The 121,896-nt window shown below is 53.1% G+C and overlaps 3 protein-coding genes and 1 long non-coding RNA gene across 5 annotated transcripts; 3 read left to right on the forward strand and 1 right to left on the reverse strand.

The window, feature by feature from the left end:
• Positions 1–39,252: 39,252 nt before the first annotated feature.
• Positions 39,253–48,808, forward strand: LOC105496813 (motilin). 2 transcript variants are annotated; one of them, XM_071097186.1, is made up of 5 exons: positions 39,255–39,456; positions 42,610–42,733; positions 44,533–44,649; positions 47,873–47,975; positions 48,646–48,808. In XM_071097186.1, exons 2-5 carry the CDS (start codon positions 42,617–42,619, stop codon positions 48,654–48,656), a joined length of 348 nt encoding a protein of 115 aa, XP_070953287.1. In that variant the 5' UTR covers positions 39,255–39,456; positions 42,610–42,616; the 3' UTR covers positions 48,657–48,808. The 2 variants fall into 2 exon arrangements, with proteins under 2 accessions (XP_070953286.1, XP_070953287.1); XM_071097185.1 differs by lacking the exon at positions 48,646–48,808 and having other exon boundaries at positions 39,253–39,456; positions 47,873–48,225.
• Positions 48,809–54,303: 5,495 nt separating this feature from the next.
• LOC105474473 (LEM domain nuclear envelope protein 2) lies at positions 54,304–72,197 on the forward strand. The gene is made up of 9 exons (XM_011729138.3): positions 54,304–55,089; positions 56,700–56,740; positions 59,058–59,133; positions 62,326–62,402; positions 63,300–63,379; positions 65,080–65,225; positions 66,215–66,316; positions 66,398–66,500; positions 70,655–72,197. Exons 1-9 carry the CDS (start codon positions 54,336–54,338, stop codon positions 70,803–70,805), a joined length of 1,530 nt encoding a protein of 509 aa, XP_011727440.2. The 5' UTR covers positions 54,304–54,335; the 3' UTR covers positions 70,806–72,197.
• A 6,048-nt stretch (positions 72,198–78,245) lies between these two features.
• Positions 78,246–95,941, reverse strand: LOC139363427 (uncharacterized). Its single transcript, XR_011623808.1, has 6 exons — positions 95,863–95,941; positions 90,601–90,786; positions 89,982–90,075; positions 88,281–88,407; positions 80,060–84,376; positions 78,246–79,051 (listed from the first exon to the last, which is right to left on the reverse strand). It is a non-coding gene; the product is annotated as an uncharacterized lncRNA (long non-coding RNA).
• A 287-nt stretch (positions 95,942–96,228) lies between these two features.
• LOC105474472 (inositol hexakisphosphate kinase 3) lies at positions 96,229–121,073 on the forward strand. Its single transcript, XM_071097187.1, has 6 exons — positions 96,229–96,317; positions 107,079–107,455; positions 113,286–113,499; positions 114,676–114,851; positions 115,963–116,138; positions 118,400–121,073. Exons 2-6 carry the CDS (start codon positions 107,257–107,259, stop codon positions 118,865–118,867), a joined length of 1,233 nt encoding a protein of 410 aa, XP_070953288.1. The 5' UTR covers positions 96,229–96,317; positions 107,079–107,256; the 3' UTR covers positions 118,868–121,073.
• Positions 121,074–121,896: the final 823 nt, after the last annotated feature.

Below are 121,896 nucleotides of genomic sequence, written 5' to 3' on the forward strand. Positions count from 1 at the left end.
GTGTATTGCAAATATTTTCTTCAACTTGGTGTCTTGCCTTTTTACTCTTAATGATGTATTTTGATAAACAAATTTTTTATTTTAATAAAATAATTTTATTAAATATTTTTTATTTTCAATCAAATAATTTTTTTCCTTTTTGAGGTAACACTTTTTGTGTCTTATGTCCAGGTGGTTCTATGCACCTGAAAGTTTGAGGGAGTGGCTGGAGTTCTTCCAGACGGGCGACAGGCCTTGTTAATGCTCATTGCCACTTTCTTCTCAGACAGACACAGAATTCCCTTAATCATATGTGCCACACTTGCTGAGCACTTGTCCTGCTGTGGGGCACTTTACATGTTGTAGCAGACATCCTTGTGGGCATCTATTCAGCCTGAGTCCCAGCTGGAGCCTGTTTACTGAGAACTACTCCTGGACAGATGGGCCGTGGTGTGGCGGTGGCACTGGTACGTGACCCTGGCACACTGGCCACAGCTGATTGGACAGGAACAGACCCTTACCAAGCTGAACTCGTCAGGCTGTCTCTCCTGGGGATCTGGATTTGTCCTGAAGGGTGCTAGACTCAGTTCTGATTGTAGCAAGGAAGAAATGATGAGAACTCAGGAGCCGAGGCTGCCATGAGGGCAGGAGAGGGCACATTTGGCCCCACAGCCCTGGAAGCCTGCAGAGGAAGACAGAGGAAGCGGAAGTGAGACGGGGTGGAGTGTGACACTAAGATACGCTGCACCTCCTGGTTCTTGGCCCTCACAATGCACTCCTGCCTTGGGGGCCCCCAAAGATGACCAATAGCTTTTCAATAAATTCCCCTTTATGTTTAATGTGAATCCTGTCCTTACAACCAAGAGAGTCTTATCTAAGAACGGTTAGCATCTTGAATCTTCAGAGCAATGAATTCTTTCCCTCTTAGAGATAAAGAAGCTGACTTGGGCTCAGGGAATGATTGCATTTAAAAAAAATGAATTTGATTCCCTCGTCTAGCTTTGGACACATTGAGCAAAACATATATGAAACAGGACACTGTTTACTGCAGACCTTTTCAGAGCCTTTGATAGAACGGCACATATGGATCTGCCAAATGCAGAGTCTCTCTAACTTATTTGACTTGTGGGACCTCCTTTTGTAAGAGGCATTGTGTGAGACTCATGTTTTATGGAAATTGCTGTGAGGAACCAAATTTCTACTACTTGCCCCAAGGTGTTCTCTCTGGAAGGAGGTGTCTTGGTCCAATAACTGGAAATGTTCATCTCCCCGGGTACATGACCCCTCAGTGGATATGATGAGGGAAGGGATCTGTTTTCTAAATCTCTTTCCTGAGGGTTTTTCTAACCTGAAGCAACCGCCCTGGGCCTGGGCGCCGCTAGACGAATCAACTATAACTGAATTTCAGAACTTTCCAAGTGGTTGGCAGGCCTCATCATGCCAGGGACTTCAGGCTCCACCAAGCCACTGTCATCCCTGGAGCCTGGTCCTTAACCAGCCTGCCTCTTCCCAGCAGGAATGAGGCCAGGAAGGGACAAAAAAAGAGGAGGGAATCTGGGAAGAAAAGGTGAGGGAGAAAAGGGAAAAACTGAAGAAGGAGAAAGAACCAGAGAGGAAGGAAACAGTGAGGAACAGACAGACCCTCAACAGGGGCGCCAGGAGGGTTTCATGAAGGGACTATTTACCAAAGGTGTACACAGGATTTTGGAAAACCAACAAAGATGGAGCAGGTTGGGTGTGGTGACTCACACCTGTAATCCCAGCACTTTGAGAGGCCAAGGCGGGCAGATCACCTGAGGTCAGGAGTTTGAGGCCAGCCTGGTCAACATGACAAAACCCCATCTCTACTAAAAACACAAAATTAGCTGAATATAGTGGTGCACACCCATAGTCCCAGCTAATGGGGAGACTGAGGCAAGAGAATCCCTCAGGAGGCGGAGGTTGCAATGAGCTGAGATTGTGCCACTGTACTCCAGCCTGGGCTACAAGAGCAAAACTCAAAAGGTTAAAAAAAAAAAAAAGGTAGAGTATGCCTAGGAGCCAGCAGCATGGAGTCATGACCACCCCTAGTCCTGAAGGGCCAGGGAGGGAGTGGACCCGGAGAGAGTGAGTGTATTAGTCTGTTTTCACGCTGCTGATAAAGACATACTCAAGACTGGGTAATTTATAAAGAAAAAGAGGTTGAATGGACTCACAGTTCCACGTGGCCAGGGAGGCCTCAGAATCATGGCAGAAGGTCTTGTCTCACACAGCGGCAGACAAGAGATAATGGGGGCCAAACGCAAGAGGTTTCCCCTTATCAAATCATCAGATCTCATGAGCCCTATTCCCTACCGTGAGAACAGTGTGGGGGAGACCACCCCCACGATTCAAATTATGTCCCACTGGGCCCCTCCCACCGCATGTGGGAGTTATGGAAGCTGTAATTCCAGGCGAGATTTGGGTGGGGACACAGCCAACCCGTATCAGTGGATGTGGAGGAGCCAGCTGAGCAGCAGCTGTCAGGGCCTTCGGTGCTGTCAGCCTAGCAGGCCTGGATCCACCCCATCCATTGTCCCCCTACCCTCTGATCTCCTGCTGGTGCCTCCCACTGGCCAAACCCTGTCAGAGGCCCCTGGTCAGGGAGCAGCTGGTACAGCCACACACTCACACTCGCAGGGTGGAGATGGGCAGGAACAGCTGAGGGGAATGGAGACTGCCCGGCATGGGAGGCTTGGGAGGAGGCTGGGGGAAGCAGAAAGGCAGGGAGGAGAGATGAAAATACAAGTCCTCCAAAGGGAGGGCCTTGAAAGAGGTAAAAGCAGAGAGGAGCCTCCAGGCTGGAGGCAGCTTTTCTCTGCGCCCTCCTAGATGCATGGGCTTGTCACCTCTCCCCAAACCACCAGATCTGTGAGTATCAGAACGGCCCGCACTGGGCAGCAGACATGTGGGTGTGGCCCCAGCACAGACAGGCAGCCGGCATCCTCCCTGCTCCTGCCAGCTCCCACAATCGGGTGGGTGGATGGAGCTCTGCTGAGCTCAGCTCGACAGGCCCACCTCTGATGTGCACAGCCCTCCCTTTATGCAAGCCATGAGTGCCTGAAAGGTTGGGAGCATAAACCAATGCCAGGCAAAGGAGTCCTCGTTGAAATTCACCAGGAAAAAATGCATTGCTGAGGATCCTAGAGTGAGTTCCTCTCCACAGACCATAGTTGTCCCCGACGTGGCTCTTGGCTACGCACACATTGGAGCAGTTGAAAGTGGGCCCACTCTGACTATGAAGCTTCATCAGGAGGATGTTCTGGCCACGCCAGGGTGGGTGATGAGCTGCATCTGCCTCCCAGCCCCGCAGGTTCAGAGAAAGTTACCAGCACTCACACTTCCCTCTCTGCTTCTCTCCTCCACGTTCTGGTAACTCCAAGGGGGGAAAGTGCGGGTGCCTCTCTCTACCCATTCCGCAGAGAGGTGAGCTGATGGGCAGGTACTCAGAGCCGCCTCAGGCCTGCCCCTGCCACCACCCAGCCCACCTTTCTCCACCAGCCTTATGAGCTCCGGGCCCGGCCCCTGCCTTCAAGGGGGCCTGACTCCCTCACTGGCATGACCTCCGAGGGCCTGGCTGGGTGGAGATGATGGGAGAGCCACCTCCCAGTTCACTCGGAGCAACAGCAACACCGGGCCTTTGGTGAGATAAACCCAGGAACACCAAGACCAACCCGGGGAAAGGGATGTCTGAGGCAGAGAAATCCTTCATGAAGGGAGGCAGCTGCTGTAGATCAAAGCTGTTTTCTGTGCCTCTACGTCATCATTAGCAGAGGGCAGAGGTGAGGGAAGACGGTGGCAGGCACAGGACTACAGGAGAGCTCTTTGCGTCCCCTAGAGTAGAGCTGATGCCCCTGAAGCATCTGGTGGAGGTGAGGGGGGCAGTGCCAATGTCCTGTGGGTCCAGGGGCTTGTGGAGGCCAGAAGAGGGTCTCCAGGACCAGGTCACATGCCAGGGAAGGCTTCCTGTTGGAGAAAGCCTCTGAGCTGAGTCCTGAGGAGGCACTGGTGGTAGGCACACTAGGTGGTAGGTACACTAGGCCACACTTGGGTAGGCCAACCCCGTGTATTTGGAGTGTCTTCACTAATGGGGGACTTAACAGAAAGGCAAGACACCAGGAGAGTCTTGAATCCAGAGACCCATCATGAAGTACCCATTAATGATAGACGGATGAGGCATTCAGAGAAGGCTTCCTGGAGGAGGTGAGCCTAAACAAAGCTTGAAAGGAAAGGAGTCAAGAGAGACTGTAGACCTTGGTAGACCCCTCACTTCCATGCCCTCGTTGCTCCCAGGATCTTTTTCTCCTCAGCCACTGTCTTGGTTTGAAGTTGTACAATTCTCTAATTGTTTCATTAATGTCACTGGACTACGGGCTCCAAGGTTTTGCTCACCGTTGTGACATAGTGAATGTTCAATCAATGTTTGTGGCAGGAATAAGTGAAAGGATGAGTGAATGACTGTTTGACTTGTCCTAACTACTGTGGTCTGGAAGTGGCATGGGTCTGTCCCATGGAGGAGTGGGAGGCAGTGGGAGGCCTTGGAGATCTTGCAACACAGCTGGAGCTGCACTGGGTGGGCTGGACAGAAGATGGTCTGGGGCAGTGGGACAATAAGCGCAGGGTTCCTTGTTCTTGTTTCCAGGGGGAAGTGGGAGCTGGGAAGAGGGCACAAGGCTAGGACCCAATGGAGCATGCCATCTGGAACCCTGCAGTGGCTAGAGCTTGCAGGAGATGGGCTTGGAGGGAAAGGGGGCCCGGGATGGAGCCAGACCTCACATAGTGTGCACCCCAACCCCACAGCCCCTCTCCCCAGCCTGGGGTCCTCCAGGAGCTGCTGGACCTCCTTCTCCTGTCTCCCCCACTGCCTCCTTGGTCTGACTGTGCAGAGTGATTTGTGGGCCTGACAAGTTGAATTGTGGGTAAAGCGCTGTCTAAATGTGGAGCAAATTGGAACTGCAGCTCCAGCTGGCGGGCCATCCATCACGGGAAAGGCTCGTCAGCACCTCACTGCCCTGCCCAGCCTGGGCCCCTCACTGTGCTTGCCCCAGGGGTGAAGGGGTCTCCTCCTCTCTCCACCTAGGGTCTGAGGGGGCCAAGGATAGCATGGGAATGGGGGCCTGGGACTAGGGACCTAGCTGGAAGAGAGACAGGGAAGAGGAGGACTGACCATTCCTTGCATTTGTAGGGTCTCCTTTAGGCTTTTCCATAGCATTTTATGCTGATGAATTTCACATAAGCCTCCCAAGAGGTGTATTGTTTATAAATTGGGAAACTGAGGCACAGTGCAATCAGGTGAAAGGCCCAGCCTTGCACTGCACTAACAGAGACTGGAGCATGAAATTTACTGCTGGAGTACCTGGCATTCTTAATAAAGCGGTCGTTTCTTGCAACACGGAAGAATTCAAAAGCAAATAAATATTCCATCTGGCTCAACTCCTAGTTCCTGGAACTGACACCTTAGTGGCTCCATTATGGACGGATGAGGTGAAGGAGCCGCAAAAACACCTATAACCTGCAGGCCCTGCCTTGAGGGACTCGCTGTCTGTGCCAGCAGCTGTTCCCGTTCTAGGAGAGCCCTCTCCCTGCCTTTGCCCTGCCCAGCCTCTGACACCCCATTCCTCAGTCCACGTGACGCAGCTCCTGGCCATGGCTGATTAGGCCAGAGGCGGTCACCTGAGCCAGGCTATCTCCTCATAGCCTGGCCCTGACCTCTGACTTGGGACCTGCCTGGAAAAGATGAGCTATGCCAATTAGATGCAAGGAATTTGGAATTGGGATCTTGAGCAACCCAATCAGGTAGCAGAGTGAGCCAAGCTGAAAGTTCCCAGGTAACCTCAGGACTCATCTTTCTCAGAGGCCAAACTGTCCAGACCCTGCTTACTTTCCCCTGCCTCTCCCTCAACTCCGGATCCAGAAACCTGTGTGTGTGTGTGGAAGAGGGGAGGAAGATGCTACACTTGCTCTCTGTCATCCCACATGCCCCCAAGCTACCAAACTGTTTATCCACATGAGTCATTTCCGTTTCCCCTTGAGGCCTGGGTTTGGAAACTCAGAACCCAAGCACAGACTGCTGGCTCTCTCTTTATGCTGAGTCATCCCTTCCTTGAGACAACAGCTGAGCTGTCCTGCTGACTACTGAACGGAAGCGGCCAAGGTTGGGGATGGAGAGGAGCCGTGGAATATGAATTAACATTCCCATATGTTATCCTGTCACACAAGGTTACCCGTGGCCCAGGACCTCAAATGTGGAAGCATCAGGAAGGAAGAAAGCGCCTCTCTGCAGGGGAGGGGTGTGTGTTTGTGGAGGGGGGGGCCTCTCTGCAGACCTCTGTGCTCCTGATTTCATTTTTGTGGAGCCCTTCCTGGCTGCCCTGGCCTGGGCCTCTCATGACCTGTAAGATTAGTGCTAAAAGTCCGACTGTTTGTACAAAGTACGTTTGTATCTGTTTCAGTCAGGGTTTAAGTGCAGGAAACAAAAGGCATGTGGGGATTTTAAGCAGAGAGGCAATTAACATGGGAAATTAGGTGCTTACAAAGTCACTGGAGGTGCTGTAGCAGTCGGCATTAGGCTTGCATCCAGGAATGAGTATGAAACGGCTGAACTGGCCCCATCAGATAGGGGAGGAATCAGAGCCACCACCGGACACACCATTCTAGCTGCCATCCATCATCTGAAGCTGCTGTCACCACCATACGACGTCTGGGCCCCATAAAGCCGGTGCCTGGACATTGGAATGCCATGAAGGAAAACTCGTGTGTCCATGAGCCTACCTGCCACCAGCAAATAGTTAACGGATGAAGAAGCTGGCTCTGCCTCTCTTCCGCCCTGCAGGCCTCATGTGGGTGTCTGCATTCAGCAGAACCTCACGAACGGAAACCCTAGGTGCACGGGAGCCACACTGCTGTTAGCTTTGTAGCCTCTGCAGCAGCAGAAGGCATGGAATGGATGCTGAGTCCAAGCACATACCTCAGAGCCCAATTCCAGATTCCCAAGAGACCCCAGAGGCGAACGTGGCCCATCTTTTGCAGCCGGTGTGGACTGACTGCCCTTGGTTAAGGCCTGGCCTGGGGAAAGCTGTGTAAATACAGGAGGGGCAGTGGAAGGGGAGTGGGGACTGAAGAGCAAAGTGCGTGACTCTGAGTGTGTGCACACATATGCACCTGCATGTGCCTGTCCGGGGAAGAGGAGTGGGGGTGGATCTTAAGGGCTGTGAGATGAAGCCCAGCTCTCCCGACATTCTCACAGGACCTCTTACAACAGGAGCAGCCAACAGCTGTGGAGGCTCCCGTCCGGTGGGGAAGTCAGCGGTGGGGTAGACCTCACCCACTCCCAGTCTCCGCCTACCCTGGGTCAGCACAGCCATCTCTGATCAGCTCTCAGGGGAGCCTGAAGTCTTTGTCTCTCCTTGAGCTAATTTCTGGGGATCCCAGCATCTTGTATTAACAAAACCAGGGTACCTAGAATGTCCCTCTCTTCAAAATACAGTTGTGACACACACTGTGGCTGCAGGTTCCCTGGGGGAACCTTGGCTGGGGTGAGGTTCATTGAGGCTCAGTTCTGCCTGACGGGGCCCTCCCTGCAGGCCGCTAGCCCAGGGCAGGACTGAGGGGTTGAGAGATGCCAGCCCCAGGAGCTGCTCAGCTTTGTGGCTGCAGCTCCCTCAGCAGAAACCCTTGCCTGTGGAACTGCTCTCTCCCTTTTGCTTGTTAAATAGTTCGCCTGCTGCCACTCCCCGCTCCTGGAAGATGGAGGAGCTGCCACTCTGGAGGCATGGGGAGGTGGGAGGGAGCACACACTCCAGGCCAAACACCCGCCTGCCCTGGCATGCAATCCGCAGGGAGACCCGGGAAAGGGAGGCTGCGTTCCGCAATGTGTCAGGAAGACAAGACAGGCTCTCTCTGCTCCTCTGCCTTGGAGAAGATCTTAGCCGAGCCTGACATCAGGGTCGACTTGGCCAGAGCCTCACAGAGCCTCAGAAGCTAATGAAGGATTCATCCCCATCACCTCAACTCAGGATGTCCCCAAGGGAATATCCCTTCCTCCCTCTGCCCCCGAACTACTGCCTCCTCCGGCCTTCCCTGTTTGTGTCACAGCCCCCTCCCCAGTCTCTGAGACCTGCTGCTCCATCCCCTGAGACTTCTCTCAGATGTGGCCCTTGCTTGTCATTCCTACCTTCGGACCCACTCCTCTACCTTCATCACCACACCAGCCACCTCCCTCAGCCCTCCTGCAGCTCCCCTGCCTTCTGTCCCTGGAGGGTTCCCCTGCTGAACACCCCTGGACACCTCCCATCCCCCCATGACCGGCTAAATGGAGCCCCAGTGCCTCAGCCTTGTCTCAGAGGCTTTCTGAGGCTCACCCCTGGCAAACCGTTCCAGGCTATCTCCCACACACACCCACATTCTTGCCAAACTATATTATGCATCAATTCTCGAATAGTGGCCACATGATGGAAGCTGGCTAATTAGAGCCCTGTCCTGAGACTTTTTCCTGAACTGGTCTTCTGGGATTTGAGCTGTAAGGACGGTGTGGTAGACTGAAGAAAATACCTCTCTCCCAAAGATGTATGTACTTCTTAATACTTGGAACCTGCAAATATTACCTTACCTGCCAAAAAAAGCGAATACTGCCTTATATATAGCAAAAGATGTAATTAAGTTAAGGATCTTGGGAGGAGAAGCATATCCTGGATAATTTGGGTTGGCCCCGAATGCCATGACAAGTGTCCTTTACACACAGAGAGAGGAGAAGTTAGACACAAAGGAGAAGGCAATGTGAAAACTGAGCAGAGAGAGATGTGGCCACAAGTCAAGACATGCTGACAGCACCAGACGCTGAGAGAGGCAAGGCACGGCGTCTTCCCTGGAGTCCTCAGAAGGCACGTGGCCCTGCAGACAACTTGATTTCAGACTTGTGGCCTCCAAAACTGTGAGAGAATAAATTTCTATTGTTTGAAGCCACCAAGTTTCTTATAATTTGTTATAGCATCCCCAGAAATGGATACAGATGGTGAGTGCTGGAGCTGCAGGAGTCATTTTGTGCCATGTGGAGAGGATGTGGGAAGCCTGAAGCAGATCCAGAAGAAAGTAGAGCTAAGGGGTGGAGAGGGGTGCAGGGGGCTGGAGAGAGCCTGGAGGACACTGGATCACCCTGCAGGCAGCCTTCCCTCCCTAGCCTTTTCTGCAACATAAGCCAACATGTTTCCCCTTTTACTTAAGCCAGTTTGAACTGGTTTTCTGTCACTTGCAGCCCAAAGTGTTCTGACTAACATTCTCACCCAGTAATTATTATGAGCTTTAAAAATAGCTCAAATCTTTGACCCAGTGATCCCAGCTTTCTGCCCTAAGAAAATAATCTTTACAAGGACAGTCACAGCAGTGTGAAAAAATAGAAACAACCTATATATGCAACCACAGGACATGCATTCATGAATTATGGGGGGATATTATGTAACTATTAAAACTACATTTTCATGCGTATTATAAAATAATAAGTGAAAGGCAGGACAGCAATAAGAAATACATGCACACACATAACCATGCATTTGTATATTTATATATAACAAGAAACTCCATTTTAAAAAATTGTGTTTCAGATAATTTTTTTTTTTTGAGACAGAGTCTTGCTCTGTCACCCAGGCTGGAGTGCAGTGGCGTGATTGCTTGAGATAATTTTTGAGGCAACAAAGCATTACACATGCAGTTGAAATCCTTTGTGTACCTCCCCTCAATTTCTTACACAGCCTCCTTCCCTCTCCAAAGGTAGCTATCTTATCTAAGTTGGTATCATCCTCATGTATGATTTTAAATACTTACTGCTTATGTATGTATCCATAAGTAATGCATCATATTTGCACGTCTCTACATTTTAATCTGTAGGATGAGGCTTTCTGCAACTTGTCTCTTCTCCACCAACCATATATTTTGCTTTCAGTCCATCTTGATAGCATGTTCATTAATTTTAGCTGCTGTCAAAAATTCCTTTTCTTAGTGTCCCACACTTTACATATACTTTCTCTGGTTAATAAACGCTGAGCTCATTGGCAATACTTCTTACTCTAAAATCCTGCAGCTCTTATGATTCCTTGTGTACACGCATGAGATTGTCCCCAGGGGTTTACACCCCAAGCGCAGTAGCGGGCGCAGGACGTGTGTCTTCTTCCCTACAAGGTGCAGCTGAATTGTGCTCCTAAGGAGTGGTATTTAGAGTGAGTAGTTGGCGGGACACAGTGGCTCACGCCTGTAATCCCAGCACTTTGGGAGGCCAATGAGGGCGGATCACGAGGTCAGGAGATCAAGATCATCCTGGCCAACATGGGGAAATCCTGTCTTTACTAAAAATGCATTACAAAAATTAGCTGGGCGTGGTGGCACGTACCTGTAGTCCTGGCTACTCGGGAGGCTGAGGCTGGAGAATTGCTTGAACCCAGGAGGTAGACTACTAACCCGAGATCGCGTCACTGCACTCCAGCCTGGGCGACAGAGTGAGACTCCATCCCCCGCCCCCGCCCCTCCCCCAAAAAAGGGTGAGTCGTTTCCATTTTCCACATCCTCAATAGGGAGACGTTTTTGACAATCCAACGGGTAGGAAATTGTATCTCGCCATGTGGTTTGATGTACATTTCCCTTTTTACAGGGCTCTCCATACACTTTCCATACATTCATGTCCCCTTCAGTTTCCTCTTCTGTTCAATGCTTTTGACCACTCTACTGAGGTATTTGTCTTTTGAATGGAAAACATATTCACACGAATTACACTCAAATGTCAACAGTGTCTTAACACTTTTTATTTATCTTTTATAGTAATAAGACACTTCATTTGTGGTGGCCCTATCAGCGTCCCCTGTCTGGAAAACATCCGCTCAGCTTCCCACCTGCTCCCGCCATGTGGTCCAAATTGGAGCCCAACTCTCACCTGATCCCGCCCCACAGGTCACAGGGATTGGGCCAGGGTTAGGCACGTGACCCAGTCAGACCAATCAGAGCCCCTCTCTGGGCTTTTTAACTGGAGGACGAGAGCGATTCTTTCCTGGTCGATCGTGAAAATGTGAAGACATGAGGCCTGCTTCATAGAGACAAACAGCCTGCGACCAAGAAACAAATACCAAGGGAGAGAGGAAGGGAGTGAAAACGGAGAGGGCGTGTAGGCAACCAGACCTACCACACGTGTCCAGACACGACGCGGCTCTGAGCTCCACTGACTCGCACAGACTGGGGGGATGAGGCCCGGCCAGAAACCTGCCCCTACCATCAAGGGTTGCCAGCCTTCTGCAGGGCACCCACCAGGTCTGATGTGCCCAGGGCTGGGGAAGACCCTCGCTCTGACCCTTTAAATCCAGGGCTGCAGGGAAGCCTGTTCCTGACGCCGAAGCAGCAACACTGACCAATTCCCAGCAGGACTTCCGCACAGGGCCTGGGCCTGCTCACCTGTGGGGAGGCGCTGGCCAAGGGCATCCCTCGCCGCTCGCTCCTACCCCCGTGGGCCTCGAACGGCCCCTTCCCGCTGAGTCAGAGGCCTGAAATAAGAAGCGTGTTCCAAAAGATGTGACTTTTGGGAAAACTTCAGCCAAATCAATTAATGATAAAACCCTTGAGCAAACACAGCTACTTTTATCATTTTAGAATGTTGTGATTGGAGCAGCAAACGAAATTAAATTAAAAACACAGAGACTTCAGGTCAGAACCCCAACCGCTCTTGTTGGTTTTTAATCTCCTATTAAACGATATATCTTCTGATGGCTTTTGTCAGCTTATTTAATGTAATAACCCAGGACGTGTGGCCCGCTGACCTCCTCATTCCCCCCACACGGCTAAGGGGGAGGGTACCGCTGGCAGCCAGGTCCACCCACAAGCTTAAAATGGGGATGGGAGGGGGGCAACCGTCATGGGGAACGGCAAGGGGCCACAGAGGACTCTGGAGACTGAGCTTCACTAGAGCTCTGTAGGCAAACACAGGGCACGGAGGTGCCCCGAGGCCAAAAAGCTTTCCCAAGTCACATTCAGAGCCAGGATTGGAACCCAGGCCCCCCGGCAGCCAGCCCACAGCTCAGTGTCCAGGAAAAGGGCCGAGTGCAGGGCTGGGAGTGTGGTCCTCAGTTCTCCACCCCCTCTCAGGGCATTAGTAGTGGGGCTTATGCAGCTCAGTCTGGAAGACAGAATCAGAGTCCCAGTCCCCAGGAGATCCTGGCCTGATGGCAGAGGCCTTTCCCATGCTCGGGGACTTCCCAGTGTGAGGATGGAGACACAACCCTGCCCTCAGGAAACTCCCAGTGAGGTGCAGACACAGGCAAATACAGATGGCCAAGCCTCCAAGTAAATTGTTTTGGTGAGAACAAGAAAGGGTGGCTTGGAATGTGTGTTGGCTTCACCAAGAAAGGCTTCCTGGAGGAGGCGGAGAAGGGGGCAATCTCAAGACAGCTTAGGCAGAGGATTTGTGGCAAGAGAGAGAAGCTGCAGCGGGTGAGGGAGAAAAGACACAGGGTACATTTCCTCTATGAGTTGCCTGTACCCACACACAGGCACACACAAACATACAGGCCTGTGTGCACACGCTTACACCTATGCGTACATGCAAAACCATGCACTCAGAAACACAAGCTGACATACCAGGCATAAGGACACATGGGTCTTCTCTTACCATCATGCATGCACACACATGCACATACACACATGCATTTATGCACATACACCTGTACATGCAGTCATAGACAGACCTACACGCTGGCCAGGACCAGGCTTTGAATGAAGTCCAAATATGCTCTGTCTGCTCTGCTCTGCTCATAGGTATGGGGTCCTGCACTGCCCCCAGCCATGCTTGGGGCCCCCAGCAGCTATATTGCCTGTTAAAAGTTCCTGAGCCCCCTGCCTGGGCTCTGTCGGCATCCCTGCCCCTGCCATGGTCCTACCCCCTGGTGTACCTGCTGCCTTCTCCCTGGCTCTGTGGGCGGGCAGAGAGCTGGGGCTGGCCAGGAGGACACTCCTCGGGGAACTTCGTAGAGCTACCCACAGGCTAGGGAGAGGTCTCCGGGGCTTGTCTGGGCCACTGCCCAGCCTCGGAGCAGGATGTTCCTTCCCTTTCAGCCACTTGCTGCCTCCCTCCTTTCCTCTCAAGGTCTCTGACAGGTCAGGTTCTTTCGAAGACAATTCAGAGGAAGATTACATGCAGGAAGTTTTCTGAGAAGAACACCTGTGGGGAGTGACGCAAGCAGGACTGGGCAGACAGAGGGACTGGGCTGCTTTGTGGTCACAGCAGAGGCCTCAGCCACCCCAGGGAGGACAGAGGAGAGGAGGAGGCCCTACAGCCTGTCCCACATGGGGCAAGGGGATCTGCCTTCACACTGGTGCATTTACCAGCAGCTGGATGCTGGCTGTCCCCAGAAAACGCTGCAACCTCAAAGGAAGAGGCCAAGGGTAACCACAAGGAAGAGGAGCTCAGCTTGGTGCAGTCAGTTGTCCACATCCCCCATGGCTGGAGAATGGGCACTGGGGTCCTGAAGGGAAGTATGTGGGCAGCACCTAGGTGGCCACTATAGTCTCCAAAGGATGAGGCACCTGACCCCCTCCTGCTGTAGGCCTCACTCACGTCCCTTCTGCTGCAGTTGAAGTCCCCTCTCTTGAGTCTTTCTGAGCCCTGCTCCCCTGTCTGTCCTTCCCGCTTCAAACCATCGCCTTAAGCTGGTGTGGACAGCTCCATATTGCAGGTTTCAGATTCCCTCGCAGGAAGCCAGAGGGTGAGGCTCCCTCCAGCACCCTCTCTCTCGCCTCTGAGGCCCAAAGTCACCTCTGAACACAGGGGTGCTGAGTCATGGGCGAAGCGATAAGGACACCCCCTCTGACTGCAGTCCTTTGTGACTCAGAGCAGTGGGACAGCGGCTGAGTCTGATTTGCTCTGGGCTGACAAGACAGCGGTGTGGGCTTGTGACTATCATTCAGCAGGCTCTGTGGGTGGCAGAATGACAGGATCCCCTCTTACCTCAGTCCTCGGTTGATGTCCCCACCACCCCTGTTTACTCTAACACACACAGCGCTGGCAGGAGTGGGAGCTGAAATCCTTTGGATTTGAAGCACACTTCATTTCTTCTTCTCCAGGGAAAGTGTGAGCTAGAGAGTGCCGACTTTGAGACCAAGGGGCTGTTCCCCCTAGACTATATTTCATCTGTCCTAAGGAACACATTTGTTTCACACTTTAATATCCCTGAAATTGAAATCTGTCTAACAGTTTGTGGCATATCCTAGTTTAATCAGCAGCATTTTCCCCCTTCATGGTAAAATAATGGTTCCTTTAAAAATCACTGGTATCCTAGATTTGATGAGACTGGTACTTTGCATCCACCTGGGAGGCAATGTCAACCTCTCCACCCAGGGAGATGAGGGAGGCGAGGGAAGGAGACCGGAGGCTGGGCTGCTTTCAGCACCCAGGGAGGTCAGGGAGGGGAGGGGAGGGACCAGAGGCTGGGCTGCTTTCAGCACCCAGGGAGGTCAGGGAGGGGAGGGGAGGTACCAGAGGCTGGGCTGCTTTCAGCACCCAGGGAGGTGAGGGAGGGGAGGGGAGGGACTAGAGGCTGGGCTGCTTTCAGCACCCAGGGAGGTGAGGGAGGGGAGAGATGGGACTAGAGGCTGGGCTGCTTTCAGCACCCGGGGAGATGAAGGAGGGGAGGGGAGGGGAGGGGAAGGGACAAGAAGCTGGGCTACTTTCAGCACCCAGGGAGTGAGGGAGGGGAAGGGAGGGGACCAGAGGCTGGGCTGCTTTCAGCATTCCCTGCATCAGGCTTTCACTGGGCAGCTTCCGGATCTGGGCCCTCCCAAGGCCTCCTGCAGGCAGATAAAGAGCAGAACCATGTTTTGGAGCCAAACAGAAAATTATTTTTGGAGACTCAGGGCAGAAGTTTACCTCTAGTGCCCTGCAGACCTCAGCTGCTGGCGGCCAAGGTCCTCCTTCTGAAGCCTAAATAAAAGTAGCTGAAGCTAGTCCAGCCTCAGCAGCTGGGGCGATGACAGCGATGTGAACGTGGGTGTAGATGTTCCAGGGAAGAGGGCTTGGGGCTGCGGCTCCAGGTGAGGCCTGTTGAAGTGTTAATGGGCACCATCTTGAGCTGAGAGAATTAGCCCCATGGGGCAGCCAAATGTAAAAAGCCTGGGAATTTAGAAAGAAAATGCTGCCCTGGAGGAGAGGCAAGATGGGAGAGTTCCGGAGGCTGAGCTGAGTGGAGGAGAAGCACGTTATGGACCTCGTCTGGCACAAGCAGCAGGGAGCCCCCGACACTGCACTCAGATGCTGGCTCTCATCGCTGCCCTAGAGGCTTGGTGAGCTCCCAGATGGCCATCTCAGCAGACTCCTGTGGGGCAGGTGGCAGGAGGATGATACTGAGATCCATGCCTCTTTCAACAAGCAGCAGAGACAGGAGAAAGCTACTTTGGCCACAGGGTCAGTGGTGGGAGCAGGTGGGAGCCAGCATCTCCAGAGGGAGACTCCAGGCAGAGAGGAGGCTGAAGGACCTGCTTGGCAGTGTAGGTTGAGAGCCCCACTGTGCAAGACACGATGCTCCCTCTTCACCCCCTCCAACCTGAGCGGAAGCAAGGCGCTCTGGGAAGCCTGGTTTGCAGGAGAAGGCCAGGAGAGCAGGGCCCTGGAGCCCAAGCCCTGCAGGACGCCTGGCCAACCCAAGCCAGCTTCATCCATTCCTCCGCCCCATAAACACCTGCTGAGTAGTGAAGCAAACAGGCAAAACAGACTCCTCTGAAGGAGTCTACGTTCTAGTGAGGGGAGAAATACATTAAACAAAATAAACACAGAATGACATTGGTGCTAAGCGCCACAAAGAAAAATATAACAGAATGAGGAGGTTGGAATGAACAGGAATACCGCTTTCTATCACGTGGGCAGGGAAATCCCTCTGCACAGATGTGACGACAGACCTAAGTGAAACGAGGGCGGGAGCCTTGGGGGCATCTACGGGAAGCTTCCTTCCGCTCAGCACGCCAAGCAGTGGTGCAAAGGCCCCGCCAGGGTGGGACTCGGATGGTCCCAGACTAACAAGAAGATCAGGGCTGGAGTGGAAGGAGACAGTGAGCGAGAGGGAGATAGATGCGGGGAAGGAAGTGGCATCCAAGCCCACAGGGCTTTCTGGGCCATGGAAAGGACTTTGGCTTCCACTCTGAATGTAAGGGAAGTCTACAGAGGGTTTGAGCAGAAAGGGGTGACCTGACTTTGGTTTTAACAGGATAACAGACAGCAGGGGCAAAGGGCAGGCAGCAGGGACGCTGTTAGAAAGCCATTGTAATCTCCAAGCAGAAGATGACAGTGGCTGGATTGTGGATATATTTAGACGGCATAGCTGACGAGATTTGCTGACAGATTGGATTTGGGATGTGTTCCAGTTATCTATTACTATACAACAAACCACCCCCGATCCTTGGTGGCTTAAAACGACCACAGGCATTTATTTTGCTTATGAATCTGCAAAATGTGGGCAGGACTCAGTGAGGAAGGCTCCTCTCTGCACCACATGACGTCAACAGGACGGCCTGGGAAGCTGCGGAGCCACTTGCAGGGTGAGTCTCACATGGCTGGTGGGTGCAGGCTGATGGCTGCAACTAGGGCTTGGCCTGGCCCATCTACCCGAGGTCTCAGCCCCTCCTCATGTGGGCCTCTCCCAGGGCTCGCGGGTTCCAAGGGCAAACATCTCAGGAATCCAAGGCAAAACCTGCAGGGCTTCTTACCATCTAGCCTCGGAAATCCCAGAATATCACTTCCTACTGCCTTCTATTGGTCAAGTGAGTCACCAGGGCTAGCCCCGATCAACGGGAGAGGAATTAGACCCCACCATCTCTCAGCGGGGAGAACAAAGAACTTATGGCCATCATTACTCTGCCACACAGTGTGAAAGAGGTGAGGCGAGGGTGACTCCAGGATTCTTGGCCTGAGCCACTTACGTCCTGGTGTATGCCACTAGTGAGGCAACTGCTTCTCGCTCACCTTACCCTCCAGAGGCCGAGCTGTGGGCCTTGTCCAAGCCCCCTCCCTCACAGGTCTTATTTCTTCCTGTCAAATAAAGGGTCTGAATGGGAAGACAGTTGTCCCTTCCAGCCCTGGGACACTAGCCACAGGGCGGGGAGCAGCTTCCTTATGGGGTCCAAGAGACGAATGTCCCCTCCTCCCAGGAGCTACTCTTAGAACCTCGGGCAGGAGGCCTGAGACAGGGCTGGGGTGGCTGGCTGGGAGGCACTACAGAGCAGGGGCCTGGCCTGCAGCCCTTCCCCTCGGCATCCTGCCTCTGCCTCTGGGCCAGAGCCACCCATGTGTCCCACCCACACTCAGGAAAAAGGTGGACAGGCCCTGCCCGTGAATGCCAGGTTCTGGTTTCCAAGCCTTTATCTCTCAGGGCATGGCCAGGGATCAGGAGACCCAGAGGCAATCAGCTGATCACCTGTCCACTGTGGCCCCACTCTGAGCCAGGCAGCCTGGGTGGGGGCCTCTGACATGCTTTTCCTGATGCAGAAGAGGGCCCGGAGAGGGGCTGCTGCCCATGGCTATGAGCACACGGCTCCACCCAGCCTGGCCCATCACCCTGCACACACACCTGAGATGGCTGAAAGGTGTATGTCTCCCTCCTGCAGGCAAGAATAGCGGAATATGGACTCCCCACCCTGAAGAAAAGACTCTAGCACAAACTCTCATGTGCCCATGAATGTCCTGGGGTGTGTCCTTAAAATACTGAAGCTGAATCAAAGGTTCTGCGTTTCCACCCAGTCCCCAGGTGATGCCAACGCTTCTGGGCCACAGGGCAAGGGGCTGGTCTAGCCAGACCTGCGGCTTCCCAGGTGGACACCCCAGGAGACTGCAACACAGCCAGCCTGGCTAGAGGGACCATTGTCCAGCCCCTCATCTCACAGATGAGATGGACAGCAGCTGTGGCACGCCAAGCACCTACAATGCCACCATACCAGCTGGGCTCTGGAGCGAGAACACACAGGTGGATGGGCTCTGTGACCTTGGGCAAGTTCCTTTGTCTCTCTGGGTCTCTTTGCTCATCTGCAAAATGGAAAGAAGCCTGGAAAGCGGGAGAGAAGGATGGGTCGGGAGAAAGGGGAGTAGAGGGATGGGGAAGAATATTGTGCAGGTGACCTGGGGGGGAGCACTGAAAAGGAGAGGTGAAGGGAGGAGGGGCAGAAAGAGAAGGCAGGGGAAGAGGGGGCAGGGCGAAAAGAGGCAGTCAGGGAACCTTGAAGAGAAGGGCACTCAGCCAGAGTCATAACTGTGGGATGGTGGGAGAAGGAGAAAGTGATGAAGAGTCTGGGGCTGGGGACCGGGACAGCCTGGGTGTCATGGAGGAGGTGGGCAGGGAGGGTGGGCCCGAGGGGGATGCAGTGCTCTCCCTTCGTCCCAGGCTCTCAGGTGCCAGGGAGAAATGAGATTCTAGCTGCAACCCTTCTGGGAAACATCCTGCCTTTTCATTTATGGGGAATAAGTAGAAAAATAACTGGAGGAGGTGCCACCACATTATTATTATTATTTTATTTATTTATTTATTTTGGGCAATTGCGGCAAAAATGTCTCCACTGGGAGTGTAAAGCCCATCAGGATGGTACACAATGGCCGGCCGCCTTCAGCAGGCTCAGCACCTGCAAGCCTTCCTTCACGGGGCCATATTTAACCAGGGGTCCCTGCGGCCCAGACATGCCTGCAGTCCTGCAATGAGTTGCAGAGTGGAGGTAAAACACTCACCACCGGGCATCTCTCTGGCAAGCCTGGCCCTGGTTCCACCCAGCTCCACAACACAGCCCCGAGAAGGGACACTGAGGCACAGGAGCTTCTCCACCCCTTTCTGGACCACCAGACCCACTCATTTGTACTGGCTTTTCCCACCCATTCAGGGGCTTCCTGAGACCAGAGTTGACCTTGGGCCTCCTTGAAGAAAAGAGAAATGGCTCTCTGTGCCTTCCTATAACCCACACCCCCAGTGAAATCGTTCTCTTTTGATTTTTGTCCGAAACAGTTCTTTGTTGTCTAAGACTAGGAGGTGACAGAGAGGAGAGGCTGGTGGCAGTGGGAGGGGGACAGGGGTCCTTGTAGGAAACAGAGGAATTATGTCAATATGCTGCCAAGGGTAGAGGCTGTCATCACGGGCCTTTACAAGGCGCTGTGGCAGTGAGCGTGCAGTGTTACACAAGGTGTAATTCATAAGGGCCCAAAGCCGGCAGTGCCTGCGGAGCTCAGCCCAGGGGCTGGGGTGGCCCATGCCCTCCTCCAAGGAGCAGCAGCCCCTGCCACCCTTGGCGCACACTGTACCTTGACATGGAGTGCCCGCCCCTCCCGAGCAGTTGTGACTTTACTCATTTCTCAAGGCCTGGCACAGATGCCACCTCCTCTCCAGAGCCTACTCTGAGCCTTCCAGCCTAGGTCTCCCACCTTCCCTGCGCTGCCCAAAGCCAGCTCAGAAACGACATCCTGTCCTTCAAGAAACCCACCGCGCCCTGTGGTTGGCCAGGCTTCTTTCTCCAAACACACTGGGAGTTCCTTAAGGGCAGAGCGGCCCTTGTCCTGGCTCCTGTGAAGAGCCTTTGGCAACTCCCTCTTCCTGTTTCACAGGAGGAGCCTCACGACTCAGCGCTTCCGCACCCAGCCTCCTGGCCCTAAGCACGGAGAGCCGCTGTCTCATTCCCCTTCACGGCCCTTAGCCCCCCTGGCTCTACACATTTGAGCTCTTTTTTGGTTTATTGTCTATTTCTCCTGACTAGAATGTAAACTCCGTCAGGGTGACTGTTTTTGTGTGTTTTCTTCTCTGCTGTATCCCCAGCATCCGGAACGGTGCCCAGCACAGAGTAGGTGCTTAGTAAATGTTTGTTACACCCAGCTCTTTACAGAGTGAATTATGCAGTAGAATTTTTTCTTGCCTTGATCTATACACACGCAGCAACCGAGGAGAGGTGATTTGTTCTGCACTGGAAAGCGCGGGGGAGAAGGGAGGTCTTTCATACCACTCTGAGGTCTCGCCCCTTTTCCTAGAAAATCTGGAAACTGGTAGCCTCTCTCCATAGAATTCTCTTTATCCAGAGCATAAGCCCTCAGAGAGCTCCAAGAACAAATATTTTTTGCTCACATCTCTTTTGGAAAACATTCAGAGAACACCCTGCCTTTTTGAGAGGAGAGAAGTACAGTGACTCCCACAGTGTCACCACTCAGCAAGTCAGTGGCCCGGCCAGAGCCACCCCCGGTGCCAGGCCAGGGCACTGGCCATTCCCACACTGGCTCTCTCTGCCACCCACTGAGGCTGAGAGAGGCAAAAGACCAGGAAAGGGGCTGACTTTGGAGTTTTGATCCAAAACTGGGGCTGGGGCTCTGGGGAAGGCCCCAGGCCCAGGAGGCTCTGCACAAATAGAGCTGGTTCTCAGGCTGGAAATCAGACCAGCTGGGCCAGCGCTCTCACCTGGAGCCTTGTGAGAGCACTGCCTCCTGGGCCCCGAGCATGGGGTTGAGTAGGAATCTGCATTCCTGACACACGCTCATGCTGCCGGGAGGAGGACCAGCTTTGAGAACCACTGGCTTAGAGAAAACACCCCCAGCTCTTCCTAGGCTCACATTGGGGAACTGGACTGGGAATTAGGCTGTGTGAGGGGCCTTTGCTTTTTATTTATCCGCTTAGGCATTGTTATGAACATTTAAAGACCTGTAGAGATTATTTCTTATTAAAATTTAGTTTCAAAGTTTTAAAAGAAAACGAACAATTCATGCATGGTGTGAATGGCAATTATCTATTCAACCTAACAAGCATTTATTATGTGCCTACTGTGTGCAGGCCAAAATTTTAAATGAATAAGAGGCAGTCCTCATTGTGTAGACACAGAGACGTGAGGGGGAGTGAGACAGATAAAACAGCATTAATAGAAAGGAGGAGGAACCATGCTAGAGGTGTTTACAGATACAATGGGGACACAGGTGGCAATTCATTCCACCTGAAGAGTCAGGAAAAGCAGCCAGAGGAAAGGTAACATTTTCACTCAGACTTGAAGGACCCCAGCCAAGGAGAACAGCATGAACATAACCTAGAGAAGGCAGGATCTGCATTTTTAAGGAACTGGACCAAAAGCCTGGGGTGCTGGGTGGCCTCAGATATGGGGGTTGGAAGACACTGGAGGTGGGCCAGAAAAAGCAGGTGGCAGGCAGGTGCTGAAAGTCCGTAAGTGGCTGTGACTTCACAGAAAGCTCTCAAAGTCCTGAAGCAGAAAGAGGAGCCGTCAGGCATTCAGAAACAAGGCTGAGGGTGAATGGGCTGGCAGGAGGAGGAGAAGAGAGGCTGGAGACCGGGGAGAAAGCAGGTGCGGACATCCCGGAGAGGGATGATGGGGTCCCGGGTTGGGGACAGTAGAGCAGCAGCACTGGGGACAGATATTGTTGACTCCTGGCCTGAGGGAAGAGGAGGGAGAGGGAGGGGTTGATATGTCCTGAAGTTCCCAGCTCAGCCACAGGGATGTGCCAGCTCCAGGACCTGTATCATGTGGACCTGCCCTATTTCCCCAGCCACAGTTGGTTTGTCCATGTCCAGGCACCTGATCCAATTAGGTGGCGAATCTGGGGATGAGGGGGGCAGCACTGAGATTCTGCCAGAGACCCGCTCTAGAGGATTCTTTGCAAAATATGTATAACTAAGGCCTCAGCCTTGATACCTGCACCCTCTTGTTCCCAGCACGGGACTGGGGACTCAGCCTGGTAGTCAGAGGAAAGGAGGGCAGAAAGGGCTGGTGCAATCCAGGAAGACCTCCTAGAGAAGACAGCTGGATTTGGATAGGCAGAAGGAAAAGCAGAAGCCATGCAGGAGCACAGGAACAGGCAGGCCCTCAAAGTCCATCTCTTCCTCTCCAGCCCTCTTGGGGGAGGAGCCCCAGTGCAGCCCACCACCTCTGGAAAGGGGCTCCAACTCCCTCTTCCTCACCTCTCTAGCCTGGGGTCCCAAGAGTAGCTCTGGTAGGGAGTGTGTGGCCTCTCAGCAGATGGGGAAATGAGCCCAGGGAGAGCAGTATCTTAGTTCGTTGTGTGTTGCTATAACAGAATACCACAGACAGGGTAATTGATAAGCAATAAAAGTTTATATGGTTCACTGTTCTAGAGGGCAAGAAGTCCAATATCAAGGTGCTGGCATCTGGTGAGGGCCTCCATGCTGTGTCATCCATGGCCAAAGATGGAAGGGCAAGAGGGCACAAGAGAGCAAGGGTAAGAGGGGGCTGAACCGGCCTTTCTAACAAGCCCACTCCCGAAATAACTAACCCACTCCTTCGATAATTACATTAATCCATTCGCGAGGGTGGAGCCTTCATGGCCTCAGCTCCTCTTAAAGGTCCCGTCTTTCAACACTGCTGCATCAGGGATTAAGTTTCCAACACATGACCTGTGGGGGACATATTCAAACCACAGCAGGCAGCAACTCACCTCAGGTCACACAGCCAGTTAGTGGTCCTGCAGGACCCCAAATTCAGGCCTCTTTCTCCTGGGGAGGTAGCCAGGCTGGGCAGACCTCCATGTGGCAAAATCTCCCAACCTGTATGGGACACAGAGGACTGGCCCAGAAATGCTGACTTGGAGCCCCATGTAGACTTCCGTGGGCACTGAGTCTGAGAAGCCCTGCACGCCTGGTGCACCCACTCCTAGAAACTCCTTCAGCTCCAGCCTGGGGTGGGGGTCAGGAGGTTAGCAGCACCATAGTCTCACAGCCTCAGACAAATGCCTTCCTGCTCCCACTTCCAGCTGCCTCCCATCTGGCCTGGGGGTGGGTGGTGGGGTTCGCTAAACCCTCCTTCCAGAGTGCCAGCCATAAGCTGCCCGCCACATGGGGAAGGGAGGGAAAGCGGAGAGAAAAGAGGCTCTGGTTGGCCAGCCCAGGTGCCTGTAGACTGCTCCTTGGTGGTAGGCAGCCACTGCTGTGTCACAGTGGAAGTCATAGCAGTGACAGGGACCTAGTCTGATCCACTGAGATGCAAATGGATGGCAGCATGCTGCAGCAGAAGAGGACACAGATGCCCCGGCAACTGGAGTCTCCCCGGGTCAGGACCAAGCCCACTCAGGGCCTGGGTGACAGCAGGAAACTCCAGTTCCTCTGTTTCTTGCCTTGCTCTGTACCAATTCTCCCTCCCTCCACACACTCCATCCTTTCTTTTCTTTTCCTCCCGTCTCTCTCACACCTCCCTCCGTTCCCCTGCTTCCCTGCCCCTCCCTCCTCCTCCATGGTTGTTATTCCTCTGGGTTGAGCATTGCCCTCCCCTGTGTCCTCTTTGTAAATCTCCCAGGGAAGTCCTCAGGTTGTTTCAGTGACTTCCCTGGAAGGACACAAATGAGAACACAAAATGTGGGATGAGGAACATCTCCCTCCATTCTCCCATTTGGCCTCTTGAGCCCTGCCTTGGGACTGCAATGACAGGAGAAGAAGCCAGAAAAAACAAAGGGGAGTCTGGGAAGCGGAGAAAGCGCCAGCACCTGCCCATAGGGAGGAGTGGGGATGGGCAGGGAAAAACTGGGCCGACCCCAAATTTCAACCCCGGAAGTGCCCAGAGCTCCACTCTGGCAGGGGCAGGGACCTGGGAGAGCCATCTTCCTCCACATCCCTGGATCTCCCTCGAGCCTGAAGAATATGTGTCACCTGCCTAATGAGGCACAGCAGGTGGAATGGGGTTACAAAGTGTCAATGAAGCCATTCCCCACCATGCACAGCAACCAGATGTGGCAGGTCTGCGGCAGGAACTGGCCCACGATCCCTGTCACCCCACCGTCCCCCTCCTGGGGAGCCTGAGGCCACTGCTGTTCATTCCCCAAGGGGTGTTCTCAGCCAGCACACCCAGCCCCAGCTGGCTCGAGAACCGTCAAATGTCTCCTACATCGCACACCAGCTGAACGCGGCCTGCAGCCTGAACGTACTGTCCCACACACTTGCACTGCCATTTTTCAGATGTCTAAAGATGCTCTTGTGATTAATAAAACACAGATGCATCCAAAACGTTGCTGAACCCGTAATGGATTTTTGTCATTGTGAATTTCCTACACAGTGACTGGTACTGAAAGCTCAGTTGAAAGTTTTTATTTTCAAAGTGATGCTGGGTTTTATTCTTTTTTGGTTTTCTTTTTAACTTTTTTATTCTGGAGAATTTAAACACACACATGCACACATACAAGCAGAGAGACTTGGGGAGCCCAAGATACCCCTTCCCTAGCATCAGCAGCCCTCAGCTCCTGGCCGGCCTCATTGCATCTACATCCCAGCCACGTCCCCTGCCTAGTTATTTTGAAGCAAACCCCGGACACCGTATCATTTCCTATTTCAATCTTTTACTATAGATCACTAAAAGATAAAGACTTTCTTTTTAAACAGAATCAAAACACCATTATCGCACTTAAAGAAAAAAGCTTAATGATAATTCTTCCACATCCAGTCAGTGTTCAAAGCAGTTGAGACTTTTTTGTCAACCATGGATCTTCACGCTTGAAAAGGTGGGATCCACTGGCCTGTGTGTCCCTCTCGTTTGGTCATAACTGTGCCTGCCTTTTATTCCTCACCCAACCTCCTCCCCATCGTGGCGGGTAAGAACAATCTTGGGCCAGAAACCGAGTCAGAATCCTCTTCCCTTCCAAACCCCCAGCGGAGAAGCGAGTCAGGGCTGCTGCTGTGGTCTCCACAGTGGCTGTACCATAAACACGTGTTCAGTCAAATTGAGTTGCACTCTGATGCTGCAACACAGGTGTAGATCGAAGGCCTCAGCTCAGAGCGTAGTGAAAAGCAGTGGGCATCCCACCCCCAGCAGGAGCGGACACACAGGGACAGGGTCCAGGTCCAGCACGGGGGTGGGGGCATCAGCTTCCCCCTCTAGGTATCCAGAATAGAGCCCACAGCCCCAACTATTCTGCTGAAGGGTCTTGCCTGCCTGACCTCTGTGCCACTCCATCAGGTCCTGTGAAAAGCTGTGCCTAAGCACCCTCCTTTCTGCTCTGCATCTAAATGCCACCTCCTCCAGGGAGCCCTCCTGGAGCCCATCTACCACAAAAGGCCCACGTACCTTTATCCTCTGTGTCCTCTGGACTTTGCCTGGCCCACCCTTTACTGAGGTTGAATCATTTGCTTCCCCTTCGATGTAGCTGTGAGCCCCTGAAGGGTAAGGACAGTACCTAGTCCATCTCCATATCCCCCCATGGAAAGCTCTCAGCAACTGCTTACAGCTGAACAAACAGCAGACCATATTTCTACCTGGAGATGTGCCTTCCTTGCTGAGATATTTCCTTCCTTATTGATTTTCTCTACCCCTTTGATCATTTTCTTCCTTTTTAAGCCAGAGCTTCTCACACACAAATCCATTTATTGTGCAAGCTCTTAGTAAGCACCACTGTGTCCCAGGTGCAGGGGTAGGCAGTCACTCCACTAACAGTGAGGCCGGCAGGGGTGTAATGACGCGAACAGCATCACGCATGTGTAGGTATGTATGGGTGCAGGCGTCTTCTCCAAACCCTCCACACGTGGGTTAGGTCCTGCAACCCCTGGGTTCACATAATCCCAGGCCTGGCTCTCCTTCACCTCCAGGTGTTGGCAACTCAAACCTGAATCAGACAGGTGGTCCCATCCTTGGTGGAGATGACATTTAAGTTGAAGAAAGATTTTCACATCCATGTCTCATTCAATTCTCAGCTCACCCAGGAAGTGAGAGATTGGATGAGACGAACATGCCCAGTCATCAGTAGATGAAAGTGAAACACAGAGAGGTTGTGCTTTGCCCAAGAGGCACACAGCACAGCAGGGATTCAGAGTGCCTGGACCTGAATCCAGCTTCAACACATTTCAGGGTCCATGAAGCCAGCCTCCAGGAGACCCCACGTGCACAATGCTTGGTCTGGTCCCACCCCCAAGCCCTTTGTCATCACCCAGAAAACTCCTTCCTCCCTGTGTCTGGTGCTAAGAGAGTTGGGAGGGGCCCCCAAAGCCCCCAGCATGGCCTACCCCCTTCGTTACATTAATATTACAGTTGAGGTAACCGAGTCAAGATGGGAAAATGCCTCAGCATGGATTGAGCACCTACCAGACACACCAGGCTCTTGGCATCCATTGTCTATTTAATGCTTACCCAGCCCCCGCAAGGCAGACCTTGACCCCATGATCTACATGAAAAGGGGCTCCAGCCAAGCCAAGCCCCAATATTTTTGCAACCTCACTGGCCAGAAATGGGAACAAACTTCTGTATCAAAGCTGTCAGCACTTCTCTGATTCTTGTGGAAAGATAGCTCTTCTGTTCTGAGAAAAATAATTTAGCAGATTTTTTTGTGTAAAAGTGCAGCTAAACTCTTCCGGACTGGAAAGAGTGGATTTGATGAGAAGCACACGATTTTGGAGGCAATGTGGCCTCTCTCTCTCAGCTCAGCAGAGGCTGGGGATCTGGACCCTGGGTCACAGGGTTAGGGCCAAAGGAACTTTCACTAAAGGTCTAAGTGGCCCCTTGGTATCAGTCCAACCTAAGGTGAGAGCCACCCAGCGGGAGAAGTGTTGGAGAGGTGCCTGTGGAGGCAGGATCAGGGCACCTGCCAGCCAACTTTTCTTTACACTGGCTAAGCCCTAAGTAAAGCTTGTTTAAACCCCAGAGCCTGGTCTTTGCCAGACTTTGCAAATTAAGGGAATTAGGCTATGTCCCAGCTTGGAAGGAAGGGGTTGAGGAGGAAGAAATTGACCTGAAAATGCCCACAGTGAAGAGGTGGCAGGCAGAGACCAGGAACAGCTGTCAGTGGGAGCGAGATGCTGGCAGAGCTGCCACCACGGATTTTGGGAGATGTGCAAGAATTCCTTGGGGATCCCCAGAACTGCTTGGGAGGGAAACCTGGAAAAGACTGGACTTGCCACATGGTGGGAATGGGAGGGGCTCAGAGTATCATCTTGCTGAAAATCGCAGACCCCATAGACTGGAGAAGTCGGACACATCTGAGTCACTACCGATGAGAAAACTGAGGCCCCTGAGGCCAGATGCATTGCCCAGCATCTCCCAAAGCCCCTGCTCTTCTGGCTGGAATAAGAATGCAGCTCTCCTGCCTCAGCCCTGACAGTTCCTCAGGAGAACCAGTTTCCCCCAGGCTGAGCGGCTGGTGGGCCCCGTTCCCTTGGTCACCATCTCTTTGCCTCTCAGAGGCTCCTCTACCTCAAGAAGACATGGAGTTCTTAGGGTGGCAGCCCGCCCTGACATGTGTGTCTGCCCTCCACCTTGGCTCTGATTGACTTTTTACTTCCTGCCTGTCCAAGCAATAATTAAGATTCCTTTTTCCATAGTAAGCAGCTGCTGTCATCACCACTTCACAGCTCTGCTAATCACATTCCCCTTCTTCTCTTTATCCTGGAGGCAGGTTTCTGACAAGTCCTGTTTCCATTCCCTGCAGAAAAAAAAAAGGAAAAGAAAAAGAAAAAAGGAGAAGGATGTTGAAGATAGAGCCTGGGAAGGTGAGGATGGAAGTGGTAGATCTGGGGGTGGCTGTCTTAGAATATGAACAAGTCCAGCTCTGACTTCCAAGGCAAGCTCAACCCGGATGGAACAAAGATCACATTCTGCAGAGAAAGTAGGAGGGACCCTCACGACCCCATGGTACCCAAACTTACCTGTCCCTGGTACCTGAATCTCCTCATTATAGATTTATCCTTTTGAATAGGGCTTGTTAGAAATGCAGATACTCCTGGGCCAGGCACGGTGATTCATGCCTGTAATCCCAGCACTTTGGGAGGCTGAGGCAGGCAGATCACCTGAGGTCAGGAGTTCAAAACCAGCCTGGCCAACATGGTGAAACCCCATCTTCACTAAAAATACAAAAACTAGCCGGGTGTGGTGGCACACACCTGTAGTCCCAGCTGCTCGGGAGACTGAGGCAGAAGAATCACTTGAACCCGGGAGCCGGAGGTTGCAGTGAGCTGAGATTGTGCCAGTGCACTCCTGCCTGGTTGACAGAGCTGGACTCTGTCTCAAAAATGAAAATAAAAAATAAAAATAAAAAATGATACAGATACTCCTGGAGGGAGACTTGTCAAACTCAGAGTGATTTTTGGTGGCGTCTGTGAGGATCCTGTGTGCTTGCCCCCTTCCCCTGCTCTGCAATGGATCACAGTGGGCTGCCCCCGCAAACTACATTTCCCAGGCTCCCTGCCTGCTGGCTTCCTGTCAGGTTAGATCAATAGCAGCCACTGGCTGGAGGCTGGTAGGAGGGAGAAAAGGAGAAGCCCGGGTATTTCTTCCCACTCCTCTGATCTGGGGTGTCTCTGCTAGTGGCTGTTTATTGGCTTCCAGAGTTTGTCCCTCCACAATTCCGGTTCCAGTTCCAGCCTGGAAGGGCCCTGGGTAGCCCCTTCTCTGCGTCCCAGCTCCCGCTGGGCAGCCTGGCTCCTGGGCTGTCCCTATTCCTCCGACCTAGGGTGGAGCAGATTCCTGCCATTAGCAATCTTCGGATCTTTCTTTCCCCATCTCCTGCTCAGCTCCTCCAGCACTTCTGTAATTTTTTTGCATATTATATTCCCTGATTGAACTGCCTGGCAAAGCTCTGTTTTCCTGCTTGGACCGTCACTGATAGAGCTTCTCACCATTAAAATATTCAACACAGAACTGTTGATGCCACCTGGCCTAACACATATCTCTTCCTTCCTCAGTTTTCCCCAGCTCAGTAAATACCACCGCCGTCCACACCACACTCAAGTCAGAAATCTAAACATCACCCTTGATTCTTTCATCACCAAATCTGCTTCCAAGTATATATTCTGAATCTTGGGTTTCCGTCATCACCATCCTCCCTCCCCTGGTCTGCGGCTTCCCGACTGGGGTCCCTGCTTCTCATTTCCTCCCACAATCTTCTTTCCACATGGTACCCCGACCCACACCATGTCTTCTCCCCCCAGTCTAACGTCCCTCAGTGGCACCCCCTTCAGACTATCCAGGGTCAATCAGGATGTGTGGCCCCTGTGGAACACCCCCTGCTTCTGGCTATCTTATGAAAAGAAATGAGGGCTCAGAAGTGATGACAGGAGACTGTAGATTTGGAAAAGCCAGGTTATGTAGCAAATCCTAGCTGAAAGGGAGAGAGAGAAAGGATGAGTCCAGCCCCTCTGGCTCTCTCCCTCTGCCCCCAGATGGGAGGAAGGGTGGCTGCTGATGATCGGGGAATGGTAAGTGTCCTCACGTGGCCCTTGGGGCCTTGTGGGATGGCTTCTCCTCCTCCTCCCCACAGCTCATCCACCCACCCCACCACCCCGCTAGGCCTACTCCACACCATGTGGAATGTCAGTTTCTAGAACACAGCCAAACTCTTTCCTGCCTGTACAGTTTCCCGGCAGGGCTGCTCCTGGCAGAGGAGTGGCGCCCATGGCCCTAGCTGCCCATAGTCCTCTTGCTCGTTCCACTGTCCCTGCTGGAGGGAGCAGTAGGGAGGGTGGGAGGGCCAGGTCTTGCTGCAGTTGGCTGTGTGGGGTGACCCTAATCCAGCCTTTGGCCAGTGCGTGTGTGAACCCTCAGTGTTGTCAGGGCAGCTTAGGGCTCTGGCTGCTCCCCTCAAGGGAGCGTCCTCTGGTGCCGGCCACCTTTCCCCAAGGCCTGGGATCTGTGGTTGGGGGGCTTCTCCCAGAGGCAGGGCTTGCCTCACTGGCTGTGGAAACCCTGCCTCTCTGTGTCCCATCTCCCAAACACATCCTCTCCTGCCTCCCCCAACCTCCTTTACCACCAACAGCTGCAGAATTTCAGCTGAGAGCATAAAAGACAGGTGCTTGTCTTTGCCTTTGTTCTTTTAAGAAGAAAAACAATGAGGAGACAAACCCTAGGAAATCAAGTGGGGGAAAAATCCAATCCTGCCTTCTGAGGAAATGTTAAATCAGCGAATTGAGATGCCGACATGAAAGCAGGATGGCCCGTGGAGCCTGTCACACCCGGGCCAGCAGGTGGGTGGTGGTGGGATGGGGCATAGCTGGGGAAGGGGCCTCCAGTGGCACCAGGCTGAGGCCCCAGAGTTCATACCCCGTGGCTCCCCTTTGGCTCTCTCTGGCCCCTGGGCTCTCATAGTCCCTCCCCACCCAGCAGTACAGTGTGATTTAGGGAGAACTCTCTTGCTTCAGCCCCTCCCATCACCAAATTATACTTAAGTCCCCTGCCCTACCTATCGTGGAGGAGAGCGCTCCCTCCTGGTGGCCTCAGTGAGTTTGGCCTCCTTGGCCCCCCAGGACTGGCCCCTCGGGCTGCACCTCCTGAGAGAAAGTGGCCCTGCTGCCCTCCATACCCCCGAGTGAGTTAGCCCTTGAGGACAGAACTGCATTCCTGTTTCCTGGGCACCCACCGATGCTCAGTGCCCTGGTCAGCACCTTATGACCTTGGACCTGCTGGACACAGGAGGGATCCGAGTGAAGCACACAGGGGCAGTGAGGAAGGGAAAGGTGGCTGGGGTCTGTGAAGAGGGCCCATCGGGGGTAGCCACTCAGTGCTAGGCTGTGGGATGGGGTGTGAAGGAGACCAAACGATACTTGGAGAGGAGAACAGCAACCAGGGAGGCAGCACCAAGATGGAGCGGGGGCAATGGGAGGAAGAGGAGGCCAGGGCCCCCTCCCTGGTACTTGAGCTGGGCCCAGGCCTGAAGAAGGCATGCGGGACCTCAGGGATGACAGCTTGGGGGTGGGCGGGGGAAGGGAAACCCCTCCGTGTGGTTATCGCCATGCCCAGGCTGTTTTGTCCTCTAACGAGCCATGTCCTCCCCATGCAGCATTGGTCCGTGTGGTTCTGTGTGGAGCTGGCCTCTGTGGGAGCCTCCACACACTAAGCCGGCTGGGAGTCTTTTAGGAGTCCTTGGCCCTGTCATCATGAGCTTTTTGGAAAAACACTGGGGGGACAAACTGGACCCCTGTAACAACCTGACAAGGCCAGTGGCTGAGGGGAGGGCTGTACTCGCCATTTCATCGGCCCCTTCCCTTGGGAGCTAATAGCAAGCCCCCTCCCAGCGGGAGGCTGAGCCCGCCCACACTCCTCTCTCCAGCTCCCTGAATCCCTTGTTTTCCTGAGTACCCTTGAATGAGGGGTAATCATTCCAGAGACTCAGCAGGCGATGTTTGGCTGCCCTTAGGGAAAAGGGAAATATGTCCAAGTCTATTTGTTTAAATCATTCAGCCCTCCAGGTTTCAAAGCCGCGTGAAGGGTGGCCAGGGCCATCAGCACCACGGACAGCGCACTCGGGCCCAAGAGGCCACCAGGTGCCTGCGGGCTGGAAGCTAGGGAGGAGATGGATTCTAGGCCTAAGAAAACCTCACTCTCGAGGCCCTGAGAGCATGTCCCTTTGACTGCAGCTTGAAGGGACATTGGATAAGGAATGTCACCGCCGGGCCCAGTTGCCTGGTAATCAACCATTCTCAGTGCCCTGCATGGAAAGGCAATTAAGGCAAGAATTAAAAAGCCATCGCATCATTTAAAATCCAATAACATGGCTGGCCTGAAATGTGTCCCCAGTCTCTGGGGAGGGTGGAGGTGGGGTGTGGGAGATGCTGAGGGTAGAGGGATGCGACAGCGAGGGAAGAGAAAGGTAGAAGGGGAGAAGAGGATGGCATGGGCATGGAGGTTCCTGAGGCTGCACACCTTCCCACCACCCAGCTGAAGTCCGCTCACCCACCCCCTCTTAAGAGTCCTTTCTGATGACTCCAGCCTTAAGGATATTCTCTTCTCTGGAGTCCTTCAGAGCTGGCTGCCCGTGCTAAGTGCCGTCTTCTGGTATTCAGCATTGATTCCCGGCTGTTCATCTTTCCTTCTCGAGCAGAACAAGTGCTCCTGCAGGGCTAGGCTGTGCTTACAACGTCTGTGTGCACACCCCCACCCAGTGCCAAGCACAGAGCTCAACACTAGGTAGCAATTATTCACCGCTTACCAGTGGGTCCCTTGCTGTACCTTTTACATACTGCCCTGAACTGAACACAGTCCTACCCCACTCCGCATTACCTCTCTGCAACCCAGCAAGGCCATCCCCCAAATGAAAATAATAAAACTTGTGGTCCTCACAAGTCTGTGTGTTAAATGCAAAGCGAGTAAGGGCATTTCCCCCTTTCATTTCCAGTGTCTAAAAAGGGTTCATGCACATTCCTTCATGTAAAAGCTCTGAATTCACTTCTCCCTCCTAAGAGAGCCAGAGAATTCCTAATCTACTAAGATGATGTTAACCCTTTTCACATCAAATAAAGCCCTCCTGCAGGTAATCTTCCTGTCACAAGCTGACTGCCTTGATGTGACTTGGAAGTGAGTGGGGATACTCCATTCCCTTTCATTTTCCATCCTCCTTGGTAAAACCTGAAAGCGGGAGGATTCAGGTTTGATTGGAGCTGTTCTTGCAATTTATGCCTTCTGTCCCTCGAGGGCTTACACGTGTCTATTTTAAATAAACTCCCCCTTTTTTATCTCCTTTTTACAAAGAACAACTCAAATCTTCTCTGAGGAGAGCTTTACTTTGGGATGGATTTCCGTTCTGACAGTTCAACATTCATGAGGCGGGCCCTGGGTGAATAATGATTAAATGAATGATCTCTGTGATGGAGTCTTGCTTGAGAGCTGGGGATATTCTCTCAAGGTCCTGCAGTGTTTTGGGCTGTAATTTCCTAATAACTTGGTCGCTCTTTCAAGGAAAATCTTATTCTAAGAGGTGGAGAAGGAAGAAAAGGGATGGATGGTGTCAGGGGAGGGAAGGGCGAGCTCTAATGCCCCCTGTCTTCAGAAGTGCCTTGGGAAGTTCTTCCTTGTTTTAGTTCTAGGTAAGAGGAGCTGAGGCTTGCCACTATCTAAACTGCTGTCTCCAAATTCATCCTGCCTGCGTCCTGGACACTGCAGTGTGAACACAAGACCATGACTCTGGCTCACCCTACTATCCTACCTGAGATTTTGGGACCTGCCCGTTTGGTGCATAGTTAGATGTGGCACACAACAGGCTACAAGGATTAGGAATGGAGGATTGTGGTCATTTATGGTGGCAGATCTGGTCTCTACTTAGCCAGACATCTGTGAAGGGGTTGGGGCCTGAGGTCCCCAGAAAATGGAAGGTGTGACTGGCCCCTTACACCAGACCTGACCAGCAAACAATTTCACACTCAATTCCTGGGTGAACTCACCCTCTTCCACCAGTGTCTCACACTTCCCCAGATCTCACCCAGCCACCCAGCCCTATCCCTGGACACAAGAGGAAACAGAATCCTCCCCTTTCTCCTGCCACTCCAGAGTGGGCTAGTGGAAGGAGACCCACAGCTGTCAATGGCGGAGGCTGCGTGTGGCCCGCTGTTTCCATTTGTAGCGGCTGGCAGCCCCCAAATCCAAAAGCCATCAGCCCAGCAGATGTGGGGAAGTCAACAACTGAGGTTTGCTGATGCAATGGAAGAGAAAAAATTTGGACAGCTTGTGTCTTCTACCCGAATCCACCCTGGATAAGGCTGACATTTGAAGCAACTTTGGCTCCCATCCTCATGGCATAAAACCTCTACGAAGACTTCTTTCCTTCTTAAGCATGAAAGTGCAAACTTTTCTCAACCACAGACTTCAGACTTCCTTAATCATTTATGAGAATGTGTTAGCTGTCCCTGCCTCCTGTTCTAGTGCCTGGTGCCCTCAGCTCAGGGAGCCAGGAGCTCTGCCTGCCCTGAAGGGGTTGAAGAGAAAGAAGCAGCTTTGGCTTACAAGAGGCCAACCTTTCCTTAGAATTAATTCATCACTTCCAGAGCAATCTGCTTTCTCTTCACACACATCCATCATTGCCATAAAAATATAAGTACACATATTTAAAACCTGATTAAAAGGAGATCTGGTACCACAAGCTCAATTCCCAGAAGAAACAGGAAAAAAACAAATCCCATAGAAGTCCGGTGCATAGACCCTGCTCTTAGCACCCACAGCCTGTCCTTGGAAAAAAAGTTATGTGATCTCTTCTTGAAGTTTTATAGCAGCAGCTTTGGCAATAAACCCCCACAAATAGAAAGGAAACCCAGAAGCAAGTTGGTGATGGGGACATTTCTAGGAGTATTTTAACCCCCCAGGGAAATATTGACCAGGAAATCGGCAGGGATGCTATTGTAAAACTCAGCCGAGTCCCTAGGTTGTGTGCACACTGTCAATAATCCATGAGGCTGAACCAAAAAGAAAAGCATTTTATTGGATTGTTTCGGGTCCAGGTTGTCACTGTGCATTGAATGGACTCAACAAGAAATTGGAGATGCAGGAATGTTAATTCAAGTAGCAGATGTAACACACAAACAAGAAGCTCGGCAAATTGGAAATTAATCCTGGCCGGATCCGCTCTGTGTCAGTGTTTTCCTCTCCACTTGCACTGTGCCTGTATCATGGGGCTCTTGGCATATGGTGTCTGCTGTGTATCATTTCTCAACAAATCATTTGTGAGTTCTGAAAAAAGATCCTGAGTCATAGAAGGAAAAGAATAAAAATACTCCCCAGGTCACCAAAGCCTGTGTCCCCTGGGCCAGGGCACAGTTGTTGCCCAAAATAAATCTCTCAGAGCTTTGCTTGACCCAGTTTTAAACGTCGTCACCATCAACTTGTATTTTTGCTTATGAGTCCGGTTGCACACCTCTGTCTCTGTAAGGGACATCAAGGACTTCAGACGCGAGGTCTCGGCAACAACTCTCTGTCCTCCTGCCCTCCCTCCTGCCCCTGGGTTGCCTTGCCTTGGCCTTTGCTCACCATGAGCGATGCACATTTAATTCTTTTTTTTTTTTTTTGAGACGGAGTCTCGCTCTGTCGCCCAGGCTGGAGTGCAGTGGCGCGATCTCGGCTCACTGCAAGCTCCGCCTCCCGGGTTCACGCCATTCTCCCGCCTCAGCCTCCGAGTAGCTGGGACTACAGGCGCCCGCCACCACGCCCGGCTAATTTTTTGTATTTTTAGTAGAGACGGGGTTTCACCGTGTTAGCCAGGATGGTCTTGATCTCCTGACCTCGTGATCCGCCCGTCTCGGCCTCCCAAAGTGCTGGGATTACAGGCTTGAGCCACCGCGCCCAGTGCACATTTAATTCTTACCAGCGTTCTGGACAAGCCAACCTTTTGAAACCTTTCATTTTTCATTATTATTCCTTCAGCTTTGGCTGCAATCCTTAGGCTGTTTTGGTTCCTCTGAACTCTGCCTTCGTCTGGCTGCCGCCCTCTGGCTCTTTGAGGAACCCATCTGGAGAACAGGGCAGTGTTCAAGCTTCCCGGCCCCCAGGAGCCCCCAGTTGCACCTTTTCTTCTTGGCTGGTCCCTCCCTCTCACCCATATCCTCCATCCTGTGTCCTCAGGGCCTTGGTGACATATGTCCAGCAGCCTACCTGGCCATTTCCAGCACACAGTTCTAACTCCTGACATCTTCTTGTATTACATCTCTGTCCTCCCTGATGTTTGCTACATCTCCCAATTTAGTATCATCTGCAAATTTAATTAACATGCTGTTGCCTCCCTGTTCCAGACCATTAATGAAGATGTTATGGCAGTACCCAGCAAACAATATTTTCAAGGTCATGAGGAAAGGAGAGCTAAACTGCTAATACCTCTGCCCACTGTGGGAGAAAGAGGCAATCAAGTGCTCACATGTGGTTTGAGCCATTTCCTCTGAGTTTTGTCAACTTCCTTTCCTAGACTTGGGTAAGGTTTCTACGCCTCCCCTCTCCCTCGGCTGCTGCATATCTGTGGCAATTCCCACTTGGAAAATGAAGAACATCAGATTACGCCTTCCTTTTATTTTTGTCCAGTTTCTAGCAGGAGAGAAACAGCCACTAACTGAGCATTTGTAGGGAGAGCCAAGGTACATGGTAAAGACAAAGTAGTGGTTATTAGGCTTGTTATTTACCCAACTCCATTTCTAAAGCACTAACCGTGGCAGTGGAAAATGCCCAGCGAGGACCAAGGCACAAATAAGGTAGAGAAGACGTATTCCTAGTGAGACGGTTCCCAAAGGGCTGGCCCACACGGCCTGCAGCCCAGAGGCGTGTGAGCGGAGGCCACTGCATCCCAGCAGCTTGTGACCCCAAAGCAGACCTGGAGCCCCCTGTGAGTCTACATTCCCCTTTTGCATTAGCAGGCACAGCTCATTGTGAACCCTGGTTTGCCTTCCTTCCACACCGAACTGCAGATGTCACACTGTAATACTGCAAATTACTTGGGTCAGAAACACTGAATCATGGGAGCGATCCAGGTTAGTGCTATTCACGCCCAGAAAATTGATCCTGGGTTATTTACTGTTTCCCGCACTTCCCTTCTCCCCATCTCTCACTACAGGCCTGCCTTGGGCTTGGAGGCTCCTAATCATTTCTCAGACAGAGTGTCTTGGAGGCGTCTTTGGACCAGAGCCCAGACTGGCCCAGCAGAGGCAGGGCACGGATCTCAGAGCTCTAGAACAGAGGGGCCCTGAGAAAGTGGCCTCAGATGTCTCCCTGTGCTCAGTGGATAGACCTGGTCCGCCATCTGCAGTCCTCCTCCCAGCCCAAGCCTGGCCTCTCCAAGCCTAAGGACATACAGCAGAAGCGGCACTTGTTCCAGTTGCTCAGCTCAGGCTGCCTCATGCTCAGAGACCTCATGGGGGATGGCTTAAGGAGAGAGTGGCAGGTTTATAGAATTGGTACCAGGCCACTGTTTTGTGTCTTCCCCAGCTACAAACATCCCTATGCACACTCACCAAACAATGAGGGGCAGAAGAACAGAGTTATTTAAAAAATAAATAAATAAATAAATAAATAAATAAATAAATAAATAAATAAAAACTTCATTCTGAAGCCAGACTCCCTGGCCTGGCCATTTGAATAGCTGTGTGACCTTGGGTCCATTGTTCCACTTCAGTTTCCCCACATGTAAGTTGGGATAATAACCACACAAACCTCAGGGCTGTTGTGAGGTTCTAAAAAGCAGACGCGTGTAACATCTGGCTGTTATTTATCATATGTTGCAGACACTGTTGAGGTCAGGGACCAGCACACATTTTCTACAAAGGTCCATGTAATAAATATGTTCAGCTTTGTAAGCCACAGGTGTCTGCCACAGCTACTTAAACTCTGCTGTTACAGCCCCAAAACAGCCATAGGTAACACATAAATGAACGAGTGGATCTGTTCCAATATAACTGTATTTATGAACATGGAAATTAAATTCGCGTGTCACTAAATATTCTTTTGATATTTTAATTATTAAAAAATGTGAAAACTGGCTTTAGCTCACAGGCTGTAAAAAGAAAAAAAGTGGCAGGCTGGTTTGGCCCATTTTGCCTGTCCTGGTCTAGGTGCTAGAGATGCAGATGTGATGTGCCCCATCACAGCAGCCCATGCTTATGGATGGAGCCCTCCAGAGCATCCCCAAGCCTGAGAAGCTAATAGACTACTTCCTGACTCTCAAGGGACTACTTTGCTCCCACCAAGGTCTGTGACTTTGTCTTTTTTTTTTTTTTTAAGAGACTGGGTCTCACTCCGTTGCCCAGGCTGGAGTGCAGTGGCATGATCATGGCTCACTCTATCTTCCATCTCCCAGGCTCAAATGATCCTCCCACCTCAGCCTGCCGAGTAGCTGAGACCACAGTGGCATGCCATCATATCTAGCCAATTGTTTTTATTTTTTGTAGAGATGAGGTCTTGCTATGTTTCCCAAGTTGGTCTTGAATTCCTGGGCCTCAAGCAATCCTCTTGCCTCAGCCTCCCAAAAGCTGGGATTATAGGTGTGAGCCACCTTGCCCAGCCTAGCGACCTCTTCCTAAAAGCCCCTCTTGAAACAGGGCCAGTAAGACTCCAATGAGGCCCAAGGTTAAGGGATGGCAACTCTGCTGCAAACCCTGGCATTTGGAGCTCTAATTCCTGAGATAAGTCTCAGACCTCAGAGCCACACCACACATCTCACAACAGCCGCTGGTCCAGTGTGCTGGAGTTCTAACCGTGGGTGCAGAGTGGAGTGCTGTACACACAGACCCCGCTGGCAGGAAGCGAGGACACCGAGCTGCCATCTGTTTTCATTAAGCCTTGCTGAGTGGGGAAGGTAGAAGTTATCTGCGCTGGGTTTGAAGCACTGCAAACATTTGTTTCTCAGTGGAAGGGCCAGAGCAGACCCAAGGACTGGCTGGGCAGGGTCTCCTGCGTAAGAAGTAGTGCCCCTCTGGATGTGTGGGGCAGCCTCTCTGGAAGGTGCTACTAGCCAACGTAGGTCGCCTGGGAAAATGGCCACTGCCCACCCAGACCCTCGGGATTCCACATCCTGACTGTAACCCACCTCGGTCTCTGCCTGGTCCATCACAGGTACCCAGAAAACTAGAGATCTTCCAGAGTGATGTTTTTACCCTAACGTCCCCTTCAAGGTATCATGAGGATGCCCAATATTCCATTTCCTCCATCAAATCTAAATCCTTCTGCTTGGTTGCTAAGGGTCCCCACACTCAGATCCGACTGAGCGGCTCCTAGACCACACAGGGGACCTCCTGTGACACAACCACACCATCCTAAGCCTGTGTGTGCCCCAAATCCCCAGAAGCCCTCACTCCTGCCCTCTGCTGCACCTGGCCACGTCTGGCCTTCACCCTCGTATAAAGAGACCTTGCAGGGGAGTCACAGACGAGCTGTTTAGCAGTGCCTCTGTTTCCTTATCTATCAGATGGGGGAAATAAACGCACCCACCTCACGGGGTTGCTGTGTTTAATCAGAACGTTCGTGTCAAGCACTTCCTGAGTAATGCTGCGCTCTGGAAATGGCCCCACCCAGCCCCAGCAACAGCAACCCAGGTCTGACTCCAGATCACATTCACCTCTTCCCTCTTCCCTCTTTGAATCTTTACACATACTGTTTGAATTGCATGATTACCATGAAACACTGCCCAGGTAGGTGTCCATCTCCCCATTTAGGCTGCGGCGTGCAGACCTCCCACGCTGTCACCCCTCTGCATTTCCTTGGCTCCTTTGTGGCATCTGGCCCCACACAGCCCTGGATCTGGACTCAGTCATTTTCTTTTCATTAATACACTGAAATGCTGTCACAAACTCCTGAACACTTTCTTTCATGAGGGGCTTCAGGGGGAAGACTGAAGAGAAGTTATCTTTCTAATACAGCACTCTGACAGGTCAACAGAAGATCTGATCACTAGAGCGTTGGCCTGCAGATGCTCACCAATGTCACATATTTAAGGAACAAAAAAAAAGAAAAGGGTTTTGTTAAAATGACCTCTGAGAGGCAGCTGAGTTTTCAGTGGATGGGAGAATGCCATCTGGGTGTCATCTGACTGTCGCTGTTCCTTCCAGGAAAGCCCTGGAAGCCCACAGCGTGGCTAGCCCTGCCCGGGGTTTCCACGAGTTTCAAGAATCCAGGCTCCCTCACCGAGGGCCCCCAAAGCTGTGGTTAAAGGTTAACGGGCTCCAAGGGCAGCTCCCAGGGTTGGGAGGTATATAAGAACCCATCAGATCAGTCGGACACCAGAAGACAAGCAGAGAGAGACTCCTCCAGACCCACTCAGACCACACGCACGCTGTAAGTAGCCCTCAGAGAAAGGGGGTGGGGAGCGGTTGGCATGAACCCTAAAGCAGAACGGTGGTGCAAGCCAGAGCCAGCCTGGTCCAGGGCCCTCTGCCACCTTCCAGTGCCCAGCCGGGCTTCACACTGAGTGCCCGAGCTGATTCCCAAGGCATTAGTGAGCAGAGGCAGGGCTGAGGCACAGAGGCTGGAGGGAAGCAGGTGGGTGCACCTCCTGGCAAAGCAGTGTCTGTTGTGGGTGGGTCTGGCACATCCACGGTGGGCCGGGAACCCAAGCCAGAGCTCATCATGGATGCAGGGCTCCTCTTGGCATGGTGGCTTTGCTCTGGAAAGGTAAGGAAAAGCTGGCCCTGCAGTGACTCATGCCTATAATCCCAGCACTTTGGGAGGCCGAGGTGGGCAGATCACAAGGTCAGGAGTTTGAGACCAGCCAGGCCAATATGGTGACACTCTGTCTCTACTAAAAATACAAAAATTAGCTGGGTGCGGTGGCGGGCGCCTGTAGTCTCAGCTACTCAGGAGGCTGAGGCAGAAGAATAGCTTGAACCCGGGAGGCGGAGGTTGCAGTGAGCCGATATGGCACCACTGCACTCCAGCCTGGGAGACAGAGTGAGACTCCGTCTCAAAAAAAAAAAAAAGGAAGGAAGGAAGGAAGGAAGGAAGGAAGGAAGGAAGGAAGGAAGGAAGGAAGGAAGGAAGGAAGGAAGGAAGGAAGGAAGGAAGGAAAAAAGTTGACCCCAGGGGACAGCACATGGGGAGGTAAGGCTAGCCCAGCCAGGAGTGCCACAGGGGAGGGCAGACAGTCACCCCCGTCATGCAGAGCTGGGCACTTGAAGGCTGAAGCCCCCCATCTCTGATGATGGGAAAGGAAAGTTAGTGCCTCACTGTACAATGAAAAGCTCCCTCTTGGCCGGGCGCGGTGGCTCAAGCCTGTAATCCCAGCACTTTGGGAGGCTGAGACGGGCGGATCACGAGGTCAGGAGATCGAGACCATCCTGGCTAACACGGTGAAACCCCGTCTCTACTAAAAAATACAAAAAAACTAGCCGGGCGAGGTGGTGGGTGCCTGTAGTCCCAGCTACTCCGGAGGCTGAGGCAGGAGAATGGCGTGAACCCGGGAGGCAGAGCTTGCAGTGAGCTGAGATCCGGCCACTGCACTCCAGCCTGGGTGACAGAATGAGACTCTGTCTCAAAAAAAAAAAAAAAAGGCTCCCTCTCCCACTTCCAGCTCGCCAGAACACATGAACTTAGGTGACATGCCGACTGCCAGTTGGATCAAGAAAATGAGCAGCAATTGGATTTTGCCTTTTTTTATTTAAAGTTTTTATTGATTCCTATGGAGTGAATTAAATACACTAGAATGAAACAGGATCTATAGCTTCTCTGAGAAGGAAATGGGACGCCATAAATGTGACACATCCGTCTCTGCTTGGGGGAAAAGCAGGCCCCAGAGACTCTTCAGGGAAAGCACAGGAATGAGACGGGTCCCACCCACCTCAACCCAGTCTCCGTTCAGCTCAGGCTCCTCTGGGGCTCCGCACAGGGCCTCGGCTTCCTGGGAGGTGGTCTTGAGTGGGCAGGTGGTCCTTTCAGCCTGCTGGGAATTTGCATACAGCTGGGATGGGGAGGCTTTCGCTGTCTGAGCTCTCTTGTTCTTGTTCATGGAGTTTGAACAAAATGGAGAGAAAATAGGAAGTGGGAAGAAGAGAGAGCTGGAATAGTAAGAAGGCAGAGGGAGCGTCTGGCTTGGCAGGGTGGCTTCAGATGACTGAGGAGACAGGTCTTGGCTGACAGGCAGGATGCAAGCCTGCAGCCTTGGAAGGTTCTGTTCAAAGGGGGAGCCAGGTTGAGACCTGCAGAGGAGCCCCGAGGCCTTTCCAGGGCAGACCCTCTCCTGCTGACAGAATCCAGGCTGCCTAAGGACTGGAGGAGCCTTTATCTGAAACCTTGTAACTACCTCCACCCCTACCCCTACTGCTGTCTTGGCCTCCCCTCCGAGCTACTGCTGTCCTGGCCTCCCCTTCCTGCTCGGAGGCCTGGCCCCTGCACTCAGCAGTCCACCCAGCACAGGAACAGTGGTGCCCAAGATGCATTCAACAGGCCTGCCCCCTGTGCCTTCCTCCACCTGCTATGGGCAGAGGCAACATGAAATGGGGTATTGGGAAAAGCACTGGGCCTCAAAAGGCCAAGGTTCCAGCCCCTGCTGCCTTTGAATGAGTCAACCATGGCTGGCATTCAGCTAGGCCGTCCCACCCCCACCCCAGGACCACCCTGTCCCTGCCCAAAGTCTGCCCAGTGGACGCTTTCTTAAGGCTCTGTACTCCTGCAGTAACCATGCCGAACTGCTCCCCGCCAGGACCGGAGCTCCAAAAGCCCACCGCAGCCCAATGTCCTGCCAGCTGTTCTACACACACCTGCTTCCTGGTCAGCAATCACCGGGTTCCAGGGTGTGAGGAAAGAGGAAGCCCGCTCCCTGCTGTTTCAGGATGGTGGCAAAAGGCAGCTAGACGCACTGGAGCATGGGGCACGGGGCTTGTTCCCAAGACACCACTCCCCCAACAGGGAAGGGGGTGCCCTCTTGGCTCAGGGATACAGCTCCATGCTGAATTTTTCCATCTGGCTCATCCTTTGCAATGGTAGAGGTTCTACAGACCCAGGGTCCTGGCCTGGCACTTCCAGGCAGAGCCCTGGTCATCTGGGCTTGGGTCCACCCCTTTTGTCATTCTCACAGGCACTGGGGCAGGGAGGTTTCCCTGGGTCTTGGGGCACAGTTCTGTTGATAATCTAGGCATTCCTTCTCTGAAAGATGAGGTCCTCCTGCCTTATGAGCCCAGCTGACCCCAGAAGACCTCGCCTGTACCAAAAGAGAAGAACAGACAAGTGAAATGATTCCTCCCTGGTGTGTGGTAGGGGGCTCGACGGCCTTTCCCAGGAGCTCGGCCAGCTGCCACAGCTCTGGGGCAGAAAGGTGCTCAGAGCTCATCTGCTAAAGCTCTGATGCCAGGCCCAAATCCAGAGAGGCTGAGCTCTGGCTGAAGATCACACAGCAAGAGCTGGGGCATGGGCCAGAACTGAGGGCCCCTGCCTCGGACACAGCAGTCTGCCACTATACCCCAAACTTGGTGACAAGAGCTCCTTGTCATTGTCCAGCTCCAAGATGGTATCCCGTAAGGCTGTGGCTGCTCTGCTGGTGGTGCATGCAGCTGCCATGCTGGCCTCCTGGACGGAAGCCTTCGTCCCCATCTTCACCTACGGCGAACTCCAGAGGATGCAGGTAAGAACCTCCTGCTGCCTGCCTTGCTAGCAAGGCTGAGGTCACTATGACCTACACCAGCAATACCAAGGAAAGTGTGAAGGACCAGGACCCAAGATAACCCCCAGTCCCAGCCGCCTCTCTGGCCACCTTTGCGCCTTCACTGGCATCACTCAGACATGTCAGTGGCTCATATGAGCAACATCTTTCCCACCCCTGCCTATCCTTTGGAGGAAATTTTTAATTAACAAGCCAATAAATATTTACTGAGCTGCTCTGCAGTATAAGAGGCCACCCTGGGTGATGGGCCCGAGCATGCAAAAGAATCTCAGCACCTCCCCATCTCCGGGGAGCAGGCTGGGGTGCCAAGACACGAACATATGAAAAATTAACTAACAGTCGCAGACAAAAGAGAGATGTCACAGGCAGGGCATGATGCATTGCTCCATCAGTGGTGCTCAGGTTCAGAGGAGGGAGAATCACCAAGGGCTGGAGCGTGCTTGGAAGCCTGCAGGGAAAAGGTGGAACTCAGCTGGGGGCCTTGAGAGATCAGGAGCAAGGGACCAATGGGAGCCAGCACCCAGAGGCGGGAAACAAGGCTGTGGTCCATGTAGCAGTGGCCAAAACCTCCTCTTTAGGGCCCAGAAGAGAACGAGGCAGGCCTCATGGAACTCAGGCAGTGGAGCCTAAGGAAAATGGAACTGCTGGCTCTGCCTCCCGGCTGCCTTTTACTTTAGACTTCAGGGATGCTGAGTGTCTATGCAGATGTTTGGTTTCTTTAATCCCAGGAGATGAAGAAAGGGACTTTCATGCTCCACCCTGTCTGACACTGAGACTCCAATAGGGATGAATACATGAGTTAGTGCCCAGGGAGGTCTCGAGGCTCTGGGGCACAGCCTGTCTGCAACTGCCCACTCTATGCGGGGAGGTGTGTGGGGATCCACATTCCCAGTGAACAGCGCTCTTTTGAGGGGCAAGGCCAAATCCAGATCCCCTTCTTCAAGCAGACATGGGAACTGGGTAGGTACTACAGCAGGCCCCAACACACTGTCTTCCACGCTGGCAGGCTCCCCACAGGATGACCGTTTGTTCTAGAATCACCATGTCTCAGGGCAGGCCAACAGCGGAGTCCCGAGAGTGTCACTAGAGAAAGCAAAGGAATGAGGATCACAGTGCTCGGGGACCTGGCCGGCAGCATGCCGGGCAAGACTGGTGGCTGGACAGGAATAGCCAAACCCAGTGGAACATAAACTAGCAAAATTGCAAGAAAAGGACACTGCATTAATCTGCTGCATGGCTTTTCTCCTCATAATTGCCAGGCACCGGGATTTTTATGAAGAAGCTACAAACTCCCTCCTCCATAATTTATCTCCTGTCTTGCCTCTTATAAATCACCTCCCAGGGACTCTGAGTTCCTGGGCCACCCCATGGCGCCCTCCCAGGCTAGGCTGACTTGCTACTTTTTTAATAGGCTCTCTGCTAAAAAAGACACATTTTCATACTTAATATGCATGAAGGGCAGCCATTATTTTCAGTGTTTTAAGTTAATTAACAGTAACAATCTGGGTGCAATGTTTTAACTACAAAGGAATGGATTCCTCTTCAAGTTGACCTATTATTGGTGGGCAACCTCAAGGGCCATCCATGAGCCACTAGTTAGTATCTGAGACTCCTTGTGCAGAAGGCTCCTGGGGGGAGGGTTCTTTCAGTCTGTAGGGAGCTGGGGGCAGGTAGCGTCCTGGGCAGATGGAGACAGGTGAGGGGCCATCAGGGTGGGTTGAGGGAGGGCAGTTCTGTGCAATTTTCTGCTCTGCCCTTAGGAAAAGGAACGGAGTAAAGGGCAAAAGAAATCCCTGAGTGTATGGCAGAGGTCTGGGGAGGAAGGTCCTGTAGACCCTGCGGAGCCCATCGAGGAAGAAGGAAACGAAATGATCAAGGTGAGCAGACAACAGGGACAAGGGAGAGAAACTCACAGCAGGGCATGCATTCCCCTGCCTGGCCTGGAGGCAGGGCCCACGAACCACAGCGAGCCTCAGAGTGTCCTAGGATACAGCAGTGAGCTCCATCCTCGTAGGGAGAGACGGACTCCAACAACGAGATAAATCAACCATTTCAGGCACCAGATAAGGAAGTAGGAGAGTGACTGAGTGGGGTTTGGGGGACTGCTTCGTCCCTGAGATGGGTCAGGGAAGGCCTCTTGGAGAAGGTGACATTTGACTTGAAACCTGAATGAAGAGAAGGAGCCACCTGTGCAAAGAGCTGGAGCAAGGACCTCCTGGGAGAAGGAACAGTGAGCACAAAGAGTGAGAAGCACTGGTGGGCGCCAGGCCCTTGTGGCAGGCGCGAGTCGAGTGGGCAAGAGGGCAGCATGGCCAGCCCAGGCAGGGCCTGCATGCAGCGCCACTGGGGATTCAAAGCAGGGAAGTCACTGGAGCCCTCTCAGAGCTGGGGCAGCACGAGTGGAGGCAGGAGGCCAGGCAGCAGGTGCTGCAGTCCTCCGGAGAGAGGTGGCGAGGGTGCCAGTTCCTCCCCTCCCAGACAGAAACCCAGGAGCCAGCCACAGGCCTCAACACCCAGGGCCGACTGTTGGGGCTGGGGAGAACCTTGAGCTTGTCCCGTGAGCTCTTTTATTTCACAGACTCGTTTATTTGGGTGATCAATAAATGAGCCCCTACTAGGTCTGAGGCACTGTTCCCGGCACTGGGGACGGGGTGGTGAACAGACAAAATCTCCGCCCTTGTGGAACTCACACTCCATAGGGAAGAAGAAACAAGATCCTAGGACGACTGAAACAGACCACAAACAAGGTAAAGACAGGAAGCAAACTCAGCAGTGTGGCAGGCAATGACATGTGCGATGGAGGTAAACAGAGCCACAAGGAGCCATGGTGGGTTATGGATCTCAGTGGGCAACAGCAGGCATCCTAGGAGACGGTAGGGGCACACAGACCAGAAGAGAGCAAGGCATGAACCACAAGGATTTCCGGGGGAAGAGGCTTCCAGGCGGGAGGGACAGCCAGTGCAAAGTTCCTGAGGCAGGAGAGGGCCCGGTGCATTCAGGAAGAGTGAGAAGGCCAGAGACTGGCGGAGGGGCAGGGGCAGCTGTGGAGTTCACAGGCCACTGGACTCTCCATTCACTCTGCTGAAGTGGAGCCCTCGGGGGTTCTGAGCAGAGGAGGGATGGATCTGATTTACATTTTAAAGGGGTCTCTCCAGCTGCTGAGAACGGACTGCAGGGACCGGACAAAGGCAGAGGTAGGGAGGCCGCTGAGGAGGCTGCTGTAGTATGAGACACAGAGAAAAAGAGAGAGGGAGACTTCGGCCTCAGGCGGTCTTGGTGGAGGCAGGGCAAGGAGGCTGGATGTTTTAAATATTTTGGAGGTAGAAGCCCACAGGATTTGCTGAAAGAATGGATATAGGATGTTAAGAAAAAGTGAAAATTGACTTCAAGGGTTTGGGCCAAAACAACTAAAGAGGGATTTGCCACTCACAGAGACAGAGTAGTCTGTGGTTGGCTGCAGGATGGGAGGAGGAAGATCAGGAAGTCAGACTGGGCCTGAAAACCATGAGATGCTCTTGGGTATCCAGGCAGAGACATTGCCCGGGCAGGTGGACATACAAGTTTGGAGTTCAGGAGAGACGTGAGGGCTGGAGGCACACGTGTAGGAGTCATCCGTGGTTAGAAGGAATTTCAAGCTAGGCGCGGGTGAGCCATTTGAGGAGACAGGTATGGATGGAGAAGCAGAGGCCCAGGCCTGAGTGTGGGTCACTTCCACACAAAGGGGCCCAAGGGGCGAGAAGACTGACATCCAGAGAGAGCAGGAGTCTCCTTGTCACGGTCACATAGGAGTCAGGGCAGAACCCAGCTGGACTCCCACCTCCCACTGGACACAGGCCAGTGATCCTTCCTGGTGCTGTCAGGCCCAGAGAACAACCTGGGTGCTGTCGCCGCACTCAGCACTCAGCAAGGTGGGGCTCCTTTCCCCCCACATCCACTCCGAACTCCTTGGGCTCCTGAGGAGGGAGCTGGGAGGGAATCCAGCAGCTGGCGAGCAGGAGCACACTCAGAATCACCTCCTAAATGCACCTGAGTCGGAGTTTGAGGCACTAACTCCAAGGTTGCCCGGGGACATGGTATGTCCATGAAGCCTTCTTGGGAAGGCTTGGGTGGGGCCCCTCTCACCTCTTTCCATCTCCTAGAACCATGACATACAGAGCTGGGAGGGCCCTTTGGGAATGCCCAATCCAGCCTCCTCGTGTTCAAGTAAGGACCCTGCTAGAGGGTCTAGAGGGAGAGGCATAACCACAGCCGGGAATGGCACAGGCAGGACTGAACTGGGGCACTTCAGACACCCTTCAGGCACCCTGAGCCCCCAAGGGTCTAGGAGGCTCATTCCTGGAACCCAGGGAGCCCAGTGGGAGGCAGAGGCCAGGAGTCTTCCAGTGTGCTGGCTAGTTTGTGCAGCAAGAGCATTGATCCAGGAAGCTCTGGCGGAGGGGCGACAGGGAGATCAATCAGTGCCCTAGGCTCTGCCTCGAGGCTGCAACTACCCCTTTGGTGGAGAGCCTCCAGACAAGAGGAAAGGTAGCCTGGTGGTCGTGGGCACAGACCCTGGAGCCAGGCCCCTTGGATGTAACATCTTCATCCTCTGCTCCTTACCACCTGTGTGGTCTTGAGCAAGTTACTCAATCTCATTGTCCTCAGTTTCCTCATCTGCAAAATGGGAACAGTAACCGTCCCTACCCCACAGAGCTATTGAGAGGTTAATATACATAAAGCACTTAGAATAAGTGTAAAGCGTAGAATAAGGGTAAGGCTCCACAATGTTGGCTATTATTGTTGAGGGGGCAGTGAATTCCCTCCTCATGAGAAAAGCCTGCTGGGGTTCCTGCTGATACCCGTCCCCCCCCTCCCCGTCCCAGCATCCCCATTAGGGAAGGTGTGCTGATCCTCTCAGCAGGACTCAGTGACCTTCAGGATCCAGCCCTCTGGTTAGAATTAGGGGAAGGTGGCAGAATTCCCAGCCATCCCTAGAGGCTCTAGTGGGGTCTGCAGGGTGGTGTGGCTCCCGTGGGTCCCTCCTGCCACCTGTAGTGCACCCAGGGGTTAAGGGCCCTCTCCACACCTCTCCCTTGTTATTAACGCTGCCTTATTTCACAGCTGACTGCTCCTCTGGAAATTGGAATGAGGATGAACTCCAGACAGCTGGAAAAGTACCGGGCCGCCCTGGAAGGGCTGCTGAGTGAGATGCTTCCCCAGCATGGTACGGGGAGGGCGGGCATCTCTGCAGCTTGGCCAGCCTCCGCCCACCCTGGCGTTAATACTCCAGAGGCAGGGTTTCAGGGTGGCAATTTGTTTGGCGGCTTTGCACTTGAGAATGTGGAGCTGTCTTCTCCCTGGGCTATGCTGTGATACCTGCTGGTGGCTGCAGAGCCCCAGTTCTCCAGGGAGACGGGGCTCAGGCTGGGTTCCCAGCAACCCACCCCACTCTCCTGCTCCAGATATTTTAATTCCCTCCCACAACATCACCACGGGGCGGTTGCTCCGAAGGAAACCTTGGTGCACTTTCCCGTCCCCATTCATTCTGCAAATTAAAGTCCTGAGCCCTATTTGGCTTTGCCCAGTTCAAGGTCTGCCTGAGTTACGTGAGCAAAGCTACATCTCCTCTGACAAACAGCCACTAATGACTTCTCATAGTCCCCAGGAGGAGAGAAGAGACTCGAGGAAGTGCTGTTAGTGATGGAGAAACTGGGAGGTTAAATGACTTGCCCCAGGCTATAGGCAGCTTCCAGGCTCCTTGCAAAACATCCCACCTTCCTGCCCAGCCTGCCCTGGTGCCCCCTCCTCCCTCCGACCTGCAGGCAGGTTTTAGAGGGCAGTTTCATAAGCAGACCTGCTGATGGTACTGAGTGCAAACCTCTGCTTTTCTGCAGCAGCCAAGTGACGGCCATGCTGGGGAGAAGGTGGACAGATTTGGGAGGACTCTCCCGCCCAAGTGAGGCCCTGGGAATTTGCACAGCCTGCCAGTTGGGCTTGGAAGAATAACACCCTTTCCAAAGCAAATCCCCCTCCAGCAAATAAAGCATGAAATATACAGAAATGACTCTTATTTAATATTTTAATTCCCAAAGGGCAAACTCAGGTCGCAAGAAAAAGGCGGGAAAAGTAAAGCTCAGAGAAAGTGGGCCATAAATAATGCTTACATTAACATTGTGTGCCTTTTGTGAGTTCTAAGTTCAAATATTAACTCAGATCCAAACAACTGAAAGAGTACCACTCACTGGCCTTCCATTATAGGTGAGGAAACTGATCATTCTTTTGCCCACACACCGAGCCAGTGACAGACTGAGGACTGGAATTCAGGTCTCCCAGGTCTCGGTCCATTTTTAGTTTACTGACACGCTCGAGGTCTAATGGGCCAGAGAATTTTAGGGCCTCTGCACTCAACCCCTTGCCAAGTAACTTCCAACCAGCCCTTTAACCTCAATGAGCCTGTGCAAAACCAAGGTGGTAATATCTGCCTTGAGATCTGGGATGGAGGCACAAGCAAAGAGCAAATTACTATTATCACCTTGTGACTATCAGCTCCAGCATCCGCAGCAGAATTACACAGCCAACCCACTTATTTTTGCCTTCTAAACAAAACTGGATGGGAAATTTCATTCTAATTTAATTTTACATTAATGAATGTTCATTTATTTATAAACTGGGGCCACATCGGAACTGCAGCTCCCTCCATCCATAGGTTACCAGCAATTAGACAGTGTCCATTCTGCATTTCCACCCAGGCTTAGCCACAGAAAGTAGTTACCAGAACAAGAACTCCAACGCTGAACAAGAGACCCTTGTTGGAGGTACTCTGAATTCTCCCGAGAAACACTCAAACCTTCCATGGGCTCCCACCCCTGCCACGCTGCACATTCACACACATTTCCAGCACATATACCGATCAACCCCTGAGCAGCTGCAGGTTCCTGGGAAATGCTGCCAAGACGCCCGGTAATAGAGAGAGAGGGCTGCGGCAGAAGGGCATGCGGGGGGTGGCGGGGGAGACACAGAAATCTATAAAGCCTGCTGCTGGGAAGATCTGGATCCAAGACTCCTCCCTGCCCTTCCGAGCTCCACCAAGCCAGTTCACCCCATTTTCTGTAACACACTCCAAGAAGCAGAGAAACAAGATGCTCACGGTGGTCCCCTTCTCCGTGGAAAATGCATTTTGTGTCCTTCCCTCATCCTCTGCTGGAATCTGACCCTGTAGCGAGACTGCCTTCCCCCATCACCAGCAGGGGGTGCCCATTTCTGGGGCGGGGCCCCAGCACTGGCTGGGGCATTTTCCCTGAGATTCTGGGTGTTGAAGAGCCTCTAGTTGAAATAGACATCCACCACGGAGGGACATGGGGTCCCCAGGAGACTGCCCAGGCGGTCTGCACTGTTTAGGTAGGAATTGGTTCAGCAAACACAGCACTGGGGAAGGGAGAGGGTGCATTCTGCAGAAAAGCCCCGTTCAAAGCTCAGCGCTGCTGCCCAACAGCCCCAACCCTCACCCCGCGCCCTCTGATGTGCTTCTCGGTAATGAGCTGCAACAGAGACCCAGCTACCACCAACATCTGTATGCACAGTGCCCTGGCCGCTTGTTTAGATGTGTCGGCTCCTTTCTTCTCTGGTTTTCCTCCTCCTGCCACTGTTCGATTTCTCACAATCAGCTCAAATAATTCTTTTTTCACTAACAAGCTCCTCCAGTTTCCAGGATAGCCGACTCGATTGCTTATGGGACATCCACAGCTTTGGAAGAAATTAAAATTGGGAGGAGGTTGGGGAGGATTCTGTGAGCTGAGTGAAGAGAAAATGACCATGCTTTCACAAAACAGAAGAAAAAGAGACATGCTCCTGGTTAAAGCAATAGAATGAGTGGGACCAGAGACCAACCAGGATCAGAGATAGGGAGGGTAGCCGGAGTAAGCAGGAGAGCAAAGACGCCATTCCTCTTCACACCTCACCCAAGCTTATCCAGCAACATCTGCAAGAATCTCTTCAGATATCTGGCAATTACAGAGAGGACGGATTACCCCGTGTTCATCTGGAATGTACTTTACACTTAACAGGACCAGAGGTCATTACAGTGCAACTTGAACCTAGCTTCACAAAATGGAGATGATGAGGTATTTTCTTGGTAACCGCACGTGTGATTTTAGCATTACTGAGCTATGTGGATTCGCCATGAAATTGAATAGTTAAAAGCAAAGAGTAATTGCCTGATATCTGTACGCTGTAATTTAGTGTAATCTAATCATGGACAAAGCCCAAAAGAAAATATTCTCAAAGCATTACATTTTTCTTCATACACAATTTGTTATTGACATTGGGTAATATATTTCATGCCTTTGAAGGAACTCTTACTCATGGATATCAAAGTGTGAGAGCAGTCAAAAGAGTGAGGGATTTGTTTAATTTTCAACAGATTAGGAAACACCATTCTGGCATTTCTCTGTGGCTCCATTTTCCCCCTGAGCTGATGCACCCTCAGACCTAGAGAGAGAGAGAAAGAGTGCCCTCCTCTTCCATAAGGCACTGAGATGGAACAGCGGGAAGCTGGGTGTTCCTGGGGTCATTCCAGTCAAAATCTGAGCCCCAAATGGCCCCACGTTTCAACCACAATCTCCTGGCGCCCTGCCCCCACTGTAATGTCACCTATTATGTAGGTGGGGAAGCCCTGAATAGCTGAGGCGACACATGAGGCCCTCCATGAGGGGGATCAAGGACGAGTCCGTGGTCCCTGAGTATCTTTGAGTGCCTGATAACTGTGTGCAGGGCTTTTTGCAGGAGGAGGAGGAGAATGGAACCCACTAAAAGATTTATGGCTGTGATTATTATAAGGCTCTGCCAAGACAGAGAGAGGTCAGCGGGACGGAAGGGAGTGTGGCAGCCCCCCGGGAATCCAGAGCATGCTCCGAGCAGCCCTTCACCTCTGCCAAATGTGTGGATGTGGTTACTAAGTAGATTTAGATATTGGAGCTTATTTTTCCTCTTCTGCCTTTAATACATCAGGAAGACGGACCACAGCCTGAGCTGCTGCTCACCTTAAAAAAAACAACACAGCAGTGATGAGAAAGGAGGGCATGCAGAGTAGCCTCTGACTTTGCAATATTCCCCTTTTCTTTACAATATGCCTTCCTGCCGTGGACAGGCCCAGCAGGAGAGCCAGGCTGAAGGCACAGAAAGGCTGGCTCCCAGAGGCCCTGGTGGGCTTCGTGGGCAGCTCCCAAAGGGGCAGCAGTGGCAAAGGAGAGCTGAGGTCGAGCCCTTCCAAGCGGAGGGGAGCGTGTGGATGGTTGTGTGGAGGAAAGCAAAAAGGAACACACCAACTTCACTAAACCAAAGAAGGGCTATAAATCTGGGCAGGAACGTGACTGGAGCTGGGAGTCCAGGATGAAAAGGAAAGGCCCAAAAACTGGGAGGAACGCCTGACTAACTTGTGAAGTTCCTTCTCAGAGGAGGTGGGGAAGGGGAGCATTGATCAGCAAATTCGCTGTTAAGTGGTCACTGGGTGTCCCTTGGTGCACACCCAAAGCCCTGCCTGTAGGATCCTGCAAGACAAGGCCATCAACAGCCAGAACCCACCATGGAGGTAGAAGGGCTGACCATGGGTGGCCAAAGGCCACAACTCCAAGCACAGTGGGTTCTACACCAGAGGGAAGACAACAGAGTTCTGGGGGAGGGGCTGTGGGCCACTTGACCCTAGATGTGTGGAACGGCAGCAGTGTCCCCAAACATAAGGAAGCTGACAAAGCCCACACTGCGTGCCACCTCTGGGGGTGGCTCCAGTTCAGTCCATATTTTTAAATCGCCCTGAGATCCATTGTGATAAAATAGACCATAACTCTGTGAAATGCTGTAACGATAACTTTGTTTAAGCATTAGTTTCAAGCCCTCTTAGAATACGTGGGGCCAGTACTGATGCCGAAAGGCTCATTCTTTATATATTGAACTGCACAGCTGCAAGGAGCTGCACAAATGTTACCAACTCATTTGTCATGCAAACAGTGCTTCAGAAAGAAATAAAATACTATTATGTGGTATATGTGTTAGGCAATCACTATATCAAATTCACGGCATTCCGTGCAAACACAGACAGAGAAAAGGAAAACAACACTTGGTGAGAGAAATCACACCACACGGGAGCAGCTAAGTCAGGGGAGATGGGGAGGCCAACAGTGGAAGCTGACCAAGCTGAGGCTGTAATTTTCCCAGCAATTGTGGCCAGGGTTGAATACCCCTGAGGTGGAGCAAGTGGCAGGAATGCAAAACCCAGACAGAGGAGCATAGCATTGCCCAGCGTGTCAGGGAGGGGAGGGAATAAAGTGAGGAGTGGGTAAGGGGTCTGTTGGGACAGATATGGGGATTCCAGGGAGAAGGGGCCTGGGGGAAGGGGAGAATGGAATAGCAGGGGTAGAAATAGATGGAACCTATTGGGCCAGCAATAAATGTTTGGGAATGGGAGTTGAGGGATGTGGAAGGAAGATTATAAACTGGCTCTATTTTCAGTTGCCACATTCCCTTGCTTCCCTTAGGAGTTTCCTGCTAAGAGCCTTCATGTAACCAAATCACCTGCCCTGTGGGAGACTCTACACAGCACTGACACTGCAAAGATGTGGGTTAAGTATAAACACACATGAGCGTGTGCCCCGCACTGTCCCAAGCACCTTAGCCAAACTACCTCTTCTAATCCTCACAGCAACTCTATTGAGGTTTACTGGCAAACAAGCTAAAAATGTTAATTGAATATGATCACACATCTAATAGTTGTGAGTAGGGATTTGAAACTGAACTGACTGGCTCCAAAGCCCACATCCTAAACCACCAGTGAGGCTACAGGACCGTGTATCTCTGGAGTCTTCTCCCACCCATGTCTCCTTGTAAAAATCCCATTACGCAGACACAGGCCCTCCGCAGAGAAGCCTCAACTGCCCACTCGAGCCCAAGGGCATTTTGCTCCTCTGCCTCCACTATGGAAACTGCGTCCCCTCCAGGCTGGCGCTCCTTGGGGGCCAGTGTCTGTCCTAAGGCTGGGATCACACCTACTTGGTGCTCAGTGTCGCCCAGTTAACAAGCCCGAAGTCGGGACAGGGTCTTGGAGCATGCCTGGCGTGTACTATACGGCCCAAATAAAACCGGATCACACATCAGTCCCCAAGCCCAGACAGGCAAATGATCCTGTCTCTCCATTCGGGGCAGTGGCTTCGTTCACCATTAACCAATTCATCCATTAAATCAACACTGACTTTACTGAATGCTTATCACGTGCCAGAGGCAAAGCTAGGGTTGGAGGACTCAAAAGATTAATACTGTTTGATCTAACAAACAAAGGGAAGTGGGAGAGCGGAGAGAGAGGTAAAAACAAAACAAAAAATGTAATCCCCCTTGGACCTTCCCACCATGGCGGCTCTAAGAGCCACGTCAGACCTCCTCATCATGGCCGACCCATATGCCGAGCGCAAACCTTCCCAACATGGCGACCGACCTTCCCATCATGGCGCGGGGCCCCGCCCGCTCCGCCGCGCCTGCGGGAGGGAGCAGTTCCGGGTGCGGTGCGCGCCGGGGGCGGGCGGGGGGCGGCGTCCTGGCCATGGCCGGCCTGTCGGACCTGGAACTGCGGCGGGAGCTGCAGGCCCTGGGCTTCCAGCCAGGACCCATCACCGACACCACCCGGGATGTCTACCGCAACAAGCTGCGCCGCCTGCGGGGCGAGGCCCGGCTGCGCGACGAGGAGCGGCTGCGGGAGGAGGCCCGGCCGCGGGAGGAGGCCCAGCCGCGGGGCGAGGAGCGGTTACGGGAAGAGGCCCGGCTACGCGAGGATGCGCCGCTGCGCGCCCGGCCCGCCGCGGCCTCTCCGCGTGCGGAGCCCTGGCTCTCCCAGCCGGCCTCGGGCTCGGCCTACGCGACCCCTGGGGCCTACGGCGATATCCGACCCTCCGTGGCTTCCTGGGTAGGGAGCCGCGGCCTCGCCTATCCTGCCCGCCCGGCGCAGCTAAGGCGCCGCGCCTCGGTCCGGGGCAGCTCCGAGGAGGACGAGGACGCCCGGACGCCCGACAGGGCCACGCAGGGCCCGGGTCTCGCGGCCCGCCGCTGGTGGGCAACGTCTCCCGCCCCGGCGCGGCTGCCTTCCGCCCTCCTCGGCCCCGACCCGCGCCCGGGCCTGCGGGCGACTCGAGCGGGCCCTGCTGGCGCGGCGCGGGCCCGGCCCGAGGTGGGGCGCCGGCTGGAGCGCTGGCTGTCTCGGCTCCTGCTCTGGGCCAGCCTGGGGCTACTGCTCGTCTTCCTGGGCATCCTCTGGGTGAAGATGGGCAAGCCCTCAGCGCCGCAGGAGGCGGAGGACAACAGTACGTCCTGGGCCGGCGCAGGGGAGGGCCCTGGGGGCGCGTGTGTCTGCCGGACGACCACCCGTTCCTGTCGGCGCCAGGCCGTGCACTTCCAGCCTTATCGGCAGCCTCTGACTGTCTTCTCATTTCCAGGCCTGCCTTCTTCCAGCTGTAGGAAGAGAGGGCCAAGGCTCCTGCATCTGCAATAATTTCTGCCTTCACTTTCTCCTGTTCTCCTTTTCTGCCCCAGCCCTCCCTTCTAACGTCTCCCTTTGAATCACAAGCAGTAGTCACTGCTCCCCCAACCTCTGGTTTTCTCCCTGGAGAGGAAGCCACACCCTTCTCTAACAGATTCACCCCATCCCTTTGGGTTCTTCCCGTTTGACCTCTGGCTTACTCACACACTTTGTGCCTGTTTGAAGGCACTCCAGATTTCACTGACCCACAGATAGGATCTGGTTGGGGGTCCCAGCTTTGCAGCACCAAAAAGTCCACTCTCCACTTCTTTGAACCACAGGGCCACCGCTTTGTCAACAGGAGAATCTACCAGCCTTGCTTGCCAGACAGGTTAAACTGATAGCAATGGGAGGCATTTACCATTGCTTGTAGCACCCTCATGGAGTGTGTTGAGAGACTGTGACTCAAGGATGCTCACAGCCATCCTTCTGGCCACACTTAAGTTACATGGTTAGATATGCCAATGAGAGGTCTTCAGGGTACAGTATGTATCCGGAATAGCTGAGGATTGTGTGTTTCCTGAAAAGAAACAAAGATCATTTCACTATACATTTAGGTATAAAGGGCCACTGTAGTTCACCAACTTTTAATACTCTTTACAAAGCACAAATGTGAGTAATACTGTTCCCAGCTTCCAGCCAAGGCCACATCCTTCCATGCCTAGCAGGAACTTCCAACATACAGGAAAAAGCTAAAGTATGTCTTAGCTGGTGTGGCAGATGGATATTTGGGAGTGTACAAGTCTGTGGGCAAGGGTATCAACAGACTTGTGTGCAGACACCCAAATGATTTCCCCACTATGAGAGCAGTTTATCAACTATGTGAATAGTTTGTCGACCTGCTAGAGAAATTAAGCAGACCTGGGAGTGTCATGGTACTATAACTACACTGGTGATGTCAAACAGTATCACACTGGTACTCACTGCTGAGATGTTTTAAGACAACAGTGCTAGAATATATGCTGGTATCTACCCGGACTTCCCCTCCTATTATGGTGTTAATCTCTGTTTAACGTATCATTGTTTTCAGTTTACAAAACTGTCCTGTATTTTGTTTTGTTTGGGCCTAACTTCCTGAGTTAAGCAGGGAAGGCCCATTTGATCCCATTTTACAGATGAGGAAACAGAGATTCAGAGTGGTTGAGTTGCCCAAGAACCTTGAGCTAATCATTTTCAGCTGGGACAAGGACCCAGCTATCTTAATTCCTAATCCAGGATTTGGATACCCTTACATTTTGCTGTCTGCATTTTAAAAGTGCCTTCCTTAGATGACATCTTTCTAATCACCACCCTTGGCTTGGTAATGCTTTACTCCCCCCGAATGTTGTGAATAGTCTTTGTATTCCTTTCTCAGCCCACACTTAATTTCCTCTGTGTTTCTTTTCTTGGTCTCAGTGAAGTTATTGCCAGTGGACTGTGAGAGAAAAACAGATGAGGTGAGTTTGAGTTTCTCTGGCTTTTATTATTCCTCCTGAGGATATTAGCCTCCATCAGGAGGTAAACTTCCCCAGAACAAGAATAGGATCATTTTCAAGGAGTGCTTCCTGTAATGTACCAGAGTCACATTGTGTTCTGTGATGTTTGTGTCAGGCTCAATTGTGGCAGTGAAGGAATACTTGAAATAGAATTGACCTCCCAAAATCCAACCGTGGGCTTGTTATGGACGCTTTCCCATCAAATGTAGCATTTTCTTCTGCCTGAGTCAATCTAGGGGGATGCAGTAGGTTGTTGTTGAAGGACCCCTCAAGCTCCCTGGCACGGGGAGGAAGGGCTGGCGTTTCTAAGCATCAGGAGGCCAAGTTCTCAATTCCACATTCTCTCTCTCTGGTGATGCAGCTGTGGCTCTGAAAATGCTGTTCTGATTTGAAACACAGGGAGTTTGTTTGGAACACATCTTAAGTAGAATTAGCCCTCTTAGTCCACATTGAGATTTGCTTTATGAAGCTCTAATATTTCCTACAAATAATATTTGGGGATGAGCAGCCCCATCCATTTATGAATCATGAAGGCAGCATTATCAAGGAGCTGGGATGCTGGTTCTGGTGACAGTCTGGAGAAGATATGGGGCAGTAAATTTTCAGGTCATAAATTGTACCAGTCTTGTGCTGCCAGAGGGCATGACTTAGTAGTCTAATTATTAAGTGTGCAATGCCTGGCCTCCCGAGCCCTTAGTTAACATCTCTGGTAGCCCAGGGGCTGGGAAAGAAAATGACGCATGGTCCTCTGGCCACCCCTGCATTGACTGTCTTACCCATGTAAATGGGGGGACATCCTGGTGCAGATAACCACTTTTATTTCTCTTTGGCTTCTGGTGTGTCATAGTTTGGGGTATTTTATTACATCCATTTATTGCATTCATCCACCGAATATCTTTGCTTCCCAATTGTTTTGTAAAAGCAGATTCATAGTAAGTTTAATCTGCCTTCTATCATAAAAACTGTAGTTGATGATGAGAGGAAGTGGCCCAGAAACATAGGCAGCCAGAGAGGAAACTGGAATTTGAAGACTTAAAACAAAAACAGGAAAAAATAACATTCTGTAAGACTTCTCAGTGCTATGAGTTTTGTTTGTCTTTTAATTAGCAAATGGTTCCATGGTTTCTATTTCTTGGTCCTTCACGTCTCTAAATTAATCAGACCCACAAGTGAATGGCACATTTGTTCCCTGGCCTTCTCTGATCTGGACACACTTAGGCCCCGCTTGAGTGAGCCCAGACAGGTACCCTCCAGGTCCTCGCTACAGATGTGCTCTGTGGACAGACAGCATTCAGCACCTGGCAGCGAGGGCTTCAGATGCAGATATTCCTATTTGTAACCATTCAGATCTTCATCAGAGCATCAGAAAGCAGGGGCTGGGCCATCTCAGTGTAGGCTTTTTGGAGCTGAGATTTCATGGGGCACCCTTCGCCTTTCTGGAGGGTGGACACAGGAACAAGCAGGTGGGGACGTGTTTCTTGGCTTTGGTGAGGCTCCTGCTGAAAGTCTTATTCTTTGCATAGCTCCAGGCTCACGGAGATCGCAGACGGGCATTTGAATTTCAGATTCGTGTTCTTTCCCTTTTCGGCCGTTGAAGACAGTGACACTTTGTGTTTTTCTGCCTTTGTGCTGCCGAAAACGTGGGGACAGGCTGGGAGTGGGTGTGTTGTCTTAATCAGGCCGTCTCGTTGTCTGGTACCGTCTGTCCTCCTGTTTCCTTTAGGTGGTAGCAGCCTCTGCTGAGTGGTTTGTGTGAGTTCGCATGGAATCCTACCACAATCCTTACTCAGATGAGGGCCCTGAGATTCCACCTAAAGGGAGACGAGGTGGCAGCTGCTGACATTCTGCCCTGTCTGCAAGCTCTCCCAGCTCTTCCAGCTCTCCCAGCTCTGCAAGCTCTGACAGCAGTTGCTCTTCCGTCTGAGGAAGCTGCGTGACTGCATCATCCCCCGACCACGTCGCCTCTGCTCAGCCCTCTTACTGGCTGTCATTCCAAGGGAAAGGCAGGAGCCAGGAGCCTCCAGTGCAGCCCCTTGGTTACAGTGTCTGCTTTCAGCTCTGCCTCTGCTTCTCCAGGGTCTTTCTCAGGCAGTTAGCCCAATATTTATCAAATCTCTCCCTGGGCCCAGCACTTGGCAGAATTTGTTTCTATTTTGTAAAAGTATGAGATGTTCCTTGCTGCTTAGTATTTGACAGTGTGGCTGGAGAGGTAAAGATGGACAGACAGACCTCTCCCACCCACCCCTCCTTGCTGACCACTTGTCCCGTGCCTTTCCAGTTCTGTCAGGCCAAGCAGAAGGCAGCCTTGCTGGAGCTGCTGCATGAACTCTACAACTTCCTGGCCATCCAAGCTGGTGAGTAAGTCACATAAGTCCTGAGATGCCTCTTGTGAGAGCTATGGGCGGCTGACCCGGTTCATCAGGCTGGTTAGTTACACTGTGGCTGGCAGGCGAGACCCTCCCTGGTTGTCTCCCAGAAGGCATATTCAGAAGCCAAGTCTCACCTTCTCGCCTCCCCACTCAGGCACATCTTTTATAAGCCTTGTGTTCGAACAAAACACATTTGATTCTTGCTCCTCTTTAAGGGAGGTCCTGGCCTGTGCACAGGCCTTCCTGCAGCTGTTCTCCCTTCTTGGGGATGCCCAGTACCTAATGCTTTGGGGGTCCGTGTTGGCGTGGGAAGGGGCCAGGCCCCAGGTGTTGTCAGAATCTATGTCCTCCCCCCAGAGGGACCCTCTGAACCAGATGGTTGGCTGGGCCAGGGAGAGGCCTCTTGCCTGTGCAAGTAGCAGACAGTCTGTGTGGTGGGCCCTGGTGTCACGTCTGGTCCTGATCACCATCTGGCTGTCGGACCTCGGACAAAGTCCCTGATTCTCAGTCTTCATCTCCCTGTCCGACCAAGGGCTCCTGGGTCCATCTGTTCTCTACGAATGAGAGTCAAGTGCTGTCCTCTAAAAGAGGGCATTCTCAGCACCTCTGTGAAATGCCCTGAAAATGCATCCAGAAGATGCATCCCCTACTGTTTTATTTGGTGAAGTTATTCCTTGAGGCCAGAGATATCACCTGCGTTATTATGTCCTCCCTGATGCCTGGCATCCAGGAGGCTCTCAAAATCACTTGCACCTGACATAGGTGAATATCAGCATATGCGCCTTGTGTTAAATATGCTGGACACAAGAACCAGACAGAGCAGTTGTATCTTAAGGGATATTCAAGAGGCGCCTCTTACCTGTGGGGTCAGAGGACAGATCTTAGGATTGTGAGGTCAACCCTTGTCTAAGGTTTCACTAGGAAATTGGGGTCAGGTGGACTTCTCCTGGGCCCTCAGTCCTCAGGGTCAATCTCATGAGCATCAGCTCTTCTGCCTCCTTCCTCTTGAAAGTGAGAGATTGAGATGGCAGGGGAGGTATCCATGAGCACTTGGAGGAGAAACAGGTACTGGGGCTCCTGCTCACAGCATCATAGGAATTCCTCTGTATGGCCCAGGTGCTTGGGATGTCAATTCTGACCAAAGAGGGTGTTCCAAACCTTTGTGTCTCAATTGTGGTCCAAGGACCCATAGCATCCGCATCACGTGGGAGCTCACTAGAAATTCAGAATCTCAGGTCTCATGCCAAACCCAGTGAATCAGAGTCTGTATCTTAAGATCCCCAGGGGATTTGAGTGCACCCTGAAGTTGAGAAGCTCTGCTCGAAATTGGGTCCTAGTAGGTATTTCTCCTCCATCCCACCCTCCATATGTGATCCTGCCTTATGCCCTCAAGGGTCCTGGCATCTGTTGCCCTCTGACAAGCCTGGGGGGCCGCCTTGAAGGTACATATCTCACTGAGACAGGCGTGTGCCTCACAGAGGCTCCTTAGTAGTCCTCAACCCCTCCCCGCCTCTCCTGTTAGGGATCCGCTGTGGGCTGGGCACTGTGCAGGGCCTTGCAATGAGATGACTCAGCTCCAGGTCCTGCCTGCAGGGTGGTTGGGGTCTACTAGGAGAGACAGGCCACCTACCTCCCTGACCACTGGGTGATACAAAATGTGATTAGACAAGAACCAAGAGGTCAGAAGTTCTGGGAGGCACAATGCCTTTTAGCTGGAGCAGTCAGGAGAGCGTCACAGGGGAGATGGCATCTGTGCCAGGCCCTGAAGCCCAGATAAGACTGGTTATGCGTATGTGGGGAAGGACAAGGCAAAGCGGTAGGAAGTTATATCTCGGGTGGGAAGCAGCACCTTCATGGAGGAAGGGGAAGATGAGAGAGTGAAGTCTGGAAGTGTTGGTTAGGCCCCACCATAGATGGCCTTGGATGCCAGGCCGCCAGAGCTCAATCTGGCAGGCAGTGAGGGCCAGAGAGGCTTTGAGCAAGAGAGTATTGTGCTGAGAGCCAGGTGCCAGGAAGACGAATGCGGCAGCAGCTTGAGTAGCGCAGTGTCATTTAAGCAGAATCATTTTCAAGCGTTACTGACAAAACAACTGGATTGGAAAGGGGAGAGGAGGAACCGAATCGGGAGGCCATTTACGTGGTCCAGGCAGGCCTGGCAAGGGCAGGAAGAGTCCTGGTGGGAACGGGAGGATGCTAGAAGCCACCTGTATCTCAGGGGACCCCTTGGGTCAAGATCAACTTTGAAGTAGGATTTGGCTGTGTTTGGGGAGGAGGACAGGCTTCAGTTCAGTTTCAACATTTTAAAATATGACCTTCAGTTTCTCCCTTCCCCAGCATGCAGAAACACAGACACTGGCCACCCGAAGTCCTCCAGGCTGTGCTGGGTCAGGGCAGTCAGGCCATGCACACATGTTAAATAGCGTGTGCATGCCTGGCCCTGGACCCTCCCTGCTCTCAGGGAGTCAGGCAAACCACAGCACAGGAATAAGGACCAAGGGCTGTGGCAGGTCACTAAATGTGGGGCCATTTCATCAAATGAAAGGCCCCTAGGGGCTGAGGGCTTCCTGGAGGAGATGGCCCCTGGGCTGGACCCAGGAGGTTGGGCAGGACTAAGCGGGAGGCTGCCAGCTCTATCCTATGGGAGCAGACCTCCAAAGCCACTCGGGAGAGCTGCCCCTTGGTGTGCCGTGCTGAGGCCCCACTGCCCAGCACGCAGACATCCTCTTCCTCCAAGGGGCCCCTCAAGACAATAGACCTGGCATTCCAGGTCGCCTGCCTGTGTCATGAGTCAGAATCCCCGTGGTGCCCATGGCCTCCCTGCCTGCCTTTTTTCTCAGGCTGTGTTTATTTATAGTGCCATTCTGGTACCTTCCGAAGCTATCTGTCTGATCCTTTTAGGGATCAATTGCAAAGAGACCTTGGTATTGGGCAGCTTTTTAGTCATTTAATGCAAATCGCCACACTGCTTTGCAGGTCAGGTTTTAATGATCTGGAATCGATCCAAGCTAAGTGGCTTTTGATCTTGCTGCAGAGTGAAGATGCCCCACAGAAGCCAGGAGCTGCTGGGCCACATGCTCCTTATTAGAGCTGATGGCTTGATTCTTGCTACATGTTTTAGTCTGTTTCAGAGTGATTTTTCCTCTTTGTGTTTGAGTGTGTGGTTTTTTTTTCTCCTAGGTAATTTTGAGTGTGGAAATCCAGAGAATCTGAAAAGCAAATGCATTCCTGTTATGGAAGCCCAGGAATATATAGCGGTAAGTAGGCTTCGGTGCTTATCCACTCCTGGGAGGGCCTGGTGCTTTCCTATTGGTCTTTCAAGCCCTGTTGGGGTTTTTGTTTTTGTTTTTTTGTTTGCTTTGTGGCTTTTGTACTAGGCTACCTTAAGTTAAGGTTTGGTTTATGGCTTTTTGTGCTAGGCTTCCTTAAGTTAAGACACCCATGGTAGTGACTGCCCCAGAGCCAGGCCATGTGTAGTGGGGCGGCTCTCCTGACCTGCTGCACTGTAGGTGTGCCTGTTACCTGCTTCTCCCTTGGTTCACTTTGGTCCTCTTGCCTTCAGCTTTCAGGAGAAACATGCTGTCCCTTCTCTCCCTTATGATTACCATTCATACTGCCAGGGGGCCGTTTGATTTCCTGTGTGGCCTCAGGATGGTAGATATAGAACTATGGAGCTGGCATTCCAGGTCGCCTGCCTGTCCAGTAACTTAGGGGTCATCTGGTTCCATTTGCATTTCACAGATGAAGAAACAGGCCTGGAGAGGGTCAGGGACTTGCCTGAGGCCAGACCACTTGCACCGGCCACTGGGCTCACCCACTGCCAGCCCCAACCCTGTTATTCGCTTTACCCCAAGATGAGCTGCCAGCTCTCTGGCCTGATGCTTCCGTCCTCAAGAGAATCATATTCTTTTGGCCGCCTCAGACCCACATTGTTTTCCTGCTTGTGCTTCCGCATCACCTCCTTTGGTTATAGCTTCTTCCTTGGCTTTCATCAACCCCAAATTTCCTTCCTGCCAGTTTGCTGTGCTTTTAGCAGAGTGGGGTTTTGGGCCTGTGGAGGACACGGGAGAGGGCTTCCTTAATCCAGCGGCAGAATGTTGTTCCAGCTGCTCCACCTAGACGCAGAACTAATCTTCTCCCGCACCCTCCCACAGAATGTGACCAGCAGCTCCTCCGCCAAGTTTGAAGCCGCACTGACCTGGATACTGAGCAGTAACAAGGACGTGGGCATCTGGTGAGTGTGGGCAGGGTGGCGACGCAGCATGGGTGCCTGCAGCCACTGTCTTCGCTCATCACTAACACCCGTGCTCCGACAGAGCTGTCTCAGGTCTGAAGCTGGAGGCTGGGTCTCCCAGCTGAATCATGTGGGCTAGGATGGAAGTGGGGCAACAGAAGCAAGAACCATTTGGAATGCAGTGTAAGGAGCAGCTTCAAGATGAGACATAAAATCCAGGTGTTAGGATGTTAGCCTGGTGTTACAGCTAAATCCTGCCTCAAGTAACTCAGTCTGTGCCTTTCTCATTCATCAACGCCACATGGTTTGTTGGGGAAGGCATTTTCCTGCACTTTCTCTCCTCGGAAGCTAGTTTTTATTTGTAGATGAAATTATTCTTTCTATATGTTGGTTTTACTCACTATGGAAATCGCATAAGGAAATACTGGATTTTATTCTGACCAGGCAGTTTCTGCCTCATTTTAATCACTGGTGAGCGCTGTTAGGAAAGATGGCAAACCCTTTCTTGAGGCTGAAAGGCTGTATCTGGCGGCTCAGCCCAGGGGGAGGGGCGTGTCAGCCAACAGCCAGGCAGCCTCAGAGACCTGTCCCTTGCTGGAAGAGCAGCATTACCTACCCCCTTCCCACTCTCGGTGTTTGTGGGGGTTTCTATTCAGGTTATAGCTCTTGATATTAGAACATCCTCTAGAGTTTTGTTCTCTTCCTCTCTAATCCACCCAAATTACTAATTCCATCAGCACTGCATCCAGCAGAAGCCCCTCGGGCAGCTCAACCTCAAGCTGGATAACTGGATGCATGGCACGATTAAAATTCGTTGGCTTAAATTAAAAAAAAAAAAAAAAAAATAAGGGCTGCCCCGAGTAGCTGAGCAATTTTCCTGTGTTAGAAGAGGCGGAGGAGAATACGGATTTTATCCTCAGCAGCAGCGCTCACTGAAGCTGCTAACAAAGAATGATGACACTCGCCTTTTCATGTTGGGGAAGGCAGCCTGGAGGGTGGCAGAGCTGCTCACGATGACCATGTTGAAAGTGGGTCCTGAGAAATCAGGACACTTGGGATGACAGCCATTCCAGCGTGCAGCCTCAAGAGCATGATATTCTCGCCCTGGGTCACCTAGCTGGAAGAAGGCTCTGGTGTCCACAGCTCTGCAGGTCCTGACACCTCCTGGCCAGAGACCACGGTGGAGGCGCTGTGGCTGGGGTCTGGCCTCGGAGAGCCTGGTGGTTTTCGTTCCCCATGAGCCTCACGGATGCCCCATGATCTTTAGCTTAAACAGCTTATGTGCCTCCTCACCACGGAGGAAAAGCGCAACCTCCCAGATTCTGTCTTTCAGTCCTTGCCATGCAATTGCAAAGCTAGTGATTCAGTAAACATTTCCATTTCTCTGTGCTGGGAGGTGGGAATCCAATTTACAGTTTAATCTCCTGCACGCTGAGAGAGGCTGTCAAAGACCTGACAGAGGGGGACGTCGCTTTAGTGGTAGGGGTTCAAGCCTGCTGCCGTCTTTAAAGCTTTATTCATTCTAAGTAGCCAATGTGGGAAATTTCTGGAAAGAGTACAGCCAGGATACCAAGCCCATTCTATAAGCAAGTAGAGGCCTTGCATCCCTCCTTCCTTCGCTTCCTCCTGTTTGAAGCGGGGTTTGTGCTGCCTCTCCTTGGAACTTTCCAACATGTTTAGAGCCCTGTGTCCTGTTTCAGGTTGAAAGGAGAAGACCAATCTGAACTGGTGACGACCGTGGACAAGGTGGTCTGCCTGGAATCTGCCCGCCCCCGCATGGGCGTTGGCTGCCGCCTGAGCCGGGCCCTGCTCACTGCTGTCACCAACGTGCTCATCTTCTTCTGGTGTAAGTCCTCGGCCGCCTTCCCTCCCCTTCTGTGCAGTCAAGCGCACTCCTAGGCATGAATGATGAGCTATAGAAATTCCAGGCCCGGAGGGTTCATTTCTGTCTAGTGAACCTGAGGTCTGTCTCATAAAACAGAGGAGATGAACAAGTCAGCCTCTGCCCTGGGTTGTCTTTACCTTTGGAGATTGGTGGCAGGAACGTGAGGATAACTAGAAAATGTCCTTGATTCAGGGCAGATTTCCTAAGCGGGAGCCTGGCCTGAGCAGGAGCTGGGCCCCACCCCTTCTGGGCTCTGCAGGGATCCCAGTGTGGACCAGCTTCGAACAGGAGGCACAGTAGGGGCTTGGCCTAATTTTACTCCCTGAAAAATGTAAACATCTCCTGGAGAGCTGCAGATACCTGATGAAAGCAAGAAGGACTCAGGGTGCTGCGCTGAAAGGAGGGCACCAGTCTTACCTCCTGACATCAGGGGCCGCCTTTGAGCAAAGACCTCAGGGCGTCTCTGAAGGCGAAAGGCCAAGTCACAGAAACCACAGCTCTCCAGAGACAGTCGGAGCTACAAATCACAGACCGCCTCAGTGTGCACACAGCTCCCTCCCCCACGCCATCAGGCACAGAAATCATTATCGGCAGCAGCATCTCGGAATACAAAGGGCTCCGGCATGTATATATGTATGAAACACCGTGTTCTGGTTCACAAGGGAGGAGATGAAAGCCCCAGAACGAGGTTGGGAGGAGCCGAGATCTGGACAGCTGGGGATGCCGCTGTGGTGACAGCTGGCGGGAGGAAGATGATCACTTAATAGTCTGTCCTCCCTCTGCATTTCTATATCTTTTGTTTCTCACATGCTGGTCCTGAGCCTGACATGTAGTAGGTACCCAAACCCATGTGGCAGATCCCCCACAACCTCCATCACAGCATCTTGTCCATGGTGAGACCCACTGCCAAAGGAAGTGTGAGGGATTAACAGTGTTTTGTTCCCTCACAGGCTTGGCTTTTTTGTGGGGGCTCCTAATTCTCCTAAAATATCGGTGGCGAAAGTTAGAAGAGGAAGAACAGGCCATGTATGAGATGGTGAAGAAGATTATAGGTGCGTGGCCCCCTGGTGAAAAAAGGGTTGCCGACACCAGCCAGAAGGTCCTTGCCCTAAACGGTGTGCTCTCTCCTGCAGACGTGGTCCAGGACCATTACGTGGACTGGGAGCAGGACATGGAGCGCTATCCATATGTAGGCATCTTGCACGTGCGCGACAGCTTGATCCCTCCACAGAGCCGGTGAGTTCCTGGCCGGGGCGCTGGGTGTGGGGTGAGGCGGGGTCCAACCCCACTGAGCTCCACAGAAGGAAGCCCGGAGCCTTGCATCCGATGTCAGCTGAGGGCAGTGCAGACCCCAGGGCCAAGAGTGGTGCTGCTCCCCATCCTGGTGCTCCCCAGCATGCTCGGCTCTTTCTAGCAGGATAAGCTAGAGAAGACGTATGAAAGCACGGTCCCACACCTCTGTAGAGAGAACGCTGGCAGTGGTGATACCAGTTGGGAGACTTTGGGCTCCAAGTAACAGCAGCCCCCTCCCCCAGGGCACAGGTAGTGAAGGAGCTCCTCCGTCTCTGTAAGTGGAAAGTTCAGAGCTGCATGGGCTCCAGGCACAGAGCAGTCAGGTCTCCAGTTCCATTGCTCTTGTGATTCTTGTGGTCCCACACTCCTCCACGGATGTTATCAGCAGACTGGGATCCCCCATGGTTGCAGATAGTGGCCAACAGCAGCTGGGACACTGTCCGCCTTGTCACAGAGCAGGGAAAGTGGGCCTCCTACTACTCTCAGAAGCAAGAGAACATGTTCCCAGTCGCCCCCAGTGACACACTCCTGGAGGCTCTATTGACCAGAATCTGTTATGTGTCTGTTTATGAATCAGTCACTGGCAAGGAGAAGGAGATTGTTTTTCAAACTTTCTAAACCATGACCTGCAGTCAAAAACACCTGTTACCTGCAACATCATGGTCCAGTTCCCACACACCCATGTGGACACTCATGCATGTACACGTAACTGAAAGCCAAGTTTCACAGCATGAATGGGGTCAGCTCCCAGGGCACAGAGCTTCATGGGAAGGGGTGGCAGGGCCACTGTCATGTGCAGCTGCAGGCACCTTCCACATGGGCTGTGACTGCTAGAGTTGTATACTGGAGTCCTGACAAAACCGGGCTGGGAGAGGGCAGAGTCCCAGGAGACAGCCAGCAGGACCCCCGCGTGTTGGCTCTGGTTGTGGTCCCTCCCCAGCAGACTCTTGCTGTGGTTTCTGGCCAGATGCTATCATCTGCTGCTGGGTGTTGCTGAGAGCTCACCCTTGCTGAGTGCTCGCTGGGAGCGGGGCACCGCTCAGAGCTCTCCACAGGTGCAAACTCACTCACTTGGTCCTCACCATGGCTCACACACACCACAGAAGTGGCCCCATTTTACATATAAGGAAACTGTGCTCAGGAGTGCCATGGCTAGTGGCATTTCTGTGCTCCCACCACCAGGCTCTACTGTCGGCATCATCCCTATCTGCAACCCAAGAGGAATCAGAAAAATAGAGCCTTTAGCAGTCCACTTTAAGTCAGGCACACTGGCTCACACCTGTAATCCCAGCGCTTTGGGAGGCCAAAGTGGGAGGATTGCTTGAGCCCCGGAGTTCAAGACCAGCCTGGACAACATAGCGAAACCCCATCTCTACAAAAAATACACAATTAGTGGAGCATGGTGACACATGCCTGTAGTCCCAGCTACTCAGGAGCCTGAGGCAGGAGGATCACTTGAGCCCAGGAGGTCAAGGCGACAGTGAGCTATAACTATGCCACTGCACATCAGCCTGGACAACAGGCCAAGACCTTGTCTCTTATAAAAAAAGGTCCATCTTAAACATGAAGATGCTTGGTGCCTGTCATGCTCACCCCAACCCTGGAAAGGTGGCAGGCAGGAAGTTTAGGGTGAGCAGACTCAGCAGCATAGGCTGTGCTTGCTCTGAGAAGCGCTTGCTGTTGGTTTCAGCGTGAGGCCCTCTACCTCCCAGGGAAGGCCACTTGGGGTACTTTAACTCCCACCTAATTCCTGGCCCTGAGCATCTCAGTCAACCTGTACCACAGTTTCTTTATCCTTAAATGCAAGTGATCCCGCTGCCTTGCACAGGGCTGTGATGAAGAGACTGTCATTCATTCATTCATTCATTCACTTCCTCCACAAATGTTTATTGAGCACCTACTACATGCCAGATACTCTACTGGGTCACCGGGAGACAGCAGAAAGTGGAAGAAACAAAAATCCCTGCCCAGCTGGAGAATTTGTTCTCAGGAAGGAGACAGATGACAAGATGCATAAGGAAAAGATGTGATATTAGGTAGTGACAAGCCCTAAGGGAAGGGGGGTTGGTATCAGTGTGGTGTCCTCAAGGTTCATTAAGTCAGTGCCTAGTAGCCTGGCACGGTGGCTCATGCCTGTAATCCCAGTACTTCGGGAGGCTGAGGCGCGTGGGCCACCTGAGGTCAGGAGTTCGAGACCAGCCTGGGCAACATAGTGAAAACCCGTCTTTACTAAAAATACAAAAATTAGCCAGGTATGGTGGCATGCGCCTGTAATCCCAGCTACTCAAGAGGCCGAGGCATGAGAATCGCTTGAACCCAAGAGGTGGAGGTTGCAGTGAGCCGAGATCATGCCATTGCACTCCGGCCTGGGCGACAGAGCGAGACCCTGTCTTAAAAAAAAAAAAAAAAAAAGGAGACCAAGGTGGGGGCAGATCACAAGGTCAGGAGTTTGAGAAAAGCCTGGCCAATATGGTGAAACCCCATCTCTACTAAAAATATAAAAATTAGCCGGACATGGTGGCGGGCACTTGTAGTCCCAGCTACTTGGGAGGCTGAGTCAGGAGAATCACTTGAACCTGGGAGACGGAGGTTGCAGTGAGCCGAGATCGCATCACTGCACTCCAGCCTGGTGACAGAGTGAGACTCTGTCTCAAAAAAAAAAAAAAAAGTCAGTACCTAGCACGTGGGCATCATCCAAGGGTAGCCATTATGCCTTGGGCTTAGATGATATTCCACATACACGTTCACTTAAATGAGATCATGAGATGGCATTGCAGCTTGCCTGCAGCCAGAGCTACCACCCAACCCGTCGTGCATTAGCAAAGACACCCAGAGCTGCTGCCACTCAGGTAGCCAGCCCTCAGGGTCAGATCCCCGTGAACCCCAGATGCCCGTGCCATTTGCTCTCTTGACTCACCTCCCAAGCCACCCAGTCAGTCCAGGCCAAGCGCCCTATGTCAAGGAGACATTGGCTAGCCAGTCAAGTCTGCCCTGTAGATGAGGGCCTGCTTGGGAAAGACTGAGGGAGATGGGAAGAGCTGGTTCCGTGGGAAAAGTGGGGAGCTGATTGGAGCAACTGACCTGGGAAGGAGGGACTGGAGTGAGGCACTGCCCACTCAGCACTGGCCACTTCCTGCTCAGGGAGCCAGCACCTCGGAGCTCAGTCCCCAGGGAATGTGTGGCCTTGGCCAGACCACCAAGTGTGGGCTGCTGAATAGGCCCATGGGGTTTGGTTGGTGGCAGGTCCTGACCCCTGGGGAAGCCCTAGCCCCCTCCCTGCCTCATGGCTCACTGGCTACCTCCGTTTGTCCTCCCCTTCTGCTCCCATGCATACACACTCAAATTCACTGTCTCTCCACATGTGGGATCATGGGGAGGTGGTCTGCAATGATGAGAAAAGGCCAGGTGCTGTGCAATACCAGGGTTCACAAAGGAAAAAGATCAAAGTGACCCTCCCCATGGCTTTGGAACCTTCTTGTCCAGTCTGGAAGGGGCAAATAATACATGAGGGGGAGGCTGTCCAGGGGGGTGCAAGGCCCTAGAGACCCAGTAAAGAAGGGACTCTGGCCACTGAAGGGGCCCTCCCTTGTGGATCTGGTTCCCTAGAGCAGCTCCAGCTTCTTGGCCTCCCCGATCTGATGCTTAGCTCATCCCATCCCCCGGAGTGCTGTGGAGCTTAGATGAAACAGCCCAGTGCTCACTCTTTAATGAGCCCACCCGGAGCAGCATCAAGATGCAGTCGGCGGGGGTACTGGAACTGGCTTGGCGAGGGCTGCTGCAGGCAACAGGTCCCAGCAAGAGTCAGCTAGCCTAGCACAGCCCTGCACACCTAGAGACCTGGGGGTGCTCCAGACACCTCGGCCCTTTAGCTCCCTTTGATTGAATGTGTTTGGATCAGTAAAGGTGGAGGAATCATTTCTCCATGGCCCAAGACGTTTTTCTCCTCTGCAGTTGTCATGTTAGTACCTGCAAAAGCTTTTCCTCCCCTGTGTAAAGTCCATGCTGGAGCTTGGAAATGTGTCCCCTTTGTAGGAAGGGCATCCACAGGCTGGCTCACCTCAGCAGTGTCAGGCAGAGCCCCATCCCTCTCATTGCAGGAGACGCATGAAGCGTGTCTGGGACCGAGCTGTGGAGTTCCTGGCCTCCAACGAATCCCGGATCCAGACGGAGTCCCACCGCGTGGCGGGAGAGGACATGCTGGTGTGGAGATGGACTAAGCCCTCTTCCTTCTCCGACTCAGAGCGATAAGCCCCAGGCAGGGACTTGTTCCCGGTCAGCCTGTCCCAGGACAGCCCACTCCAGGGGCACGAGAGGGTCACCAGGCCTGCTGGTGCTGAATTCACACTTGCCTTGACTTTCAGCCTTGTCCTGACACGATTCCAAAGGTCTGCCAGACTCTTCAGAGCAGCTCGGCTCGCAGGAAAATGTGGGCTTCCTTTAAAGGGAGGGGGAGAAGCCAGGGTGACGACCCAGACTCTGCCCTGTTTTGCTGGCAGAAACGGGAAGAAGGGTTTAGTTTTCATGAATAGAAAACAAGAGCAGCAGCTGTCAGGCCCGGCAGACAAGCATGGGGCCGGTGGGCTGGGGCGTGGCCACGCCTGGGAGGTGGGGCAGGGATGGTGTTTTGGGTGGTGGGATGGGGGGCAGCTTGGTCCATGTGCCTTCAGGGGGGTGTTACCTGGGAGCTCAAGCGTGAAGGAAGAAAGCCTGTGCTCTGGCTGGCTGGGCCTCTTTATCCTGAAGGGGGAAGGTGCTAGAAATTAGAACAAGTGACTGCAGGGGGACCGTCTAGAAACCAGGCCCTGACACGGGCCATCACGTCAGGAGGAGTGCGCAGCCGGTACAGCCTCCTGGGAGGATCCCGAAGTAAGGACGGGCTGAGAGCAGAGAGGACGGTTGGGCAGCCCCAGGGTGGGCCTGCCTCAGTGTTGCTTCTCACAGAAGCTGCGACTCTAGACCAGGCCTGCAGCCAGAACGCCGATTCCGGGAGCTTGGGAGCCCTGTGTCAGGGCCGAGAGCCTCGCACTTGCTGTGTGCGAAGATCGCCTTGCTTTACTGTGACCACAGCCCCCACCCGGGGCTGTTTAACCAGAACTTCAGCGCAGCCGGCGTTTCTGTTACCCCGGCCGCGGCTCCTGGCGGCGGGAGAGACGCGGTGGCCGCAGGCTGCCCCCTGCCGGCCACACGGGAGCAGCGTCCGTGCCGCCGCCCGCCGGCTCTCCCGCCAGCAACTCAGCCCAGCTCCCTGGGAGGCAGGCTACAGAAACACCCCGACGGGGGGCCTTAAGTTCGAGAAGCCTCTCCAGCGAGTCTTATCCCGGTGTGTCCTCATCTGCAGCAGGCAGGAGAGGGGGAGCAAACAGGAGATGCCACAGCTGCCTCCAGAAACATTAACCACCTCTCTCTGGTCTTACTGGTATTTTTTGTTTCCTTAATAAAGCTCCAGTCTCCCTCATTTGAGCAATACTCTCATTTCCTCTGGTGTCTGGATGATCGGCAGGGCAGGAATCTGAGCGCTGGCCCCGTAGTGAGGCCATGTTCTCATAATCAGGCTCCAGCCAGAAAAATAAGAAACACTGCAACAGGCTTCAGTATCAGGGCTGAAACTGCTGGATGAATAAACTATTTATTAAAAATGGATGTTTCTTGCCCATGGTTCTTTCCCTTCCCCCCAAAGCTATGTCTAAGGAATGGCAATGTGTGGACTTCTTAAGCACCAGCTCTGGGAGGTGGCTGGAAGGGAAGGTGGGAGAGACAATAGGACATGGGCTCTGCAGTTCCTCCCAGACCTCTGGCCTCTGCCACCAGTGACCAGTTATCGAGTAAGCTGCATAACTCTCACAGCCTCAGTTTACACATTTGTAACATGGTGTGATGACCCTGTCTTCCAGAGTGGCTATGAGGATTGCAACATGCTGCTTGGTCCCAGTGGGTGGCCAGAAGTGGGGGTCAGTGGGGCCTTTTTCCTTTGGCTGCATTTCTGCCTCCCCTCAAGACCCAGAGGTTCCTCTCCGTGCTCAGCACCAGCCCCGGGAGGAGGAGGAAGAAAACAGGGTGAGGTTGGATGGGGCTTCCCAGCAGCTGGTAGCGTCCATCATGAGTCCGACTTGTCTCCTGAGGCCCAACCATAGGGAAGACCACTCATTGCCCACCCATGTGGTCTGGCAGGTACATGGGGGTTCCTTTGCCAGGGCTGCTGAGCGTGCTTCTGGATCCCACTGCTGTCCTTCCTTTTGCAGAGGCCCCAAGGTCACCCCAAGAAGAAGGCAGCCAGTCCTGCCGTGCCCCATGGGGCTTGCAGGCTGTTGTGGTCACCTTTCCTGTTCACGGTGAGCACCAGCCTGTTATCCTCGTCACTAAAACAGTTGGGTCCATAGTCAAACAAAGGACCTGGAAACACAACTCGGGGGAAAAAATGAGCCTGTCTCCCTTTTCTGTTCCTCATGAAAGACTCCCTCTGCCACGTTTTGTTTTAAGCTGAGAAGGGAGCTAATGCAGGGCTCTATTTCTGTGAAGCTGTTTGGAGAGCAGGAGCGAGATCAAAATAAACTAAATAACAAAAGGCCCCTGCCAGCCCAGCTCCTTCCTTTCTGGAACACGGAGCGCCTTGGCACAGAGGCCCCGAGGTGCGTCCTCGGCCTCACTCAGGCTGCAGACATTTCAAAGCAGGCTTTCCGCTTTCCTCAGCTTCTCAGGGCCAAGTCCCCTTTCAAGCAGCTCTTATTTCACAAGGGACAGTATGGGGCAGTGGGTTTGTCTGAGGGAGGTGTCCGAGGGCATCTTTGGGCTGGAGTGATTGCTGAGAAGTCCTAGTTGTTCTGCCCAAATCCCTTCTGAGCACTCCCTGGGCTGCAGACCTGTCTTTTCTCGGTGACAAATAGCCTTCTCGGGCCACAGTGGACACCGATAAAGAAGCTTCAGGGGCAGGGAAGGGGAGGCTGTACCCCACAAATCTCAGCCATGGACATCCACCAAGGAGCTCCAGGCCACCTTCCGGAGTCTCGACTCAAGAAGACGGTAAACATGGCCATTTGTCACTGACTTATCATAAGAACTGCAGTAGCAGCTGTTCCCCCTTAATTAATACACCATTGACTTTGAGCCTCAAAAAAAAAAAAAAATCCCTTTGCTGAGGCAGGTGTGTGGACTCAAATCCATTATCCTGTCGGCCTCCCCCAGAAGGAAGGCCCAGGAGAGTGGTTATACAGTAAGTCACCCAACTGTTCCAAAATGGTCCTCCCCAGGCAGCCAGGCCAACCTCTCCACCCATCCCCAGAGAAAGTTCTAGAGACAAGCAGAGAGTCTGAACAGAGGGTCCCATGATGTGCAGGGACAGAGAGGCAGGGGATGAGGGCAAGTGGGAGGACCCCGTCGGCACCGTGCCACCTGGCACCCTCATGTTATTCCAGGGGTAACGCTGTACATGGGTGGGGGTGGAGGCCCGGGGCTCAGCATCCTCAGGACCAGCTCTGGCCTTCAGTGGCTTGGATCTTGGGCAAACCACTTTATCCCTGTATCTGGGCGAGTTACTACACAAGCCTCTGTCTGGCTCATTCACTGCTGTGTCCCCAGCAATCAGAACATTGCCAGGCCCACAGGAGGCACTCAATAAATATTCAAGAAATAGATTAACGGAAATCTCGATCCCAGAAGGAGGACAGCCTGGCACTGAGGTTTTTTTTGTTTTGTTTTTGAGACAGACTCGCTCTGTTGCCCAGGCTGGAGTGCAATGGTGCAATCACAGCTCACTGCAGCCTCTGTCGCTCAAGCAATCCTCCCACCTCAGCCTCCCGGGTAGCTGGGACCACAGGCACAGCTGAGACCACAGGCACACGCCACCATGCCTGACTAATTTTGTCTTTTTGTAGAGACAGGGTTTCACTACGTTGCCCAGGCTGGTCTCAAACTCCAGGGCTCAAGCAATCCCCTGCCTTGGCCTCCCAAAGTGCTGGAATTACAGGCATGAGCCACTGCGCCCAGCCTGGCACTGAGTTTCTAAGGTCTGGATTCCTCCAGTTTCCTTTCAGGCTGGTTTTGTTTGTTCGTGTTTCTTTTTCCAATCTGAGTGACTCTGATCTGCCACAGTTCCAGCCCTCCCACTGCCTTGCAGCACGCACCCCGCCCCCTGCAGGCTGTCTCTGGGAAGGCAGCCTTGTTCTGACCACAGAGGGGACTAGGCTGGACTTTCTGAGATGGGATGAGGTTCCCAGACTGGCCAGACAAATCGGCCAGGAGCAGCTGTGTTTACTTCTATTTCCTTGAGTGGAACAGCCAGGGGAGCACTGAGGACCTGCCTAGCCCCCAGCACCACATGACAGAAACAGCGTGGTGAAGATGGTCTAGAGACTGGGCATGGAACCACACAAACCCCAGGATTTAGGCCCTCTAAAACATGGCTTCTCACCAGCCCTGTAAGTGACAGCTTGAAGCAGGTTTAACTTGGTTTCTAAAGAAAGTGATGGGATGTTTCTTCCTGCCAAGAGTGTGGCCCAGTTCATCACTGAGGCTCCTCCATGAAGTCAGGGTGATTGTCTCAGCATTGCAAAGGTGTGGTGAGATTCCAGGGACGGATGACTATTTTGCAAACCAAGAAAGTGTTACCCACTAAGGGACCAGGACCGGGCTGCCCTGGCTGGGCAGATAAGCAGGAACAGTCCCGAGCAGAGTCTCGGAACAGGGAAAGAGCTGAACAACAACCTCTGAGAAGAAAGGGTAGAGGAGGTATCACTGATTATTACAGCCCAACTTCTAAGCTGCTTCTGTTTAGTAAGGAGACAGAGGAAAGTACAGTAATTTTCTTCAATGAAAACAGGCAACAGAATTCCCTTTGCCTCGTTCCCCTGGCAATTAAGCCCTTCTCTGCAAATGAAATGATTTGGTTTTCATGGGGACTAATTTAAGCACACTGGAAGGACCGCTGAACTTTTTGATTGCAAACACCAACATGTGCAAAACAGAATCCAGCAGCTATGCCAGGCTGGTGAGGCCGCCCCACCCGTGGAGCTGAGGGCTTCGACGTGGTGAGGTGGATGAGCCCTGGCTGGAAGTCCAGCTCTGTCCCTGAGTCCATGACACTTCCCATGTGACTGACCCTCTCCCCGTCTCCAGCTGCCATCTCCTCATCCCAAGTGAGAAAGTTGGACTAGATCTGAGCTGACAAACTCAGAAGTCTCTGACATACTTGGTAATGGTGGTGGGTTGAAGATGCCACATGTTCCTTGCCACTCCTTTCATCAAGAAGTGGAGTCTATTTTGTCTCCCTTGAATCTGCGCTGGCCCCATGACTGCACTGGCCAATGGAATGTGGTGAGAAGGACACTGGCCAGCTCTGCTCTGAGGCCTCAGGAGGCCTCACTGCCTCCCCTTTTGCCCTCTTAGGCCCTGAGTCTCCATAGAAAGAAGTCCAGCTGCCCGGCTAGAGACTCCTTGTGGGAAGAGATGCCAGGCCAGCCCTACCGTTCCAGCATCCCAGCTGACACACCAGATGCGTGAGTGCAGCCACTTTGTACCGGCCCAGCTGCACCATGTGAAGAGATAAGCTGTTCCCACCACACACTGCCCAAAGAGTGGAACCATGAGTAAATGATGGTTGCCTTATGCCACCAAATTCCTATTATTATAACTTTTTAACTCGAAATAGTTTAACACTCACAAGATGATGCAAAAATAGTACACAGAGTTCATGCGTACCCTTCACCCAGCTTCCCCCAATGATATCCCACATAACCACAACATAGTATCAAAACAAGGAAACTGACCTTGATACAATCCTGTTAACTTAGGTGCAGGCCAAATTTGGGTTTCATCAATTCTGTGTGTGTGTATATGTATGTGCCTGTGTGTGTGTGTGTGTACTTTTAATGAAATGTTACACCATGAAGCTACTAAGTTTGGGGGTAGACTGTTACTCCCAATAGATAACTAATACAAGAATGGACAAGATCCCCCAGAAACACAGCTCAGACAAACTTCAGCACAAGGTGAATGTGCTGGCTCATGTAAACCAATCCACTAGAGGCAGGGTGGCAGGCCTCAGAGCAGCTCCACCCAGGGGCAGGGGAAGGATCAGGTCCTGGGCATGAGCCACATTTTCTAGAGGTCCCTTCTAGAGGACACATCTGAGAGGAAGAAGGGACCCACCCCCTGCACCACGGTGGGGCAGGGGTGGGGGAAGGACTGAGCCCTGTGCCTCCACTGGGTCAGGGCACAGAACCATGCTTGGTGGCTAGTCAGAATCACAAGGGCACAGGGAAGAGGAGCAATCCTCAAAGGAAGGGATGGGCACTGGGAGCAGAACAAGAGTGGGGAGCCATGCATTGCAGAGCAAAGGCAAGCCCCCAGGGCAAACCCTGGGCACGCAGCCCCCAGGTGGGAGGGGAAGGACATTCCACACTGGACCCAGAATGAACATCCAAGAGGTATTGTGGGAACTGGGGGCAACCCTGAGGGATAGGAATGGCTCATATGCAGAGTAGTCACTGAGGCCTTCTGCCAAAATTCTGGCACCAGAAAAGATTAGACCTCCCCACCCCTTTGAAAGTAGGCATGGCTATATGACTTGCTTTAGCCAATGAAATGTGAATGGAAGTGACAAATAGCACTTCAAGACAGAACCATTAAGAGCCCCTTCTTTTCCTCTGCCAGGGTGTGGTGCTGCAGCTGGGGGCTGCCCCTCAGCCTGGGTCTCAGAGCAACAGTGACTGGGAACAGGAGCTCTAGCTGCCCCCACAATGTACCGTGTGATCAAGAAACTAACTGATGTTGTCATAAGCCACCAAGAATCGAGGGTTTGTTATTGCAGCATCCACTGGCCTGTGCTAGCTGCTACAGGTAACTAGCTATTGCCATCTTCCCCGAGGGGAGGACACACACACACACTGCAGTAGGGGAGGTGGGGGGAACACCTGAGTCCTCTACCCTCCAACATCCAGTGCCTGGAAGGTGGAGAATGGATGTGAAAACTCTGGAAGGCCTATTCAGGCCCTAGGATGTTTTGGCTCTGCTAAGCCTTGGTACAGAGACCAGGGCAGTATCTGGCAGACTCTGTAGTGAGGCACTGCAGCCAATCCCTCCAAGCTGGCTACCCCCGCTGTGCAATTACCACCTACACAAGGTCTGGAGTCCCCTGAAGAGAAGAATGAAAGAAGTGGCGCACAGTAGTTGCACAGGCAAGGAGTCCTCATGCCACGCAGCCATGCCGGCTCCACCAGCAGCAGCCAGAGCCACAGCAGAGAGGAGGATGAGGCTGCACATTTGGGTGCTGCACAGGCAGGTTAGCAGTGGCGGCAGAGCCACACAGCAGTCCCAGGAGAGCCAGGGCCCATGCCAGCCAGTCAGCCTTGACCAAAGCTTGGTGGAAGAAGCCAGCAGGGCCCAACCAGGTCAGTCAGTGGAAGTGGAAGTGAGGTAGGGTGGACATCTCACAGCATCCCATCCCACGCAGGGACTCATGTGCACAGCGTGCTGCTGCTCAGTGCAGGCCCTGTGTGGAGCAGGTGCCCACAATCCCCACCAGGATCTTGAAGGTGACTGGACGGGAGTGAGGAGCCTAGGCCAGAGAGGGAAGTGCTTGTGTGCGCGCGTGTGTGTGCGCGTGTATGCTCGCATGTGGGCACACTGACACGCACGCACACGCTTGTGCTCCAGCCAGCCAGTGTGGGGAGGGGTTTCCTCTGAGACAAACATGCTCCATGTACTTTATCAAATTTGCAGATGCCACACAGCTGGGGGGGACGATGGCAAATACGCCAGATGACAGAGCTGGGATCTAAAGAGAAGCTGACAGGCCAGAGCGATGGGGTAGATCTAACGAGATGAAACTTAACAGGGACAAACGTGTTTATTTCACCTTATTTATTTATTTGTGTCCTGCCTCCATGTGCTGAGGAATTGGGAGGAATGAGGCTCACAGGAGGAAAAAAGTGAAATGCCCACCACAGTCGGTGGCCTGAGGTGGGGAGGGGTAGGGGGTTGGGGTTGGTGTGGGCTTGGGGGTTTAATGATGATGGTCAGTTCTATAGGCATCAGTGGCTGGCAGGGGCTGGCAGGGCCAGGATTGGTCTGCGGCTGCATCAATAAAGGTGTAGCATCCAGGCTGGGGAGGGCAGTGGGGGCTCAGCAGTCAGGGCACCTGGGTTTGAAGCCCAGGATCTGCTGGGCAGGGACAGAGCCTCCTCCACACCCTGTCTCTCCTTCCCCATGGCCAGGGCACCGCCATCCCTCTCTCTTTACACAACTCCCTGCAAGTCTGGCCTGGGCCTCTGAGATCCTCCAAAGTGCAGGGAAAACAGGTCAGTTTTGCAAGAACTTTCTCTCCACTCTCCCACCAAAGCTGAGAGGGCCGGGCTTGGAGTTTTCGCAGCAGCTGAGGGTTGGGAGTTAGATACCTCTCTCCCTTCTGAAGGGCACCTCCCAATTCTCCAAGGGGGTTCTTACTGGCTCTCTCTCTCGGCTCTGGTTGGGAAGAAGGTTCAGCAGGAAGATGGTCATTTCTCCTAAACATTATAGGACGGAGGGTTAGGCTGGTTCTGAGGACGCCTAAGGGGGCAGGGCTGGGCTTTGTGAGCGAAAGCCTCTGAAAAGAAACCCCAGCTCTACAGGAGGAGGAAGGCCTTGGGCTGCCGCAAGAGGCAGTGAGGCTTCTGTCACTGGAGGTATGTAAGCAGAGTTACGTGGTCACTCAGCAGGGATGCTAGCCCTGAATGGACGGATAGAGCTGGATGCATGCACTGAGGTCTTGCCCCACACCAAGATGGTGTGATTCTATGCAAGCTTTTGACGAAAGCTGGGCCGAGTTTCTCACCCACAGGAATCCAAATCCTCCTGAACGTGGTACCTCTCCCTGGGGAGCCGTTTGCCTGGTCTCCGTAGTTAAATTGAGAAATGGAAGGAGTTTGGGGTAGCAGCCAGGACTGAGGGTTCCTAAGCATGATTGGAGCCCTGTAGCCCTGGAGTGTGGCCAAGGGTCACAAAAGGAAGGGGGACTCCAGACCTCTGGGAACCAGAACTGCCTGGAGTCCCACCCCTCGTGCTCCCACACAACTCCTCACCCGGCATGTGACCTTGTGCTCCAGGGAGGCTGGAGCCTAGGAAACCCCTCCACGCCCTTCCCTGTTCCTTGTCCTCTGAGGGGCAATGAAGTCTGTGCCCCAGCCCTGCCCTCTCAGCACTACTGAGACCCCCACAGAACCTGGTGTCTGCTGGGCAGGGCTGGGGCACAAACTGTAGGAAGATGTCACCCCCACTGCCGCAGCCATGGCCATCTTGCCAAAGGTCAGTGTGAGACCAGGCCCAGACCAGCCTGCCAAATGCAGACTCCTGGGGCCCTGCTGGGCTCTGAGTGAGGACCTCAGGTCTGGAGGGGAGGGGAGCAGTAGGATCAGACCCCTCTCCACTGAAGACCCACTCACACCACATGCAGATATGATCCCATTATCCCCTTCCCTCCTTTCCCCTCCCTGTCAGAGGATAAGGAGGGAGGGGGCAGGTGGCTCACTTCTCACCCTTTGCTGTCCCTGGAGGGCTTCCAGGAGGCAGAGTCAATTCAGCTGCAAGGTCTGGAGGAGGAAGAGTGAGTTCATGTGGGGCCACAGGGCCTGGTGGGGAAATAAGAACCAGCCAGAGAGGGACAAGCAGATGGTGGGTGTGGGACGGCAGTGCTGTCCACAGCACAGCCGGCAAGGCCTGGGCCCTGGATTCCAATCCCAAGTTCAGTGGCTTCCTGACTTCCTGGCTGGGTGGCCTTAGATGACACACTTTCTCTGGGCCTCACGTTCCCACCTGTATAATGGGAATGACACAGGCACCAACCTCGCAGCTGTTGAATGGATTAAATGACATAGTGGACAGCGCCTGGCACACAGACAGTATCTGTTGTTGTTATCGTTATTATGAAAACATGTGACTACAGACAGTATAACTAAGAATAACAGATAGAAGTACCAATATTCACACTTCAGCTAATGATAAAGAACTTTTCAGAGAGGCAGAAGTGTCTCTCACTGGAACAGGCTGTGCAAGGTGCTGAGCCCCCTGTGCTGGGAGCATTCAAGCAGCAGGTCCTTGTGGAGAAATGCCTGTGTGCGGAGGGTGTGCGAGGGTGGCCAGCAGGGGTCAGCAGTGCAGCAGGAGGGGAGGAAGGCCAACCTCCCCACCAGTTCTGGGGACAGGAGTGACACCGGGGTCAGGCTGCCTTGCTTCAGGGCAGAGTCCCCAGCCACTGGCCCTAAGCCCAGGCTGAGAGCTTCTCACTAGTGTCTTGCAGGGGTCAGGCCAGGGCACGGACAGCAGCCAGGCTGGGCTGGGGCCACAGGAGAGGGGAGCTCTGAGACCTCCAGTGAGGAGCCCCAGGCTGAACACACAGGGGCTCTGGGCAGGCTGCAGGGCTGCAGCAGGGTTGCTGGCGTCCCAGCAGACAGAGCTCTGGGTTCAGGCCCCCAGAAGGGTCACTCGTGTGGCCAACATGGGGCCTGCTGACCAGGCTCTCTGTGCCTGAGCCTCCCAGCCCTCTGTGCTAGGGCTGAGATCTTCTTCCCCTTCTGAGTGCCACAAAGCAGGCTGCCAGGGTCCGTCAAGCCCCACCCCCAGCACTGAGCCCTCTCAGCTCCACTGGGGCCCTCCTGGGGCCAGGAGACTGAGGATGAGGAGACCGGGCCCTGGGAAGGATGAGGAAGATGCTCATCCCAGCTGGCTCCGCCAGACAGAGACACCCAGGCTTCTCCCTCTTTGGTCCTGCAGGCCTGCAGAGCATGGGGCCCGAGACAGGGCTGCCCTGGAGAGAAGTGGGTGTGGCAGGCAGAGTACGAAGCTGTCCCCCACTCTGGAGAGGAGGGGAGAGCCTGATACATCCCTGCAGCCTGCCCTGGTACACAAAGCCCCCAGAGCCTACCACTGGGGGCCCCAGCAGAAGATGAGGGGCTTATTTCTGCATCTGACTCTTGGAGGCTCCCATTCAGAGAGTGCAGCTGCAGCCCCAGGGACGGAGGTGGGCTAAGTCCAGGTAAAAGCTGGCACTGTCTCGCAGCTGTGGAGTCAGATGCGGAGGTGGCTGGGATGCCCTCTGCCCACCGCGGCCTGGCCAGCCCCGGCCCCTCAGGAGTGGGGGTGGATCTTTCCTGGCCTCCCCTCGGGGAGGCTGTATCAGAGCAGGGCAGACAGGAGGGAAGGGGACGGACTGAAGACTGAGCAGAGAGGGCATGGGTCCCTGGCAGGTGGGCTACTTCGGAGCTTAAGGAAGCTGATGTCCGCCACCTGCACTCCCACCCCAGGAAACGCTCTGTCGAAATGGGAGAGTGACCCAGCTGACAGGGTCCAGGAGGGATCTTAGGGCTTCAGGGTGGTTCCAGGGACACAGGGAAGGTTCCCTGCCAAAACCAAGCCAGAGCCAAAACAAACAAAACCTCACCTAAGAGGAAGAGGCCTGAAATTCCACCATTAAAGATTCATTCCTTTAGTTTAACATTTCGTCCTTTTTAAAAATGCAAACCTCTCAGAGTCTCACCTACAAGTAGGTTTGTCAAAAGAGAGAAGAGAGAGGATGCATAGCCTTGTGGTGAAGAAAAATGGCAGAGGCCCATCGAGAGAGCAGGTGGGGGCTCCCAGGACTTCCTTTGTGGGCTACACAGCTCTGGCTAATGGCCAGCTCTAAAAACATCTGCAGGAGGCCAGGCACGATGGCTCATGCCTCTAAACCCAGCACTTTGGGAGGCCGAGGAGGGCAGATCATGAGGTCAGGAGATCGAGACCATCCTGGCCAACACGGCGAAACCCCATCTCTACTAAAAATACAAAAATTAGCCGGGCATCTTGGTGGGTGCCTGTAAATCCCAGCTACTCAGGAGGCTGAGGCAGGAGAATCGTTTGAACCCAGAAGGCAGAGGTTGCAGTGAGCTGAGATGGCGCCACTGCTCTCCAACCTGGCGACAGAGCAAGACTCCATCTCAAAACAAAACAAACAGGAGAGGGGGGCTCTGAGTCTCCCCATTCTGTTCCTGTGTGCAGGGAGTGGACAGATTCACACCCCTCCACTGAAGACACCATTCACACAGGCACATGCCCTCACATGCATGTCAACATGTGCCCACCTGTGCACACACATGCATATGAGAAACTATATATGCAAACCTTGGCCCTCACCCCTCAGGTCATGCATTCAACACGGAACCTGGGAAACATAAGACCCTGAGCCCAGCTGACCCATAGGGGAAGGGAAGGGGTGCAGTCTCTACCGAGCACTCCTAACACCTCTCCAGGGGTGGCTGCCGTGGGCTAAATCCCACCCAGGGGTTGCTTTCTAATGTAGAGTCAAAGCTTCTAGCCAGTGTATATACATGGAGCATCAGCAAGTTGCTGAGGAGCCCTGTGACAGCTGAGAGGTGGAGCAATTAACCCCTCAGTGGGGATTAGCTTTTCACATGGGCATCTGTCTCTGACCTCCCGCAGGCTCGCAGGCTCAGTCCCTCTCTGAGTCCTCAGCCATGCCACCGTGCTGATCCACCTGCACTGCACATCCTTTGGTGCTTCAGCAGGGCAAGGTGGGGGGTCCACGTTGGTGCATGGACTCATATACTAGGGGCTTTTTTTTTCTTGTTTTTGAGACAGCGTCTTGCTCTGTCGCCCAGGCTGGAGTGCAGTGGCGCGATCTCAGCTCACTGCAACCTCCGCCTCCCGAGTTCACACCATTCTCCTGCCTCAGCCTCCCGAGTAGCTGGGACTATAGGCTCCCGCCACCACGCTCAGCTAATTTTTTTTTTCTGTATTTTTAGTAGAGACGGGGTTTCACCATGTTAGGCAGGATGGTCTCGATCTCCTGACCTCGTGATCCACCCGCCTCAGCCTTCCAAAGTGCTGGGATTACAGGAGTGAGCCACCACGCATGGCCTTCCCCTCCCTTCTTTTTTTTTTTTTTAAATAAGTTTGTTATAAAAGTGACACATGGCTGGGCACAGTGACTCATGCCTATAATCCCCAAGCTTTGGGAGGCCGAGACGGGTGGATTGCTTGAGCTCAGGAGTTTGAGACCAGGTCAACATGGCAAAAACCCGTGTATACAAAAAATTAGCCAGGCTTGGTGGTGCGTGCCTGTAGTCTCTCCGCGGGAGGCAGAGGTTGCAGTGAGCCAAGATCGCACCACTGCACTCCAGCCTGGGTGACAGAGCGAGCGAGACTCTGTCTCAAAAAAGAAAACAGTGACATGGACATAATTTTTAAAAGTAAAATAGGACTTCATGGCTATGAAGAAAGAACATCTGTCCCTGCCCCACCCCCAGGCCTACTTCCACCTCTGTTGGCCAACTTGGTTCTATGTAATACGCATACACAACAATTTCATGGTTCTTTTATTTTCGATTTTATCTATTGACTTAGCAAAGATTGTATTTTAACTTCCCATTAGGAGGATTTAACTGGCCCATTGCCCACTCCTCCTCCCCCATCCTGCCTCTATACTTAACAATTTTTTTAACTCAGCATCCCATGTTTACATTAGTGTTACAACATGTAAATATTAGTCTAGCTGAGCCATACAGCATATTAGGATTATATTTCCTTTAATGTAAAAGTTTTTGGGCAGGGCACAGTGGCTCACGCCTGTAAAGCCAGCACTTTGGGAGGCCGAGGCAGGTGGATCCCTTGAGGTCAGAAGTTCAAGACCAGCCTGGCCAACATGGTGAAACATCGTCTCTACTAAAAACACAAAAAGTAGCCGGGTGTGGTGGCGGGTGCCTGTAATCCCAGCTACTCGAGAGGCTGAGGCAGGAGAATGGCTTGAACCTGGAAGGTGGAGGTTGCGGTGAGTCAAGATGGCGCTACTGCGCTCTAGCCTGGAGAACAGAGTGAGACTCTATTTTAAAAACAAAACAACAACAACAAAAAAACTTTTTGGTTCCTAAAGTTAATTACTTTTCCTATTGGTTGTTGTTTATTCCCTGAGGTTTCTGTTTTTGCTTTTGAGACAGGGTCTTACTCTGTCACCCAGGCTGGAGTGCAGTGGCACCATCATGGCTCACTACAACCTCCACCTCCCGGGCTCAAGAGATTCTCCCAAGTAGCTGAGACCACAGGCATGCGCCACCACACCTGGCCAGTTTTTTTGGTTTGTTTTTGTTTGTTTGTTCGTTTTTTGAAGAGATGGGTCTCCCTGAATGCCCAGGCTCATCTCAAACTCCTGGGTTCAAGTGACCCTCCCACCTTGGCCTCCCAAAGTGCTGGGATTTACACTCCTGAGCCACCAAGCCCTGGCCCCTGAGCTTTCTTTTTTTTTTTTTTTTTTTTTTTTTTTTTTTTTTGAGACGGAGTCTCACGCTGTTGCCCAGGCTGGAGTGCAGTGGCGCGATCTCGGCTCACTGCAAGCTCCGCCTCCCGGGTTCCCGCCATTCTCCTGCCTCAGCCTCCTGAGTAGCTGGGACTACAGGCGCCCGCCACCGCGCCCAGCTATTTTTTTTGTATTTTTAGTAGAGACGGGGTTTCACTGTGGTCTCGATCTCCTGACCTTGTGATCCGCCCGCCTCGGCCTCCCAAAGTGCTGGGATTACAGGCTTGAGCCACCGCGCCCGGCCAGCCCCTGAGCTTTCTATGTACCTTCATCAGTTTAACCCCAAACTCTCTGACCAGACTTTAAACCTCCTCTCCAGGCAGTCACATACCTCTGGCAATCTGATCAGTCTGTTGTTCCCTTGGTGGCATCTTCCCTCTCTGGAGCGCTCCCCAGGCCTGCAGAGCCCTGAGGCCCTGGGACTCGCCTCCACCACTCTCCAGAATTGGACTCCCTGCCTCCCAGACGCCATGCCATTCTCTTTTTTGGCTTATGTCCTCATTTTGGTGGAGGGCATTATCTGAGAGCTTTCAGCTGATCCCCCTGCCTCAGATGTACGTGGGGCTTCCAGTTTCAGAGACTTTTACCTTGTTTCTTATTGGATCCCTTGATGGCTGGCCTGCCCCAGAATGGAGAAAGCTGGATGGGAGCTAGTTACCACCTGTCTGTCTCTTTTCACCTCTCTGATCTGCGCTCTCTCGTCTACAGTCCTCTCTGGCTTATTCTCCCTGTCCTTGCAGGCACACACTTTTTCATCCTTTGCTATCATTTAGTTGGGTTCTCGGATACAGTGTTGAGTTCACAGTGGGGTTTAACTGGAAGCACATCTCTGATTTCTTATTATAAATCCCACGAGACCTAGCACAGTGCCTGGTACCTAGCAGGCGCTACATGGATGGATAAATAAACAAATGAAGGAATGACAAAGACACAATCCTCTATCCTCAAAAAGCTCACGGCCCAGTTGGGTGGAGGATGCAGGTTGGAGGGAAGGGAAAGTAAATGTGTAGAAAACCTTGCCAGAACTCAGTGTGGGGCGGGTGCCATAGGTGGCTGTGACATCAAGGCGCCTCTGGAACTCAGCAGAGGGCAAGTACATCAGCTGCACAGGCAGGGAGGGCTCCCTGGAGGAGATGGCCTGCTGATCAGGGTAAAACATGGGAAGGCCAAGAAGAGGAGAGAGGTGAATGGAGGGAATCGCTGGACAAGTATATCTGGGCAGCCAAGTTCAGGGAGCAGGTGGGAAGGTGAGGGAGGAGGGGCTCTCAGACTGGGGCCAGACTCACCCCATCACTACGGGAACTGCCACAGCCTGGGTAGGGGCATGAGGAAGGCTATGCCTCAGAGAGGCCAGGTGTGCGGAGGATAAGGGTGTCCTCCACATGAGAGGTGAAGGCTGAGGCAGTGGCCGGAGGGACCGTGCAGCAGGTGAGCAGCAGTGCAGTGAAGACCAGGACAGAGAAGTTAGGAGAGGAAGACCTGGAGGTAACTGTGGCCCCCTTACTGGGAAGAGTGCAGCCAGCAGGAACCTACAAGTGTCCCGCAGGGGGCGGTGGGGCTGGAGACCAAGATGGTGTTGCAAACACAGCAGGGGACACACCTTGAACTGGGTTTTCTTCCTGGTTTGGTCACTTACTAGCTGTGTGCTCTTAGGCTAGTGACTTACAGCCCCTAGGACTCAGTTTCTCCATCTATAAAATAAGGATAGTCTAGCCACATCTCTCTACCTCCACGGTCTGCACCCCTGTCACCTCCAGTCTGACAAATGCAAAACATCCTCACTGGCCCCATTTCATTCCTTGACCCCAAGGTTGGCTTCATGATACACGAAATAAGTTCCACGCTCAGAAGGGCCCCAAGATTTCATTTTGCACTGGGCTTCACAGGTTGTTTAGATTAGGATTGACCCCTATCCACTCAAAGAAGAAGCCAGAGTTTCTCTCTCTCTCTGTCTCACACACATACACACACACACACACACACACGCACACACGCACCCCTGACCCTCTTCTCTACCTCTCTCCCCTGGCTTCCTCTGCTCCAGCCACACTGGCTTCCTGGCTCCTGCCCCCGCTTGCAGTGCCTCTTCCTGGCTTCCTCTTCCCACATCTACACACTGGCAAACCTACCTCCTCAAGTCTCTGCTCAAAAGACAGCTCGGCCAGGCCTTCCCTGACCCACTTCTTTAACACTGAAACCCCCAATACACCCCACCATTAATTCACTGCATTTTTTTTCTCTACCACACTACCATCTACCTTCTACTTGTTTTACTTTTAAAAAAAAATTTAGGCTGGGAGTGGTGGCTCACACCTGTAATCCAAGCATTTTGAGAGGCCAGGGCAGGTGGATCACCTGAGGTCAGGAGTTCGAGACCAGCCTGACCAACATGGCAAAACCCTGTCTCTACTAAAAATACAAAATTAGCCAGGCATGATGGCACATGCCTGTAATCCCAGCTACTCTGGAGGCTGAGGCAGGAGAATTGCTTGAACCCAGGAGGTGGAGGTTGCAGTGAGCTGAGATTGAGCCACTGCACTCCAACCTGGGTGAAAAGAGCAAGACTCCGTCTCAAAAAATAAATAAAATAAAATAATAAAAAATAAAACATTTTTAGTTGTCTGCCAGTTAACAGCAAGGGTTTATATTGGTTTTGTTCCCTGATTAACTCCACTATCCAGATCTGTGCCTGGCCCGGAGAGGGAGCGCAGCCATGTGTGCAGAATGAGTAATGTGGTGATGTCTTCCCAGAGCCTCTCGGCGGGGGAGGGGGGGTTCCCCCCCCAGTGAGTGTGGCAGGCAGCCTGTACATCCAGCTTGACAGGTGAAGAAACAGGCCTGGAGCTGCAGGGAGGGCTGCCACACAAAACACAGGACCCCACTGAAATTTGAGTCGCACAGGATTAAATTCAAATGTGACTGGGCGTCTGGTATTTCTATTTGCTCTCTGGCCACCTTAGCTCTAGGGACTTGCCTGCAGTCACCTCCAATTCAGTCTAGACAATTCAGTCTAGACCCAGCCTCCCACCCCTGCCCCCACGCTCCCCATCTGCTCGAGGCTGCCCTTCCTGGCACTGCCTTGGGGACACTGTCACTGCCCCAGTCTGGGAAAGTGAACAGGCTTCTCGCCTTCTAGGCCTAATTTTATCTGCACCTGCAGGGGCTGGAAACGGCACCAGAAGAGCTCTGGGGACCGAGCGGGCCCATGCCTGCAAGTGGCCTCCTCAGGCCTCAGAACTTAGGGTCTGGGTTTCTGCCCTGGCCTTATCCAGGGGTGCAGACAGTTGGGGCACAGCTAGGTTAAAATAAGAGAGGTGTGAGGGAGAAAGCTTGAAGGGCCTTAAGGGTCCTCAGGGCTCAGGAGAGCCCCACAGCGTGTGGGACCCTCGTGGCCAGGTCTCACTATGTCTCACCTGATGGCTCCAGGTCTCACTATGTCTCACCTGATGGCTCCAGGTCTCACTATGTCTCACCTGATGGCTGCTGCAGCTTCCCGGGGGATTCCCCAGAATTGCAGGATCTCCCAGGGGATTCTCAACCCTGTGTGAGGAGTCAGAAACCTGTGCCTCAGTTTCCTCATCTGTGCAATCAAGGGATAATAATGGCACTTTCCCCACAAAGTTACTGGAGGATTGACTGAGTTGATACATATTCATGGTTATAACAGTGCCTGGCACATAATAAGGGCTTTGTATGTGTCTGCTGACATTGCTGTTACAGATGTTGTGATCTGAACCCCTGGTCTTGCCACCAGACTCCAAGCATTCCCTGCCCTCCCAGGTCTTCCCGGTCCCCTCTACTGTCTACAGCAGCCTCCAGGGCCTTCCTCGGGCAGAGATGGGGCCACGGGGAATGGGATGCCCAGAGAACAAAATCCCTGACCACCAACCTGCCCAGATGCGGGGCCAGCTGCCAGGGGACAGTGTGTGGGCAGGCCAAGGATAGATAGCAGCTTCAGCCCCGCCAGCCCAGCTCAGCAGAAACCAGGGCCGACAGTAATGGGCTGGCAGCCCCCAGCTGCAACCAACTTCATTTTCTGCCACAATTAAATGATCGCCCGCATTTGCTCACCCTCACTTATTCAATTACTTTAGCGGCCCTGAAGGACTCTCAAATAAACAGCCACAAATAACACGCGTGGCCGCCCCCCAGGCTATCATCCGTGCCCAGCAATCACAGCCCCAGCCCCGCACCTTCCTTCCAGCAGAGAGATGCTGCCTTGCGCCTCCCCATTCCCCAAGTTAATCCTCCCCAGCTCCCACCACCCACGTCTGAAAGTCCAACCCCCAGCAGGAGAGTCTGCACATCTGGGTCCCCACCTGGCTCTCCCCCTGCCCAGCTGGGTGTATCTGGGGGGCCACTCCCTCTGGGGCTTCCATGTCCTCATCTGTGGAATCCCTGTTATTAAAAATAATAGGCTGCCAGGCATGGTGGCTCACGCCTGTAATCCCAGCACTTTGGGAGGTCGAGGTGGGCGGATCACGAGGTCAGGAGATCGAGACCATCCTGGCTAACACGGTGAAACCCTGTCTCTACTAAAAAATACAAAAAATTAGCCGGGCATGGTGGCAGGTGCCTGTAGTCTACTCGGGAGGCTGAGGCAGGAGAATGGCATGAACCTGGGAGGCGGAGCTTGCAGTGAGCTAAGATCCCGCCACTGCACTCCAGCCTGGGTGACAGAGCAAGACTCTGTCTCAAAAAATAATAGGCCAAGCATGGTGGCTCATGCCTGTAATCCCAGCACTTTGGGAGGCCAGGGCAGGGCAATCCCATGTGGAATGAGGAAAAGTCCACGTGAGCTATAAAGTGTTGTCTTGGCAAGGGGCTGCAGTCCTGGCTTCAGTTGCAATGGGCACCCCTGGAGAGGGAGGAGAGAAGAGGTATCCTTCTACCTGCCTCCATCCCCACTTCCACCCAGCCATCTTGAAGCCTTCCAGAAATGCCATGCTCTTCAGGCCTCTGGGCCTTTGTGGACACTGTCCCCCTTGCTGTTCCCTTCATTCATTTCTCTGCTTGGAGATTACTACAGGAGTCCTTCAAGGCCCAGCTTGCATGCCCTCTCTCCTAGGAGGCCTGCACCTCACCCCCATGGCAAGTAGATGAATCTCTCCTACCTTCTGCTCCCACAGCAATTTACGTCCTGGATTTGGGGGACAATGCCAGATTCAAATATTCTGAGCCACAACATAACCATGTCAAGACATGAATCTAAAATTAGAGTTAGACAGTATGACGACATCATTTCCACTTCCAGAGACCAAGCCCCATGTTATTAAAAATAATAGGCCAAGCATGGTGGCTCATGCCTGTAATCCCAGAACTTTGGGAGGCCAGGGCAGGAGGATCTCTTGAGCCCAGGAGTTCCAGACCAGCCTAGGCAACGCAGTGATACCCCCAACTCTACAAAAAAATCTACAATGGTGCACACTCACAGTCTTATTTCCTTAGATGGCCGAGGCAGGAAGATCACTCGAGCCCTGCAGTGAGCCATGACTGCGCCACTGCAATCCACCCTGGGCAACAGAACATGACCTTATCTCTAAAATATAAAAAAATTTAAAAATAACAATATTCAAGATTTGGGGGAACCTTGTGTGATACACTGTGCTAAATGCTTTTTACTTGCATTATATCACTGAAACATCACAACAATCCAAAGAAAATTATCCTCATTTTACAGATCAGGAAACTGAGGCCCAGTGAGGTTAAGATGCCCATCCGCAGTCACATCACCAGGAAATGGCAGAGTGAAGAATAGAGCCCAGGTGAGTCCACATCCACAGTCCAGCCTCGATTCCGTGCAGCAGAAAAAACTGGCCATTCTGGGACTGGGGTTTAGTTCTGGCTCATCCACTAGCCATCCTGCAACCCCAGGCAGGGCCTCTCACCTCTTTACAGCCTAACTTTGTCTCTCCTCTCCTGGAAAATGAAAAGACTATTATCAGGTGGCCTCTGAAGGCCCCACCAGCTCTGGTGTTCCAGGATTTTCTTTCTTTCTCTAAAGGACTGCTCTGAGTGGAGCCAACAAAGCTGTCAAACCAACAAGAGTGGCGGGCTCAGGCATGCCCTGGGGAGACGCTCAGGGCAGGGTCCTCCCAGTCTCCCCCTCCTGCCTGGAAGGCAGGTGGCAGCCTGTTCTCTTCAGGAAAGCAGCCCTCCACCCTAGAGAGGGCAGCAAAAATTTCTCCAAGGACCAGTGGGCAGGGCGGGGCCCCTGCTGGCCACCTTCCTCCTGCAGCCCTTGATGTCAGCCACCGTGAAGGCCTCATAAACGTTACACGCAGATTGTCTGTGGGACAAAGGAGATGCAGGCTGCCATATCAGTGGCGTGTAATTGGCTTCTCAATGTCACACATTGGCTCTTGCGTGGATTAAAAGTCCACAAGAACCTGAATCCTGGCCTGGGAGGTGGCAGCCCTGGGGCCTCTGGGTCCCAGCTCCCCGTGTGGCCCTCAGCAGGGATATCTTCTCCCTGGGCCTCAGCCAGATGTGGTGTGGTCTGGGGGATGTGGATGAATGACCCAGCACTGCTGGGAGAGCTAGCCCAGTGCCACATCCCCAGCCTGTGGCCACGTGCAGGGGCAGCCATCTCCTCCCCTCCTCCCAGCCTTCCCCAGGCCCAAATAACGGCCCGGGCTTGGCTGGGGAAGTGGAAGAGTGACCCGCGCCTTCCCCGCTGGGTAGAGATGTGTCTTTGCACCAAGGTGTGACTGAGGGCTGCCTGATAATAAATCCGGGTTAGGAGTGGGGGCCCCAGATTCAAATCGTGGCTAGGCCACTCTGTTTCCTCCACTATGAAATGAGGGGAATGATGGCCCCTCCCTCACAGGGCTATTGGGAGGACCCAATGAGATAAAGTATGTGAAGAGCTCAGGGCAGGGCCAGCCCTCTGCCCCCTAACCTGCTTCTACTGATCATGGCCATAGGGTGGGCATGGTGGCTCCCCTCAGCACCTCCCATTCCCAGGGTCACACACACACACACACACACACACACACACACACACACACACACACACACGGCCTGCAGAGGTTGTCTGTCCCTGAGGACCTGAGTGGTAACACCCCTGCTGCTTCCTAGTCAGTGGGGCCGTCTGCCTTCCAGAGAGTTTATCACCTCCCAGATTCCCGGCTGTAGTGGTCTGGGCCGGCCCTCCTACCCCAGTCTCTTCAGCTGTTTGGGAGCCTGACAGGGCAGGCTCTGATGCAGAGCCCTGAACTGGATCCAACACGCAGGCTGGAAGCTCCCGGGTGGGGCTGGGAGCTGGGGGCCAGGTCAGGCCAGCAGGGATGTGATGCTAGGGAAGCCATAAGCCGCCCAGCCTCAAGGTCCCCCTTGCTGTGAAGGGCTGGACACTGACCTCTCTCAGGGCATGCTCCAACCTGCACTTTCTAGGGAGTGAGGCGGCAGGGAGGAGAAGGAAGAGGAAGGTGCCAAAAGCTGGGGTGTAGTGACAGGGGAGCCCAGCATGGGAGGAGGGGCTTTTACTGGAACCTGGGCAGGTCTGTAGCCGCCACCCATGTTTACACTGTGGGAAGGGGTGATGACATATCCTAGAATGAGGTGGAGGTTGTTGTCTCTAGGGCAGGAACACTGGGTCATGGGAGCAGGGACGGGGGCAGCTGTTGAGGAGGGATGATGCCACAGAGCCACAGCAACCGAGCCAAAGGCCCCCATCAACGGGTCAGGGAGAGGAAAGGAAACCGCTGTTGTGCAAGCCAGAGCATGGCGAACCCGGGAGGGAAAGCCAGAGACCCAGAATGTGTCCACGTGTTTATCCACTCATTCATTCATTCACCAAACAAGTATTGGAAGGCTGGCGCTGGGTTACATGCTGAGGACATAGCGTTGAGCAAAATGAGCCAAGTCACTGTCCCCAAGGAGGAGATACAGGCAAGGAGCAAGTCACACACATAAATATGCAACTACAGCTGGCATAAGCACTTCTAAAAAAAGGGACTAGGTGGTGGACTGTTTTAGAAAGGGCTGGGAGGGCTTCCCGGAGGTGGTGACACTGGAGCTGGAGCTTGCATCTGAAGGATGAAGAGGAGTTAGCCAGGTGTGAGGTGGGGCTGAGGAGGTGGGCAGGGGCTGAACACTGGGGGTGAAATTTGGACTTTATTCTAAGGATGGAGCCACTGACAAGTATTAAGCAGCAAAGTGACATGACTTGAATTGTTTCTAAACATCACCCTGGGGAGAATGGCTTGTAGGAGCCATTACAATTACAAAGGAGCAGGCTGTAAAGAGATGTGGGAGAACATGAGGAGCTACTGAAGTCATCCACGACCACAAGGTGGGCCAGGCCAGGGCCACAGAGATGGAGAAAAGGGGACAAATTCGAGAAACGTATGGGGCATGAAATCCACAGGACATAGTGATGGATGAACAGCCAGGGAAGGCAGCAGTGAAGGGGGAAGTCCTCAAAGGTCAGTCCAGGCTGGGGAGGGAGAGGCCAACGGGGAGCTGGCCAGAGAGAGACCTGCCCACCAAATAGTGAGTGCATGCCTATGAGCCCCAGGCGTTTTCTGCCTCCAAATGGTGGCATCTATGGGCTGGCCTAGGATGCTCCTAGTCCACAGAAGAGAGAGTACCACGCTGGTCAGGACTGATTTCCGGAAGCCAGGACCAGAGGGTAGGCAGGGAGCAAAGTGGGTCCCAGACATGGCTATGGAAAGCGTAGAGCAGCAGGCATCTTGGAAGGGAAGTTGAGCTTTGGGGAAATGACCATGGAGAGAAGTTGGCTGAAGTCGGAAAACAGAAATAAAGTGCCCTATATGATTGCATAAGGAAAGTACCAGATCATGGATTCTGGACGGCGGGCCCCTGTGTGTGTTTACTGCTGTACGTCTCAGGTCACATATTAGGGGCTCGAAAATGTTGTTACATAAATAGAAGAATAAGAAGTCAATATGGAACCTTGCTCTTTACAACAGCAGCAAAACAAACACAGAAAGCAGGTGGTGGAAAGTGGACAGGCCCTCCTGGAGACCTGGGGGCCAGGGCACTCACTGGCCATCTTGCTCAAGTGGGAAGTCCTTCCCCCTCTAGAACCTGAAGGGCCTCCTGCTCATCCCTGTGGAGGTTCTGGGGTTCCCAGAATAGGGATGTGTGTGAGTCCAGCCTGAGAGGGAGAGGGGAGGTGGGGCAGGGCTGGGGGGAAAGGAGGTCATACCCTCTTCCAGGGCCAGGTAACCGGAGCCCAGAACACAGCTGGGCAGGGGGAGGGACAGAGCACGCAGGAGGCCATGTGCCTTCCCTGGTGAAATGTGATCAGTCAGTCACTCTGCAGGGGGAGTCATGGGGCAGGGAGGGGAGCATGGGACCCCCACCCCACTTTAAACCAGGCTTCAGGGCACCCCAGGAATTCCTGTTATGTCTGTGGGGCTCTGCCCTCTCTGGGCATGGGGAGGCCCACATCCATCCACACAGTGGAGATGGGAGAGGAGCTCAGCCACCCAAGGGCAGCTGGGCAGGTAGGTACCCCCACACGGGCTGCAGCCTCTCCATCACCCCTTGTTCTTTTTTTTTTTTTTTTTTGGAGACAGGGTCTCTCTGTGGTGCCCAGGCTGGAGTGCAGTGGCGTGATCAATTATGACTCACTGCAGCCTCAGCCTTCTGAGCTCAAGCATTCCTCCTGCCTCCGCCTCTGCCTCTCAAAATGTTAGGATTACAGGTGTGAGCCACCGTGCCCAGCCACCCCTTGTTCTCTGGCTGCTAACACATCTGCTGAGCAGCTCCTGCTGTGCCAAGCGTTGGAGCAGGTGAAGAGGGCACTGAACAGACAATGGCTGGCGGGCAAGGGCCAGGAGAGTGGGTTCCAGTCACCTTCCCCATCTTGCCTCTGTGAAATGAGCAGTGAGGGAGAAGGGGCCATCCTGGAACATGTTCTCCATGGACACGTGGAAATGGAGAAAGTACTGCACCAACAGATCTGGGGGGACCAGGAGATGGGTAAGGGGGTCTTGGGGGATGAGTCTGAGAGAGGCTGAACCAGACCAGTGGGCGACCTGGGCCTGAGCGAAGCAGGCAGTGTCTCTGGCCAGAGAAGAGGCTGAGCCCCTCATCCACACATGCAGCGGCCCAGGAAAGGCAGGTGGGGCACCAGTGCCCAGGGGAACTTTAGCCAGATGTCCAGGGTAGCCTGATCTGCCTAATACTGGTCCAGGGTTACTTGGACCTGAAGCCTGTCCCCTGATGAACCCTGTCCTTTGCCCCCACCCCCTCTCTCATGGTCCACCAGCCTGATTCCTCAACATCTCAGGAACTCGCCCTCTCCTTCCCCACACTGCCCCCTCTCCCAACCAGGCTAGGACTTTCCTGGAGGACAGCATCTGTCTGCTCACCTTTGAGAGTTTTAGACACAAGCCTGAGCCGACTCTTCCTGGCATAAAGCACCTAAATTCCTCCCAGAGGCTGAGGACAGAGGGTGGTGAGGCCACCTTGTCCCTACCCCATCTCTCCCCAGTCCCACTCCCTGTAGCTTCCACCTCCCTGCCCCTCCTCCTGCCTGTCTCTGGGCCTCTGCACAGCCTCTCCTGTAGCTACAGCCCCTTCTCACCACCCTCCCCACTCAACCAAATGACCCTGTTTCTCCTTCAGCTCTCAGCCAGTCAGCTCCTCCAGGACGCCCTCCTCACTCTCTGCAAAGTCCTCTACCCTCTATTCTCTCACCAGACACTTAGCCTGAAGTTGCCCTCTGACTTGCTAAGCCCCCAACTGCAATCCCCTGACACTGGGGGTGCTTGGTCAGCCCTAGCAGAGGGCCTCAAAAAATGCTTGTTGATGGACTGATTGTCCTCAGTCTAACTGACTGTTGCCTGAACGTCTTGATTGTCCTCAGTCTAACTGACTGTTGCCTGAACGTCTTGCCGCCTGACTTTCCTTCTCTCTAGCAGCCACAGCTTAGGGTAAGCTGCAGTGAGGTTCCTGCAGAGAGGATGGGGCAAGAAGCCCAGCAGAAAGGAGAGCATGAACCCCCAACCCGAGACTCACCCCTTTTCTTTCAAATTAGGAATAAAAAAATAACCAGGGCCTTGCGGTGATCGGCCCTCGGTGCCCAGGTCCTGACATCCATGCAGGCAGCTCAGCTGAACTCTCCCCTGCCTTAGACCACTCCTCCTTTCCTCCTCCCCTCTTCTCTCTCCTCTTCTTTGTCCCCTCCCTTCCAGCCCCTCTGGCCCTGCCCCAGAGCAGCAGAACACCCAGCTGACAGCTGGACATGCCAGTCCCCACCAGCCCTTCCCCAGAGGGTCAGGTGACCCTTCCCTCCCCAGGTCACGTCAGCCCGGCCCTCCCGGACAGACCTCGCGCACCAGGGCTCTGGTGGACAGTGAATGCTCCACGCTGGGATGGGCTGTTGCCTGATGCCTGTACATGGTGGGCACTGAGAGACAAGATTCCTGGGCCCTGCCTTCCACACACTCCCTACCATCTCAGAGGAAGCTCTGGTGAGTGCCGCCTTGTGGGCAGGGACGGGCAGGGCCAGCCTTGCTGAGCCTTTGACGGGGCCTGACTGAGGGGAGAGAGGGTCTTGTGTCCACAGGGCCTGTCTATACCCTGGGGTCTCATCTCCATTCCAGGCTGGTCAGGAGTCTGCCCCACGGAGGTGCCAGCGTCTTCGTGGAGGTCTGTCCATCTGTGTGTGGCGGGGGTGGGGTAGAGTGTTGGGACAGTTCAGTGCGTATAGGAATTCTGGCATCTGCTCCTCTTTCATCCCTCTCCCTTCTCCCAGGGGAATTCCACCCCTCCCCTTCCAGGGGTGCCTGGAGTCCTCTCACTTCAGGGTGGACTGGGACTGCAGAGGAAGCTGGGGGGAGGGGCAAGTACAGGGGGCTGCGTTAACCCTTAACAGAGGCAGGTGTCCAAGAAACGTGGGCAGCAGCATCTCCTGGGCCCAGGAACGGCATGTCCTAGCCCAGCAGCCCCAGCTTTCCACGGGAGGGGGCAGGAGGCTGGCACAAGGTTGGATGACGTTAACGTCAACAGCAGCTGCCTGGGGCCTGGGGCCTGGGGCCTGGTGCAGGGTGGTGGTAGACCATGGGATGGGGGTCATGGGGGTCGGAGGCATGTCTCCACTAAGCGGTGGTCCCTGATGCCCTGGGCAGTGGTGGAGTCTTGGCCCCCACCCATGACTCTTCTAGGCACCCTAGTGAACCTGAGAACTGAGCTTGCCTTGGGGGCCTTGGGGTCCCTGGGGGCCTTAAACCCCCCATGCCAGGCCTCTTCCCCAGAAATTCTGATCCCATGGGGAGGGACTCAGGCTTCTACACTTTTTAAAAGCTACCCATTTATTTTTTATCCTTTTATTACGAAAAACTTCAAGCATACAGAAAAAAATAGAGGGAATGATCTCATGAACACCTGTACATCCTGCGCCTGATTTCAGCAGTGGCCCGAGTTTTGTCGTATTTGTTTCATCAAATACGCTACAGCTAGAGTGTTCTGACATCACAGCATGCCTCTCCCCCATCACAAAGTCCCTCAGTACGTCCTCACATAACCCACTGTCCACTCACAAATGAGCAACTACCCATGAGTGTCTGCGTCCTGTCCGCGGTCTCCTTTCCCCAGCTGGCCCCAAATGTCTGTTAGTGTTTTGTTAGAAGAGGATCCAGTCAAAAGGCACTGGGTCAGCAGGTCTCTTAAATCTCTTTCAATTAGGAAGAGCCTCTGCCAACCTCCCGACCACCCACCATGGGTGATTTTTCCCCACCACTTTGCCTTGCTGAATCGAAGGGGTGGGGGGTGTCCCAAAGGAGGGTAAGAACATGGCAGAGTCAGACAGCTCTCAGTACAGATAGGGAAGCTGAGGCCCAGAGAGGCAGGCACAGGGAGCCTGAGGCAGAACCAGGTCTCCTGTCCCCTCCTGGGCCACTTCCCTGCATCCCTGCCCCTCAGTGCTCCTGTGGCCTCTGGGGCCCTCCCCATCTTCGCCCTGCTGCTTCTGGGGGTCACAGGCCAGGCCAAGCCCACCCCCTGGACAGTAGCATCTCCTGCTTTCTCCTGCCCTCCACAGAGCACTGAATAAATCCTTCCCAGGCAGAAACCCTGATGGTTGCTATCTTATTCACCAGCAGCCACAGGGAACAGCAATAAACTTTATGAGCATCAGGTCCTTCGGGGAAGGAAGCCTGCGCACTGGCTGGGGAGGTGAGGGGTGGGAGCGGGAGCAGGAGGGGCGTGCTTGCCCGCGGGCTGCAGTTGCAATGAGTTACCTCAATACTAGTTACTGCAACTCATCCAGGGCTGGGAGGCCCAGCTGGCAGCTGAGAGGGCTCACCCACCCACTAGGGTGCCACAGCCTGGGTGGGATGGACAAATGGGGTGGAGATTGCTGGAGATCCCGTCCTGCTCTGCCCAGATGGGCTCTCAAGTGTCCCACCGCCCCCAGCCCATTCCCACCCCCTCCCCCTCAGCCCCTGACCCTGGTTAAGCAGCGGAAGGGGAGGGCAAGAGGAGATGTTGTTATAGAATGTTATGGGGAGAATCCAACCTCAATGATGGCTTCTGAGCTTTTCAAAAACCCCCTGCCTGGTGGAGGCAGAACTTCAGCTGCCGTTGGGGCTCTCTGGGACAGGTCTGGGCAAAGCCAGGCAAACCTAGGGCAGTTCCAAGAATGTGTCCCCCAGTCGCTGGGCGAGGAGGTGGGTGCTGGCTTTAGTTTTCTGTTAATCCCTCTCAGGCATTTGGAGCCTCAGCGTGTGTGCTGCTGCCCTCTGCTGGGGAAAGACCTTGCCTGCATTCTCCCTCAGCCACACACTCCCAAACACGCACAAGCATTCACACGCACTCACACAAACATGCAAACACACACACGCACACACACTCCGTCCCATTATTGTGTTTTGACCTTAAAGAGCTGTTCCATCTTGCAACCATAAAACCGCCATGCTAACCGCTGGCAACACCTTGCGTCTGTGGCTCATGGGCCTCTTGCACAAGACAGGTGGTGACTGGTCATATTACTTAGAGGAAGGCGGCAGGTGTGGGGCAGGGTGTTGGAGGCTGGGAAATGTGTAGGCAGGTCTGGGTGTTTGGCAACATCCAAGATCCTGGGTGCAGCTTCAAGAGGCAAAGTCCAGAGGAGAAAAGCATGCCTGGGAGGGGCTGTCAGAGCAGTTGCTAACCATGGCTGAGGAGCTGCGTGTCCAGGGGTCAGGATCTATTAGGGGACCAAGAGGGAGAAGCCCTCGCAGCCTCTGCCTTCCCAGAGCAGCCCTTCCAGTGGCACTCGACTTCGTGAGTCATCTTTCCCCCATATTTCTCCCACCTTGACAGCAAGATCAGAACATTGTTGGTGCTGCTAAGTACATTTGTCAGTGGCTGAAGGGCTTCTAAACTAATAATCGCTGTATCAAAATCGTATTTGGTCCTCAAGCTGGAGAAACATTGTGAGATTTTAAATGTTAAGAAAAAAGAAGAAAAAGAACCCCTCTCAAAGGATAAAATCAGCCCCGAAATAAGTTTCTATGACTGAGGAATATGAAGTATTGTTCTGTGATTCTAGAAATCAAGCCTTCCCCGGGAAACAGATGCTCTCCTAAGCCACATATTTCAGCCATGGCTGGGAAAGTGATGTGTGAAGTCCCCCAGCACCAGGTATTGATCCCACCGAGCCGGGGAGCCACACGGACGGAGGGCGCACCATCCTACAGCCCTTGAGTCATTTTTAGAATGGATTTTAAAACTCCATTTTTCCCCCTGGAAAATAAGCTTGTACCTTCCAACCTGGATGGCTGCACGACCCCTCAGCCATGTGAGAAACTCCAAATTTCTCCTGCCCATTACAACCTAAGCGGTTTTAAATGGTTTTTGGGTCCTCTCATCTCTAATAGATTAAAAAATGCTCCCTTGGGCATCGCGAAGACATTGAATGGTACTTGTACCAAACCTCTGGCTCCGAGAGGCCTGTGAAATGTAAGTTAGAGCTTCAGAGGTGAGAGGGCAGGCCATAAACCATGCTGCTTTGCCGCCTGCCACATTTTATATTATAGTTTTCTTTTGCTACAAGCTGTTTCTTAATTATCTTCTACCCAGAAAGCCCTCTCTCCACCACATGGCTAAGATTTATCGGGACGTGGTCCCGAAGGCTTCAGCACCCTGATGATCTCAGGAGACCACCTCCCTGCACTGAGCTAGGGCCCAGGCCAACATCTCCTCTGGTTGGCCAGGCTAGGCTCACTCTCCGTCCCCCTCCATTGCCGGCTGCCTCTGCAGGCGCCCTGGTGCTGCAGCACTGGCAAGGCCAGCCCAGCACTCCCGCATCCTCCTCCTCCACACAACCCTCCCCTCCAGCCATCGCCTCCCACCCTGTCCTTGCCCTTCCCTATTGCTCCTTGTACACACGCTCCCCGAAGCAGGCCCTCCCCCAAGCTCCCCAAGGCTGAGCCAACATCTCCCCTCCTCCTGGACCCCTTCTCAGACCCCTCAAACCACCCTGATCTCAGCCAGGAGCAATACCTCTCCTAACCTCTTCTCTAGGACCCATTTGTCAACATAGTTTTTTCCCTACCAGTCCCTATGCAATCCTCATTACACTCTTAGGATCTGTTGATTGAGAAAAAGAGATGATGACAAAAACTACCAGGAATTCAATAATGCCTTTAAATGAATTTGTATTTTGTTAATTACCAACACATTTACATACATTTGAGAATTATCGTGCCTCTAGGGGATTACTTTCCTACTCTGCAGACTGTGGTGGTGAGGATTTGGGTAAGGTCTTGGTGGGCCCCCGGGTGACAGCCCTCACCCAGGGCCCTAAGAATCCACACTGCTAAGCACTTCGTTAGGCACTGCCACCAGCAGCAGGATGCCCCTGGGTGTGCGCTCTTGCTGCCCAGCCAGGTGCAGCTTCTGAAAGTCTCCCTATCCTGACACAGGTTACTGAGACAAATGGCATAAAGAGGGCCCCAGACATCACCCTGGCCCTAAGAGCCTGAGTTGGGTCTTGGTCCTGGGTCTCTGAGACTCTCAGAGACAGCCAGAGCAACTCAGCAGCCACTCCCCATCCAAGGGGACTGCACATGGTCAGAATGGGCATCGACTTTAGAATGAGAAAGACTCGTCACGGCCGAGTCCCAGGACTAGTGCCTGCTAGCTGTGGACCCCAGGAAAATTCTGCAACCATTCAGACCCTCAGTGTCGCCATCTGAAAATTCTCATCTGGAGAAACAGAGGTGTGACTGTAAAGCCAGGGGTCCAGAATTGACCCTTAGGAGTGGCAATGACATAGGATATGTTTGTGCAAGGAACGATTTGAGTACCTGACTCAAGTGAAGTTGCTTTCTTTTCTTTTCTTTCTTTTTTTTTTTTTGAGATGGAGTCTCGCTCTGTTGCCCAGGCTGGAGTGCAATGGCACGATCTTGGCTCACAGCAACCTCTACCTCCTGGATTCAAGCAATTCCCCTGCCTCAGCCTCCCGAGTAGCTGGGATTACAGGCACGTGCTACCACACCTGGCTACTTTTAAAAATATTTTTAGTAGAGACAGGGTTTCACCACGTTGGCTAGGCTAGTCTCGAACTCCTGGCTTCAAGTGATTCACCTGCCTTGGCCTCCCATAGCACTGGGATTACAGGCGTGAACCACTGCGCCAGGTGAAGTGAAGTTGTTCTCAACTTAAGAGCTCCACACTGGATGCCTGGCTGTGAGTCAGTGCATCAGGCAGGATGAACTAGGTCCTGCTGCATAACAAGCTACCCCCAAATCTCAGTGACTTCACAGAGTGAAGATTTATTTCCATAATGCTATATATCCAGTATGTACAGTCACTTAGGGACCCTGCTGACAGAGGCCACACCTCAGCATGTGCTTCCAAGATCACCATGGCCAGGGAAAGAGAATAGGGGGAATATCTCTTGAAGTTCCCGCCCAGAAGTAACACATGGCACCCATCCACATGATGCTGGAGAAAGCAAATCACGTGGGCCACGCTTACCTTCAAAGCTGCAATCATACCATGTTCCCACAGGGAAAAACAGAATGTTGTGAACAGCCCTGACAATGGCCACAGTCAGCCAGTCTGTTTTCGGATATAAGAAGCCAACAGGCTTTGAAAAGATATAGTCCATGACTAATCTATTCCTATTTTGAACCCCTACAAGTTTGATTTGTGGTTTCGTCTGCCACCTTCCCTAAAATGGGAGTGTGAGTCCTAAAAGAGATGCATCTTCTGTAATGTTAATGAACTCAGATTTAGCATGTGGAAAGTGCTTACAACATACAAAGACTCTCCGGAAATAAAACTGTGCCGACGGGTTGTGACAAGTTATGATGCCCTTCTCCGCCTCAGGTTGATGGGTGGCATCTGTCATTGTGTCTGGCATCAGCGAGGTCTTGGGGTCTTAGAATCACTGGTATTGTCATCTGTCTCCACTCTGGAAGCCAAACCCACTCACGGCCCTGCTATCAGTGACCCTCTTTTCAGACTGGGGAGTGTCTCATGGGCTAGCACAGGCTGGCTGTCACTCAGGCCCCGTGGGGCTGCGGAGCAGGGTCTGTACTGGCAAAGACAGCCCAGGGCCTCATTTAACAACCAGTTTGGTGGCTGTGCCCCATCAGCAGAAATTAGCCCTTGAGTCTCCTGGAGTGAGGCCCAGCGTTACTTCATTCAGGACATGATGCAATGACAGGGCAGGAGGACACAGAGACCTGGGGCCATCTGTCCACTTCCTGGTGGTGGCAGGGGGATGGGCAACCTTTAAGTTGAGCTCTTCTGGCTAGGGGCATCTCACCCTCTTGCCTGCCTCATTCTTACTCTCCCTATGCCCCCCCAAGGAGCCCTAGGGAAGGATGCTGGGCAAGGGGTCTGAGCTGCAGGGATGTGGGAGGAGATGTGGGCTGGAGAGAAGGACAACTGTCTCCCTTCAAAGCACTAAAGAGAGCCAAGGATATTTGGCAGCAGGCGCCTCACCTGCCATCCAGCACCCAAGCTGACTCATGGGAGTTAGTCCTGAGAATAACCCAGGCAGTGACAGACCCCGCGTGGTGGCAATGCTTGGAAGAAAGACTCCACGAAGGAGTGTCTGCGCTTTGTCATCAGAGCATCACGACAAGGCTGTGGCAGAGGGCCACAAGCCAAGCCTCAGAGCGCTTCCCCGGTTCATCTCAGGCCTCAGCAAGCTCCAGGGGTGCCTGGAGTAGATCCTGGGCTTCTGACCCTTGCCCAAGGCTCTTAGGAACCAGAACAGGCCCAGGGCGCTGTGGCAGAAGTGCCTGCATGTGGCAAAAGGAAGGTCTGAGGTGAGAAAGGTCCTGCCAACTTGAATGATTTAATTGGGACTTGCCCGTGAGGAATGGGAAAAACAGGAGCCTCCCCCAGCTCAATCCCACAGAGCTGGAGGCCACACACAAAGGCAGAAACAGATAAAGAACCCTAGTCTTCCTTGGGAATCTGAGGTCAGCATCAGTGCCAAGGGGAGGCCACAGACTGCCTTCCCGAGCAGCGGTGAAACCTACCCTGCCCAGCCCCAGCTGAAGCTCCAGGGGCAGATGCCACTGCTCCTCCTGTCTCCTTCCGCCCCTTCCCACCAACCTGTGTCAGAATTGCAGACCACACAGCTCAGGAGCAGGAGGCCCTGCAGATGTCACCTAATCTACATCCTAGGCTGGCCCTCAAGAGAAAGGGCCTCAGTTTCCCCAGCCACCAAGTCCAGGTTTTTTTTATCACAGGCTGGCTACCTGGTAGACAATCGCTGCCAATCCGTCCAGGTCCAGGGCAGGGGAGTTTGCACTGCTGTGCCACAGGCTGTGCGGAAGGCCCAGGGGTCTTCCCTGCTCACACTGCGCTCTCTGAGGAGGTACAGCCAGGACTCCTGAGAACGTCTGAGATCAGAGGGGAAGATTGCAGCAGGAACCAGTTCCCTGCTGGGAATGACAGCGCCTCTCGAGTCTCAGTGACACCCCCAGCCAGGAGGCTGTGGGAAGGTCGATACCAACCCCTGCTCTAGGTGGGCTCCCGCCTGATCCCTTCTGGTGGTTTCTGCAGAGGTGGGAGAGAGATGTGCTCCCCTCTCCAGCCCACCCACTCCTAGCACATGAACTGAATGTCATCAAGTGGGATGGGAGACAGGCCAGGGGGTAGACCAGGCCTGGGAGACAGGAAAACCTGTCCCAGCACCACCAGTGACTTACAGGTGACTTTGGCCAAGTCCCGGCCTCCTTGTGGCTCAATTTCCTGAAGTTTGAAGTATATAAACAACAACCCTCAGCCCTCTGCAGTGTGGCCGGGGAGCACACTCTGGGGCTACCATGCCTGGGTTCAAATCCCTGCTCTTCCCATATTAGCCAGGTGCAGATAGGGAAGCTACTTAACCTCTCTGTGCCTGTTTCCTCATCAGTAAAACGGGGCTGGTAACACGAATTGCCTCACAGGGTTACTATGGGTTGTAAGGCTTAAATGGGTTACTCTACACAAAGCACTAGAACGTGGCCACAGCAAGCGCCATATGCATGTAAACATTTATTGCCATTATTTCCTTGCCACAGCTTGCCACAGTGACGTCCATGTCCTTAGAGCTCTTTGGGGAGGTGAGCCGGGGAAAGACAAGGGGCGTGGACTTCCCAGTGCAGCAGCAGGAGGCCCAGGTGTGATCTGGCTGGGATGAGGCTGTGGAGCTGGGCTGGTATCCGCTGAGGCCAGGCCTGGCTAGTGAGGGGCCAGCCCTGGGGATACAAGTGTGTGGGGCGGGAGCCTTGCTCCTTCCAGGAGTGGCTATAAATGAACTTTACAGACTACCTGTCCCTGTAGTCACCAGAAGTACCTCTGCCTGGGGACAGGTCAGCTGGCAAAGGCCGACATGCCAGCAAGCCCAGCGAGAGGGGAGGCATCAGGCTGCCTTAGCTTCTCTGCTCTACTCCTTCTTGCCTTCTCCAAATTGCAAGTAGGACTGGGTTTACAGGCAACTGGCATATCCTGTCCCATAACCAAAGGGTTAGCAAACTGAAGTTATCAGCTTTTTTGTGGGCCAATTTTCCTCTGTGTCCAGATACCTATCACCAGCTTCTTTTCTCAGGTCCTGAAACAGCTTCCCGATGGGGCTCACCTCTGCGCCACACTAGAGCAGAGCTGAAGAATGCCTAGGCTGGAGTCTCAGGCCCAGCCCCTTCACCATCAGACCTCCATCCTCCCACCCCAGCAGCCCCAGTTCTCCCAGTCACTCCAGCCACACAGCCAGTCACAGAAGCCTCACCCCTCATCCTACGTACCAGCCTGAAGCCACACTCCTTCTCCCTCCTATAGCGGCACTTTTGGCCTGTAGGGCAGTAGCCAGTGGAAGAGGCCCAGTGTTAGGGAATGAACAGGCTGTGTTGAGGTTTTCAATGCCCGAGTGAGGTAGAAGTCCAGGCGGCTGGCAGGAGCCTCTCTGAGCCAGAGGCCTGGACAAATTGATGGGCACTGCTGTGCATGAATCCAGCCGGCTGTGCCTGTGGCCTGGACTGAAGGTCAATTAGAGGGTTAATCTTGCCCAGCACTGCCCAGCCTGGTGGCATCCATGACCGGGAGTCCAGCAGAGGGAGAGAGTATTAATAACTTGGTGGCGACGGGCACTGCTGTGGGAATGTGCTCTCAGGACAGGACGAACAGGGCTGGAAAAGCCTCCCCTTGCAGTGTCTCCTTGGCACTCTCCTGAGACAAAGTCAGGACGTCTTTAGGGGCTGTGTTTCCAACCCAGAGCGCCAGCTTTTGCCTGAGACCCATAGGCCCACCCTCAGGGAGGGTAAGAGGAGGGGGAGGAGGAGGAGGGGGCCGGGCCTAGAGAAGAGCAGGCCCCGGCTTTACTTCCCACTCTCCTGGCCAGCCGCAACCCTGCGCATGGTACTGTAGACCTCACTGTCCTCATTTGCAAAGTGGCCTGCCTGTCCTACAACCCAGAGCTGTGAGGAAAATAGGACCAGCATGGCAATAATGCTAGAAATAATGATCACATATATTGAATGCTTTGCTCTGGGTACTGGGCTGTCCTTTCCACGGGCCTTATCTCAACTATGTCCCTAACTCCATGAGGTGGGTATCATTATTATCCTGTTCTACAGAGGGAGAAGGAGAAACTGAGGCCCAGAAAGGTTCAGTAACTTGTCCGAGGTCCCACAGCAATTATGTCACGGTGCCACGATGTAAATCAATGATGCACACCCATGCTGTACAAAAATAAAGCACTCCTGGCCAGGTGCGATGGCTCACACCTGTGATCCCAGCACTTTGGGAGGCCGAGGAGGGCGGATCACCTGAGGTCAGGAGTTCGAGACCAGCCTGGCCAACATGGTGAAACCCTGTCTCTACTAAAAAATACAAAAATTAGCCGGATGTGGTGGTGGTCGCCTGTAATCCCAGCTGCTCGGGAGGCTGAGGCAGGAGAATCGCTTGAACCCGGGAGGCAAAAGTTGCAGTGAGCTGAGATCACACCACTGCACTCCAGCCTGGGTGACAGAATGAGATTCTGTCTCTAAATAAATAAATAAAGCAAGCAAGCAAGCACTCCTGTACCCGTAATCCCCTGCAAGACAGTGAGAGCCCCAGTAGCAGTGGTTCAGCTTGCTTCTTGTTGGGCCTGGGATGAGTGTTCCCAGATGAAGGCGGGCAACGTGACAGGTGAAGTTAAGATACTGTCTCTGCACCCTAGAAGCTTAGCATGTTGCTTGAATTTTTTTAATGTTTTAATATTTAAATTCAAAACGTACAAAACATTATTTAAAGTCTCTGGCTGGGCCCAGTGGCTCATGCCCGTAATCCTAGCACTTGGGAGGCCAAAGTGGGTGGATCACTTGAGCTCAGGAGTTTGAGACCAGCCCGGGCAACATGGTGAGACTCCATTTCTACAAAAAGCATAAAATTAGTTGGGCATGCTGGCACACACCTGTAGTCCCAGCGACTTGGAGGCTGAGGAGGGAGGATCACTTGAGCCCAGGAGGTCAAGGCTGCAGTGAGCCAAGATCATGCCACTGCATTCCAGCCTGGGCGACAGAGCAAGACCTCCTCTTAGATAAATAAATAAAGTCTCCTCATCCCTGCTCCATGGAGGCAACCACTGTAACTGGTTTCTCATGACAGATTATTCCAGAAGTAATTGATGGATATTCACAGTCTTGTTTAAGGTACCAGTGAGGAACCTGTTCTGGGGTCGAGGCTGTGTGGGCTCTTCTAAGCACTGCCCTGCCCCAGCCACCACCTCCCTCATCTAACTTCCACCTTCCTCCCCTGCTTTCCAGAGGCCCCACTGAGAACCCACAGACAGGAGGACAACTATGCTATGACAGCAGTAAAGGCCAAGAAGGAGAAAGTTGAGGACCGCTGACAGCCCGTGTGCTGTTGGGAGCTGCCCGTTCTACTTCACACCTTCCTCTAGCAAACTGTGCAGGGACCCCACCACCACCACCGTGTGTCACCATGGTTGTGCAAAACAGCGCAGACGCCGGGGACATGAGGGCAGGCGTGCAGCTGGAGCCCTTCCTGCACCAGGTTGGGGGGCACATGAGCGTGATGAAGTATGACGAGCATACAGTGTGCAAGCCCCTCATCTCCCGGGAGCAGAGGTTCTATGAATCCCTGCCGCTGGCCATGAAGCAGTTCACCCCACAGTACAAAGGTGAGTGCCTGGGCAGCCAGGCCACGTCTGGGTGCTGCCACATGGAGGCCAGCTCATCCAATGCACCCACTGCATCCTCCTGTGCCGTGGGTGTGTATAAGGGTTGCCATGGAGACGCACCCCTCTCCCAGTGGGGCTGGCCTTCGCTGTCCTAGTTTCTCTGCACTCTTCAAGCCTCCAGGTCTAGAGTGTAATGCCGTTTGGCTTCCTTATAAATTAGCTCAAGCCACCAGGCTTCAAGGGATGGAGAAAATAAAACAACACCCATGTCCCACCTGGTCTCCAAGGGGGCATTCTGGTCTGTGCCTTCCGGGTGCCATAGCCAGCCATCTGATGCTGGCTGTAAACACAGGGCAAAGTGGGGCCTCCTTAACCTCCCTCTGAAAGCCAAGGAGGATGGCAGGACCCTCAGGCCTGGGACAGGTTTTAGGGATGCTGGGATGTGGCTTGCTTGGGAAGCCAGAACTGCCGCCCTCACCAAGGAAGAGGCAAAGCCAGGGATACGGGTTGCTGCTTGTGTGTAGCTGGGAAACTTCTGCATGGGGCAGCATGGATCTGAGCACAAGGTGGGTTCTGGGGAAAGAAAGTGGGTGGGGAGGGTGCTGCCTCCAGGCAGGGGTCAGGCTCCCCAGGACAGGGTGATTTGTCCACACCCAGCCTTCTGAAAGTGAGGCTTACAGGGCTCAGCCACACTCTGCCAGGTAGCCGGCCCCAGCAGTGAGGTGACTGCTCAGAGAAATAACCTCTTTAGAGGACTGTAGACCCCATGACTGCAAGCTGCTGCCCTCGTCAAACTGTTGATGGTGAAGGTGACAATAATATCCAAATAAGTCAATGAAAAACACATTTGCATTTCAATGATCAAGATAACTGGGAAGGATGGGGCCTGGTGTTTCTCAAGTGCAATCTGGCCTGGGAAACCAACTTCACCAGAATCCAGTGTGTATGTGCACAAAGGTGCACAGGTCCCCACGCCCCATGCCAGACATGTGAATCAGAATCCCTGGGTCTTGGGGTGAGGGTCAGGAATTCTCTTTTTTTTTTTTTTTTTAATAGTTTCGGTCTTGTTGCCCAGGCTGGAGTGCAATGGCGCGATCTCGGCTCATTGCAACCTCCGCCTCCCAGGTTCAAGCAATTCTCTTGCCCCAGCCTTCGGAGTAGCTGGGATTACAGGCACCCGCCACCACACCCAGCTAATTTACGGGGTTTCTCCGTGTTGGTTAGGCTGGTCTCAAACTCCTAACCTCAGGTGATCCACCCACCTCAGCCTTCCAAAGTGTTGGGATTACAGGTGTGAGCCACTGCGCCCAGCCAGGAATTCCTATTTAGCATGGTCCAGACCTAATGCCGGTAGGGAGACCAGGGCCTGGAGCCTTGAGCATTGCTTCCAAGCACTGTTTCACACATGCCTGGACTTCAGCCGGCCTGCCACTCCTGAGAGTCTAAGACAAGACCGATCAGCGTCACACACGGAGAGACAGGGGAAGATGGTCCGTGGGCCACCTGTGTGGGCCTCCCTCTCCCTGAGGTCTTCCCAGCCCGCAGGCTGGTGTTGCCTGGCTGGTTGTGGGGTCACTTCCCATCTTGTCAGAGCACCCACTGGAATTAATGTCTGTTCCTTCAGAACTAAACTTAGCCCAGCAGAGGGGTGGCAGGATCGTGTGTGGGGCGGCCTCCTGCCAGCACCATTTCACGCTTGCTCCACACAGCTCTGGGGCTGAGATGGATGCCGGGCAGCCGCAGGCTAAGTGGGAGAGGCAGAGAGGTTGGCCTGGCCTTCAGGAGGTCGTCCTCACCCCCTCCTCTGCCCTGAGGTCTGGCTCCTAACTGTGGGCTCTTGGCCACATGGGCCTGCTCCACTCAGCTACACTGTTACTAAAGGGGTGAACTCGGGTGTCAGTGCTCAGGGGTCATCTAGCCCAAGGAAGGAGGGGGAGTGACTTGCCCAGGGTCATTCAGCGAGGGCCTCAGGTCAGGGGCACCTGAATCCCCATAAGGCTGCCACAAGGGTCTCCCTTTCCTCCGCTATAGGAACAGCCCTCACTGAGAGGGGCCATTTCTGAAGTGGCCACCACATGCCACAGAGTGCGTGTTCTCTCTTCTCACCACCCTACACCATGATGGCATCAGGGAGGACGATGGGCAGGGACGCCACTCCAGAGGGCAGTCTCTTGGGTCAGAGCTCGCCTGGGACCTCTGCTGGGCTCTGCAGGCGTGACGGTGCCCTGGGGCTGACCCCCTCTCCTCCCAGGCTGCCGGTCAGCACTGGGCAATGAGGATGTACTCGTAGGTCCAGTTGGTTAACAGTTGACCCGGTTGACCCGATTCATATTACAGACGGCAGCAAGTAAATGCTTTCATAAACTTAAAAATAAATACATGATAGAATATTCACGGAGGCTCAGGAAGCTACTAGGCCAAACCAAAATTGCTGAGATGCTCTGGGCATGCCAGTTGTGGCAGTAAGCTCTCTCATCTGTCCAGCTGGCATGGTCTCGGGTTGAGATGCATGGGGAGGGCTGGGCAGGCCCTCCTGCCCAGGGCAGGCAACTGGAGACTGTTTGTTAAGGGGGTTATCTGCTTGGGGTCCCCGACTTCAGAGGGAAGGGCTGCGCTGAGCCACAGAGGGGGGTGAGAGGGAAAGACAGACAAGAGCTGGAGACAGACACAGCCCGTCGGAGGCACACAGAAAGACAGAGAGGCAGAGATGCAGAGCCTGGCTGTGTAACTCTGACAATATGAGAAATGGAAATGACTTTTGGATTTTATTGGTTTTGGGTTATTTGCACCTCTGCTCTCCTCCATTTACTCAGACACTCAGAACTGATGAGATCAGACAAGGGCTGGAGCCTGGAGAAGCGGGTGAAGGTCACGCTTCCTGTCCCTCCAGGAAGGCCTCCTGGGCCTGGGGCTCCCAAGACTATGGTTTCTGGCAGACCTGTCACCGTAGCCTCACATGTAGCAAGGCCAGGGGAGTGCTGGAGGGCAGCGTGAATTTTCCAAGACCCAAAAGGGCTCTGCACAGGACCGGCACACCAGGCTCCCCAGGCAGCTGGGAGGCCTCGGGGCTCCCCAGGACCTGCACAAGGCTGGCAGCTCTCCCCTCTTCTCACACCTGGAAGGATGGGCTCGGGACAGGCATTGGTTTGGCCTGGGCTCCCAGCTCTCAGTGCTGATGACCCTCCCCTCAGGGAGGAATCACAGCCTCTCTATTCTCTCCTATGGAACAGAATGACCAGAACAAACATGACAGGGGACACAGCAGGAGTGTCCCTAATGCAAACTCAGGGTAAACATAGCATGACAACACCAGACCCTCCGGAACAGCCTGTCCCTTCCTCCATCCCCACGTCTGGCATGGCCCTCCCAGAGCTCCATCCCACACCGGCTGTGTGCCCTTGGGCAGGTTATCCCATCTCTCTGAGCCTCGGCGCCCACCGTCAACACTCTTCCAGGCGTACTGTGACTTAGCAGTAGCAAGGGAAAAGCAGTAACATGCCACCCAGCAGGTGGAAGACAGGATGGCTGTGACGATCTGTGATTCCTTCCTCAACCTGCCATCAGCCCCTGTCTCATAAGCAGGACAGCGACAGTGGGCTTGGCCTAGGGGTGAACGCTAATGGCAGGTGAATGGTAAAATGCCAGGTTCGGGGACAGCATTATGGTTATCATCATGACGACTTCACAGGACACGGGAGCCTGGGATGGGGTGAGGAAAGGCAGCACCTTTTAGGAGATGGAGAGGACTGAATGTCACTCTTGGGCTGCAAAATTAGGGCACTGGGAATCTGAGATGACAGGACTGGCCCAGGGAGACCGCTGAGCTAGGCACAGGCAGCTCTGGAGAGCGACTTGCTGAATTATAGAGCAGCCCTGAAAATGAGTGTCCACGCTGACCAGCCCAGGAGGGCCCGGCAGCGATGCAAGCTGGGAGATCAGCTGCCTTCACGGCTAGCTCAGCAGAAATTGCCACTTACTCTGAGAAGGTGACCACGTGGCTGGGGGGAGAAATAAATACCTTGGAGGACATACAAACATGCAGCCTACCCTCTCTTGGTCAGGGCCTGGCAGAAAACAAAAGACACACTCAAACGAGGTTAAATGAAGAAAACCTTAAAAAGGAACCGTTTGGCAGGGTGCAGTAGCTCACATCTGTAATCCCAGCACTTTGGGAGGCCAGGGCGGGTGGATCACAAAGTCAGGAGTTCGAGGCCAGCCTAGCCAAGATGGTGAAACCCCACCTCCACTAAAAATACAAAAATTAGCCAGGCGTGGTGGCTGGTGCCTGTAATCCCAGCAACTCAGGAGGCTGAGGCAGGAGAATGGTGTGAACCCAGGAGACGGAGGTTGCAGTGAGCCGAGATCGCGCCACCGCACTCTAGCATGGGTGATAGAGCAAGACTCCGTCTCAAAAAAAAAAAAAAAAGGAACTGTTTGCAGAAATATATGCAGGATTCAGGGGAACAACCAGGGACTGGGGGGACCCAGAGACCATCAACACTGGAAAGCTGTCACCACCCCAGGCCAGGAGGGCCACAGAGAAACACAGCAGGGTATGAACACAGTGAAGAGGGGTGGGAACCAGTGGAATAAACGCCCAACCTTTCTCCTCCCACCCTCCCATCTCCTGCCAGTGCCCCCCACTGGCAAATCCACTGGGAAACTGGAGGGCAAGGGAGCCACTGGTATACTCCATCAGGTCACTCCTTCAGCATATAGCAGGACAGAGGGGTGCGGAGTGTGCTGGTGACGGCAGGCGCAGAGAGGATGAGCGCATCAGCTGCAGGAGAGAGGACACGTATTCTCACCTCTGCTTCTCCCAAAACCACAAGGGTGGCCACCTCCTTGGCTACTACCAAGACTCTGGCGAGGCCAGGCACCACCGGAAGCCAAACTCCACGGAGGAAGGCCTGGGCTCTGTCACCACCAGAGGGAGGACACTAAAGGGTGGCCACAGAGCTGCTAATGTGCCTGCCACAGCTAATTACCCAAGCCTGGCCAATGCCCAGGAGGATGCCCCTTAGCGTGTAGGGTAAAGGTATTTCAGACACTCTTCACTTTCACAACCAGTGTTTTTTTGTGCCTCAATGACCAACACCGATGGTAGGAGGTTACACAGTTGGGGAAACCTCAAAAGGCTTGTTTCATCAAAGAACCATGTTCCACCAATAATCTTCATGTGCAGATACGTCTAACCAGAGGAAATGGCCGGCCATCAGCTCAAGGGCAGACAGACAGGGGGAGGGCGAGTGAAGGGGTGACGGGGAGCCCCGAGCCCTGGAAGGCTGTGAGAGGAAGGTTTCCTGGAAGAAGCAGGTCCGATAAAGATACATGGGAGGGAGAGGAAGGGTCATCAGGAGGCAGAGGGCACAGAGGAGGGATAGGATGGGCCCAGCTTCCCTCACTGGCACTCTGAGGTGGGAGGCCGCTTCGCAGAGGACCAGCTCCAATGCCCCCAGGTCAGGCAGAGCCGGCTTGGCTGTGGCGTGACTGGGAGGTACGACTGTGCACAGAGGAACTGGAATACGAGGACAAAATGTGCGGAGTTGACTTTGTTTAAAGCGCAAAGGGGCAGGGAAGTGCGATAAAGCAGAGGATGTGTCAAGATCAGCCCAAGGCTACTTTCTCCAAGCTCTGGGGCTCATTCTGGGACAGCGAAACCAGGCAAAACCAGGCCAGTCCCAGAGCTCTTCCTTGAGAGAGGAGCTGGGGAACGGGGGAGGTGGACCTGGACCATTAAGCTAAATTCCCAACCTGTCATCGCTCCTGCATATCCGCATGGTGGCCCTCTCACCTGGCTCCTCCCCTCCCCTTCCCTGTGTGTTTGCAGGCACCATCACAGTGCACCTCTGGAAAGACAGCACAGGCCATCTCAGCTTGGTTGCCAACCCAGTGAAGGAGAGCCGGGAGCCCTTCAAGGTCTCCACAGAGTCGGCGGCAATGGCCATCTGGCAGACGCTCCAGCAGACCACCGGCAGCAGTGGCAGCGCCTGCGCCCTTGCCCAGTGGCCGCACGCCCAGCTGGCACGCTCACCCAAGGAGAGGTGAGGCCACTGGGCAGGATGACAGAAACCCTGTCCCTCGGCAGGGACCAGCACTGCTCCCACCTGTGCCCAAGGCCAACCACTCCCCATTAGGGCTGGTGCTGAGAAAATGAGAAATTCAGATGAATGCTCTGTCTAGAATAACCAATGTGACCAAAGAAAGGAATGGATTTTCTTTATGCCACTCCTAGAAGGGAGGATTGTGATGCATTTTATCACAGAAGTTAAAGCACAGGCAGAGTTCTCTACTGAGTAGGTATCCGGTACATATTTGTTTAATTAAATACCTGTTTCACTGAGACCATGAAGTGTCTCTGGGGAGGAAATGTACAGAACAGAAACCCTAGAATAGTGTATGTAGAGGAAAAGTGTGGCTAATTGCTCTCAGAAATCATCTCTTTCTCTAGCAGTTGGAAGGGGCCAGAAGGGAGGTCAATGTCGTGCTCAGAGGGTCCCTGGAGATGCAGGAGGCTCAGGTGCCTGAGATCCCTACCAAAAGCTTTGACAATGTCAGCTGACCTTTCTCAGGTGAAAGGGCTCCCCGGGGCTTTTTAAAACATTTATGGGAAACAAAAGGGAGCTAATACAATGAAAATGCCTCCCTTCCCAAGGAGTGCCACAGATCTCATTAAGCCTCTGGGCTTGGAGTCAGGAAACAGGTGCATTATCTCCATTTCACAGATGGCCACTCCAAGATGCCCAGAGGGCAGGAGGAAAGGACCTGCCACTGTCCACACTCCCCGCAGCCCCCACCCCACTCCGTGCCCTTCTGAGGTCTCAGGGAGGTGACGGCCTGCCTGCTGGATTATCAGAGTCCAACCCCAGGCTTGTGGTTCCGGTTAGGGCCACTGCCCCCTTAGTGTGTCGCCTCAATAGTAAGACCATTAATAATCCAGGTCACTTGCAAGTGAGTTCAAATCACCTCAGTCCTCTGAGGGGGCAACATGTCCTAGTAAGTTCTCCAGGGTTTGGAGAAGCCACTTGAGGGCTGCAGTGTGGTGAAATCTGGCCCCAGGACCTGAGTTGGGCAGGGAGGGTGCCCCAGCCTGATGAGGGCCACCCTGGAGAGCAGCTGGGACCACCCTGTCAGAGCCCATCTCAAAGAGCCCAGTCAGCCCCAGGCAGCAGCGCTCTCAGACCTCTGCTCTGACTGTCCTGTGCTCCCCTCCGCCGCAGCCCGGCCAAGGCTCTCCTGAGGTCTGAGACCCACCTCAACGCTCCAGCCTCCTCGCTGGTGGAAGACACTAATGGGAACCAGGTGGAGAGGAAGAGCTTCAACCCATGGGGCCTGCACTGCCACCAGGCCCACCTGACCCGCCTGTGCTCCGAGTACCCAGAGAACAAGCGGCATCGTATCCTTGCCATCCCCCTCACGTGCAGTCCCAAGGGCGGGGGGATAGAGAGACACAGAGGGGCAGAGGTGAGTAGAGGAAACACACACAAACACGGGGCCAGCGAAGGGTGGGCAGGGAGAGACAGATGTGAGGGACAGCTGGAAGGCACAAGCCCTCAAACTCAGGTCCTAGAAGAAATCAGCTGCCTCCAAAAGAACAACTAGACAGTATGGGGAAGGCAGATGGAATTACACTGAGCGCAGTGCCCTCGGGGGGCCCTGGCTGTGTCTTTGCCACTTGGCAGTAAAGACAGGTTAGGATGGGAGTGTCTGTGGTCAGACAGGAATGATGAATGCCATATTGGGTGAGGGCAGCAGGGGGCTCAGAGAGCTGGATGAGTCCCCAGCCCCAACCTCCCTTCCATCCCTCCAAATTCTACCTGCAGGTGTCTTCCCATGGGGCCCACACAGTGAGAGGGAAGTGTGGCTCCTCCCTTAGGGGAGTGTCCATGGGGTGGACTATGGGATGAGGTAAGAGCCCCTCCCCTACTTTTTCAGGGAGAAAATTTAGGTTTGAAATGCCCCTTCGTCACCACTGCTGTGCTCCTTCCTGCAAATGGGTGGCTGGTTTCATAGTATTTACCAAGACACATCCGCAATCATAATCCCTAAGAAGCTTTTGCAGGATAATTACTCCACTGAAATTAATATTCCTGCAACTCATCTCCAAAGCTAACATCAACCCACTTCTCCCAAAAGGTATTGGTCCATTCAGCAGGACTGGAGGTTTTAGCCTTATGATTTTCTGCCGTAAAATGTAAATTGGGCATGGCCTGCCAGGGATTTCACGCTTGCATTTAAATTTCAACCTCAGAGCAAAATGGAAAAGGAAAAAAAGCTCACATACTCATAAACTCCCCCTAAATAAATGGACTTATTAAAGCAGCCTGCAAAGCTAATACTTTGAATTCTTAATAGCAAGGATGAGCTTGTCTGTAAGGAAGGCAATGGGAGTGAAGAATGGTGCCTGGAATAGGGAATTTCCAGGCAGCTTCTGAGGCATGCAAACGGCCTGTGGCGGAACAGTTGCTCTGAAGTCCTCAGAGCCTTCCTTAACGTGGTGTGACTAGGGTTCTTGTTGCTGGAAAATGTAGTGTCACAGTACACGCATCCCTGCGTCCTGGATCTGAAGATGGGGACCCGGCAGCATGGCGATGACGCGTCCGAGGAGAAGAAGGCCCGCCACATGAGGAAGTGTGCGCAGAGCACCTCAGCCTGCCTGGGTGTGCGCATCTGCGGCATGCAGGTAGGTTGCATGGGGCCCGCCGCTGCGGGGGAACATCCCAGCACGACCATGGTGGGGTAGGGATGTCTCCTATCCAGATGCCACTGCCCCCTGCAGAGCCCTTCACTTTGGAGGAGCCACAGAGGAGGCCAGGAGCCAGTCTTCCAATGAGGAAATGGTCTATGACACACTTGGTCATTTCTTTTTCTTTCTTTTTTTCTTTTTTTTTTTTTTTTTTTTTTGAGACAGTCTTGCTCTGTCACCCAGGCTGGAGTGCAGTGGTGTGATCCGGCTCACTGCAACCTACGCCTCCCGGGTTCACGCCATTCTCCTGCCTCAGCCTCCCGAGTAGCTGGGACTACAGGTGCCCGCCACCTCGCCCAGCTAATTTTTTGTAATTTTAGTAGAGACGGGGTTTCACCGTGTTAGCCAGGATGGTCTCGATCTCCTGACCTTGTGATCCGCCCGCCTCTGCCTCCCAAAGTGCTGGGATTACAGGCATGAGCCACCACTTCAGCCCACACTGGATCTTTTCAAGAGTACCCTTCAGAATAGTGATGTCAAAAACCATCACATTTGAACGTGGTCTCACAATCTTTGGTAGCTGAAACTTTCCACAGTGACCATGTGGCTCCTGCTCATGGTGCAAGCGGACCTTTGATGGCAGTGTGTGAGGCTGGGCTGGGGGAAGAACTAAGAGAAAGGGCTTCTTGGTGCAACCCGTGGCTTCCTGAGTCCTCCTTCTCTTGAATGATAAAGCTGAATTCTCTCCTTCTTAGATGCTGTATGGCAATCAGCTCTTTGAATTTCTATTAGCCATTTCCCCTTCTTAATCCACCTTTTCTGCTGCTTTTTGTTACCAGTTCTGGTTAATAAAGTGGGAAGGTCATAACCTGCTAACCCTGCAAAGGAATGGTTATTTTCTGTAACTCAGACTTTTGGGCTCTGATGTGGCTTATGGCAGGGCCTGTGGGAGAACAGGAGAAAATAAACTTCCTCTACTCGCTCCCTCTTATAGTCTGTCTACTCAAAGCAAAACCAGACACCGATTTGACGGTAAACGTTATAGCTTTCCTTAATTGAAACTGCCACCCCTTGAAGCTGGAAGTTGAGTCTATAAATTTGTTGCACAGATGTCCTTTGGAAAGCCGGGAATGCAGTCCTCAAGAGAATGGAGTGTGATGATTTGTGGTGTAAATGGAATCTCTCTCTGGACCTCAAATCTTCTGAAATTGATCTGATTTATTTAGAAAGTGATGCCTGTCATGTATTTATGACGGCTAATTTAGCAGCCAATCTGCAGCCCTCCAAAGGCAACACCAAGTCTATCATATCTTTCTGATTTTTTTCAACACTGGTTTTCTATAAACATATCATGTAATCTGAGGGCAGGAATGACGTGAGAAACTGTCTTGGCCAGGCACAGGCTGCCCCTTCTAGGTGTGCCAGGCAGAGGGGTGCCAACCCCCCCTTCTGACCATGCCCACTGCTGGCCTTGGTTCAACCTCGGCTGCTGCCTGTGCCATCTGAATTAAACGGGGGTGGCTGCCACTGTCCCCCATCAGCATCTCTCTTCCATCTGCTCCCATCTGGTGGCCAAGACACAATAGGGGAGGGGAGGAGAGATGGTGCCAAGGAGAGGAGCCACCAGCCCCATAGAGCTGCCATGAACCTCCCTCCTCTACCAGGCTCCCCTCAACTGCACTGGCTGCCTGGAAACTCTGTCCACACCTGACCTAGCCTATCTTTTTATCTTCAAACAATTCACCCCACTCTACCTCAAGAGGCATTATTGTTGCCTTGGAATCTGCAGAGAAAGGACTTTATAAACTTTGTTGAGGAAATTTTAATCTAGTTGGCTTTCCAAGGCCATTGGCTGTGATTTCAGATTCCTATTAAAGCTTTCTAGCTTGGGTTTGCTAATATTTGAATTGAAGAGGGCCAGAAGCCAAGGCTTAAATCACGATTTGGAGGTTGACATTGGAAATTCACAAGAAAGAAGATCCAAACGTTTTCCTCGTGGGTGGAGGGTCACCTCTGTAGGGTGAAGGATCTTTAGACCTTGGATTACTACTAAAGACTTGCACAGAAAGCATTTTAAAATGTAAAAGCTACCCTGGCACTTGACAGAAGATCATCTTCTGCTCATTTCAGTCACTCTTGCCCTACATCTCCTAAAAATCTGTTCTTATGTTATCCTAGCTTGTGATGCTGCAACCATACCAGATGCGATTTGTTTAAATTTCCAATCTTCACATTTTCTTTCTTCTTTTTAATATAAGGTTTATCAAACAGACAAGAAGTACTTTCTCTGCAAAGACAAGTACTACGGAAGAAAACTCTCAGTGGAGGGGTTCAGACAAGCCCTCTATCAGTTCCTACATAATGGAAGCCACCTCCGGAGGGAGCTCCTGGAGCCCATCCTGCAGCAGCTCCGGGCCCTCCTCTCCGTCATTAGGAGCCAGAGTTCATACCGCTTCTACTCCAGCTCTCTCCTCATCATCTATGATGGGCAGGAACCGCCAGAAAGAGCCCCAGGCAGCCCACATCCTCAGGAGGCTCCCCAGGCAGCCCATGGCAGCTCTCCCAGTGGTCTCACCAAGGTTGACGTCCGCATGATTGACTTTGCTCATACCACGTACAAGGGCTCCTGGAATGAGCACACCACCTACGATGGACCAGACCCTGGCTATATTTTTGGCCTGGAAAACCTCATTAGGATCCTGCAGGATATCCAAGAGGGAGAATGAAACTTCCTGGGCTTCTCTGGATTTTTCTGGGCTATAGATCTCAAAAAGGGACCTGTTGGTTGCTAGGGTAGTCCAGACACCCCTTAGATATCTTCATAATAGTCCTATCTACCGTCAAAAACCATCTCTATATACGGCAGACTATGTTAACAGCTGCTGAACAAATCAGCTCTGGAGGTGATTCCACATCCCCTGGCATCATGCTCTAATGCTGCTCATTGGAGAACGGATAGCCAGGAAAAAGTGGCACCTTCTGGAGTACACTGGAGGGGGCAGCCCAAGTTAGAGGCCACCATTGCTGTGACATTCTGGAATATTTGCATCTAAAAATGTTTACTCGTTACCATGCTGCAGTCCGCGCCAGCTGTGAGGCAGAAAACTTGACTTGAAGCAGCCTTGAAGAGTGAGTTCATGAGTTCATGGTTTTTCTCTTTGTACGGGCTGCCTGCTCCAAGGGCAGGCAGAGCTCATGAATGCCTCTTACCTTCCTAAGCAGAGTTTTAGGTGAGACAGGATGAAGCAGAACAGATCTGCCCATCTTACCTGCTCTGCACCCAGCTTCCAAGTGGACAGAGCCAAGCCCAGGCATGAGCTCTGGCAAAGCAAGGCCCCAGATTCTTCATTTTTGCCTGTGGAAAGGAGGGTCCCTTTACAGACTTTTTTTCCTTTTTTTTTTCCCCCAAAATCTCTTAAAATGAGGAATCTCTTAGCAGACTTTGGAGTTCCCCATTCTGCCACATTCTGACCATGAGACGCGGCTTGCAGTGGGGGTGAACGCACATAAGAAGGGACCACTGATGCCCAGCTCTACTCTCTGCTTTCTATTTATTTATTTTGGGGGTGGGTTGGGGAGTCAGAAGAACCTGGAGGACTGAGGAAACCAGGGGCAATGTTTACAAGACTGGTGGACAAGTGTAAATATGGAATAAGAACAAACAGTTCTAATTAATTCCTTCTTCTGCAGTACGGAAACCTATTACAATGCCCTTGAGTCAAGCACTGAGATATGTTACCCAATTAGGGAAATACATTTGTTAATAAAATTGCTGAGGTCACCAGTGATTATTGGTGTGCCTTATTACCCTTTCCATTTGTTTATTCTGATCACACTGTATGATAGTTCCAATTTATGAGCGACTAGCGTATACCACAAGAACAGTTCACTGATTTCCTACAATCCTTCAGGGAACTCGGGTGGAAATGGTGGCTAATAAAATATTTGCATGTATCTGCAAGGCAGGCACCAGACCTGAGAAGTAACTGGTCCTTTTATTTGAATCTCATACAATGCACAATTAAGTAATTTTTTATTCTCATGGATAATTACTATTCACACTCCAAAATCCACACTAATAAAAAGAAAGAATGGACCGGATAATTAAAAAAAAAAAACTTTTGTTTAATTTTAGGACATACTCTATGGGTTTCTAAGCAGGTTAACTTCCCAAATTATGTTTGGCCAAGGCAATGATGTGATTTATTTGCATGCTGTGTGCCCAAGGTGGGAGAGTTGAGTCAGAGCATGTTGGGTAACAAAAGGGAGTCAGCCTAAAACTAAATATTTGCTAATGACAAAACAGAGCCCTAAATACTGCCTTTTCCAGGCCAGTTCCTTGCTTGAGAATCCGGAACCACATCAACCAAGTCCAAAGCCCCCTGCTTCGTTTCTCATTTCTCCCCCTGTTCTCAGCTCTGGGTGTGAGGGGACTTGCCTGAGGATGGCACAGAGATGATTGGCTGGAACCCAAGTCTTTGGGGGCTGGCCCACCCAGGTCATTAGCTGTGTCACAACTATTCCCTGTGGCCGGGGCCCCAATTCCTGCCCAGGTGATGCCCCCTCTCTCAGCTATTCCTTTACCCCATGGCATTCCTTATATATGAGGTCTTCTTCCTCCTTCAAATCATTTGAGGCCCAGCCCATGTTCCCATCTCCTCCTAAATATGTCCCTAAAAAAAGTAATTTGTTGTTTAAAAACAAAGTGGGGAGAACAAAGTTGTCTACTGGTTTTAGTGCATTCTTACTGGACTAACAGACTCCGAAGGGTTGCTGTGATCCGAAAATTTGCATGTGACTCTGCAGATTCAGAAATTCAATGAATTTACAGACTGAATGAGCCCACCCAGTTGCTCCAATCTGCGAAGCAGGAGAAGAGAAAGGCATGGAAAGAAGAGATGATGGGGTGTGTATGTTTTTGGTCTCCAATCTGTGTTTACTTGAAATGGCAAAAAGAGTGAGGAAGCTCTAAATAATCTGGCAGTCAGCAAGAGTACACTGAGCAGCTATTCCTTGCTCATCTCCTGGCTCACGCTGGGGAAGATGCAGCTCTTGAGGAGCCTGTATTCTAGTTAGGGAGGCAAGAATAACACACATGAACTGACACAAACCATGCAAGACAGGACCCAGTGAGACAGAGAATCACCTGTGTGGGGCAGACGATCAACCCTATCATTTACAGTTGAAGATGTTCGCTCAGAGCAGGGGCATCACTAACCATGTTGAAGGAGGTGGAGCTCCATCTGAACCCTGAAGGGTGAGGAGTGGAAAAGGGCTGGGGGATGGGTGAGGGGACAGGAAGAGTGGAGAGTGGGGGAAAGGAAGAGTCCAGCATGCCCATGAGTCTGTGGACAGAACAACCCATTTGGAATGGGGGTTTTGTGGTTGGAAGTAGTAGAAGAGAAATGGAATGAGCCCAGATGGTAGAAACACTTGAAAATCTAGTCAAGTAGATCGTTTGTTTGTGATGTCATTACTCTGTCCTTCTTTCCTTCTTTCCTTCCTTCCTTCCCTCCCTCCCTCCCTCCTTCCTTCTCACCAAGTATTTACTGAGTGTCTGGTACATATAACACAGTGCTAAGCCCTTGAAAATCTGACTAAGTAGCTCATTCATTTGTTTGTGATTTCATTAATCAGTCCTCCCTCCCTCCGCCCCTGACTCCCTCCCTCCCTCCCTGACTCCCTCTCTTCCTTCTTGAGTGCCCAGTACAAACAACACAGTGTTAAGGCCTACATAGGAAACAAGGAAGTGTGA

This window comes from Macaca nemestrina, chromosome 5, assembly GCF_043159975.1.
Source record: "Macaca nemestrina isolate mMacNem1 chromosome 5, mMacNem.hap1, whole genome shotgun sequence".
Classification (NCBI taxonomy): Eukaryota; Metazoa; Chordata; class Mammalia; order Primates; family Cercopithecidae; genus Macaca; species Macaca nemestrina.

Excerpts from the sequence above, each read along its gene's own strand:
- LOC105496813 (XM_071097185.1), top strand. The coding sequence starts at position 42,617 with ATGGTATCCCGTAAGGCTGTGGCTGCTCTGCTGGTGGTGCATGCAGCT. Across the intron at positions 42,734-44,532 it reads GCGAACTCCAGAGGATGCAG|GAAAAGGAACGGAGTAAAGG; the intron begins GTAAGAACCTCC and ends CTCTGCCCTTAG. Across the intron at positions 44,650-47,872 it reads AAGGAAACGAAATGATCAAG|CTGACTGCTCCTCTGGAAAT; the intron begins GTGAGCAGACAA and ends CTTATTTCACAG.
- LOC105474473 (XM_011729138.3), top strand. The coding sequence starts at position 54,336 with ATGGCCGGCCTGTCGGACCTGGAACTGCGGCGGGAGCTGCAGGCCCTG. Across the intron at positions 62,403-63,299 it reads AAGCCCAGGAATATATAGCG|AATGTGACCAGCAGCTCCTC; the intron begins GTAAGTAGGCTT and ends ACCCTCCCACAG. Across the intron at positions 66,317-66,397 it reads GATGGTGAAGAAGATTATAG|ACGTGGTCCAGGACCATTAC; the intron begins GTGCGTGGCCCC and ends TCTCTCCTGCAG.
- LOC105474472 (XM_071097187.1), top strand. The coding sequence starts at position 107,257 with ATGGTTGTGCAAAACAGCGCAGACGCCGGGGACATGAGGGCAGGCGTG. Across the intron at positions 113,500-114,675 it reads GCACGCTCACCCAAGGAGAG|CCCGGCCAAGGCTCTCCTGA; the intron begins GTGAGGCCACTG and ends CCTCCGCCGCAG. Across the intron at positions 116,139-118,399 it reads TGCGCATCTGCGGCATGCAG|GTTTATCAAACAGACAAGAA; the intron begins GTAGGTTGCATG and ends TTTTAATATAAG.